Below are 144,179 nucleotides of genomic sequence, written 5' to 3'. Positions count from 1 at the left end.
TTTCACTTCCTTGGTTAGATTTATTTCAAGATAATTTTTGAGGCTATTATGAATGGAATCATTTCTCCAAATTCTTTCTTAGTTTTTGTATTTTCATCTTTATACCCACTCCTGAGTTTAAGAAAAATGAGAACAAAATGTTTCATACAAGATGTAAAAATAAAATATCAGTAGCTTAAAAGTGAATAGTTATAAAAACATGAGTGTATGCTGCAATTTAAAATTGATTGCCCTCTGAAATATTTCATATGGTTAGTGGTACCTTATGTGAAATGCCTGTGTTATTAAAAAAATGAATTCAAAATAATCAAATACATAATTAATAATTTATAAATATAAATGTTAAATTTATAACTAAGTTAGGTAGATTTTATTTGTTGAATTATAAATTCAGAACTGAAAAATTTAGTATCAAATTGACAGTAATGAGAAATTGTGTTACATATAATGCATCACAATCCTGAATTCTGTTCAGCTTTATTATAGAGTCCTTTGGAATATTTTGGAAAAATTAACCAAAATAAAGAGTCAAAAGAATGAATTAAATTTATTATCAGAGGAAATGGAAAATTTCTGTAAATTACAGCAGCTATGTTTGTAACATCCCTTTCAGCATGCTATGATATTTGCTAACCATGATTTTGCTATTTGTTCTTATTACAGATCCAGATGGCCAAGGCTGATCTTTAATTTTTTAGGCTCAAAATAAAATATTGTCCTCTCCAGAGTTTAACAAAGGTTGTCCAACTTTAGAGTTTAAGACATTCCAAATAAATCTGTTGCAGACCGCAATTTAACCAAAGGCTGGATATAAAGATTAACACTTTCCCCTGGGTCTTTCCAGCTGCACAGATTTAGAGGCCTGATTGCTTTACCATTTTCTGTATCTCTGGTTCAGTCTCTAGGCTTGTGTCATTGAAGAAATAAATATATAAGTATATGCAATTTGAAGATGTGTGTGTGTGTGTGTGTGTATGTGTGTGTACTAAAGAGAGAGACTTCTCCTTTAGTCTATATGCTTATCGTTTCTTGTCATCTTAGTAATATTTTTAATTTAATTTATATATTTATTTATTACAATTTATTCACTTTGTATCCCCACTGTAGCCTACTTCCTCATCTCTTCCCATACCCAACCACCCTCCCTCTTCTCCCACTATGCTCTTTTCCTAGTCCTCTGATAGGAGTGGACCTCCTACTCTTCTATTTCACCCTAGGTTATCAGGTCTCATCAAGGCTGGCTGCATCATCTTCCTCTGTGACCTGACAAGGCTGCACCTCTCTGGGGGAGATAATCAGAGAGCATGCCACTGAATTCATGTGGGAGACAGCCCCTGGACCCCTTACTAGGGAACCCACTTGGAAAATGAGCAGCCAATGGGCTTCCTTTGAACAGGGGGTCTAGGTCCTCTCCATTCATGGTCCTTAGTTGGAGGATCAATCTGTTCAGCCCCCGCCCCCAGGCCTAGGAATTTTGGCTCTGTTGTTCTTCTTGTGGACAGGTGGATCAAGTCTGCAGTACATACCAGTATAGTACTATTTTAATAAGAAAATTGAATCTACATCTCTTCTGTGAAGAATGTTGTATTTTTATTTTTAGTCTCTCTGTTGTATTGGCTCATTACAAACACTACTTCTATTTGATCTTACTTTATGTCACTAGATACTATGAAAGATTTTTGGTTGTTGATATCTGTGTTTGTCTGTGTTGAATTATAATATATCAAATAATGCGCATTTAGCCAAGTTATATACTATATGTTTGAATTTATCAGCATTTCACATTTGCATTCAATTGATGAAATTCTTTAAATACACAAAACAAAGCTTTCTGCATTGTAAGCATAAGGGCCAATGTGTTTCCGGTATGTAAACAACTCTGTGTAGAGAGGATCTCTTAGCAACACTGTTGATTTCAGTTTGGTTGTAAATAAATAACGTTTTTGCCTGTTTACAATATTTTTGTTAGTCTGTCAAAGTCCACGAACTGGATGAAGTATGGATAATAAATAACGTTAAATATTTAAACAAACATAGTTTATCATTCTAAGGGAAAATACATGAGAAAGAGCCTTACATAATACTACCTTATATAAAGTTTTTTAGACCTAAAGGATTTGATTCAAATCAGATAGATAAAACAGATCAGAGGAATGTAAAATTAACAACAAAAATGATGAATCATTTTTATGAAAAAAGTATGGTATTTATTTATTTAGTTGAACTATTTACAAGTTTTAATAATATAGTATTTCTTTAAACAAGTTGTAACTTGGAATGACTTGTAAAGAAATTTTCATTTTTTGATATTTCTTTCTGTGTAAACAATTATCTATAATTACAAATTAACAGAAAATTAATTGCAAATGTTCTGGTTTTGCTTCTAGGTAAAGAACAATTATACAGTGTGAGATAATTGTCTTTACTGTTGACATTCAGTGGATTCTACCTCACATGTCATGGCTGGTAGCATTTTTATTCCATTTTGTGAGTCATCTATTATAGTTTGCTGATTTTACATGTTACACGATGTATTCCATTTACAATTATGTATTCCAACTTAACAGAACTCTCTGGCAATAATGAGAAATAATTTGTACTCTACTCATAAAAAATGTAAAATACTTCAGTAAACTCATTGGATAACCATACAGCAAGGTAAGCAAGATAAATTGAGTTGAATAATTCCAATGTGGCCCTTATTTTTAAACTTTCTAATCTTTTAATAAATTAATTCACTTTTATAAATATATTAGATAAGAAAGCACAAAACCTTACCATTTTCATGAATGTTAAAATCAAAATTTATTCCACATATGTATGTCAGATTACATCATCCTGGGTTCTGGTGCCTGGAGTGAGCACCTCAGAAAATGTGCTGCATAATTTTGCAACTGCACAGTGAAATGCACAGAAACTAAAGACCATTTGCTCAGAGATGTTAAGAGAAGCACTTAGAACAAGAATGGGGCTTACCACAGATGTCCTCTAAAAGTCTCCTTTCAGCAGGGGATTGGAGCAGATGCAGGGACTCACAGTCAAACTTTGGACAAAGTTCAGGGAGTCTTATGGAAGAATGGGGATATAGAAGGGCCTGGAGGGGACAGGAACCTCATAGACCAAAAGAGCCAAAAAAGCTGTGCCCAGGGGGAAATGCAGAGACTGATGCATTGACCAAAGAGAGGAGCTAGACCCCCTGCTCAGATGTAGCCCATAGACAGCTCAGTTTCCATCTGGGTTCCCTAAAAAGGGGAGAAGAGACAGTTTCTGACATGAACTGTGTTGCCTGCTCTTTAATCACTTCTTCCTGGGCAACCTAGCCAGCCACAGAGGAAGAAGATCCAGGGAGTTCTGATGAGATCTGATAGGCTATGATCAGAGAGTAGGGGAGGAGGACTTCCCCCATCACTGGACTAGGGAAGAGGGATTGGATAGGAAGAGAGAGGAAATATGGGACTGAAAGGAGATGAGAAAAGGGGCTACAAGCAAATAAATTGTAAATCTTAATAATAGGAATAATAATTAAAAATAAATAAGTAAATAAATAAATAGAAGAAATAGTAAAGAAGCTATGAAAGAAAGCCATGATTAAATAGGAATAGCAAAACAGCAGTCTAGGTCCTAGACAGTAAATAGGTATGGTAATTCACTTTGGACTAAATGCAAGAGTAAGGATGTTTGTAGCCCCTTCCATAAGTTTAGTATTGAATTTGAGAAGATAATATTATATTGCAATCATAAATACTTTTGTAATTGTGTCACAAAGTTCTCTGTTTTTTTTTACTCTAAAGAATCAATATAAAATATTGTCATTTAGATTTCTTTAAAATAAATGACTGAGTCACTAACAGTATCATTCAGAAGCACAAAAAGGAAAGATATCAGAAGTAGGAAAAGAGAGGGAACAGGACATGACCCTTCCACAGAGGGCCTCTGAAAGATACTACCCCTCAGGGTATCAAAGCAGATGCTGAGACTCACAGCCAAACTTCAGTCAGAGTGCAGGAAATCTTTTATATATATTACAGTTTATTTACTTTGTATCCCAGCTGTAGCCCCCTCCCTCATTCCCTTCCAATCCCTCCCTCCATCACTCATCTCCTCCCTGCCCCTCTCTATGTCCACTGATAGGGGAGATCCTCCTCCCACTCCATCTGACCCTAGCTTATCAGGTCTCACCAGGACTGGCTGCAATGTCCTCCTCTGTGGCCTAACTATGCTGCTCCTCCCATAGGGGTTGGGGAGGTCAAAGAGCTAGCCACAGAATTCATGCCAGAGACAGTCCCTGCTCCTCTTATTAGAGTACCCACTTGGGTACTGACCTGCCTTGGGCTACATCCAAGCAGGGGTTCTAAGTTATATCCAAATATAGTCCTTAGTTGGAGAATCAGTTTTACAAAAAAACCCATTGCCCAGATATATTTAGTCCTTATTGAACTCCTGTTCTCTCCAGGTCTTATGAACTCTCTCTTCTTTCATATGATTCCCTGTACTCTGCCCAAAGTTTGACCAAGATTCTCAGCATCTGTTTTGATACACTGCTAGGTAGAGTCTTTCAGAGGCCCTCTGTGGTAGGCTCATGTCCTGCTTCTCGTTTTCTCCTACTTTGTGGAGAGCCGAGACTCAGACGCCACTAGGTGGCGCTGACATCTCGCCCTCAAAACTGTAAACCTCCAGGACGCATGCGTAGATTGCGTAAACATGCTAAAGATTGCGTAAGCACGCTAAGAATTGCGTAGGCACGCCGGTAAGAGTGAGCAGCCAATCAGGGTATTGACACGTCACAAGCCCGCTAAGCATAATGGGCCCAAGTCATCAGGCGGGGTAAAAGTAAGCAGCCAGTCAGGGTATTCACACGTCACTCAGGTGCGACCCGGCTTATATAAACAGCGCCACATCGGGGGCTCTCTCTCTCCTCTCCTTTCATCGCGTGACTAATAAAGGTTTTGTTGCGGAAGAATTCCTGTGGTCGCGTGCGTTTCTGCCGGCGAAACGCTCACGCGGCTCCCAACATCTGGTGCCGAAACCCGGGAACAGTGCTGGGTAAGGAGGGCCCCCTTTAGCGGGGAGGAATTCAGAACCGCAACATTAAGGTTTGTCCTGAAAGACATGTTCGATCTCGACTTATCCCGTTTCTCATTTCGGCTAGCAGAAGCCCTTATGGCCTTCTCTGCTGTGATAGCCACCATAGCTTTCATTTTTTTGGTCTCCTGCAAACTCAAGGGCTGCCTCGGGAGAAAAAGGAGTAGCAAAAGGTTAAGAATAGGGGGGATGCAAGACAACATGCCAGAATCAGGACGTGAGACGAGGTTAGGGGCCCCAATGGATAGAGATAGGGACGTCTCTAAGAAAAAAGACCCTTCTGTGGACGTTAAAGCCACGGAAGAGAGAGGTCAGGGGAAGAACACCCTGGGATTTGAGCAGCTATATCCCTCTGACAAAGAGGATTTGGAGGAGGAAGCAGCCTACTATGAGGAAAACACGATACCATCCGGATGAGCGGCCGTCACTATTATATCAAAAGCAAGGTAGTATGAGGAACAGGAAGGGCGTACTTTCTCAATCGGCCGCTCCGGTTGTCTCCAGTGCTCCCCCATCCTACATCGGGAGGCACTGTCCTGATTCCTTCTTTTCAACAGAAGATAGACACAAGATTTTTCAGACTTTTCCAGTATTTGAAGATGTGGAGGGAGGCCGTGTCCACGTGCCTGTAGATTACCCTCTAGTCAAGGAACTGGCAGAGTCAGTTAATAAGTACGGGGTGGATGCTAATTTCACAATTATGCAGCTTGAGAGGCTAGGCTCTACAGCAATGACCCCAAATGATTGGCAGACTGTAGTGAAAGCTGCCCTCCCTAATATGGGAGTATATTTGGAATGGAAAGCCCTATGGTATGATGCCTGCCAATCCCAAGCTAGGGCTAATGCCAATGCAGAAGACAGTCAACAACGCTGGACATTCGAGCTACTAACAGGACAAGGTCCGCATGTCCAGCAACAGACAGATTATGATTGGGGAGCGTATGGCCAAATATCTGCTGCTGCCATTAAAGCATGGAAGGCCCTTTCAAAGAAGGGTGGGATCGAGGGCCATTTAACAAAAATTATCCAGGGTCCTCAGGAGTCATTCCCAGAATTTGTGGCCAGAATGACGAATGCAGCAGGCAGGATATTTGGAGACCCGGAAAGGGTCCGGCCAATGATAGAACAGCTGGTGTATGAAAATGCTTCACCAGAATGCAAGGCAGTCATTATCCCCAGAAGGAACAAAGGACTGACAGATTGGATAAAGGTTTGCCGAGGACTAGAAGGCCCACTTACCAACACCGGGCTGGCGGCAGCTATATTACAGAGCAATAACCGCCCAAGTTCTGAAAACAATAAAGTTTGTTTTAATTGTGGCAAAATGGGTCATTTTAAGAGAGATTGTCATGTGTCTGTGCAAAAGAAAGTTCCTGGGCTTTTCCCTAAGTGTAAAAAAGGCAATCACTGGGCTAATGAATGCCGTTCAATTAGAGATAGTCAGGGAAAGCTTATCCAGCATGAGAACCCCCCTGATGAGAGGAATGAAAATATTCCAAAAAACGGATTTCAGGGCCCCAGAAAAAATGGGACACAAACAGACAACAGGAGGGCTTATCCAGCTATAGATCAACCAGAGGATCAGCAGGCCTGGACCTCCGTTCCACCTCCCAATTCTTATTAATGCCACACATGGGGGTGCAACCTGTCCCAGTGGAGTTTGAAGGTCCCCTGCCTGAAGGAAGTGTCGGTCTTATTCTGGGTCACTCCTCTCTCACTTTAAAAGGACTTATGGTCCATCCTGGAATTTTAGATCAGGATTTTACGGGACAGCTCCAGGTGCTTTGTTCCTGCCCCCAAGGTATATTTTCTATTTCCCCTGGAGATAGGATTGCTCAATTAGTCTTCCTCCCAAGTATTCATGACTGTTTCCCATCTACCGAAACACCAAGGGGCACAAGAGGACTTGGTTCCACAGGAACAGATTTTGCTCATTTGGTAGTTGATCTTAAGACCAGACCTACCTTACAATTACAGATAGAAGGAAAAGGTTTTACTGGTATTTTGGACACCGGGGCTGATAAAAGCATTATTTCTTCCACCTGGTGGCCTAAGGCGTGGCCTGTTACACAATCATCCCACTCCTTACAAGGGTTGGGATATGAGGCCAGCCCTGCAGTTAGTTCACATTCCTTGAGGTGGCAAGCACCGGAAGGTCAAACAGGAAGTTTCATACCATATGTTCTTCCTCTCCCTGTCAATCTCTGGGGAAGAGATATTTTGCAGGATTTAGGATTAGCATTGACCAATGAATACTCTCAACAGGCAATTGATATAATAAAAAGGATGGGTTATAAGGAAGGAAGAGGCCTTGGAAAACAGGAACAAGGGAGATTGCACCCAATTTCACAGGAAAATAATACAGGGAAACAAGGCCTGGGTTTTCATTAACTGCCATTGAGGGTTCCATGCCCATATCTTGGCTCACAGAGGAAGCCGTATGGGTTCCTCAATGGCCCCTTTCCTCTGAAAAGCTAGAAGCCGCTACAAGGCTGGTTAAAGAACAGGTACAGCTTGGTCATTTGGAACCATCTACTTCCCCCTGGAATACACCCATTTTTGTTATAAAAAAGAAATCAGGAAAGTGGAGGCTTCTCCATGACCTGAGGGCTATTAATGCACAGATGCGATTATTTGGAACAGTACAACGAGGCTTGCCTCTGCTTTCAGCCCTGCCTAAGCAATGGAGAATTATAATAATAGACATCAAGGATTGTTTTTTCTCCATTCCATTGTGCCCACGAGACAGACAGAGATTTGCCTTTACCCTACCTGCTGTTAATCGCCATGAGCCAGACCAGAGATATCAGTGGACAGTCTTACCTCAAGGCATGGCTAATAGCCCCACCATGTGTCAATTGTATGTGCAGATGGCTCTTGAACCAGTTAGACAGCAATTTCCTTCCTTGTTGCTGATTCATTATATGGATGATATTCTCTTGTGCCATGAGAAGTTAGCCATCTTACAAGATGTGTATCCTTTGTTGCAAAAAGCCTTGCAACAATGGGGATTGCATATTGCCACTGAAAAAGTCCAAATTTCAGAAGTGGGCTCCTTTCTAGGGACTGTTATTTATCCGAAACAAATAGTTCCTCAAAAAATAGAAATTCGCAGGGATCATTTACATACCTTAAATGATTTTCAAAAATTATTAGGTGATATAAATTGGCTTAGGCCGTTTTTAAAAATTCCTTCTGCTGAATTAAAGCCCCCATTTGATATTTTGGAAGGGGATGTTCATATTTCTCTTCACCCAGAGCCTTAACACCGGCTGCAAGCCACGTCCTGCGAGTGGTAGAAAACGCTTTACAGGATGCCCAATTAAAACGTGTAGATGAAACTAAGGCCTTTGACCTGTGTGTCATTAAAACTAAACATTTACCAACTGCTGTATTATGGCAAGATGGGCCCTTAGTGTGGGTTCATCCTAATGCCTCTCCTACAAAAATTATTGAATGGTATCCGGATGCAGTCGCTCAACTCGCACTTCGTGGGTTAAAAACAGCCATTACATACTTTGGGAAGGAGCCAAAGTCTTTAATAGTGCCTTATACGGCTCACCAAGTTCAGGTATTAACTGCTACCTCTGATATTTGGGCAGTGCTGGTTACCTCTTTTAGTGGTTCAATTGATAATCATTATCCAAAACATCCTATTTTGCAATTTGCTTTAACTCAGAAGGTAGTCTTCCCGCATGTAACGTCCCAAAAGCCACTTCGGGATGGACTGGTAGTCTATACAGATGGGTCAAAAACAGGAATAGGAGCTTATGTGGTTAATAATAAAGTTATTTCTAAGCAATATCATGAGACCTCGCCTCAAATTGTGGAATGTTTAGTAGTGTTAGAAGTTTTGGAAAAATTTCCAGGTCCCTTAAATATTGTTTCTGATTCTAGTTATGTGGTAAATGCAACCAAAATCTTAGAGGCTGCTGGATTAATTAAAGCATCTAGCAAGCTTGCAAAAATTTTTCAAAAGATTCAGTTTGCCTTAATTACCAGAAGATCCCCTGTTTTTATTACACACATCAGGGCTCATTCCAGTCTACCAGGGCCCATGTCCCGTGGAAACGACCTGGCAGATCGAGCCACAAAGATGATTGCATTTGCCCTCCTTTCAAATTTAGAAATGGCTAAGGAGTTTCATAAAAGATTTCATGTTACAGCTGAGACATTGCGTAATCAATTTAACATAACTAGAAAGGAAGCCAGAGATATTGATACCCAATGTCAAAATTGCTGTCAGTTCTTACCTATGCCTCATGTCGGGATTAATCCCAGAGGAATCTGTCCACTACAAGTGTGGCAGATGGATGTTACCCACATTTCATTTTTTGGTAAACTTCAATATTTGCATGTTTCTGTTGATACTTGCTCTGGAGTCATGTTTGCTTCTCCCCTGACTGGAGAAAAGGCAGCCCATGTTATTCAACATTGCCTAGAGGCATGGAGTGCCTGGGGAAAGCCCAAAATTCTAAAAACTGACAATGGGCCAGCCTATACTTCTCAAAAATTTAAACAGTTTTGTCATCAGATGGAAATAACCCATCTGACAGGTCTCCCCTATAACCCCCAGAGTCAGGGCATCATTGAACGTGCTCACCGCACCCTAAAATCCTATTTAATAAAACAAAGGGGAGGAGTCCAGGAGGCTCTGCCCTCAGTGCCACGAGTGACGGTTTCACTGGCACTCTTCACTCTCAATTTTTTAAATTTGGACAGTCAAGGCCATTTGGCTGCTGATCGCCACTGTTCAGGGCCTAACAGGCCCAAGGAAATGATTATATGGAAGGATGTCTTAACTGGACAGTGGAAAGGCCCGGATCCTATTTTAATAAGATCCAGGGGAGCTGTCTGTGTTTTTCCACAGGAAGAAAACAATCCATTCTGGGTACCGGAGCGCCTCACGCGAAAGCTCGTGACTGCTGAAGATGATCTTTCAACAGACACACCTGCTACTGCTTAAAGAATCAAGGACAGCGAGGAGGACCACTAATTCTACTCGAGTGGATTCATTGCCCACAGACTGGCTTTACCCTGGGTTTGTTCTGCCTTTTCTTACTTCAGATTGGGTGGGGGTCGGAATGTTTGGTGTAGCATTGTGTTGTGGCTTAGTGTTTTTTACTCTGGTTGTTCTGCAAACTCAATACCCAAAACAAATGTGACTAGGTCGCAATCGCGCAAGCACTAGCACCCTTGGAACAAGGATCATCTCCCAAAAATTTGGTTATTCCATGTTAAAAAATTAAAACAGACTGTGACACTCAGTCGATGCACCTCAGGGGTTTCACCCATTGCACTGAGTCGATGAGTGATCCATCGACTTTGCCTTTGCCTAAACGGTTATGGTACCTAGATAGGAGGGTGACAGCTCTTGCACTCCCTGGAATTTTATTCCATTGCACGGGAATGAGTGTCACCTCCTTTTTAAAATGTGGTACCTAGATAGGAGGGTGACAGCTCTTGCACTCCCTGGAATTTTATTCCATTGCACGGGAATGAGTGTCACCTCCCTTTAAAAATCTTCTCCCCTAGCCCCTGCACCCAGAGGATTTGTTTCCATTGCACCTGGTGGGGTAAGGGAGTAATCTAAAGCTCTTGATCGCTTACTCCCCAAAGAAGGAGTTCGCTTGATCGAGCTTAGGGCCCTCTTGTACCGTGCTTATAGGCTTTTAGGCAGTTTTCATTTATTTATAACGAAAAGGGAGCTGTGGAGAGCCGAGAATCAGACGCCACTAGGTGGCGCTGACATCTCGCCCTCAAAACTGTAAACCTCCAGGGCGCATGCGTAGATTGCGTAAACACGCTAAAGATTGCGTAAGCACGCTAAGAATTGCGTAGGCACGCCGGTAAGAGTGAGCAGCCAATCAGGGTATTGACACGTCACAAGCCCGCTAAGCATAATGGGCCCAAGTCATCAGGCGGGGTAAAAGTAAGCAGCCAGTCAGGGTATTCACACGTCACTCAGGTGCGACCTGGCTTATATAAACAGCGCCACATCGGGGGCTCTCTCTCTCCTCTCCTTTCATCGCGTGACTAATAAAGGTTTTGTTGCGGAAGAATTCCTGTGGTCGCGTGCGTTTCTGCCGGCGAAACGCTCACGTGGCTCCCAACAGTACTTCCAATGTCGATCCCATTTGTCTTTCTAAGGAAGGATTGATCTTCTTGATTCTGGATCCTCCTTCTAGTTTAGCTTCTTTAGGTGTACAGATTTTAGTATGTTTATCCTATCTTATAGGTCTATCTTATAGTATCCACTTTTAAGTGAGTGTGTCTTTCTGCTTCTGGGATAAAATACTCAGGATAATCTTTTCTAGGTCCCACATTTTGCCTGCAAATTTCATGATTTCCTTATTTTTAATTGCTGGATAGTATTCCATTTTTTAAATGTACCACAATTTCTGTATCCATTCCTCAACTGAGGGACATCTGTGTGTTTCCAAGTTCTGGCTATTACAAGTAAAGCGACTACAAACATGGTTGAACAAATATCCTTGTTGTATACTTGATTTATGCCTAGGAGTGGTATAGCAGGATCTTGATTCCTAATTGTGTGAGATAGCACCAGATTGATTTCCAAAGTGGTTGTACAAGTTTACATTCCCACCAGCAGTGGAGGAGGGTTCCCCTTTCTCCACATCCTCGCCAACATATGTTGTTACTTGAGTTTTTGTTCTTAGCCATTCTGATGGATGTGAGGTGAAATCTCAGGGTCAATTTGATTTGCATCTCTCTGATGTCTAAGGATGTAGAACATTTCTTTAAGTGTTTTTCTGACATTCTACACTCCTATGTTCTCTGTTTAGCACCATACCGCATTTTTTAATTGGGTTACTTGATTTGTTGCTTTTTAACTTCTTGAGTTCTTTATATATACTGGATATTAGTCCTCTGTCAGATATAGAGCTGGCGAAGATCCTTTCCCAGTCTGTAGGCTGTCTTTTTTTTTTAATTATCAATAAGAGTCATTTATTTTGCATTTTTATTTTAAAGAATACTTAAGAGAATTGTGATGAATTAACAGTGAAAAACTACTTCTTTTTTAAATTATTATTAGTTACATTTTATTAACTCTGTATCCCAGCTGTATCCTGCTCCCTCCTTACCTCCAAATCCCACCCTCCCTCCCTCATCTCCTCCCTGCCCATTTCCAAGTCCACTGATAGGAGAGGACCTTCTCCCTTTTCATCTGACCCTGTTTTATCAGGTATCATCAGGACTGGCTGCAAAGTCCTCCTCTGTGGCCTAGCAGGGCTGCTCCTCCCTTTTGGGGGTGGGGGGGAGTTAGTTCAAAGAGCCCGCCATTAAGTTCATGTCAAAAATAGTCCCTGTTCCCCTTACTAGGGAACACCCTCTTGGTTACTGAGCTACCACGGGCTACATCTGAGCAGAAGTTTCAGGTTATATTCATACATGGTCCTTCGTTTTGTTTTGATGACAGTGTCTTTTGGTTTACAGAAGCTTTCCAGTTTCATGAGGTCCCATTTATTGCTTTTAGAGTCTGTGCTGTTGGTGTTCTGTTCAGTAAGTAGTCTCCTGTGCCAATTAGTTCTAGGGTCTTCCCCACTTTTTCTTCTAACCGATTTAGATTTAATGTGTCTGGTTTTATGTTGAGGCCTTTGATCCACTTGGACTTTAGTTTTGTGCAGGGTGATAAATATGGATCTATTTTCATTTTTCTATATGAAGACATCCAGTTGGACCAGAACCATTTGTTGAAGATGCTCTTTTTTCCATTGTATGGATTTGGCTTCTTTGTCAAAAATCAAGTATCCATAGGTGTGTGGGTTTATTTCTGGGTCTTCTATTCGGTTCCCTTGATCCACTATTCTGTTTCAATGCCAATACCATGCAGGTTTTATTACTATTGTTCTGTAATACAACTTGCAATCAGGGATGGATATACCTCCCGAAGATCTGTTGTACAGGATTACTTTAGAAATTCTGGGTGTTTTGTTTCTTCATATGAAACTGAGAATTTTTCTTTCAAGGTCTGTGAAGAATTATGTTGTTATTTTAATGGGAATTGCATTGAATCTGTAGATTGCTTTTGGCAGGATGGCCATTTTCACTATGCTAATCCTACCAATCCATGAGCACAGAGATCTTTCCATCTTCTGATATCTTCTTCAATTTCTTTCTTCACAGATTTGAAGTTTTTTTCAAACAAGTCTTTGACGTGTTTGGTTAGAGTCACCCCAAGGTACTTATGTTATTAGTGGCTATTGTGAAGGGTGTTGTTTCCCTGATTTCTTTCTCTGCCCTTTTGTCTTTGGTATACAGGAGGGCTTCTGAATTTTTTTGAGTTTTGTATCCAGCTGCTTTGCTGAAAGTGTTTACTAACTGTAAGAGTTCTTGAATTTTTGGGGCTCATGTATACTATCATATCATCTGCGAATAGTGAAACGTTGACTTCTTCCTTTCTGATTTTCATGAAGTCATGATTTGCACCCCCTTGGTCTCCCTTAGTTGGCTTATTGCTTTATCTAGGGCTTCAAGTACTATGTTGAAGAGGTATGGAGAGAGTGGGCAGCCTTGTCTTGACCCTGATTTCAGTGGGATTGATTTAAGTTTCTCTCCACTGAGTTTGATGTTGGCTATAGGCTTGCTGTATGTTGTCTTTACGATGTTTAGATATGTGCCTTGTATCCCTTATCTCTCTAATACTTTAAACATGAATGGGTGTTGGATTTTGTCGAATGCTTTTTTCAGCACCTAAGGAGATGATCATGTATTTTTTTTCTCCTTCAGTTTGTTTATATGATGGATTACATTGATGGATTTCTGAATATTTAATCATCCTTGCATGCCTGCAATTAAGCCTACTTGGTAATGGTGGATGATATCTTTGATGTATTCTTGGATTTGGTTTGTAAGTATTTTATTGAGTATTTTTGCATCAATGTTCATAAGAGAGATAAGTCTGAAGTTTTCTTTTTTTGTTGGGTCTGTGTGGTTTAGGTATTAAGGTGACTGTGGCTTCATAGAAAGAGTTTGGTAATGTTCCTTCTGTTTCTGTTTTGTGGAATAGTTTGAAGAGAATTGCAATTATCTCTTCTCTGAATTTCTAGTAGAATTCTGCACAGAAACCATCTTGCCCTGAGCTTTTTTAGAAGGGAGACTTTTGATGACTGCTCTATTTCCTTGGGGGATATGGGACTATTCAATCTTTTTACCTGATCTTGACTTAATTTTGGTAGATGGAATCTATGAAGAAAATTGTTCATTTCCTTTAGATTTTCAAATTTTGTAGCGTATAGGCTTTGGTAGTATGATCTAATGATTGTTTGGATTCCCTTAGTTTCTGTAGTCATGCCCCCCTTTTCGTTTCTGATTTTGTTGATTAGGATAGTTTGTGCTGCCTTTTAGTTAATTTCGGTAAGGGCTTGTCTATCTTGTTGATTTTATCAAAGAACCAGCTCTTGGTTCCATTGATTCTTTGAACAGGGAATCTTATGGAAGAACAGGGAGATAGAAGTGGAGGGGACAGTAGCTCCACAAGAAAACCAACATAGCCATAAATTATGGGCTCAAGGGGGCCTGCAGAGACTGATCCACAAACCAATGTCCAAGCATGGAGAGGACCTAGAAACCTTGTTCACATGTATCCCATGGGCAGTTCTGTCTCCATGTGGGTTGCCTAGTAAGTAGAGAAGGGGTAGTCAATGGCATGAACTCAGTTGACTGCTCTTTGATCACCTCTTTCTAGAGAGGTGGCATTACCAGTCCACAGAGAAAGAGGATTCAGAAAGTCCTGATAGGCTAAGGTTATATAGCAGGGCAGGATGACCTCTCCCATCAGTGGACTAGGGGAAGAACACGGGGGAAAGAGGGAGGGAAGGTGGGACTGGGAGGAGATGAAGACTGGGGCTACAGCTGGGATACACAGTGAATAAATAATAATAATAATAATAATAATAATAATAATAATAAAAATTTAAAAATATTTGTCATTTAGATTTCTTTAAAATAAATTATTGAATAACTGACAGTTGTTTCTTTTAAAACTTTTATTTTTATTATTTTATTTTAATTAATTTTTTAAGACTTGTTAAAATTTTAAAATGTGTACTATGACTACATCATTCCTCCCTTCCTGTCTCCAACTTCTTACATGTTTCCACGACCTACTTCTTATCAAATTAATGGTGATAGAAATGCATGGCAGCTCAGTATCCAAATGGGTTCCCTAGTATGGGGAATAGGGACTGTCTCTGACATGAACTCAGTGGCTGGCTCTTTGACCACCCCCTTCTGAGGAGAGAGGAGCCTTGCCAGGCCACAGAGGAGGACAATGCAGCTAATCCTGATGAGACTTGATATACTAGGGTCAGATAGAAGGGGAGGAGGATCTCCTCTATCAGTGACTTGGAGAGGGGAATGGGAGGAAATGAGGGAGAAAGGGTAGAATTGGGAGGGAGGGAGGGAGGTGGCTACAGCTTGGTTGCAAAGTGAATAAACTGTAATTAATATAAAAATAAAAATTTAATTAAAAAAGAAATGCAATATTATGAAAATATATTTTATATTCTACAAGACTGGAAATTTTGCTGAACCTTAGAGGGCAGTTAATAATATTCCTTAAGGTCCGATGAGGCTATCTTCTTTGTATTCCTGATAGTTTCATGGAAAAATATAGTGATCAACCTTACTTGCCTAGGATTTTTCATGTAATCAACTTTTAAAACGAGACTATCCATTGCTAATCTTAAATTATTTACTTTCCCATTTTCTTTGCTTAAAGTGATTCATGTGAAATTTCACTGAAAACAGTAAAAATAGAGGTTGAAAGCAATCTTATAAAATCATTGCTTGAACACAATATTTGGATACTGTGTGATAAAAAAAAATGCTTTCTTAACACTGTTAATTTGGTCATTTGGAATCTGACTTAATTGCTTAAAAAAAAACACCTTGAAATATTTCTCTTAAGTGTCCTATTCCTTCAACATTCATTGCTTTCTTTGCTGTGCAATAAATACGGAGCTAAGCCCTTTGTTAGGGACAGGTATACACACAGCTCCACAAAGACAGAGAGACACAGATACACAGGCTCAGACACAGGGACATGTATATAAGACATCCCGAGACAGGCACAGATTCAGACTCACACACCAGACAGATGGAAGGATGTAAGACACAGGGAGCCTGAGTAGAGAATTAAAATCTGGGCTCCCTCTTGGCTAAATGACAACAAGAATAGTACTTTTATATATTCCTTAATGACACACACATGCATTATTTGTGACTCAGAGTTTATTGTTAATGTGTTCAAACCAATCACATTTTGTTTCCTCATGGGGAAACATATGAAGAATGTTTATAATAATGTAAGGAATCTAATGAACTCAATCAATGCATGAGGGCTCTTTTTCTTTAATTACTATGGTTACATATATATGAATAAATATGATAAATATATATGTTGGTGTGACCATTTTGTCAACTGCATGAAGGTTCATTTTTGTATATTCAAATTCTGGTTTCTGTATTGTCAGAGACTGGATTACAAGCTAGTCTTTGGAATTGTTCTGTATCTTATTTTGTAAACATCCCCAACACCTTCTGATTTAATAAAGTTCTGTTTTAATAGTGTACTAAATGGCCTATATCAAGGCAGGAAAGGAAAGTGGAACTTCTGGAGAGAGAGGAACTCCAGGAAAGAATTAAGCCTGGAGATTCGTGAGCCAAACACAGGAGAAACAGGTGCAGGGCTTGAGGAAAGTTAATGAACCACGTGGCAGAACACAGATTAATAAAAATGGGTTAATTTAAGAGCTAGTTAGGAACAAGCCCAAGCGAAGGCCAAGCTTTTATGATAAACAATAAAAGGTATCCATGTCATTATTGAAAGCTGCAAGTCCAAGAAATTTCAATTATAATTGACACCTAACATTTATATATGTACTTAGAACCTGCTGAGTAAATTTAATGTTGCTTGTAAGTGTATGTTTTGAGGGCTGGACACTTGTTATTGAATAAAAATCAGTGCGCTCCTCCCTGTGGACGACTGATTCTCCCTTTCTCAAATGTCTTTAACTGGATATAGCTCTTATTTGTGACTTTATTACACTGATAAGCATTCAAGTTTTAGTTTAAGATTTAAAAAAATAGCTTGAGTTTTATAGTAGAATAACCACAATAAGACATGGTAAATAATTCAAGAGGAAACCTTTTGCTCTCTTTTTAGGATGCGAACATATGAATACTAGTACTTATTACTAGTACTTCTTTGAAGGGTAAATCCCTTTGCTGCAACCAGGTAACTAAAATACAAAAAACAACAACAACAAAAAATGGCTCTATTGACATAAAGATGTGTTAAATTATTACACATTAAAAGACTCTAAAATCATTACATTCCATAGGACATTTTAGGATGAGTATTTATGAAATGAGAAAGTGAACAGAATACCAACAGCACAGATTCTAAGATCAACAGTCAAGAAATGGGACCTCATGAACCTGAAAAGCTTCTGTAAAGCAAAGGACACTGTAAACAGAACAAAACAACAGCCTACAGACTGGGAAAGGATCTTCAATAACCCTCCATCTGACAGAGGACTAATATCCAAAATATATAAAGAACTGAAGAAGTTAAACACTAACAGACCAAATAATCCAATTTAAAAAGGGGGCACAGAGAATTCTGTACAGAAGAATATCAAATGACAGAGAAACACTTAAAGAAATGCTTAATGTCCTTAGTCATCAGGGAAATACAAATAAAAAAGACCCCAAGATTCTACCTTACACCCATCAGAAAGTAAAATTTAGAAAGGAATATAAAAAGTATTTTACAATTCCCCACAACCACATGGTAGCTTATAACCATCTATGCTAGCATCTGATGCCATCTTCTGGCATGCAGTTGTACATACAGATAGAACACTCATATACATAAAGTAAATAAATAAATCTTTTAAAAGTACTTTCCAGTTTGAATACCATCAGGTAGTCCAAAGACACAATTTTGATTTTTTTAGAGAATAAATGTATACCAAATAATTAATAAAAAAAAAACTGTGTTTACTTTTGTGTCTCTATTATTTCAGTTAACTCACATTCTCCAGGTTTATCATTGCTGTTGAGTGACAATTTAGAAAAGCTTGATTGAGAGAAGAGAGTATGAAGTAACAGCTAACTATGGGAGGAGCCTTCTGGGATGTTGATCAAATGACAAAGAATTTAAGTGAAATAGAGGAAATATACTTTAAAAACAATTGCCTATGTAGTTAAGCTACATAACTCATTGATAAAAAATATTATGTGTTTGTGTAGATAATTGTCTTATTTGATATTTGATAATATATCTTTATTTTAATATAAAATTCAAGTTATTTGCTTAAATAAAAATCTAAGATAAGAAAAATTAAGGTAATTAAGAAAATTGGTTAAAAAAGAACAAGAAATATATAACAAAGAAAACACATTAGATGTGTTTTACAAAGCACTGTAAGTATTTTCTTTTTGGATAACTTATAAAGTAATAGAAAATCTGTGGACCAGAATATCAACACCATTACAGATTGGAATATTAATCTTCAAGTGTTATTAAGGAAAGTTCATGTCATTAACTTAAGCTGAGCTTTTTCTGATCATGATTATGCATTAGAAAGACAATGTGGGAAATCTTTCTTCGTTACTGCTATTAGTTAATGGTATGTTTCTGTTTAGTATTTTGATTGTGATGTGAAGGGACATTAATGGATTACTAATAGTGGATAATACTAAAAATTACTGCCCCTACATAACAATAAAATATTTGAAATTTGGGAATTAATGTATTTACCAATAAAAGTGTCTAATAATTTCAGGTTTAAAAAGATCACTATTGTTTTCTATTCTAAGAAGTATGTTCAATATAATATACTTTCCTCAATTTTCTGAGTAAATCTCACTACTAGAGTTGAATTTAACTGTTGATGCTAAGGTAGTGGATCATGAAGCAGTTAATTTGAATGTACAAAGCACTTGTGTATTATATAAAGAAAACCTCAATAATCCTAATTGCCACTATTTTGAAAAAAAAAACATATTGGCAGGATGATAATGATATGTCTAAATTAAAAGCTATAATTAAGTCCAAATATTTAAATTATTCTAAGTTTCCACAATACACTGGTGTGCGAGTTTTGGCTTTTCAAGCATTTCAAAGTGAATTTTAGATGGTATCTCTGTATACAATTACAGTTCTCCTAATTTCCCTAAGATCTGTGCATCATACTACACAGGCAAATATGTTATTGTTAAATGAATGTGCTGTTACAGGTCTGACATGGTAATCCTAATGCATGTATTTATCCACTAAAAGCTATCCTTAAAAACAAAAATTAGAAGAAAACCCATAGCCTGAATTTGAAACAATGTGAACAAAAAACAAAATTAAATGATATTCAACTGTTACACAAAAGTAGGCATAAAGTCTGTACATATCAGAATAAATGACTAGCCAAATTAATAAACAATAAGGAGTGCATCTCCTATGACAAAGCCCCTCCCAAATGAAAGTATGTTCTGCTCCCCAGCATGGAGAACGGAAATTCTAACACCTTCAGAGTGGGTTTCCCATGTACACTATTTCCAAAGATGCGTGAAAGAAGGGAATAAGAATATCAACTGTACAGTGCAGAACAAAGAAACTTCTTCCTGCAGAACTTCTTTTTTTTTTTTTTTTCAATGCAGTTTATTCAGGAACCTTGAACAATCATCTGACCCTGGGGAAAGCCAGCCCACAGCTTAAATAGCCTCTGGGTAGCCAACCCCAGCGTGCCATGTGGGCAATGCAGATAGGTCCACATACATGGAAGCAAGCCAGATCCTCAGCCTTAGCCAAATGTGGAGTTGTTTGTGACAGAGAGCACTCACCATCGGGAAGGTGGAAGGCGGAAACCAGCTCCATCTTTAAGGCACGGCATTACGCAGCTCTCTACAGTTCCCCCTTTTTGTTTTAGACACATCAGGCAAGAGTAGAGGTCTGATCTCTGATATTAGAAATAAATTGGGACTTTGTACCGATGTTCATTTAGGTGTCATCCACCCAAAGAGCATCAGACCCGTCCAATACCTTTTTCTCAGAGGCGGGACCTGGGGCATCAACCCGCATGCAATCAGACTTGCTCTTATCTGGGTCGAAAGCAGCTGACCCTGAGTGCAGTGCTTAGCCTTGCATCCTGAGCATAACATTTTAGCTTTTTATGGTAGCCAACCATGCTTGGGGAGACTGTCCTGCTTCAATGGCTGTAAAGGCCTGAATGATCATGGCTGCATTGCGCTGTTGTGAGACTCTAATCTTGCATATACACCACAAGCAAACCAAGGAGACCAACACCAGAAGGCCTGCTAATGCTCCCATGCCCGCCCATTCCTTCAGATGATTCATGGCTGCAGCAATCCATGATGATAATCCTGTGGCTAGTCCTGCGTCCACTCTGGTAGAATTTACCGTGACAATGGCCACTCTCAGCTGCTCCATCGTAGTATTGAATTCTCTAGTCCAATTACCTAAAATATAGCTAGACAATTGTTTAGACAGATTTGCAGCACAGGAAAAATTCTCATGTTGTATGCTAGTGACTCAAAGTCCAGCATATTTTCATTGACAGCCAAGTTGAGCGATTTGCCATAGGGTATCAATTTGCTCCTGCACGAGGTCAATCCTCTGATTGAACACCATCAAGCCTCCTTTTAGTTGAGCATTAATTCCTTTTTGTACATCTAAGGCATGAGCTACATTGGCTAAAAGATTATTCAGGGTCTGAGCAGTCTGCACAGTATGACTCGTGGCTAATGCCGCGGTGGTAGCTCCAACAGCCACCAATGAGATGGCAGTAACAATGGCGGCTGTAGAACTTCTTAAGAGAGTGTGCAAAGTGGATGGAGACACAGTTGACAGAAGAGAAACTCTCCTGGCTAAATCCCTATATATGCTTTCTTAAGTCTCACAACTGGGAATTAAAGATCTTTGCTTCTTTAATTCAGAGGACAAGACACTACCTCACTCAAACTGGATTTGTGGCTTATTCAGTGCACAGAAGGGAAGAGTGTCTCCCTCATACCCTTGGCCTAGAGCAGAGACTTTCCTCAGGCTGTTCTGTTGGAGCCTCCTAGCCAGCATTTCTACCCAGAGGGCAGAAAGTGAAGTATCTGTATTGAACTCAGAATCATCCTTTCCCTTTTTAGGTCTTTCTTTATTTTATCCACTAAGTGCATGAAAGGTATCAGCTCATTTTTTCTCAGAACCACAGATTGGTTCTGACGTATGCAGTACTGGAGCAGTGTGCTAATCCCCAGTAGAAAATAAACAGGAAGAATTGGAGTTCTTCTCTTTTCACCCCTTACTTATACTATAGTAACAACTGATTGAAGTTGTAACTCTGTTTCTTTTACTTAGACTACTTGTTTTAATCTATTTCTCTGACTTCTGGCATCAAGGCTGTTGCTCAGCTGATGATATACCTTGATATGCTTTTGTGTTCTCTATGTTAAAAACCTAGTGATTCATTCTCTAAATTGAATAAATTCTACCAGATTAGCTTTACAAAGATCTGACCATGGCTTTTTTAGAACCACAGAGAGGATGGGGAGCAATTGTCACCTACAGGAAAAGCTTTTAAAGAGCTCACATTTGAACAACACATACCCATATGAAATTTGGGAACCAAGAAAACAAGAATAAGGAATAGCTAAGGGAATTTGATTAAATTATAGCTTGGAGCTGATAATGTTTCAGTGTTGGTTCATTAGTTGTAACAAATATTTTACACTAAAGGAAGATGTTAACAAAATGGAGAAAATAGTGTGATTTGCCAAATCTATACACTGTTCTAATTTTTCTGTAAATTTAAAATTGCTCTAAAAATAAAGTTTATGGATATTAAAAACAGGTAAATAACTCTCCTAATTCCTGAAATTTATCGAAGAAAATTATATTACCTTTTTAATATAATTTATCTAGATAACAAAATTTTGCAATTCTTTGAATTTAAAGGTCTCCGAGCCTGATAATTTTTTTGATATTTTGTATTAATCTGATATTAATTTTAACTATTATAAAATATATATGGAGTACTTATGGCAAAGATACTGTTTATTTAGTTTATAGCTCTGGAGTTTCAAAGTCTCAGTGGCACAGCAGAGTCTCCATAGCTGCTTCGCCTTACGTTAGGTAGCATTGTACAGAAGTTTAGAGACTAAGCAACGATTTCTTCATCAACAAGCCAAAAGAAAAGACAGGACTGTCAAGTGCAGGACAACGACTGATCACTGTCCATAAACCAGAAAGCCCCCAAGTAGGCTGCATCTCCATAAAACCTTCCAGTACCACTACCCAGGTTAACAAAACCTTTTTTATTATTTATTTTTTAATGTATTCAATTTTACTTCCAGAACATAGTCCACTCCCTTTTCTCACCCTGGTTCCAGCTTTCCTCCTTCTCTACCCTCATCTTCTTCCCCCAGTTCTCAGAAAGGAGTCCTCCTTCTCTACCAACTGACCACAACCTATGAAGTCTCTTCAGATCTGGCTGTATCTTCTCTGTGGCCTGTAAGGCCACCACATCAGGAGGAAGTGATCAAGGAGCAGGCATCAGAGTCCATGAAGGTCACCCACATGGAGACTAAGAGGCCTATTGGCTACATCTGAGCAGGTGGCCTAGGTCCTCACCATGCATGGTCTGTGGTTGGTGCATCAGTCTCCACAGAAGCCCCGGGGCCAAGATTTGTTGTCTCTGGTGGTCTTCTTATGGAGGTCCTGTCCCCTCCAGGTCCTTCTATCTTCCCAGTCTTCTATAAATCTCCCTGTGCTCTGACCAAAGTTTTGCTGAGACTTGCCATTTGTTTCAATCCCTTGGTGAATGGAGTCTTTCAGAGAACATCCGTGATAGGCTGCAGTCCTGTTCCCTCTCTTCATCTGCTTCTGGTGTCTATTCTGTTTGCCTTTCTAAATGAGAATTAACCATCTTCCCGGGGCAGAAGCTCTTAAAGAAATATTCAACATCATTAGTTATCTGGAAATGCAAATCAAAACAAATTCTTAGTATATGAAAGTCAGAAGGACACAGCACATTCAAAATAAAGCACATCATTTTAAATATAGTTAAAATGATTATAGCTCATTTTAAAAATATTGCAAACCACCCTGTTTCTGGTACTAGATTTTTAAATTTTATTCTGTTTTGCTTGCCTTTATTACAAAGAACAAGTATCTTCTGATCAAAAATACAGAAGAAGCTATTTTTGTCCAAAGTTTGGTTGAGTCTCAGAATCTGCTTCCACACCCTGCTGGGTAGTCTTTCAGAGGCCCTCTGTGGTAGGCTCCTGTCCTGTTCCCTGTCTTCTCCTACTCCTGATGTCTATCCTGTTGGCCCTTATGAATGGAGATTAAGCATATTCCCTAGGGTTCTCCTTGTTATTTAGCTTCTTTATTACTATTGATCTTAGTATGTTATTCTATATTATATGGCTAATATCCCCTTATAAGTGAGTACATACCATATGTGTCTTTCTGCCTCTGGAAATCTTAGAGAAAAAAGAGGAGCTAGAAAGTCTTGGGAGGGGAAAGGATCTCCAAAAGGAGACTAACAGAGCCAAAAATTCTGGGCCAAGGGGGGTCTGCAGAGACAGATGGATCAACAAAGGACCATGCGTGGAGAGGGCGTAACTCCCTGCTCAGAAGGAGCCATTGGCAGTTCAGTCTCCACGGGAGTACCCTAGCAAGGGCAACAAGGGCAGTCTTTGGCATGAACTCAGTTACCTGCTCTTTGATCACCATCCCCTGGCAAAAGAGGATACAGACAGTCCTGAAGAAACCTGATAGGCAATGATCAGATAGTAGGGGAGGAGGACCTCCCTTATCTTTGGATTGGGGAGGGACAGAGTGGGGAAAAGAGAGAAATGGTGAGACCAGGAGAAGACAAGGGAGGGAGCTACAGCCAAATACAAAGTGAATAAATTGCAATAATAAAATCATTTAATCAAATGGAAAGATAAAAAAGAAATTATTTTTTGTTAAAACATTGCTTTGTTAATGTATGTATTCCTTTTACTTAATTTTTCTTGATAAACAAAATACCATTTTCTATAATTAGTAAAATAATTACAAGTGAATAATAACAGTGAACACAAACAACAAAACTAGGCAGGGAGTGGATAATTAGATAAGTTGGTATGTGACCAATTAACAGAAAATTGATGATGCCATGAATTGTACTACATTGAACACATATCAAGAGTTATAGTTTAATGACTTAAGAAAAACTTTACCATTAATCCATGTCTTCATATTAATACATGACTTTATATTGTGATGACAAGAAAGCTTGTGTGCTAATAATGACAATAAAAACAGAGCACATGAAGATGTTCTTTCTTTTCTTTCCTTTGAACCCGTTGATGGGGGAATGGAAAGGACATTTTTGTTGAGGATTTGTATTGGGAATCCTGCTTCCTACAGAAGAACATCTGAGTACAATGTCGCTATCTTGAGTTTAGTCCTTGCTATCTCCTACGTCTAAGAATATGACAGTTTCTCTTGTGATATTAAAGCCAATATCTACCTACATGTATAACTTTGATTATCTTTTGATAAAACACATCAATACAATTTTGTAGTAGATAACCCTGAATACGTATTTTAAATTTTAAATAAAACTTAAATGATAAAAAGAATGGTTTAACTCAAATATCTAAGATGCCCATATTTTGATTAGATAGGAGATGTGAGTTTTTCATGTCTTTGCATAATTAGTCTGTCTTCTAGGCTTAAACAGAAAGCTACATACTCACATTTGAAGATGTCTTTAATAAAGTTCTATTAGTTACAGAATTTTCACTAAATGTGATTAGATCAAGAACATGTGCAATTGATGTTGATAAAGTAATTCTTGTTAAAGTAATTCAGTGAATAATATATATTAAATAAAATATTTTTTATAAATTAATGGAAATAAAATAAAATTAATATCTGGGACTTTAAATATCTAAAAAAATAACCAAACCTCTGAAATCTGTAAAAATAGTAAAACAGGTTCATATAGTTAGTGTATAACTCAGTGTGTTATAAAATAATTTTGATAGAAATAATGAGAAGTTAAATTAAACATTGGATTATGGATGAGGTGAAGGCATACAACACATACAATCCACTTACAGTTCATCAAGTGCAGGCTCTACTGTCCTCAGCCATTTAGAAATTGTTATACTAAGTTGGAGAAATAGTACAAGGCATGTAAGAATCCCAGTCTACGTGGAACAAATGTCATTTTCTTTGTGAATGAGAGACATGCCGTATCAAATTTTGGATTCTACTAAATTTTCATTCAGAGATTTGGGTAGTTTCTGTCATTGAAACAAAATATAGAAATAAATTAAAGTCTTAGCTTAAATGGAATTTGCTAAACAAAACATAACTTTAAATTGAAATTCTTATTTAAATTAATTAATATCAAGCAAAAATTTGTAGTTAGGTAAAAATTTCATCACTTTAAAACTTTGTTTTTAATATTTAAATTTATTTATTTTTCTTCCAGAATAACAGCTGTTAATTTTTGCCTACAAATGGGAGCATGCATTTCTTATATTCTCTAGTCCTCAGTGAAATCTATGATGATGAATTAACTTGAAATACCTGTGTATCTTTAAAATATTCTCTTTCTGAGAAGAAGTTTGTTTGTGTATTTTCAAAAACATTCAAGAAGACAAAAGAGCCTGACCCAAACATTATACAATATTTGTTTTAACTATTTTTAATTATCAGACCATATTAAAGTATGTGTAATTATATGTCTAATAGCCACTTATATGTGAGTATATACCATGTGTGTCTGTTTCCGGGATACCTCACTCATGATGACCATTTCTAGATCCCACCATTTGCCTGCAAATTTCATGATTTCCTTGTTAATTGCCAAGTAACATTCCATTGTTTAAATGAACCTCAATTTCTTTATATTAGACATATAATATAGGATAAACATACTAAAATCTGTAAACCTAAAAAAGCTAAGCAAGAACGAGAACCCAGGGTAATATGAAGGCAAACAGGATGGAAATCAAAAGAGGGAGAAAACAGGAAACAGGGCAGGAGCTTACCAGAGAGGGCCTCTGAAAGACTCTACCCAGCAGTGTATAAAAGCAGATGCTGAGACTCATAGCCAAACTTTGGGCAGAGTGCAGGCAATCTTATGAAAGAAAGGGGAGAAAGAAAGACCTGGAGGGAACAGGAGCTCCACAACAAGTGCAACAGAACCAAAAAATCTGGGCCCAGGAGTCTTTTCTGAGACTGATACTCCAACCAAAGACCATACATGGAGATAATCTAGAACCCCTGCACAGATGTAACTATGGAGGCTCAATCACCATGTGGGTACCCTAGTAAGGGGAACAGGGACTGCCTCTAACATGAACTCAGTGGCTAGCTCTTTGATCACCTCCCTCTCAGGGGGGAGCAACCTTATCCTTATCCGGCCACAGAGAAAGACAATGCAGCCAGTCCTGATGAGACCTGATAGGCTAGGGTCAGAGGGAAAGAGAGAAGGACCATCCTTAACAGTGGATTTGGAGAGGGGCATTGGAGAAGATAAGGGAGAGAGGGTGGGATTGCGAGGGAATGAGGGAAGGGGCTACAGCTGGGATACAAAGTGAATAAACTGTAATTAATATAAAAAGAAAAAGAATTTTTTTAAAAAAATTAATAAAAAGGGGTGGGTAATTATTTCACTTTCTAAGTATATAAGATAGATGAAAATAATTTTTGCAGGCAAATGGTGGTATCTAGAAAAGATCCTTCTGAGTGAAGTATCCCAGAAGGAGAAAGACAAACACGGTATGTACTCGCTTATATAGACCTACAAGATATGATAAACATAATGAAATATGTACACCTAAAGAAGATAAACAAGAAAGCAGACACGGGGTAACATGATTAATCCTTAGAAAGACAAATGGGATGTACATTGGACGTATAACAGGAGTCTAATGCAGAAGGCATCGGAAAGACTCTACCTAGCAGCTTTTCAAAACAGATACTAAGACTCATAACCAAACCTTTGGCAGAAGGGGAGTTAGTATGACGTGGAAATGAAAGGAGCTCCACAAGGACCAAATATATCTGGACGCAGGGGTCTTTTCTGAGACTGACATTCCACCAAGGACCATGTATGTAGATAACCTAGAACCTTTGCTCAGATGAAGCCCGTGGTATCTCAGAAACCAACTGGTTTCCCATAGTAAGGGGAACAGGGACTATTTCTGACAGGAACTCAATGGCAGGCTCTTTGACCTCCCCGCCCTCCAAGGGAGGAGCAGTCCTGCTAGGCCACAGAGGAGGACTTTGCAGCCAGTCCTGAAGATACCTGATAAAACAGGGTCAGATGAAAGGGGAGGAGGTCCTCCCCAATCTGTGGACTTGGAAAGGGGCAGGGAGGAGACGAGGGAGGAAGGGAATTAGGGAACGGGATACAGCTGGGATACAGTTAATAAAATGTAACTAATAATAAAAAATAAAATTTAATTAAAAAAAAAGAAAATAATTTAGCATTGCCAGATGGTACATCTACTATAGTTCTGATCTTATGATGGGGAACTATTTTCCAAGGATATACTCTGTTTCAAGGAACAGCATGAAAGTCAGCAAAAGCACCTTTTTCTTGATTTCAAACTTTCTTTGTTCAGGGTCTTCTATCTTCTCTTACTATTGTGCAGTTTCTCCGGGTTCAGCAATCTCTGTACATTTTGACCTTTACTAACCTTTCTGAAAAGTCTCATGAACTGGTTCAGTTGTTTTTCTAAATCTTTTATGTGTTAAGTTCCATTTTCTTTTCTGCTCTGTGGTTTGCTTTTTTTCTCCTGTCTTGTTATTTCTCTGAGGTCTCTCAGTGAATTCCCCTTATATCCAAGCTTACTTCCAGTGATGGTGCCTAATCCACTAGTACCACTCTGCCCCTTCACTGAACTCCAGCTGAGCTCTCTTTTGTGAAGATGCACTAGCTCCCTTTATGCTATATTTAAAACCTTCAATGAAAGACAGGCCCTGATGTTTGGTTTTCCATTGGAATCCCACTGATACTTGCAAGTGTTCATACTTTGAAGGAGAAACATGTGTTTCCAGGGAAAAGGGGAGAACAATGGAAAATGAATGACTACAATAAAAACAAATCCTTTGATGTAATTTCTGACTTCTGAAAGTCATACAAAATATAACACACTTAAAGCCTTTGGTTTTGGCTATTGTGTTCCATTGAGACAGGATCACAAGAAGCAAAAACCTAACTGATTCCATTTGGTTCAGAGTCACATACCAAATTGTTGATAGTTAACGTAGACTAAAGAAATGAGAACATTAAAATTCGTATGTTTATATATAGGCACAGTATAAAAGAAAGTATACATTGCATTTCCATATCTTACAGTTATAACTTAACTTATCCATTAAAGAGAGGGACACATTGCTTAGAAAATTTACTAATTTTCTTAGAAAGTTTGCTTAGAAAATTTACAGTAAAGTTTATGGTAAAGACTGTAGTTATTAAGATGACAATGTGTCTTCATATTATACAATCTTGTGAGTCTACTATTACATATGTCCATCCTGGAAATATTTCATGAAGAGAAGAATGAATATGTTTTTAATAGTATTGGTCAAACCCTAAATCTGTATTTCACGTTTACTAATTAGCTTCATTAGATGCACAAACATTTCTTCATGTTTTGTATTTTTTTAATTTGCCTAATTCCTGAGAATGGACTTATTTTTCATTTTTGTGACCAAAAGTTGGCCCTCTATACCATTTTCCTTTTTTATTTCTTTTTTATTAAATTTTTATTTTTTATATTAATTACAGCTTATTCACTTTGTATCTAAGTTTAGCCCCCCCCTTCCTCCCCTCCCAATTCCACCCTCCTTTTCTCATTTCTTCTTATTTCCTTCTCCATGGATAGGAGAGGTCGTCCTCTCCTTCTATCTGACCCTAGCTTATCAGGTCTCATCACAACTGGCTGCATTGTCCTCCTCTGTGGCCTGGCAAGGCTCCTCCCTCATCAAAGGGAGGCAATCAAAGAGCTAGCCACTGAGTTCATGTCAGAGACAGGCCCTATTCCCCTTATGAGGGTACCCACTTGGATACTGATGAGGGTTCTAGGTTATATCATGAATGGTCTTTGGTTGGAGTATCAGTCTCAGAAAAGACTCCTATGCCCAGATATTTTGATTCTGTTGCTATCCTTGTGGAGCTCCTGTCCTCTCCAGGTCTTACTGTCTCCCCCTTCTTTCCTAAGATTCCCTGCACTCTGCCACAAGTTTGTTTATTAGTCTCGTATCTGCTTTGATACAATACAATCCTTTTTTATTTACATCTAAAAAACACAGAAGGGGCCTTTTTCAACAAAAGAGGAGAAAGTGCATCCAAGATAAAGTGATCCTGTTTAATTTTTCTAGAAAATATTGAATTACTTTGCTTTCTACTTTTGTATTCAAATTAAAGATTTTGTGACCCATATCAGTCTTGAAAACAGTTTATATGTCCACACACATTTGCAAATAATTGGTTTACTATTTCTGCTTCTCAGAATTTTTATATGAGACAAATTTTATCTTATTTAACTATATCTAGTAGTATTTTTCACTTAGATATTCCCAATTTGTAAAAAGCTTCTTATCTCATAATTGAGTCTCCATTTATCTTTTACTTTAAAATGGCAGTAGCTCACCACTGAGCAATTATACTGCGGTATTTTGTACCTTTTACATTTGAAGCTGACAAGTAGGCAACCAATAGAGTTTGTGACTTTGTGGGGGTTATTACTTTGTTCCTTACTTTCATTCATGATCTGTTTACACTATTTAACAAGCTGAAATTCTCTCCATAATATTTTACTTCACCTTACAATTTTTAAATTTACTTATATTTATGATTTATGGAGTCAACTAACTTAAAAATTCATTACTGTAGGACATTTAAAACTTTTCTAATCCATTAACTTACAATATGTGACCACAAACTTTAAGTTTTGTTACCATCTTAAGTACCAATTTAGCTGTAGTGAAAATTCTTCATTTATAATTGAGCAATATTTCACTCATGTAAAATTGCATATACAATGGATTCTTTTGGACATTTAGTCAGTGTACATAATGTACTTGATTATATTGTTCTGTGTTCCTTCTTTTCTCTTGCTACCATCTCTCACTGTTCCTTTTCCTCGGTTTTAATAGGTTACTTCAATTTCATTTTCTTTGTAGTTTTTACATTATAAATTTTATTTCAGTTATTGCATATATTTTTTATTCTCACATTATTAATCTTCAAAATTTTGTTCATAATTTTTAGTCTGTGGTAAGAAGCAAAGCACAAAAATGACATAGACCACACCTGCCTGAAAACTAGGTAGGCTGCCCACAGATCTTTTCCTCTAAATTTCCATAGGACCTAATCCCTATGTCTCACCCATAGCACTGCACCATAACATCAGCTGCAGCCACCTTTGTTCCCTGAACATCTGTGGATCCCCGAGACTCTGCTCTCTTAAGCTACCTCCTTAAGCTACACATTGATGCATCCCTGGATCCAACACCAGCAGGCAATCCTGATGAACACAACACCTAAACAGGCCAGTCAACAGGCAACACACAGTTATCCCACTCTCTAAAAGATGGAAGAGGAAACAGAAACCAAGGAACAAAACACCCACACAACAAAGACAAACACATAAATCAGCATCTAGGCCTATAGTCATCCCAAACCCAGATGCCAATATATGATCTTAATTTAAACAGGTTAAAGTCGTCAACAACAGTTATGTAAATATGTCTCCACTAGAGCCCATCTATCTTACCATGTCAGGCTTTAATATTCCAAAACAGTGAAGCATAAGAAAAAGACCCAACACCAATTATTGAAGATATGTGAAGATAATAGAGGGACTTTAAAAGGAAAGTAATAAAACCCTACAGAAATTCAAGAAAACAAAAGCAAACAGTTGAAGGAGATGAATAAATCCCTTAAAGAAAGCTGAGAAAATACAAAGAGTTGAAGACCTGAAATCAAATATAGAAGCAATAAAGCAAACACTGAGGGAATTCTGGAAACAAACAAACAAAAACTTAGTAATTTGAACATCTCTAAGACTGGCCTAGCCAAAATAAAAAAAAAAAAAAAATCTCGTTGGCTTCAAAATCCTCAGAATTTCTCATTCCATTCTTTTATGTGGCACAGATAAAAAAAATGGTATTATAGATTGATATACAATCTAGAATGACTTAAAATATTTAAGTTTGACAATAGTTCCATCATTTTAGCTGATAACCTAAATTTGATCTAACCAAACCATTTTGTTCTAGCTTGGAAGCTCCCCATAATGAGGGTCTCAGGTCCTGGAAACCCCCTAGACTATGATGTGAGACCTAGCTAATTAATTAGCTTAAAGGTCAGAGAGCACTGCTTTTTCTAGATACCCAAAATGTTGCAAATGCAGCTGGTGTGTGTGTGTGTGTGTGTGTGTGTGTGTGTGTGTGTGTTTTATTTCCCCTTTAGAAGCCAGCCTATGGAACAGTCCTGGGTCTCAGTGTTGGCACCCAAGTCTAGCTGAATCCCCAATCGATCAGTTTGGCCATAAGTGTTCAATAAACATCTGTTTTAAATTATTTTCTGAATCTAAGTGGTCAGTGGGCTATTAGGGGGAATTCAATAAAAGACAGGTCTTTCACCTGCTCATACAAAAAGCAGGAAATCATCTTTAATTGATCCATGTATCTTGCACATCCCTTGCATATGTTAATTACAGAACTGTACATTACTTGTACGAGCTTATAAGTTTACATAAAGCCAACAAAAAAAATCCAAAACAAAACAAAAATACCAAACACTAGAAGTTGGATCAGACCTAAAAGACTCATCCCATCCTCAAGAACGCTAAGATTTATTTATTCCAGCACCCTCTATGATCAAGCCTCAGGCTGCTTCAGTTGCTGTTTCATCACAACTTGCTTCCAGGACAACTTCAAAACAGTTTTCTCAAATCATCCAAAACTACAGTCTTTTCTAAAGAGGACTTATTTTAAGCCTGCATAGTCTCAGCATTTGGAGAATGGACAATAAATGTTACTGCTAACTTGCTTAACAATTTTTCCAAATTTCCTTTAGCCCCTCAAAAGGTATACTATGCCCCAAATCATCATGAAGCATTCCAAAGGAGAACAATCATCCTTAGGTTGGGATAGATTGTTTTGTTAGTTTAATGGACTAAGATTATTTGTTGTTATTTAGAGGAGTTGGTTTTTAATTTATTAATAGTGTTGATTGGGAAAATAAAACAGGGCAAAGGAACTTATTAGATTTCCATATTTCTCTCTATCCTTCTCTTTTATCTTTCATCCTTAGGAAAGGGAAATGGGTTGAGAGGGAAAAGGGGGAAATATCCTATAAGAATAATATAAGAATAATAAGAGAAAAGTGTAGTTTTTGAATCTTTTCATAAACCAAAGAACATTTATTAGCCAGTAATCTAACATTGGTGTTGATTTTGTATATTGATAAAAAAGTAAGGTTATTTACTTATGTTAGTACAGATTTTGTATACTGATACAAAATTAAGGTGATTTTTTGATACAGTGGTGTATATTATTGTATATTGATACAAATTTAAGGTTATTTTGATATGCAGATGTGCATATGTTTCAACTCTTATATAAGGTATTGGATATATAAAACTCATTTATGAATGCGATGTTTACTATCAGTCCTTTTATAAACTGTTATTACAAACAGGTAATGCAAGTTAATAGTTAGTCAATTAAATTCATGGTCAGGTCACATACTAGTCTAGTTTATCACAAAAATGTGTTTCATTGCCAGACACTATTGCTAGATAATGATTAAACACTATGTAAATATGTGTAGATAGACAGATGGTCTTCTAAAACTCCAGAGACCTACAGATATGGCATTAACGATGTTTTTATTATCTTAAAGATTTTCTGGCAATAACACATGTCAGTTCCCAGCAGCACCCCATTCAACTTGAAAGAAGATGATGAGCATCAAAGAATCTCCATTAGAAAATGGCTTCAAATATGGCAAGCTAGCTACTAGGCAAAGACATGCCCTCTCTTCAGTACAGACAAATGCTGTCTGAAGGGGGTAGGACATCTGGCAGGCAGAAGGCCTTCTGGGACAGAGCCAGGCTTGATGTGAAGAAGAAAGACAGATGGTGCCTGAGCTCAGGTAACTGGCCATATGGAATGAATACAAATTAATATAATATGTTATTTTAAGTTACCAGCTAGTTAGCAAAGGGCCTGGATATATGGCCTAAATATTTGTAAAATAGTTAATGAGTCTCATTTGTAGTCATTCCAGTAGCTAAGGGATGGGAATAAAAACCTTTTCTAATAAGGCTCAAGTCCAAGTTGATCAAAGACCTCAACATATAACCAGATGCAGTGAACTTAATGGAAGAAAGAGTGGGGAATTTCCTTGAACAAACTGGCACAGAAGACAACTTTTGAACATAATACTGATAACACAGGAACTAAGAACAGCAGTCAATAAATATAACCTTATGAAGCTTAAACACTTCTATAAAGAAAGAACACTCTCACTAGGAAAAAAACAGTAGTTACCTGAATGGAAAAGGTTTTTCACCAAATCCACATACAATAGAGGAATAATATCTAAAATATTTGAAGAATTCTAAAAACTAGGTATTGAAACCAAAATAATTCATTTTAAAAATGGGGTAGGGTTCTAAATGGGCAATTTCTTTTTTAAATTTTTTATTATTATCATTTATTACAATTTATTCAATTTTTATCCTGGTTGTGGCCCCCTCAATCAGTCTTCTCCAAATTTCACCCACCACCACCTATGCCCATTCTCTAGTCCACTGATAGAGGAGATTCTTCTCCCCTTCTATTTGACCCCAGCCTATCAGGTATCATCAGAACTGGTTGCATTGTCTTCCTCTGTGGCCTGGAAAGGCTGCACCCCCTTCAGGAGGTGGTGACTGAATTCATGCCAGAAAAAGTCCCTGCTCCCTTTACTAGGGACTCCATTTGGAGACTGAGTCTATGGGCTACACCTAAACCATGGTTTTAGGTCTTTTCCATAAATGGAGAATTTTCAATAGATGAGTTCCACTTGAGACAACTTGAAATGTTCAACATCCTTAATCATCAGGGAAATGCATATTAAAAATACTCTGAGATTCTATCTTACTCCTGTCAGAATAGTTCAGATCAATGATATAAGTGACATGTCATGATGGCAATGAAGTGGAGCAAAAAGAACACGCCTCTATTGCTGGTGAGTGTCTAAAGTTTTATAGTCATTATGTAACTCAATATTGGAGTTCCTCAGAAAATTGGGAATTGATCTACCTCAAGACCCTGTTATGCCATTCTTGGACATATACCCAAAGGATGCTCCTTCCTCCCTCAAGGACACTTACTCAACTATATTTATTGAAGCTTTATCCATAATAGCCAGAATTTGGAAACAAGTATACATCCTTCAACAGAAGGATTGGAAAAGAAAATATGTTACAATGGCACAATGGAATATTAATCAGCTGTTATAAAAAATGGCATTGTGAAATTAGAATCAAAATATGGAGCTAGAAAAAATAATCCTGGCTAAAGTAACAGAGACCTAGAAGGACATATATAGGCTGAGAGGCACTAGTTCACATCTTTAATCTAAGAACTTGGTATACAGAGGAAGGCAGATTCCCTGACTTAGAGATTATTCTGGTCTACAAAGCAAGTTCCAGAACAGCTATCACTATACAGAGATCCTCTATCTCAAAACAGTTAAAATAAAAACAATAAAAAATAAATTACAGATATGGTATGTATTTATTTATAAGTGGATATTAGCTGTTAAGCAAATGATAACCAATTTACAGTCTGTAGACCCAAAGGCGTTAGCTACAAAGAAGGAGTCTAAGTGGGAATGTATGACTCTCCTGGGAAGGGTAAATAGAATAGATTTGGAGATGGACCTGTGGGAATAAGAATAAGAGTGATTGGGTTGAAGGGAGATTAGATAGGGTGCAAGAATGTGGGGAGAGAGTGCAGCCAGTGCTGATGAGACCTGACAGGCTAGGGTCAAATAGAAGGGTAGGAGGACCTCCCCCATTAGTGGATTGGAGGAGGGGCATTGGAGAAGAAGAGGGAAGGAGAATGGGACTGGGAGGGATACAAAGGGTTGCTCTTAGCAAGCTGACAGCAGGGTTCCATTGCTGAGGACAACATCTGCACAGCTCATTGAACACAGAAAAGTTGTGCTGGTGTCTACATGTAGCCTTCCCTTGTCTTAGTTATTTTTATGGTTTTATTGCTGTGGAAAGATGACATTAACACAGCAACTCTTATTAATTTTTTTTTAATTGAGGCTGACCCACAGTTCAGAGTCTTCATCCATTATCATGGTGAAAATGGTGAAAAACATGATGACATTCAGGCAGACTTGGTGCTGAAGAGGTAGTTGAGAAATCTACATCTGGACCATGGGCAGCAGAAAGAGAGAGTGAGCTAGTAGTCCTTGGCTTAAGCTGGTGAACCCTCAAAGCACCATGTTCCTCACTTGCTGGGGTGTGCAGGAAATGCCAGGTGTTCACAGCTTGCAATTCCCAGACCAGGGAGATGGCCATGGGTGTGTCTGTATCCAATCGGCACCAACTCACGGGATGTGGATGGTGGGAATGAATGTAAACTTGTACAACCACTTTGGAAATTAATTTGACACTTTCTCAGAAAGCTGGGAATAGCACTACCTCAAGATGCAGCCATAGCACTCCTCGGCATATATCTGAAAGATGCTCAAACATAAAAAGACATTTGTTCAACTATATTCATAGTAGCTTTATTCAGAATAGCCAGAACCTGGAAACAACCCAGATGTCCCTAAACTGAAGGATGGATACAGAAATTGTGAAACATTTGCACAATGGAGTACTACTCAGCTATTAAAAACAAGAAAATCATGAAATTTGCAGGCAAATGATGGAACTAGAAAACATCAACCTGAGTGAGGTAACCCAGAACCAGAAAGACAGACATGCTATATACTCACTATAGATGGATATTAGCCATATAATATAGATAAAAACACATTAAAGTCTACAGACCCAAAGAAGATAAACAATAAGGAGGACCACAGGGAAGATGCTTCGTTTTCATTCAGACAGACAATGTGAATAAATTACTGGTCTCCATCAAATTCCTCACAGCTCAGAAAATTTCTGTCTCTTGGAAGAAGAGACGGAAAAATGTAAGCATTAGAGGGTGTGGATAACATCAACTGTATACAGCCTTCTCAATCAACTAAGCAAAGCACATATGAGCTCACAGAGCCTGAAGTAGCAAGTGCTGGGTCTACACAAGGGTCTCTCCATACAGATTATAACTCTTTTGTTAGTCTTTTTATGGGACTCCTGACTCTTTGGTATGCCTCTGACTCTTTTGCCAGCTCTTGGAACTCTTTCCTCCTATTTGATTATTGTGTCAACCTTTAGCATAAAATTTTTTGCTTTATTTTATTAAATTTTATTTGTTATGTTTGGCTTCTTAGAAGCTTGTTCTTTTCTAGTGAGAGACAGAAAGGGAGTGGATCTGAAAGGGAGGGAAAGTGGAGAGTAACTAGGAAGATTAGAGGGAGGGGAAACTATAATATGAATATATTCTGTGAGACAATAATATATTTTCCATAAAAATATTATTTTAAAAGGTTTGTCCTTAAAAAATAAATAAATAAATAGATAAATAAATAAATAAATAAAAGGCTTGTCCTTTCCATTTCTGTCCACATATACTTCATTTTGTAAGAATAAGAGAATTTCAGTTTGGCTCTTGTAGTGAAAAGAACCAAACAGAATTATGCAATTATTGAATAAATAACAATGAAATGATTTAACAACTAAAAAAAAAGACAGAAATTATTACAAATATGTAGTTCCTTTGTAATAAAAAAACCCTATTGCCTATTACAAATGATTAGAATTCATTGTCCAAAATAAAATAGTGCTCTCCTAATACCTTATTTTGGCTAGTTAAAACAGTAGTTAAGCAAAATATAAGGAAAGACTTAGTTTATTTCTGTTGTTGTTTTTTGTACACATCTACCAACAAATACTCCAGAGTATTTTGTTTGGTGTTAGAAAGTACAGGCTCTAGTCAGAATGAGTGCTGCAAGCTAGAACACCTTATCTTCTGCATATTAAGCTGATCAGAGTTGAAGATTTATAAACAAACCCTCCCAAGCCCAGCTGAAGAAGTACTCAACTAAGCCTAGACAAGATTGGTGATGCATTACAAATCAATAAGGGTTTATCTATGTTATTAAATTTTAGATTCAAGTTTGCAGCACTTAATGATGTGCACACATTCTGAGAAACAAAGTAATTTTATCACTGCGCAAATACCATAAAGAATGGTTGCATAATTCTGAGAGGAATTGATCAAAGATACAGGTTAATAGAAAATCTCTGGTTCTTCTGCCAATAAAGCAGGGAATTCTGATTTACAGTGTATGTTAAGATACAGCATGCTCTAAAATAACTTTTAAAAACATAATAGAGTCAATATGTAGACTAGTAGTGTACTTGGTAATATCATGCTATCAAGTATTTAGTTTATACATATAGTATGTGCTGTGTTTGTGTGTAACTGGTAATTGCTCACAGTTCAGATATTCACTGAGTTATGACATTTCACTGTCTATGATTTTTACAGTCTGTAGTTGGCCTAATCTTCATGGCACATCACATGACTGTAGTACATTTCACTAGCAAATGTGATACGCCTTACTTAATTTTAGGTGCATTTATGCTTTTTTTCTTGAGCAGGAGACACAGTGTGTAGCTTGCTGTGCACACATCTGTCAGGTCCATAGCCAGGATGGACTCAAACTTACAAAGATTCTTCTTTTAGCATATTGACTTTTCTCTTGCAGTTTTTTTTATTTTTGTTCTGTTTCCTGAACAGGTTACTATAGGTATTATATATTTTCTCTTTAACAAATTCAAAGTTCATTTAAAGTCCCATTCAATATAACACGATTTTCCCATTTTATAATTGCTTCTTTGTGAATTTCACACAATGTGATTTCATCATTTTTACTTCAACTTCTTAACTACTGGGAAATCCTTCCCATCACCTAAATCTTGCAAATTCATGTCTTCTTACTTTTATTATTTAATAATCCATAGAGTCTAATTTTTGTTGCCCATATCAGTCTGTTGTCATTCTTTAGGGCATAGACAACCTACAAAGAGCCAGACCCTTACAGAAAATAGTACGTCCTTCTCCAGAGGCTGGCAACTGTCTATGGCTTTTCAGTTAGAAGTGGGTGGTCTTCCTGATCTGTGCTAGAATATTGGCTGGCTTGGTATTATTCTATGAATTCATGACTGTAGCAGTCTTGTCCTGTCCAAAAGACATTACTTTCATTTTCCTGTCTTCTTATTCTTGCAATCATTCTGCCTATGCTACTTCAGTCATCCTAGAGCCTTGGGTGGAGAATATGATATACAGATCCCCCAGTTGTGGCTGAACAGCCCAACAACTTTGTCTCTGTACTTTTACCAGATACAAGACTCTCCATTAGCCACCAGATACTACAAAAAGTAACTTCTGCTATGAGTTGAAAAGATGTAATAACCTACAAGAAGAGATATGAATTTAGAGGATAGTTCAATACTATGTCCTTTTAGCAAAATAATACTAGTGGATTGACCCTGTAAGATCCCTACTTATTGGTTCTTGGTCAGATTTACAATGTAAAACATGTTTCCTAATGAGAAGGAGAACTTAAATAAGAATATGATTGCTTACCTCTATAACATTTGTAGCAGTATTGCACCCACAGTCATTTCTTGGTACATTGAGCACATTGTTATAAGCTGAGAGAGTGTTGATGATTAGCAAAAGACAATGGTGGGTAGGGAGATATAAGATGTTAAAGAAGGAAGGAATGGAATTAGCAGAACAAAGGCAATATAAAAATAGAGTGGGAAATTGTTGAGGTTCATTGTGTGAAGGTGTGCCTCTGCATATTCAGATGGTATATACTAAACCATCAGAGAGCTAAGTACTAGCCAGATCTTGGTATTGTTATTTCTATAGCCCATCACAGGTCTTAAATTTGCAAATATCTGTCCTTACCCACTTGTCTATTGGTTGTATGACAGCCAGTAATTTGGCAGAAGGTGAATGGTGGAACCTTCAAAAGGGAAAGAGGCAAAGAAAATTCATCAGGAGACACAGAGGTGAAAATGCCTCGTCTCGCGGGATAAAATGCCTCGTCTCGCGGGATAGTCAAACAGGGTCCACCTGAAAGAGGGAGTGGAAATCGGGGAACAGAGAAGCAAAGAATGGAGACAAGACAGATTCCTGATCAAGTCTCAGTTTACTGAACATGCAAACAACACTTATAAAGCAAAGGGTACAAGCAAATTTTTTTCACAGCAGCAACACCTCTGTGCCACGTGGCAAGGCATGCAGGAATTCACTCAAGGTTAAACAAAGTTTGCTGTCTGGTTCCCAAGGTTTCAGGGAGCTTGCTATCTACTTCTTAGGCTCACAGCACCCCACCTGCAGAGACCGCCAAGGACAGTCTCTGAGAAATGGAAGACCTGCATCTGCCAAGGCCAGGAGACAGAATTCCAATTACCAGACTCCTTCAGTTCCCCCTTCTTTGTTTTATGGAGAGCCTGTCTTAGTTTGGCAAAATGTGCATTTTTCTCTTACCCATCATCAAGGTCTCGGATGCGATTTTCACGAGCCTCTGTCTTGGGTTGGAAAAAACACAATTTCACGCTAGGCCGTCATTGACTTACCTCCATATCAAACGGGGTTGTTAGATATCTTTAATTTAAATTCATGCAACTGCATTTGCATGCATTGAAGTTGTTGAAGAAGAAACTGTAACACACAGGGAAGGCAGGCACAGGCCAACAAACCCATACCCACCATGCCTGCAAATGTCAGTCCCCACTTAAGCATAGAGTCAAAGGACAGAAAGCATCTCCTGAGGCTAGTAAATATATCCCAGGCTGTATTGGCCAATTCCAACCTAGGTTCCTTGGCAGATTCTGTGTCATGGATCTTATTTCTTATCGTTAACATGTCCAACAAGAAGTTTTTGCTAGACCAAATACCAGCAAGGTGATTCTGAACCTGAGTCCAATTAAATTTTGTTTCATCATACCAAGAATCAGAAATCCTAACAGGAATCATAACAAAAGCAGGTGGCTTAACAACTAATATTGAAAGAGCATTATTATCAGCACTAACACAATTAGTAAGATTGCAATATACACATTTAATCAAATAGGTATCATTGTTCTTAAAATGTCTTACTACAATGTTTCCAATTAGCAGTAAATAAGGAGGATTAACACAAGTCAAAACAGAAGCATACTTGATTAATTTAGCAAAGCTACTTGCATTCCCAGAGAGAATGCTTATATATCCCAAAGTAGCTCCCAATTTTCCTACATAGGTTTGCCAGTTTTTATTTGAAGTCCTCCAAAGTCCATCACTAAGAGCTTTTTCTAAAACAAAATAATTTTGACTGCCTTTATCAGAAGCCAAGTTCTTAATACCCTTAACAATAGACCAGTCCATGACTGTAAATGCAGGATCATTGTCCCAGGAGTAGATGGTGGGCGTTTCTCCAATGCATCTTGTCCAAGGAACCATTGGTCTAGGACAAGGGCGTTGATCCCCTTTCTCACAGGGTGGGTAACTCAATGGAGATGTAAGACTGTCATTCTTAACTCGCATAGGAAGGGACAATAATATCCCTCCAATGTTCCACTTTGCCTGAGTGCAAAGGAAGGCTTGAACTGCCACCCCAACTTTAGAGTGGTAGGCATTCCGACCTATGACCTGGACAGGGGAGACTGGTAAACAGTCCTGATGAATACTCTTTCTGGTAAAGCGAAGAGGATGACCTCTTCCCATTCCTGAAAAGTTAAGAGTCTGTTTTACTTGTGTTCCTTCAAAAGCAGGAAAACCCAGCAGCCAGGTGTTATTGACATAAACAAGGACTTCTGGATCATCCAGGAAACTGGATGCAGTAAAGGTAGATCAGGAACGTACGTCCAGTAAACAGTCATCTTGATTGGAGGGGTCTTCATTGACATCATTATCATTGTCAGGAGAAAATTCCTCATTCATTTGTCACACCAGGCATTCCGGTAGCCATTGAGCTGCATCATTTTCCTGTGAAAAAAACACAGACAGCGCCTCATCCCCATATGAGTACAGGGTCAGGTCCATGCCATTGATTTGTTAAAGGATCCCTCCATTTTACTTTAGCAAAAGTTGTTTGTTTTTTTGTTCGTTTGTTTGTTTTGTTTTTGTTTGTTTGTTTCTATATGCCAAAATCTATCTGCTGCAGATTTACCATGCTTATCCAAATTTTAAAAATTCAGAATGAAAAGGACATGATTAAGATGATTCTTAGGTGTCCAGGGAAGTAGCTCCCCCTTTTATGTTTTTTGCAAGTAAATCTTAATTGTACGGTGGCCAAGTTTTATCATGCCTTGTCCTTGAAGATTGTAAGGTATTCCAGTTATATGAGAAACTTGAAACTGTTGACAAAAATCTTTTAAAAGATTTGCTAATATATCCTGTTCCGTTGTCAGTTTTAAACTGCTTAGGAACACCGGGAGCATTAAAAGCCTGCAGACAATGAGCAATAACATTTTTTTGCAGCTTCTCCTGGTTGAGGAGTGGAAAAAATAAATCCAGAATAGGTATCAATGCAAACATGTACATATTTTAGTTTTTTAAATTTAGGAATATGAGTAATATCCATTTGCCAAATTTGATTTGGAACCAATCCTTTAGGATTGACTCCCAAATGAGGAACAGGCTGAAATTGAGGACAAGTACTGCAAGCCTTGACTTATACTATGGGCCTGTTCCTTAGTCAACCCATATTTAAGTCTCAAGGTTTGACTATTAAGATGATGCATATTATGGGCATCCTGGGCTCTTTTTAACTGTGAACAATAAACTTTGATGGCTTTATCTGCAAATGCATTTTTTTTAGACAGGGGTCCTGGCAAATTAGAATGAACCCTTAAATATCCTATAAAAAGGGGAAAGTTTCTTTCTTGTATCAAATTTTGAATTTGTAAAAATAAAATTCCAGCAGGAGAAGATGTCTGAATTTGACCTGCAGTCTCTAATCTAGGCAAAGACTGAGCCACATATGCATTATCTGTAAAAATGTTTAAAGACTGCTTATTAAAACTATGAAACATGGCCAGTACTGTAGATAACTCTGCTATTTGTGCTGATGTGCTAGACACTTGAAAAGAAACTGTTTTTCTTTCATAAGTGTAGGCAGCAACACCAGATAATGAACCACCAGTAGATACTGTTAAAGCATCAATAATTGGAATAACTTTTGTTTTAAATGGGAAAACTATAGGTTGTACCTTTAAAAACTGAATTAATTTGTTTTTTGTGCCTCATCAGGTTGGACTCTGTCATAATAAGTTTACATATGTTAAAATGCCATATTTATCAGTTCTCTAACAAGTTTGAGGCCAGCATATTTGAGTTACTCTTTGTCTAGCTTTATCATCTGCTCTAAACTGCATCCTATAAAACAAGATGATATAATTTTTAATTTTGGCATATTTTTTAAATGTATGTTTTAGTGAGAGACCAAAAAGATTAAAAATTAGCAGCTATTATTAAGGGCTAAACTATGTGGGTGGAGAAGTCTGTTGATGCCCTGAGGGGAAAGACCGCCTTACTGCATTCTTTTCCCACCCACTGGAGATAACAGTTGCTAGGAAACTGGCTCATCCCCCCTAGGGAGGGACACCAGGTCATTATGGTCTGGGGACCTTCCCATAGCCAATCAATTCATTTTGACCAATAGATGCTTGCCAGGCAGGAATTGCCCCTGCCTTGGGCATGCTGGGAGGGACCAGAATCTATAAATCACCCAACTAACCTGGGGTGGCACACTCAGCTCCCACCGCCGAGGCGGTGGGGTTGTGTGGCCCAAGCTGCAGCTTGTAATTTTCAATAAAGAGACCCTCATGTGTTTTGCAATGGAGTCAATTCCTGGAGATCTTTTGGGGGCTCACGAACTGGGTATAACATTAGAACCAAATTTTAGAACTATATAGACAAACTTTATAGTTACCCATTTTAGATTTAACCTTAAAAAAAAAATAAACAGGCTAAACAAAGAGACTAAGTAAAACTCAAGTGCAAACCAAAACCAGAACCAAAACAGACAGCCAGCAGACAAAAACAAAAGACAGAGACAAAGACAAAAAACAACTGTGGTACCTGCTTTTTAAACATTTAAATATTTTTTTTAAAACCTGTTTTTGTAATATTAAAACAAATCATTCTCTTTAGGAGTGAAATCATAAAGCACATTTATAATTTTAAAAGTCAAAACCAGACTTTAAAATTTACCAGTGCAAACAATCCAATTTTATTATTGTTATTATTATTTAGTATTACTATTATTAATTTTTTATTTTAATTTTTCTAATTCCCTTAATAACTGAATTTGTTCCTTTTCTAATTGGACTTTCTCTCAGAAAACAGTAATATCTTCCTGCATTGGTCCCGAATCTCCTGCACATGTGGCAGGGAAAGCCACGGGGGCAGAGGGCACAGGATGCTAGTCTGAATTATGAGACTTGGCGGTTTCTTCCTCTGACTCCTTTTCATCCTCACTATCTAGCTCTTAAATTATTTTCTGCTCTCAAATTACACAAATCTCTTTAAGCTCCTTTATGAACATTTGAAATAACCTTAGAAGTACTTTTTTTCTCTGCCTGTTTGGCTGCTCTAATTTCTCCAAGCAACTCTTTAGCTTGTAAGATCAAATTTTTCATTTTATCACTCTCATGCCTAGGATCCAGCATGTCTCTAATTAGAGTCCACAGAGAAAAAGTTATAACAGGTTCCTTCTCAGGACCATAATTAGCATAATATTCTTGCAATCTTTTTTTCTACCCTCCCCCAAGTTTCCAGTACTTTTGAGAGACCAAAAAGATTAAAATAGCAGCTATTCTTAATTAAGACCTGAAGTGGGTGGGTGGAGAAGTCCAGTAATACCCTGAGGGGAAGCACCTCCTTACTACATTCTTTCCCCACCCACTAGAGATAACAGTTGCTAGGAAACTGGCCCATCCCCCTAGAGAGGGACACCAGGTCATTATGGTGTGGGGACCTTCCCGTGGCCAATCAATTCAAAATGTAGCATTTTGACCAATAGATGCTTGCCAGGCAGTAATCGCCCCTGCCTTGGGCAGGCTGGGATGGACCAGAATCTTTAAATCACCCAACTAACCTGGACATGAGTGCTTGGCTCCCACCGCTTTGGTGGGGGGGGGGGAGGATGTGGGCCCAAACTGCAGCTGCAGCTTGTAATTTACAATAAAAAGAACTTTATGTATTTACGGCTGAGTCTGTTTATTCCTGGTCTTTTGGGGTTCGTGAACTGGGCAGAACACCTTCAACTGGGAACCAGAGACTAACTTCATTTACAAACTAAAGGGTATAAGGGCATTTCTCCGAATTCTTTGCGTTTATTATAATTGACTTGAAAGTCCTCATAAATAACTCCCTACTACTGCTCTGACCCGTGATTACGTTGCCTTGTCCTCCTCCGTGTGATGGACGGTCGTCACAAAGCACTTTTTTTTGGCGCTAACTGCCCTGTCCCGCGGGCTAGTCGAACAGGGTCCACCTGAAAGAGGGAGTGCAAATCGGGAAACAGAGACGCGAAGAATGGAGACAAGACAGATTCCTGATCAAGTCTCAGTTTACTGAACATGCAAACAACACTTATAAAGCAAAGGGTACAAGCAAATTTTTTTTCACAGCAGCAACACCTCTGTGCCACGTGGCAAGGCATGCAGGAATTCACTCAAGGTTAAACAAAGTTTGCTGTCTGGTTCCCAAGGTTTCAGGGAGCTTGCTATCTACTTCTTAGGCTCACAGCACCCCGCCTGCAGAGACCGCCATGGACAGTCTCTGAGAAATGGAACTATGAATAAGACTCGCATCTGCCAAGGCCAGGAGACAGAATTCTGATTACCAGACTCCTTCATGAAAAGATCAACCATAGCTAGAGTAGAGCAGAGAGGTAGAGGCACATGAAAGAATGTAGTGCCAGGATTTGTCAGGTTAAGCTAGATAGCTGGCTGGGATACTGCCATTGCTAAACGGCCTAATCTTTAAAATATTGAAAAGCCTATGTGACAATATTAAGATAGCTAGCAGGTCCAAAAAGTCAGGGTGTAGAAAATAATGAGGAAAGGATTTAATTGAAGAATTGGTGGGAAGCTAAAACAGAGGAAAAAGTTTGGGGAAAAAAATTACCTCTAAAGATGTTGGAAAAAAGTTCATTGGAACCTATAATTTTTTCATGCGTGCACACACACACACACACACACACACACACACACACTACAGTTAGCCGACAAGGAATTATGCTCATGACAATAACCATATGTTACTAAATTCTAGTTTGAGGTATGAGACAGGCACCCTCACATAAATATAAGCTATTCCATGGCTATAGGTTGTTCACCAAAACTTGATAAGACTGAATACACTATTCACATTGGTCATAGAACATGGAGAAGTCACATTTGTACTGAATAGAAAGATATTTCCGGTCATATAAGTAACATAGCTTTAGTCACCTTAGTCTTGGAAGCTACTCTGTTTTATTCACTTGTTTGTTTTCCCAGTATTAAACCTAAAGTATCCAGTTTACAAGGTATCTCAGTTACAAGGTAATTAAGACTGATTTAGGAAAAAATATATTTATATAGACATGGGGTATTAGAGTTCCCCACCACACAAAGACCAAACAATTAATGTTTTCTTTTTTTCTTATTGAAAATATATTTTTATATATCATAACTATGCTTTCTTCTCTCTCTCCACTGCTCTCAGGTGGTCTCTACCTGCCCTTCCATCCAGATCCAACACCATTTACCTCTCAGTAGAAAAAAAAAAAAAAAAACAGGCTGCTAATACATAATAATAAAATATAAAACAGTAAGATAAAAGAAAAATAAAATACAACAGAATAGAACAAAACAAGAAACAGAAAGTAAAAGCCCATAAAAAAGCCCAAGAAATTCGTTCATTTTTAAACTCAAGAATTTCACAAAACCACAAAATCGAAAGATACAGTATACATGCAAAGAAACTGTAGGCTTAAAAGAAGAAGAAAAAAAGAAATACATTAAAAAAAAGAATATAAAAGATACAATTAAAAGAAAGAAAAACGCTGGTACTTTTGTGAGAAAAGGAGCCATTCAAAGGTGCCACTGAGTTTATTTTCTGTAGGTGTCTTCTGCTGAACGTGTGGCCTACCTTTCAGAGTAGTTGGCTTCTCCAGTAGTCTGAGACTACTCTGGAGGAGAAAACTAAATTTCATTTACAAGTGACTATCAATTGGAAGTCTCTTCTCGGTTAGGAATGGGGTCATGCATTCACTTCTCCTTTTAGATATAGGACCCGGTCTGGTGGAGACCCTGCAGGTGCTCTGCGTGCTGCCTCAGTTTCTGTGAGTTAGTGTGAGCTGTGGACTTGTTGATTCAGAGGGACTTGTTTTCTGGGTATCCTTCCTCTGCTCTGACTATTATAATCTTTCTGCTGCCTCTTCCACAGGGTGCCAGGTGTCCTTAGGGGAGGGATTTGATGAAGGCATCAGGCTTTATCTTCTCCCTTGATAACTCACATAAGTATTCAAATAGCATTTCACTGTGTCTTGGGTAATATAAATTTAATTCTCACTGCCTCAAAATTTACATTTACCAATGCATGGTGCCCCTGTCTGAAAACAAAGCATTTGAGAGGTAATAAATGCATGAGGTCCGAACTCCCAAGAATTGGATTAATAAGCTTAGAAAAAGAGACATGAAAGAAGAAGTAATCTCTTTTTGGGTCATTTGAGGCTGCAAAGAAAAGAAAGCTGCTTCACCACTTGTTTACACGCCATTCTTGAATGTCAACAATTCAGAACTTTGACTAACCAAACTGGTTGGTCTATGTCCTTGATTTTGAACTTCTAAAATTAAAAACTGTGAGAAACCAAAGTTTGTTGTTTAATCTTCTGAGTTAATGCTAGTTCTGTCATTGCAATTTGGACATAGGTAAATTTGTCAGAGGTAATACATCTCTGTACAAATGCTCTTATTGATTGGTTGCTTCTCAGTGTCACTGCATTGCTGCTTTAGGACTCCTAGCCTTATTCTCTGAAAACAACAAACTGCACTAGTCTTTCCTAGTAGGAAGATTGCTCGTGATTTATATTAACTGTATTTTCATTAGCAGATAACTCATTCTCATATAATCTGCATGGCCAGCCAGCTCATGATAGAAATCACTATTAGTAATTATCTTTGCTTTATAATATAGTGATTATGTACATCAGGTTTTATCTCAACTCATAGTGGTATAGCTAGTTCATTGAAATTATTTTGATTCTTCTGTTTATAATTATTTAAAGGATCAACTATTTCATACTAACAATAGCCTTATGGAAGATTCCACTGTTCAAATTTTCAGTCCATTCACTGTCAATGATGCTTGAAAAGCTGGTGTCCTATCAATCATTCCTGTTAATAAGTTTTTATAGGATTCTTTCTAAATATGAGAAGAGCAATGAAGAGAGAAGCTAAAGAAATACATTAATTCACTTAACTATTTTGCTTAGGGCCAGTCCTGCATGTAACAGTGTATATTTTTCATTAACTAGAATAATAAAAAATCAAATGCAATTAACTGAGCTAATATGAAGGGACAAGATAAATGGTATATCCTAATAGAATTCCAATGCTAACAACTTCAAGCCATAGCTGTCCTATTTGTGGACTAGAGCAAATAATGTTAAGCTAAAGAACCATCTAATGGATGATTAATGTTCCTTATTAAATTAGATGAAGGCAAATAACAATGTTTTGTTGTTAGCAAGTCAGTGGAGAAAAAAAGAAACTTTGACAAGGATATTTTTCCTCAAGTTTTATTTTATAAAGATGGTCAATATAATTACTTAGAGAAATGAAATTTGTCTATTATTGACTGTATATGTTTCTTTAATTTTGTGTGGATGTATACTTTATAGTTCAGGCTTGCTTCTGGAAGCAGATAGCTGATGCACAATAAATTATTTACTTTTATGTATGTTATGAATTTAATTTAATATGGGTACATATCTCACAAAAAAGCTCTTCTGGATGGGAGGGATAGCTCATCAGGTAAAGGCATTTGCCATTAATTCTGATAACCCAAGTATAATCCCTAAACTCACATGTGGAAGGAAGGAATGACGGCTGCAGCTTATTCATTTACCTCCACATGCATTCCATGCAAGTCACACACTCAGCCTACCCTCACACAAATGAATAAATAAATAAATTTAATTCTGTATAAACTTTCTAAGTAATTGTCTGGGCAAGTATTTATGATATGGTCTTATAAGAATTCTAATTTTGTTTTGTTTTTTGTTTATTTTTAGTTTAGATATTATTTACAATATTTTATATGATATTGATCACATGAATATGTTGAAAAATGAAACTTTCTGAAAACTGTATCAGAGAATCTACCTGAGGAGGTCAGATTTCGTACTGCAGTAACAGATTCTCGTTTTTCTATCTGAGTTCTGGAATGCAACTCATTTGGCAGGAGTAGGGAGAGGGATATTTTTGTCCATGTAACTATCTTGCTAACCATGGAGAGTCTGTTTTGTGCATTATGTAATCAAGCAGGGGATCAGGAAACTGTGCTGAGTTACCAGAGAACAGGTAAAATGCCTTATTTTTATAATAAGTTCTGTGTAGGACAGATCTACTAACCTGGCACATGAAATGAAATACTGCCCATTCATTTTACATATATCAATGAATGCCTCTACCTCCATCTGTCTACTAATTCTAAACCTTATAAGGAACTTGCTCTTCTTGTATGGCTCCTGTTCCCTCCAAGTTCTTTTATATCCCTGTTCTTACATAAGACCCCCTAGGCTCTGTCCCAAGTTTGGTTGTGAGTCTCTGCATCTGCTTTGATACCCTGCTGGATGGAGTCTTTTAGATGACATCTGGGGTAGGCTCCTATCCTGTTCGCTCTCTTATACCTCTTCCAGTGTCTAGACAAACAAAGCTAAAGAAAAGCAAGGCCATCGGAGGTCTGCAGAGACTGATGCACCAAAGAACATTCATAGAGAGGAACTGGACCCTATGCTAAGATGTTGCTCATAGACAGCACAGTCTCCATGTGGGCTCCTTAGAAAGGGGAGAAGAGACAGTCTCTGACATGAACTCAGTTTCCCTCTCCTTGATTACTTCTCCTTAATGGGGCAACTTAGCCAGCCCAAAGAAAAAGAGGATCCAAGCAGTCCTGATAAGACCTGATAGGCTAGGGTCAGACAGAAGGGAAGGAGGACTTTCTCTATCAGCAGACTAGAGTAGAAGGATAGGGGATGAAGAAGGAGGGAGGGAGGGACCAGAGGGAGGTGAAGGAGGGGACTACAACTGGGATACGAAGTGAAAAAACTATAAAAAATGATGATGGTGGTGGTGTTGATGATGATAATAATAATATTAATAATTTTGAAAATTGGTCACCATGTCCTGGTTTGCATTTTATTGCTTTTATAAAGATCATGACCAATGGAGATTTGATGTGTATTTGGCTTTTTCATCCCAGGCCATATTGGATGTTACTGAGGGAAGTCAGCAGGAACTGATGCAGACCATGGAGGAATGCTGATTACTGGTCTATATCAAAAGTAAGGATAGATTCAAATGTAGTGACAATAAAGTTCTCCACAACTACTTACCTCTTGGAAAAAAAATCAAATGAACTAACAAAATAATCACTCCACATATATGAAAACACACACACTCACACACACACACACACACACACACACATACTTTTGAGCCAAACCCCTTAGTAAAAAAGGTAACAACTTAAAAGTATAATTAAAGAACATTACACACAAGGTATAGCGTTATATATGATTCATAGTCTACACAGTAACGCTGTCCAAAATAGACAAGAGTCTTTCCTCACTTAACTAGTAGTGAAAGAATAATAATTATAAATTCTGAAGTCTTTGATATTTTCAAAAGCAAAAAGTTGAAAATGTTGATAAGAAGATCTGGCTGTGATCATCTTAGAAAATAACAGTTCTTTGTTCTGGAAAGTTGAAGGCTAATCTTATTAAGTCATAGTAACTGTAACCTACTGATGCACAGCAAGCTATATAACACAGATAATTTGAAATATGCATGTGCAATTATCTGCCTTTACAAATAGCGTGTTCTCATTAAAAATAATGGAATATGCATCTATATTTCAAGGAGTCTAATGAGCAAATTTATGGTAAATATTATATGTACAGATAGCACATTTCAGCTTCTGGCTTGGGAACCTCTGGAAATTCCTATAAGTATGTCAAGTTTCAGTAAGAGACAGGATAACTGTTTTCACCTTATTAATATTTGTAAGTATTTTTATATTTAATCTTCTCATAAAACTCCTGTAGAGTTTGTTTAATATATGGCATATCATTATCCTTGATTTAAAAAGTAACAATGTAGCCAGTCCTAATGAGACCTGATAAGCTAAGATCAGATAGAAGGGGAGGAGGACATCCTGTATCAGAGGACTAGGGGAGGGGCATGGGGGAAAAGAGGGAAGGAGAGTGGAATTAGGGGGAGAAGAGGGAGGGGCTACAGTGGGGATACAAAGTGAATAAATTGTGATAGAAGGGGAGGAGGACATCCTGTATCAGAGGACTAGGGGAGGGGCATGGGGGAAAAGAGGGAAGGAGAGTGGAATTAGGGGGAGAAGAGGGAGGGGCTACAGTGGGGATACAAAGTGAATAAATTGTGATAAATAATAATAATTAAAATTTAAAATTTTTAGTTACATTTTTATTTTTTAATATTAGTTACAGTTTATTAACTTTGTCTCTTAGCTGTATCCTGCTCCCTCATTCCCTCCCAATCCCACTCTCCCTCTCTCTTCTTCTTACTACCCCTTTCCAAGTCCACTGATAAGGAGGAGCTCCTCCCCTTTCATCTGACCCTAGCTTATCAAGTATCTTTAGGCCTGGCTGCAAAGTCCTCCTCTGTGGCGTAGCAGGGATTATCCTCCCTCGGGTGGGGGGAGTGTCAAAGAGCTTGCCACTGAGTTCATGTCAGAAAGAGTTCCTGTTCCCCTTACTAGCGTACCCACTATAAAAAGTAAAAGAATGCATGCTTATATTTTGTGCATTTTTTAAATTTTTATTTAAAGTAAAATTTTAGCAATAAATTAAGACCTAACAACTTCACATCCAAATTGTGTTCATTCGACTTACTGGTAGCAGTACACCAAAGTTTCTTCTTTTTACTACATGTTTTAAACAACTTTGATGCATGCATTCTAAACATCGAGTTGATTTTACCTTCCTTCACTCAGCCTATTTAAATACAGAGGAGTGCATATAAAATTATATGCAGTATTATCCACCTATATTTAGTTTCTCATCAACATATAAAAAAGCAGCGTTTTTACATTTTAATTTTTATTTATTTATTTATTTTACAAATAAGGGAAGTACTGAATTCATTAAAGTTCTGCTTCTGTCTGGTAAGATGGCTCAAATATTAAAGGTTCTTGACACTAACCTGATTACCACACTGTACCTGTTCTTGGTACCAAGGCTGTGACTGGTTTTGATATTATCTTAAGATAAACAAAGTATAGTTCATATATGTCAGGTATCACTTGTGTGATGCCAATATACAATCCTTAATTCTGACCCGAAGTGCACATTTTGTCATGCTCCCACCTAGTACTTCTTTTCTACAAGGAAGTTTCTCAAAAGTGGCATTAAGTGCTTCTCTCTTTCCTTAGTACCAATGCTTTGAGAGTCGATATTATATACTGGGACTTGGTCTCTGCAGAATAAATGTAATGAGTATATTTTTTCTTTTGATTTGTCATTAAAATTAAAATATTTCTCCATTTCCTTCCCTCCCACATGTCCTTTCATATTCCCTTCCACATCTCCTTTATATCCATAGTCTCTTTTCACTATTTTTTATTGCATGCATGTATTCATATAAATAAACATATTCCTAAAAATAACCTGCCCTTCCCACATTATTTTCTATAAAATTATAGTTCAGAATTCATCATTTGCCACTTGACAATTAATTGTTGTGCTCTTCCCTGAGGAAGACTACCTTTACCTCTCTCATCTTTCCTTAGTTGTTTATACTTCTTTGTGTAGGGCTAATATATCCCCTTTTAAAATTATAACCTCAAATCTTAGAGCAAGTGCACAAGAATTACAATTCTGAATTAATTAAGAAAATGAGTGCACAATGGACATTGCATAAAGATTGCTCAAGAATTTTTTCTATTAAATTGAATAGTATGCTCATGTAAAATCTTATTTATTAAATATTTTTCAAAATGTATATATCATATCTCTTTTGCACATTAACTGAGAAAGCATAAATGTCACTATCAATGAAGGAATAATATACTATTTGGAGATTACTTTATTTTTTTATATTAAGAGCTTAAATATCCAGGGAATAAATGATAAAGCTTAAAGTCAGAGAACATGTGCATTGCCGTTGCACAGTAAAGATCACTGCCATTTCCCAAACTGTGATATTCAAAGTTTCTTTAGAGAAGGTCTTGCATCATCTATCATCCATCTAGAAAGAAAGAGACCTTACTTGAAGTGCAAGTGAAGTGCCTGACAACAACATTCTCCAGATCTCTATGAGGGTTCCACAAGTGAGAGATAGGGAAATGACTTCTTATCACTCTCTGGAATGATTTACTGTATATCTCTTCAAAGACACGTTTGCGTTTAAATGTCAGGATCTACTTTGGCTAACATTGTGAAGAAGCCTGAATCTATTCATGGCCCATTATCTTTTCCCACTATTTGCACTTTAAAAAAATGCACAATTCATTTCATCAAGCTGTATCCAAAACATCAAGTAATGTTTTTGTTGTTTTGTTTTGTTTTATTTTTATTTTACAGAAGAGTTAAATCACATAACATAAACCTATTTTTTTTTATTAGAAAATAAGCAAGGGACTTTTCTGAGACTGAGAACAAAGGAGCATTCATGGAGATAATATAGAACCGCTGCTCGGATGTAGCCATGGCAGCTCATTCTTCAAATGGGTTCTCTAGTAAAGGGATCAGGGACTGACTCCGATATGAACTCAATAGCTCATTCTTTGATCACCTCCCCCTGAGGGGAGGGGGCAGTCTTGCCAGAGGAAGACAATGCAGCCAGTCCTGATGAGACCTGATAGGCTAAGGTCAGATGGAAGGGGAGGAGAAACTCCCCTATCAGTGGACTTGGAGAGGGGCAGGGAGGAGATGAGGGAGGGAGGGATTGGGAGGAAATGTGGGAGGGGGCTACAACTGGGATACAAAGTGAATAACTGTAATTAATAAAAAATAAATAAATAAAAGAAAATAAGTAGGCATCTAAAATGAATAAATAATAGATAATTAAATAAGATAAGATTAAAGCAAACAAATAGAAATAAGACAAAACAAACAAGTGAACAAAAACTTGTTTAAAAAGCTAAAGAAACACATACAGATGCAGAGACCCACAGAGAAATCCTCTGAAAATACAAAACTGGAATCCACAATATGAAGGCATAAATAAATGAACCAGATGAAGCACTTTGAGACAAATTCCTCGAAAAATTTCACTGGGTTTGTTTTGTGTTGGCAATCCACTGTCGGCCTGGAGTTTGCGCGTTAGTGTGGTTTTCATTTTCAGTAAGACTCCACTGGAGAAGTTCAGTTTGACAAGGCACAGTCACATTGAATGTAAAAGTTTTACACTTATAGTCATGAATACCAAAACAAGCTTTAAAGTCACATGTAAAATTCTATTAATCAAATTATCTCACCCTTAAAAGAGTTTCTCCCACTTAGGAGCTTAACAGCTAATGCATAAAACTTACTTTAATTATGCTAATATGTGCACTGAGACTTTTAGCATTTTTATCTTTGAAAAACTTCTATTATAAGAGGATTTTCATATACTGCATAATGTTGCTGGCATCTTGTATAAAATCTTGACAGCTTCCATAAAAATCAGTATTTTCACCAACATAAATCACTGAATGATATATACATGCTTCTTAAGAGATAATACATTACGAAATGCAATTTTAAACTTAAAGTGTTAATAATCTTTATGCTCCATCAAATAGCATTTTAATTTTGTCTTACTTAACATCTTATAATATTTACTAAATGTTGAAACTATGCATTTTTGAAATAGATACTACTATTTTTGACAGTACAGTAAATATATGTATGTTGCCTTGTTTCCTCCACTCTCTCACCATGCTTTGATTTCTTTCTTCCCTTCATGTCTCCCCCTTCTTTTCATCTAGCCACTTAGACCCTGTGTGCTAGGAAAAAAACACGACTTAATGTCAGTATTTTTCTTTAACTTTAACATTTAAAAATCTCTTCAAAAATCACCTAAAATATTTCACATATAATATAGTGTTAATGTTAAAATATTATTCTTATTATACAGATATATGTGGGGAGGAGGACTTCCTCTATCAGTGGACTAGGGAAGAGAGTTAGGGGAGGAAGATGGAGGGAAGGCCCACCTAAATAAAGCAAGAAACATGAAAACAAATAATACAAATAAGAATACATTTAACATTCTATAAACAATCTTTTCTACATTTAATGTTTAATCAGGTTTTCCAAATGTAATTATTCTTTCTTTTTATTAATTAATTCATTTATTCACTTTACATCACGATCCTGGGCCCTCTCTCCTCTTCTCCTATACCCATCCTCCCTCCCACTTCCTTATTCCTCTTCCCCTACTTCTCAGATAAGGGGTGGGGAGGAGGGCTACCAGCTCAGACCAGCACATCAAGTCGAATCAGGACTAGAACATACGTATTCTTCCTCTGTGGCCTGACGAGGCAAACTAGCCAGGGGAAAGTGATCGAAAAACAGGCAACCGAGTCCATGTCAGAGAGAGCTTCTCCCCATTCTAGGGGACTCACATGTCTGCCAAGCTACCCATCATCTGTGTATGTGTAAGGGGCCTATGTCGAGTCCATGCATGGTCCTTGGTTGGTGCATGGTCCTTAGTTGGTGCTCTGTAAGAGCCGCTGGGCCCAGATTAGTTGACTCTCTTGGTATTCTTGTGGAGTTCCTGTTTCCTCTGGGTCCCTTTATTCTTCCCATTTTCTTACTCAAGACTCCCTACACTCCTCCCAATATTTGTGAGTCTCAGCACCTGTTTCGGTCTGCTGTTTGATGGAGCTTCTCAGAGGACAGATATGCAGACTATCATTGATAGTGCTAGGGGTTGGCTCTCTCCCATGGGGGGGGTCTCAGGTCGGGCCAGTCATTGGTTGGACATTCCCTCTGTCTCTGCTTTATCTTTATCCCTGCACACTGGAGGCAGGGTAAATTTTGGCTCAACGTTTTTGTGGGTAGGCTGGTGTTCCCCTCCCTCCACTAGGATTCCAGTCTAGTTAGAGGGTGGTCTTAATTATTCAGATACTTTGATTCAATCTGATCATATGCTTTCAGTGGTTACTATCACAATAATAGATTTTCATATCAGTGAGTCCTGTCTTACATAATAGTTCTCTTAGGGTTAAACAATGCATCTTCTTGAGATATATTCTCCAAGTGTATGTTTTATCTCTTATACCTGTGTAGACTCTGTGGGAGCCATTTATTCTATGATTCCCATAAAATCAGATGGCTTCCTTGTCTAATATGAAGTATTAAACAAATCATTAAAAGGATAAGGTTAGGCTTCCTAGAGTAGGCACATAAATAAACATGAAGAGATTATATAAAAAACCCTCAGGTACTCTGGATGTTATGAAGTATTTAAAAATAAAAATCAGGTAATAACACAGAAAATTTCTTTAGGACAGCAGGGTATCCGAGTTAATCAAGTGAAATGGTTCTCTACCAGGCAAACACATAGTGAATTCAGGATCAAATGCTACAGATCTAATCAAATTAATAACAAAAAATAATATAATAGAAAACTATATTGAATGGGCCCCTTTTGATTTTCCAGATGTTTCTTCACCCAGAGAAATTCTTTTTTAATTAATATGTGTTTATGTTTTACAATTTATTAACTTTGTATCCCCCTCTATAACTGCCTCCTTTGTCTCCTCCTAGTCTCACCCATCCTCCCTCTTCTCTCCATATGCCCTTTCCCTAGTCCCCTGATAGGGGAGGACCTTCTCCCCTTCTACCTGGGTCTGGCCTATCAGGTCTCATCAGGACTGGGTGAATCATCTTCCTCTGGGGCCTGGTAAGGCTACATTCTCAGGGAGAGGTGATTAAAGAGCCAGCCACTGAGCTCATTTCAAAGAACAAAGCAGAAAAAGTGAAAGGCACAGATAATCTCTAAAGAGGTTAGGGTGGTTTTGTTCGTATTATGGCTTATTTATATGATCATACATAGTGGTAGGAGACAGAAATAGATAATAAATAACAAGATTTTTTTTTTAATTCCACAGGCAAAAACAATACTTTTTTTGTGGCTCTGATTCAGTGATCATAACATGAGACACAGTTACTGTGATTTAAACACTTTACTCATATCATTTTAGTTATTTTATAAATTTCAGGAATGATCAAACTGAAGCTTTTGTATTTTTTGTCTCAAATAATAAGCTGAAGAGAAAGTATATGCATTTTCTAATGTGATAGCTTAAATACATAGAGTTCTCTCACATTAAATGAATGGATTCTTAGAAAGCATATTTTAGACCACTAATTTAATATTTTTATGTCATAGTAACATTTTATATCACAATGCAATATTTAATTTAAAATAGTTTTAAATAGGCAGCAAATATACAAGAAGTGACTTCATTCATAACAATCTAGGGAAAAGCAAATGAAAATTAATGAAAAACTGGCATTAGTAGAAATCTGAGGGAAAAATATAATAAAATAAAGGTGTACTTGAATTCAAAGGTCATAGCAGAAATGAACAGAATTTTAAAAAGTATACTTTTATGTACTTACAACATGTATGATAAGTTTGATAAAAAAAGAAAAAATTGAATATATGCACACATTTGATTGAAATAAAGTTGAAGGAATATATATTACTATAATATGTAAAATATACACATAATATAAATAATTTTGTAACTTAGACCACAACTCATTGAGAAAACTTTATAATTTGTAGTCAACATGTATGTAATATAGTAACTTGAATTCAGAACACAAATACAAAATGATAGAATTAAAAGGGAAATGAAATCAAGAGAACAGAAACCAATAATGTCTCAGTCATTATAATCATATATATCTATATATTCCAGATTTCAAAAACTGGTGAATAAATTACTTATGAATATATAGAATTTCCAGATTTAGAATATCATAGGCAAATTACATTTCTTAAAATATCAGTTGTCCACATGTTGGAGAGGTTGTGGAGAAAGGGGAACCCTCCTCCATTGCTGGTGGGAATGTAAACTGGTACAACCACTTTGGAAGTCAATCTGGCGCTTTCTCAGACAATTAGGAATAGCGCTTCCTCAAGACTCAGCTATACCACTGCTAGGCATATACCCAAAATTTGCTCAAGTACACAATAAGGACATTTGCTCAACCATGTTTGGAGCAGCTTTATTTGTAATAGCCAGAACCTGGAAACAACCCAGATGTCCATCAACGGAGGAATGGATACAGAAACTGTGGTATTTTTACACAATGGAATACTACTCAGCAATCAAAAAGGAGGAAATCATGACATTTGCAGGCAAATAAATGGTGGGATCTAGAAAAGATCATTCTGAGTGAAGTATCCCAGAAGGAGAAAGACAAACATGGAATATACTCGCTTATATAGACCTAAAAGATAGGATAAACATAATGAAATCTATACACCTAAAGAAGATAATCAAGAAAGCGGACACGGGGTATGATGATCTATCCTCATTTAGAAAGACAAATGGGATATGCATTGAACGTATGACAGGAGTCTACTGCAGAAAGCATCTGAAAGACTCTACTTAGCAGTGCTCCAAAATAGATACTAAGACTCACAACCAAACCTTCGGCAGAGTGCAGGGAATCATATGAAAGAAGGGGAGTTTGATGTGGAAAGGATAGGAGCTCCACAAGGACCAAACGTATCTGGGCACAGGGTCTTTTCTGAGATGGACACTCAACCAAAGTCCATGAGAGGATAAAACCTAGAACCTTTGCTCAGATGTGACCTGTGATAGCTCAGTAATCAATTGGTTTCCCATAGTAAGGGAAACAAAGACTATTACTAACAGGAACTCAATGGCTGGCTCTTTGACCTCCCCACCTCCCAAGGGAGGAGCAGTACTGTTAGGCCACAGAGGAGGACTTTGCAGCCAGTCCTGAAAATACCTGACAAAAGGGAGTCATATGAAAGTGGAGGAGGTCCTCCCCTACTAGTGGACTTGGAAAGGGGCAGGGAGGAGATGAGGGAGGGAGGGTGGGATTGGGGAGGGAATGAGGGATACAGCTGGGATACAGAGTTAATAAAATGTAACTAATGAGAAAAATAAAATTATGGAAAAAAAAATAAAATATCTGTTGTCAAAAAAACATATACAATTAGACTATTTTAAAATGACACATTTAAAATATATTAATCAAACAATACCATAAATGAATAAAAATAACTATTATGGAAATTTTTAAAATAACATGATATACTTTGATCAATTACCAATAAGTTTAGTTGTTTCAGGCTATGATGATTCTTCATGTTTAAAGTATGAAAGGAAATGTATATCTCAAGTCACACAGCAACAAATGCACCTGTTTACATTCATATATGTCTACCTTTTTATTGTATAACAAATTAGACACTTTTTTATTATACATGTAATGAATTAAAACAATTTTTAAATTTAAATATATTCTGATCATAGTCTACCGCCCCTCCAAGTCTCTCCAGATACTTTTTTCCTCTACCCACTCAACTTTAAGCTTTCTCAAAAAATGAAAGCCAATACAACAGCAAAACCCCCCAGACAAAGAAAACAAAATAAAACAACAAAACAGAAAAGACAAAAACAACTCACCAAACTGTAACCAAATAAAAGTACACACACACACACACACACAATAAAACTATAGAGTCCATTTTATGTTGGTTAGCTACTTTTGAACATGAGGGCTGTCCCTGAGTGCTTGATAGACCCAGTGTCACTTCATTAGAGATAACTAATATTCCCTTTCCCAGAAGTTATAAATGATAGTTCAGTTATTAACCTTTGAAATAATGGCTAGGTGTTCATTCAGTCAAAAAACATAACAAAATAATAATAGAAAAGCTGTGTCATTGACATTGGACAAGACAAACAGCAGGAAATGAGCCCAAGAGAAGGCCAAGGAATCAAAGACTCATTCATTCACACACTCAGGAATTGAATGCTTAAGCAGTGAACTCTTCTGCTCAGTTAGTATCAAGCCTCCTTAGTTCTGCTCTCCCTACATCCAAGAAGTATGTATAACCCTAAATAGTCCTGCAGTGAACATTTTGAGTAAAAATAAAGAAAATACAGAGAAAAGAAAAACTCCTTTAATTAAATGGAGTATTTATTGCTGAGTATTTAATTTGTTTATATTCTGGGTTTTTTCACATCAAATATATTACTTGAAATATATGTGGTGAAGGTAAAAAATTATATATGCTAATTTTACAAATGATAAATTTCTATAGTGAATATCTACTTCACTTGAATATTTTCCTGTGGACTGTCTTCTCAGATCATCTTAATAATGTCATGAGAGGCAGTCGATGTGCTGTCTCTATGCTTCAAGGCATAAAATTACTCTTTCCTCTAGAATGCCTATGTAAGACTTTCTGATTTAGACTGTATTGAGGAAATTGCAGTAAAATTATTGATGCTCCTATCAGTTTGGTTTTAAGTCTATAATTAATAGCTTGTTTCCTGTAGTTTCAATAGACATAATCAACTTCTAAGCTAATTACAAAGTGGAAAGCTATAAAGTAACCCCCAAATTAAATGAATATATGCTTTTGGAACAAAAGGCTTTTAGAAGTTCAGGGGACAGAAGTGTGTTCACTGTACTCAAGTTTTCTCTTACGAATGTGATGCATGCTTCTAACCTTCATATATATTTGTGTGTGTGTGTGTGTGTGTGTGTGTGTGTGTGTGTGTGTGTGCTTCCCTAGAAATTGTGACTGATCATCTGTCAGCATAGCCATTAACCAGCTAAGGCATTCTCCAGATGATAGCAACTAGTAGTTAAGTTATTTTTCCACCACAGATATGTTTGTAGTCCCACTAGCAATGAGCTAATTTCATGGCTGGAAAATGTTTCGTTACAAATCCATCCCTGCTCTGAATGTGGTAATATTGACTCATTAGATTCTCTATAGTGACAAAATTTTTTCTGTGTTAGTTAATATTACATTTATAAGTTAGTACTTAATAATAACAAAATATACTTGATTAAAATTTAGGAAAATGAACTCTGGCAAGGGAAACAGGTAACCAAAATGCAGATGCTTATACCTCCTTCCCCTTCTCTAAATCCAATTTCCCAGTCTCATTCCCAGCTCTGTAACTGACTGATGTGCTGCTGCCTCCATTTACTCACTGTTCCATCCAGGAGTTCACAGAGATCTTCCTCTCCAAATGACCTTTCCGCACAAGTCCATTACCTAATCTCCCTACTCCAGCAGAGAATCCCTAGGGACCCAAAGGCTACCTAACTAGAGAAGCAAGTAGGACAGTTAAGCAGGTAGAAAAATGCTATGAATCTTCTTCCTCTTTCTTTTTCTCTATATACAACACCCCATTCTCAACTTCAGCTCAATTAGACTACCTGTTTTGGCCTCTTCTCACTCTCTGCTCACACCCCCAGGGAACTAGGAAGATCCTGGTAGAATACTGTGGTTTCCACTTTCCCAAGAAAACGACTTAAGACCCCTTCTAGCCCATTTCCATTCCTAACTGTCAGCTCCCCATAACTAGAAACAAATATTTCCAGAAAAGCCCAGTGGCCACACCTAGCAAGATAGCAGATTTCCCTGCAGGCAACACACACCCAGAGAGGAAAACATAGACTGAGGAATGAAACACCTACCCAACAAAGATAAAACCATAAATTATAAAGAATTATAATCTCTCCAATTCCAAATGCATAGAAGCCAGTGAGGGAAAAACTCAATAACTTCCAAGACAATATGTCTCAACAATCCTAACAGAGCAAGCCCTGAGAATTACAACATAGTTGAAGTACAACACAGAGATCCAAATCATAACTTTAGTGAATATGATAAGAGTCTCTTAAAAATGAAATGAATAATTACCTTAAACTAATCTATGAAACCACAAACAAAAATTAGAAGGAAATTAAAAAAAAAAAAAACAATTTAAGACCTGATAGTAGAAATTGAATAAATAAAGAAGTTCAAAACTGAGAGAAACCTTGAAATGAAAATTTTAGTAACTTGAACAGGAAACTCAGAGGCAACCCTCAGGAAGACAATACAAAAGATGAAAGAGAGAATCTAAGGCACTGAAGACACTATATAAAAACTGGATAACTCTGTGAAAGAAAATTTAAATCTGAAGACATCCTGAAAGAAAATGTTAAATCTAAAGACATCCTGAAACAAAACAACCAGGAAATCTATTCTGAATGTCTGCACTGAGTACTCTACACTGAACATGGAGAATCAAGTATCTGTGGAGGAGTATGTTAAAGGCTTTGGGCATATACCAAGGAATGGTATGGCTGGGTCAAATAGTAGACTTACTTTCAGATTTTTGAGGATTTGCCACACAGATAGCCTGAGTAGCTGGATTAATTTGCTGTTCTAAAAACAGTGAATAAGGATTGGTCTGGGAATAGACTATTGCTATTTCCATTGTTTGCCCTCCTCCTCAAAAATTTCTAGTTAGGATCCTGTTTCTAAAGAAACATGTACTTTGGACACAGAGATTCAAGGCGTCTGAACTGAAACTTACACGAACTCTTTCTTCATGAGAATTCAATTTTAGGATACCAAAAAGTCCAATCCAACTTTCCAAAGGATGAAAACAATCAATGAACCTACCCTCCCTATGATACCTCTGAATCAAAACAAGGGACATCATGACCCACTAACTGTGGGGGTTCAGTAGTGGTATGCATAAATTGTTAGTAACTAACAGCTCACTACTAGGACTTAAATTTATTCAAGAAGAGGAAATCATGGTGGTAAAAGAAACTAGCCAACTTTCCATAGCTTGTAAAATTATGGATCTTGAAGAAGAACCTACATCAACCACTTTACTAAACAAGCAGAATCCCTAACTAACTCAACTATTTTTCCTCATAACCGGAGATTTTGTAGTTCTCCCTTTCAAGAACCTTTTTTTTTTCAGAAGCAGAAAATGGATAACATTGTAGAAAGCTAAAATCAATCAAAATACAGTTATGAAACCTAGTATTAGTTGATGTACCTGTAACACAACTGTTGTACCTAAAACTCAAAGATCACTTTGCAAGAAGGGTGGGAAGATTATAATAGGCAGAGGGTCCAGGAGTTTGCTGTGAGATTCTGTCCCCAAGAAATGTCAAAATAAATACACATGAGGTCTCACATATGGCTGAATAAATGTGACCTGGACAAGGATGAAACCTATAAACAGGATAGCTTCATGGAGGATGGCTCACAAGGTCTTAATCCTAGACCAAAAACTAGAGATAATTGAGGAAGGCTGAAAGTAGGAGGCATAGTCTTCCCCAAGTAAAACAACATTAATCAGTTATTCAAAATCAAATAGTTAGCCTGGAAACATGCATACAATTGACACAGTAGATATTGGGCAGGATGTATTATGTTTTTAGGAAAAAAATATTTTAATATATAATATAAATTCACTTAATATATATTTATAATAATATATTAAATAATATAGTATAACCTATAACTATATAAATATAATTGTATATTAATATGATATATTTTATATTGTATAAAAAATAAACTATTAAATATATATTTATTTTATATATTTTCCCTAAATACATACATACATATATATATATATTTCTAAATACATACATATATATCAATTAAAGAAAGAATAGGTCGTGGTTTGAGTAGAGCAAAAAGAAGAATTTATTTAATTATAATCTCAAAAGTTAAAAATAAAATAATACTAACAAAGTTGGCAAATTAGATGGTGAACTTTCCAGAGCCATTATGTCTGTTCTACTAGTAACAAAATATAGACACACATCCTTATGTTCCCAAATTGGCACAGGCTACACTCTTGGGATGAGTGTCCTCCCCTCCACTCTAAGAAAAAATACAAAAAGCTAATTGTAGCAGGTGTTTCTGCTATCCTCAGCATGTAGCAGTACAGGTGTTGGCTAGAAGAAGTAGGCCAGTAGCTTCTACATGATTTCTTTCTTTCTTTCTTTCTTTCTTTCTTTCTTTCTTTCTTTCTTTCTTTCTTTCTTTCTCTCTCTCTCTCTCTCTCTCTCTCTTCTTTCTTTCTTTCTTTTTCTTCTCTTGCTGCTGCTGCTTCTGCTTCTTCATTGTCCTGTCTTCATCTTCCTATTTTGTTAAATGTTGTTATTAGCTATTTTCTTATTTTGCAGTTATATACTCAAATCACTTCTTCTCTCCCAGTCCCTTTCTGCACGTCCTTTTACTCCTGATCCATTCCATCTCCTTTTTGATGTGTTCTTGGATTTGTTTTGTGAGAAAAATGGTCTGTAATTCTGTTACTTTGTTGAGTCTTCTGTAGTTTGGGTATAGGTTGACTGTGACTTCATAAAATAAATTTGACATTTTGAAAAATCATGTACAGATTAAAACAGAGAATTCTCAACAGAGGACTCTCAAGTGGCCAAGAATTACTTAAAGAATTGTTCAACATATCTGGGGAAATGCAAATCAAAATGACACTTATAATCTATCTTACACTTGTCAGGATGACTAAGATAAAAATCAAAAGTGACAGCTCATGTTGGTGAGAATGTGGAGCATGGGAAACAATCCTTCATTGTTGGTAGAAGGGTATGTTTACACAGCAACTATGAAAATCAACTGGTAATCTTCCTTCTGTTTCTTTTTGGGGGAATAATTTGAAGAGTATGGGCATAAGTACTTTGAAAAGCTGGTAGACTTCTGTACTAAAATTGTCTGGCCCTGGCCTTTTTTTTTTTTTTTTGGAGTGGATATGGGTTGGGAGAATTTAGTGGTTGTTTCTATTTCCTTGGGATTTATAGGATTATTTGAACTGTTTATCTGATTTTGATTTAATTTTGGTAAATAGTATCTATCAAGAACATTTTCCATTTCTTTTAGACTTTTCGATTTTGTGTAGTACATGTTTCTCAAGTATGACAATGATTCTTTAGATTTTCTCACTGCCTATTGTTATGTACTCCCTTTTGATTTTGTTTTTATTAATTTGGATATTCTTTCTCTGCCTTTCAGTTAGTTTGGATGAGGGATTTTCATTTTATCTTGTTGGTTTTCTCAAAGAACCAACCCTTTATTTAATTGATTCTTTACATTATCCTCTTTCCCTCTTTGTTTTTTTTCTTTTCTTTTCTTTCTTCCTTCCTTTCTTTCTTTCTTTCTTTCTTTCTTTCTTTCTTTCTTTCTTTCTTTCTTTCTTTTTTTCTTCATCCTTGAGTTTGATTATTTCCTGCTGTCTACTTATTTTGTGTGTGCTTGCTTCCTTCTTTTTGTTTTGGAGATTTCAAATATGCTGTTAAGTTTTTGGTATGACACCTCCCTAATTTCTTTGTAATGGTGCTTAGTCCTAAGAACTTTACTTTTAACACTGCTTTCATTTTGTCTCATAAGTTTGGGTATGTTGTCCATTCATTATCATTGACTTCGAGGACGGCTTTAATTTTTTGTTTATTTCTCCCTTGACTCAGTTGTCATTCAGTAGAGACTCATTCAGTTTCCATGAACTGGTAGTCTTTCTGTTGTCTGTTTTTATTATTGAAATGCAGCTTTAATCCATAAAGGTCTGATAGGATACAAAGGGTTATTTCAATTTTCTTGTAGCAGTGGAGACTTGCTGTGTAACAGACTGTGTGGTCAATTTTGGAGAAGTTCTGTGAGATGATGAGAAGGTATATCCTTTTGTGTTTGGGTGAAATGTTCTGTAGATATCTGCTAGGTCCATAGATATCTTAGCTCCATTATTTCTCTGTTTTGTCTGGATGGCCTGTTCATGTTAACAGTGTGGTATTGAAGTTCCCATTGAGAAGTTGGGTAATATTCTCTTATGTCTGCTTTTGTATGCTACTTGGATTTTCCCTTGCAGCTTTTAACATTATACATACATACATACATATATATACATATATATATAATTTTTATAATGTATTCACTTTATATCCTGATTGTAACTCCTCCCTTATCTCCTCCCAGTCTCACCCTCCCTTCCTCTTCACTCCTAGCTCTCTCACCTAGACCACAGAAAGGGGAAGCCCTTTTCCCCTACTATCTGACCAAGGAGCCTCTAAAGTCTCATAAAGACTGCCTGGATCCTCTTCCTCTGGGGTCTCACAGGGTCTCCCTACCAGGCAGAAGTGATCAAAGAGCAGGTAACTGAGTACATGTCAGAGATAACCCCTGCTTCCCTTTCTAGGTCACCCACATAAAGACTGAGCTGGCTATCAGCTACATCTGAGCAGGGGATTTAGGTCCTCTCCATGCATTTAGGTCCTCGGTTGGTGCATCAGTTTTGGCAGAATCCCCTGGACTCAGATTTTTAGGCTTTGTTGGTCTCCTTGTGAAGCTCTTTTCCACTACATGTGCTTCTATCACACTGCATGTGCTCTGCCCAAAATTTGGCTGTGAGTTTCATAATATGCTTTGATACCCTGTGGAGTGGAGTCTTTCAGAGGACATATATGGTAGGCTCCTATCCTGTTCCCTTTCTTCAACAGATTACAATGTCTATTCTATTTGCATTTCTGAATGATAATTAAGCATCCTCTCAAGGGTCCTTCTTGTTATTTAGCTTCTTGAGGTCTGTGGATTTTAGTAGGGTTATCCTGTATTAGAAAGCTATTACCCACGTATAATTGAGTACATACCATGTCTTTCTTTCTTGTTCTGACTAACCTCAGTCAGGATGATCTTTTCTAGTTCCATCCACTTGCCTGCAAATTTCATGATTTCCTTGTGGTGTGTGTGTGTGTATGTGTGTGTGTGTGTATAAATCTATCTATCTATCTACCTATCTATTTATCTATTAGAAGTTACTCACTTTGTATTCCTGCTGCAGTGCCCTCACTCATTTCCTCCCAGTCCTTCCCACTCTCACTCTTCTCCCCCTATGTCCCTTCCCTAGTCCACTGATAAGGGATGACTTCTCCTCTTCTATCTGACCCTAATCTATCAGGTCTCACTAAGGCTGACTGCATCATCTTCCTCTGTGGCCTGGCAAGGTTATACCCCACAGGAGGAGGTGATCTCAGAGCCAGCCACTGAGTTCACGTCATGTCAGAGACATGAACTCAGGATATTGAAGGAGATACTGAGACTCATAGCCAAACTTTGGGTAGAATGTAGGAAACCTTATGGAAGAAGAGGGAGATAGAAAGACCTCTGGAGGGGACAGGAACTCCACAAGGAGACCAATAGAGCCATAATACTTGGGTCCAGGGAGACTGGCAGAGACAGATACTCCTGCCAAGGACCTTGCAAGGAGAGAAGCTAGACCTCATGCTCAGAGGAAGCCCACAGACTACTTAGATTCCCTTGTTTGTAATTGCTGAGTAAGGTTCTTTTGTGAAAATGTATTATTACAAACATAGCTGCTATGACCATAGTTGAGCAGACATCCTTTTTGTATGGTGGAACATCTTTTGTGTATATGCCCAGGACTGACATAGCTGGGTCTTGGGTTAACACTATTCCCAGTTTTCTGAGAAGTCATCAGATTAATTTCCAAAGTAGCTGTACAAATTTACACTCCCACCAGTTTGTTCTTTATGTTTGGTTCTTTGGCAATTTTGTTGTGGGGTGGGGACTATCCTTTTTGGTCTATTCTATTTGGTGTTCTTTAACCTTCGTGTGTCTTTTTAGGCATGTCCTTCTTAAAGTTATGGAAATCTTCTACTATTGTTAAAAATATTTTCTGGGTTTAAGAGCTGGGATTCATCATTTTCTTCTCTTTCTACTATTCTTAAGTTTGATCATTTCATGGTGTCCCATATTCCTGGATGTTTAGTGTCAGGAAAGTTTTTGGATTTAACATTTTCATTGAGTGATGAATCAATTTTTGTCATTGTATCTTCTATGCCTGAGATTCTCTTTCCCATCTCTTGCATTTTGTTGGTGATGCTTGTGTCTGTAGTTCCTGTTTGAGTCTTCCATCTTGAGGAGTCCCAAGTTTGGATTTTCTAAATTGTTCTTATTTTCAATTTTAGGTCTTGAACAGCTTTGTTCATTTCTTTCAATGGTATCTTCTTTTTTGTTTGTTTGTTTCTGTTTTTAGGGGATTTATTTATTTTTTCCCATTGTTTGTGTTTTCCTGGATTTTAAAGGAATTTGCTCATTTCCTCTTTAAGGGCCGTTATCATCTTTTTTTAAAAAGGGGAGCAGGGACTGTCTCTGACATGAACTCAGTGGCAAGCTCTTTGATGACCTCCTGAGGTGGGGCAGCCTTACCAGGCCACACAGGAGAACAATGCAGCCAGCATTGATGAGACCTGATAGGCTAGAGTCAGATGTAAGGGGGGGTGAGCCCCCTATTAGTGGACTGAGGAAGGAGCATAGGAGCAGAAGAGGGATGGAGGGGGCTACAGCTGAGATACAAAGTTAATAAATCATAATAAATTAAAATAATAAGTTAAAAAATGGTTTTAAGGTCACTTTCTTGTGCTTCAGCTGTGTTGGGATATCCAGAACTTCCTATAGCAGGATAGCAAGGCTCTGGCAGTTCCATATTTCCTTGACTACTGTTGATTGTGTTCTTATGCTGGCATCTGAGTTTGGGTTTGGGGTTTAGACGCTGATTTCTGAACTTACCTGTGTTGGATGGGTATTCTTTCCATTTGGTTTCTGTTTCCTTTCTGGGGTTCTGGCCTGTTTGGTTTGTGGTTATCGTGATGAGTAATTATGTCCGGTAGGGTATCTCTGCTAGGGCTTTGTTGGCCTGCATGACCTCTGGGATTCTGGAAGCTGGCATGGTCTCTAGGATTTCAGGTACGTGTGTGTCTTCTGGTAAAACAAGGAGGTTCTGGATTTCTGCATACCAGTGTGGCCTGTGGGGTTCTGGAGACTGGTGTGGAGTTTAGGTTCCCAGGTCCTGGCATAAAGTCTGTACAACAGGATCTTAGGTTGCATTTGTGAGGCAGTATTTGGAGATGAGGAGAGGCATGCTCTTGGGAAACCTGCGCAGGCTCTAAAAATTGTTGGCACACTTTATGTACGGCTTATGTGGGGTTCTCGGTGTCAGCATGGCTTCCCTTAAAACAGTGCGCTTCTGCAGGAGGTGTGGGCTGGGATAAGGAGACCACAGGCCTGGGTGCTGTTGGGAAAGCTAGGTGGGCTTTGAAGAAGCATTGGACATCTGTGTTAGGGTGTTACTGGCGATCTGCATACCAGCATGGCCTCCAGTACAGCAGAGGATTTCTGCTGAATTTGTGGGCCGAGATATGGTCTCTTCTTATCTCCCCTCCCCCCCCCCCCCCGATAGTTTTTCACTCTATTCCTGGCCATTCTGGAACCCACTGTGCAAACCAGGCTGGCGTCATACTCGGATCTGCCTGCCTTTGTCTCCTCTACACTGCGATTAGAGTGAATTCTGATTCTAATTCTCTTCTGCAAGGAGTTTCACCAGCTCTAAGTTTCACCTGGCCTTGCTGTGTCTTGCCATGGAGATCTTCACTTGTAGCTTGGAAAATTACTCAATATAAGTGAAAATGGTCTTTTCTTTGGCGCTGATTGTTGGGTTTGTCCGTGGAGCAAGTTAGTTGTCATGTAGAATATACCTCATGACATATTGTTACTTAACCATCCCTTCTCTTTTTTACAATAAAAAATGATATACAAAAATTATGTTAATATCATTCTAGTATACATTTGAATGTTTTAAACTAGTCATAAGCAATTCAAGGGAGTAAGTCAATTCTCAGATATGTTCGAGTAGCTGATTTGATCTGAAAATAATATAATAAAATTGAGAAGAAAAAGGATAAGAAAGCTACATTGTCATTATAGTGACCTTCATAAAAACTTTCAGCCAATTTTTCTCTCTTGAGTGCCTTATTTTAAACTTAGATTTACATCACATTTACATACAAAACATAAGGCTCACTACTTAGCAATGAAATCTGTGGTTTCCTTTTTTTATTCCTTAAAAATATAGTCCTGGGGTTTAATGAGAAAATTAAACTGCAGCTAGATCTGGGTCTATAATACACACATGAGTACATGAAACCTACAATGTGGAAAAGTGTAAAATTCTCACTGAACTTTAAATAAAGTAATATAGTTATATAAACTGGATCTTAGATCATCCTTTTATAAAACTAGGCATTCTCAACTATTTTAGACATCTTTAAATATACAAGTGAAATGAGACCAAGATATAATACATACTCTCTCAGCAGCTCTTAAGTCAAGAAGCTACTTTTGAACATACCTGTTCATCCCAACATGTCACAGAAGTGCTATCTGTTCATTGGAATTGTTTCTCAAATGTTTACTTTTTATTTAAAAATACTCCAGTAATTAACAACCCTAGAGAGAACTACCTGTAAACAAATTTGTCAAAGGAAGATATGTAGCCTATTATGTCCAGGAGAGCCAATCTAGTAGTAGCACTTCAGGCTCTTATAATCTTCTGCTTAAAATTACAGGACTTCCTCTCAAATTTAAGCAATTAGAACTGGACACCCCAAAGTAATGTATTATCTGCATTTTGACCTATTGTCGATCTTGGCAATAGTCTATCTGTTTCAAAAAGGATCTTCTTGGATAATGGTTGATAGCTACATTTATCTGTATAAATAAAAATAAGTATTTAGAAATGAGTCAGAATCTGGTGTTGGTTAAGGAAAATGGCTGGAGAAGGATCAGCTTTCATGTCTGTTTTCTCCAAACATGTTTAGTTAGCTAAGTTTACAGCATTAAGCAGGAAGTCCTTTTTTGAGAGTGTCTCAGTCCAACTCTATTTGTTTGTCACAAACAAATAAAGGGCCACTATTGTCACTATTGGTAATTCTTGCTACTACAGCAATTACGTTGTTTTACTATTGAGAAGTGTATAGTGTCTTATTTGCAACCTCTGGGAAGCAATGAAGTCAGTATTTTAATTTTGTCTGAAGACCTTTGCATTACTCAGAGCCACAACTAAAAGGAGTGTTCCAAATGTGTGGCACTGTTTTCTTGTTATTAGAGCATGCAACCCCTGAGGGGCAGCAGCAGCAGCATCTCGTGTGACATAGCTCTCTTTGAAAAACTAAAAAGAAAAACAAAAAAATAATAATAAAATAAAGACTACAACACACACATATAATATACATTTATAAGGATGCTTATAAAATAATGTTTTCTAGTGGCTTTTTCAGACATCCTTTTTAATTTACCTCTCCTTCTTTCTTATCCTTCCTCCCCAAGCCTAGTTAATGTCAACTCTCATCTTCCCCTTCTAATATTTACCTCTCTAGAACTACTCTGTGATCACTTTCTACTTCACTAGCTTCATTGGTTACTTCATATTATTTAGTCAAAACTGAGCATTGATTTTGAGCTATGATCCACAAATAAGAGAATATGCAGCGTTTGTCTATCTTGGTCTTGGTTATTCACTCGGTGTTTTTTCTAGTTCCATTCATTTATCTGCAGATTTTATGCATTCTGTTATGTGTACCACATTTTGATCATCTATTCATCAGCTGAAGAATATTTGAATTGTTTATTTACTACCTGCTCTGTATAGAGCAGGCAATGAGCATGGGTGAGCATTATCTCTGGTATGTGATATCAAGACTTTTAGAACTCATCCACCCTGATTTCAATAGTGGCTGCACCAATTTGCATTCCCACCAAATGTTCCCCTTTCTTTTCATAATTGCCAGTGTTTATTCTGATTGTTTGCTTGATCTTAATTATTGTGATTGGCATAAGATAAAATTTCCAAGTAGTCTTAATTTCCAATTGATAAAGATGTTGAACACATTTTAAGGTACTTTTTACCCAGTGTTTCCTTTTATTTCATGTTTTTCTTTCTTTTATTTTTTATTTTTTAGATGGCTCCTCTGTGTACCCTGGACTCACTTTGTAGAGTAGTCTGGCCTCAAACTCATGGAAATCCGCCTGCATCTGCCTCCCCAAGTATTGGGATCCTTTTATTTATTATTTTGAAAATTCTCTTTTCTGTTCCAGAGCCCATTTCTCAATTGGGTTACTGGCTATTTTGGGGCTTTTTTTTTTCTTTTTTGCTCTTTTTCTTTTTGTGATACCCCCTATAAAAAAATGAATTAGTTATTCCCTTTACATCTCAATTCTAGACCCCTCTCTCCTCTACTCCTTGTCTCTTCTCTGTGCTTTTCCTTCATCCCCCTATATAGCCCCTCCCCTGCCCCTCAGAGACCCACCCATGCAAACCCACCCCACATATAGAGTCTCATTAGGACTGTTTACTACCTCGTTTACAGTGTCCTGGCATGGCAGCCATGCCAGGGTCAAGTGATCTAAAGGCATGTAACAGAGACCATGTCAGAAACAGCCACCAGCCCCTTTGTAGAGGGGGGAGGGGGCGCACATGGAGGCTAAGCTGCCCATTGGATATACATGTGTAGAGGTATGAGACCTAGTCCATGCATGGCCCTTGGAGGATGTTTCAGTCTCTGCAAGGCCCTTTGGACTCGGGTTAGTTGGAACTATGGGTCTTCTTGTGGAGCTCCAGGTCATTCGATCATCCCCAAGCCCCTCCACCCCCAACTCCTCAGTAAGGCTCCTTAGCTCCACCCAAAGTTTGGCTGTGAGTCTTAGTTTCTGTTTCAATCCATTGCTGGGCAAAGCCTCTTAAAAGGTAGTCATGGATGGGACCTGTCTGCAAACACAGTAGAGCATCCTCAGGAGTTTCAGGGGTTGGCTTTCTGCCATGGAGTCTCAGGTTGGGGCAGATATCAGTTGCACATTCCCTTCATCTCTTTTCTATCTTAATCCCTACATATCCTCATTGTAAGATATTTGATCCCATTGTGAACCCCAAAATTGTGAACTTTAACATCCTGTTCCTTGTTTGGTGTGGTTGAGACCTATCACACACCTTTAATCAAAGAGCTTCCTGTTTGTTGTAAACAGGCGATTGTGGCATGGCTCAGCCAGCCCTAGCCCACAGCTTTAATCCAAGAGCTTCCTTTACACCAGTTTTAATGAAGTTAACCCTAGGTCAAAAGGCAGAGCAAGAAACCAGCTGACAGAGATTAAATAAAGAGCAGGAGAGACTTTGAGTTGAAAGGTATTTTAGATAGCATGGGGAAGTAGAGAAGGTTTAAAGCTTAAGCTGTTGCTTTAGCTTAGGCTTCAGTGCCTCAGCTCCCTGACTTTTTGCACTTTGAGCTAGTAACCCTTTGGCCTTGGGATTTTTGGCTTTTTCTCCTTGGATGGCAGTTGTGCTAGTGAGTCTTTTGGGTTTTTTCCATCCAGACCTAAGGTAAGAAGCAAGGTCAGCTGGGTGCTTTCTTTGCCTCTCTGAACTAGCTGCCTGCTAGTGAGCTTCTGGCTCCTGAGTCTTTATTGGTAAAATAGAATGGTTGGGATTTTAAATTTTCATTTATAACTACATATCCTGAAGGCACCGTGAACTCTGGATGGAAGTTTTTGTTGGTAGGTTCATGTTCCCCTCTCTCCACCAGAAGTCCAGTCTAGTTAGAGTGTGGCCTCTCCAATCTCTATGACCCTGCCACTAGAGGTTTCAGCTATTGTCACCCCATATCCTCCCAGGAGGTATTTATGGAATGCACTGATGATGAAGCCTGCCAAGCTTGTTTGCTGAGGCAATGAAACCAGAAAAATACCCAGACAGAACATGTTAATCTACTTTACATTATCTTTGACATTGTGACTTCATCCATTTTTTAAAATAACTACAGTACTTAAAAGTATATACAAATAAGGGTTTTTAGCAAGATACTGTGAAACTTGTTACAAGTTCATCATAGAAGTGATTTGTCTTAAGAGAGTATTAATATGTTTATCTTATTTATTGATTGTTTTGAGACATGATCTCATTATGTATTTTGGATGGTCTAAAATTTACCCTGTAGACCAGGTTGATCTAGAATACATAAAGAGAAATGTACCTTAGTTTCCCAAGTGTTGGGAATAAGAGCAAGTGTAAAAACATTTGGCTTATTAATCTTCTAATTCATGTAATTTTTAAACTCTCATAAAAAAACTTTTATATAATTGGGATGTTGTTTGGTGGTAGATTGCTTGTCTGGTATATACAAGGTTCTTGTCTTACTGCTCTGCAACAGAAAACATCCATTTCTTTATTCATTTGAGGAACAAATATATATATATATTTTTTTTTTTTCAATGCAGTTTATTCAGGAACCTTGAACAATCATCTGACCCTGGGGAAAGCCAGCCTATAGCTGAAATAGCCTCTGGGTAGCCAACCCCAGCGTGCCACATGGGCAATGCAGATAGGTCCACATACACTTTAGGGCGCGGCATTATGCAGCTCTCTACAGTTCCCCCTTTTTGTTTTAGACGCATCAGGCAAGAGTAGAGGTCTGAACTCTGATATTAGAAATAAATTGGGACTTTGTACTGATGTTCATTTAGGTGTCATCCACCCAAAGAGCATCAGACCCGTCTGATACCTTTTTCTCAGAGGCGGGACCTGGGGCATCAACCCGCATGCAATCAGACTTGCTCTTCTCTGGGTCGAAAGCAGCTGACCCTGAGTGCAGTGCTTAGCCTCACATCCTGAGCGTAACATTTTATCTTTTTATGGTAGCCAACCCTGCTTGGGGAGACTGTCCTGCTTCAATGGCTGTAAGGCCTGAATGATCATGGCTGCATTACGCTGTTGTGAGACTCTAATCTTGCATATACACCACAGGCAAACCAAGGAGAACAACACCAGAAGGCCTGCTAATGCTCCCATGCCTGCCCATTCCTTCAGATGATTCATGACTGCAGCAATCCATGATGATAATCCTGTGGCTAGTCCTGCGTCCACTATGGTAGAATTTACCGTGACATTGGCCACTTTCAGCTGCTCCATCGTAGTATCGAATTCTCCAGTCCAATTACCTAAAATATAGCTAGACAATTGTTTAGACAGATTTGCAGCACAGGAAAAATTCTCATGTTGTATGCTAGTGACTCAAAGTCCAGCATATTTTCATTGACAGCCAAGTTGAGCGATTTGCCATAGGGTATCAATTTGCTCCTGCACGAGGTCAATCCTCTGATTGAACACCATCAAGCCTCCTTTTAGTTGAGCATTAATTCCTTTTTGTACATCTAAGGCATGAGCTACATTGGCTAAAAGATTATTCAGGGTCTGAGCAGTCTGCACATTATGACTCCTGGCTAATGCCACAGTGGTAGCTCCAACAGCCGCCAATGAGATGGCAGCAACAATGGTGGCTGTAGTTCTAAGATCCCTTTTCTGTCTGAGGAGAGTCATAGCGTGAGGGGCATCAATGGGCACAGGCAAACAGCGAGGCATGTGAGTAACCAGGGCATACCTAAATTTACTAGCATTCCAGCATTGGGCAAAAAAGCAAGTATCATTGCCACAATTACTTGGCTCTATCTGGCTAATAATGAATGAAAATGGGGAATAAAAACAAACAGGTGTGGGCTTATAGGAAATATTATGAGAAGCCTTAACCCCTCGTTGGAACATCCTGCATTAGTTCTAGAACTAGCAGTGGTGGTGTCCGAGGTCTGAGTAGGTTCAAGAGACCATTACCCGCAGGGGTGAGACATGCTCCATGTAAATTGAATAACTCCATGTTTTCCTCCACTTTTGAAAGTCATTTAAGGTTCTTAAATTATTTCCCCCTTTTTTTAAAAATTTTTCATCAATTACACTTGATTCATTCTGCATCCCCCCATAAGCCGCTCCCTCCTCCCCTCTCAATCCCACCCTCCCTCCTCCCTCTGCATGCATGCCACTCCCCAAGTCCACTGATAGGGGAGGTTCTCCTCTCCTTTCTGATCTTAGTCTATCAGTTCACATCAAAAGTGGCTGCATTGTCCTCTACTATGGCCTGGTAAGGCTTCTACCCCCAGGGGGAAGTGATCAAAGGGCAGGCCAATCAGATTATGTAAGAGGCAGTCCCTCTTCACATTACTATGTAACCCAATTGGACTCTGAACTGCCCTGGGATACATCTGTGCAGGGGTTCTGGGTTATCTCCATGAATAGTGCTTGGTTGGAGTATGAGTCTCTGGGAAGTTCCCTGTGTTCAGATTTTCTTGTTCTGTTGCTCTCCTTGTGGAGACCCTGTCCTCTCCAGCTCTTACTATTTCCCAGTTCTTACATAAAATTCCATTCACTCTGCCCAACAGTTGCCCATCAGGCTCAGCATTTGCTTTGATAGTCTGTAGGGCAGAGGCTTTCAGAGGCCCTCTGTGGTAGGTTCCTAGGTTGTTTCCTGTTTTCTTCTTCTTCTGATGTCTATCCTCTTTGCCTTTCCTGATGGGGATGGGACATTTTAGTTAGGGTCCTCTCTCTTGCTTAGTTTCTTTAGATGCACAGGTTTTAGTGGGTTTGTCTTATGTTGTATGTCTATATGAGTGAGTATATAACATGTGTGTCTTTTTGCTTCTGGGACAACTCACTCAGGATGAGTGAATTCCAGATCCAACCATTTACGTGCAAATTTCATGATTTCCTTATTTTTCATTGCTGAGTAATATTCCATTGTGTAGATGTACCACAATTTCTGCATCTGTTCTTCAGTTGAGGGGCATCTGGGTTGTTTCCAGCTTCTGGCTATTACAAATAAAGCTGCTACGAACATGGTTGAGCAAATGTCCTTTTTGTGTTCTTGAGCGTCTTTTGGATATATGCCTAGGAGTGGTATGGCTGGATCTTGAGGAAGCACTATTCCTAGTTGTCTGAGAAAGCGCCAGATTGCTTTCCAGAGTGGTTGTACAAGTTTACATTCCCACCAGCAGTGGAGAAGGGTTCCCCTTTCTCCACAACCTCTCCAGCATGTGTTGTCACTTGAGTTTTCGATCTTGGCCATTTTCATGGGTGTAAGGTGAAATCTCAGGGTTGTTTTGATTTGCATTTCCCTAATGGCTAGTGAGGTTGAGCATTTCTTTAAGTGCTTCTCTGCCATTCGGTATTCCTCTACAGAGAATTCTGTTTAACTCTGTTCCCCATTTTTTAAGTGGATTACTTGGTTTGCTGCTTTTCAGCTTCTTTAGTTCTTTATATATACTGGATATGAGTCCTCTGTCAGATAAAGGGTTGGTGAAGATTCTTTCCCAATCTGTAGTCGCTTTGTTTTGGTGATGGTCTCCTTTGCTTTGCAGAAGCTTTTCAGTTTCATGAGGTCCCATTTATTGATTGTTGCTCTTAGAGCCTGAGCTGTTGGTGTTCTGTTCAGGAAGTTTTCTCCTGTACCAATGAGTTCTAGGGTATTCCCCACTTTTTTTCCTAGCCGATTTAATGTGTCAGGTTTTATGTTGAGGTCTTTGATCCACTTGGACTTCAGTTTTGTGCAGGGTGATAAGTATGGATCTATTTTTATTTTTCTACATGTAGAAATCCAGTTGGACCAGCACCATTTGATGAAGATGCTATCTGTTTTCCATTGTATGGTTTTGGCTTCTTTGTCAAAGATCAGGTGTCCATAAGCGTGTGGGTTTATTTCTGGGTCCTCTGTTCCATTCCATTGATCCACCATTCTGTTTCTATGCCAGTACCATGCAGTTTTTAAAACTGTTGCTCTATAGTACAACTTAAGATCAGGGATGGAGATACCTCCAGAAGATCTTTTATTGTAGAGGATTTTTTTTAGCAATTCTGGGTTACTTGTTATTCCATATGAAGTTGAGAATTTTTCTTTCCAGGTATGTAAAGAATTGTGTTGGTAATTTGATGGGAATTGCATTGAATCTGTAGATTGCTTTTGGTAAAATGGCCATTTTTACTATGTTAATCCTGCCAAGCCATGAGCATGAGAGATCTTTCCATCTTCTCATATCTTTTTCTAATTCTTTCTTCAGAGACTTGAAATTTTTTTCATACAAATCTTTGACTTCCTTGGTTAGGGTTACTCCGAGGTACCTTATGTCATTTGTGGCTATTGTGAAGGGTGTTGTTTCCCTAATTTCTTTCTCAGCCCTTTTGTCTTTGGTATACAGGAGGGCTACTGATTTTTTTGAGTTAATTTTGTATCCAACCACTTTGCTGAAGGTGTTTATCAGCTGTAGAAGTTCCCTGGTAGAGTTTTTGGGGTCACTCACGTATACTATCATATCATCTGCAAATAGTGATAATTTGACTTCTTCCTTTCCAATTTGTATCCCCTTGATCTCCTTCAACTGTCTTATTGATCTAGCAAGGACTTCCAGCACTATGTTGAAGAGATATGGAGAGAGTGGGCAGCCTTGTCTTGTCCCTGATTTCAGTGGGATTGCTTTAAGTTTCTCTCCGTTCAGTTCGATGTTGGCTATAGGTTTGTTGTATATTGCCTTTACTATGTTTAGATATGTGCCTTGTATCCCTGATCTCTCCAATACTTTAAACATGAATGGATGTTGGATTTTGTCAAAAGCTTTTTCAGCATCTAAGGAGATTATCATGTGGTTTTTTTCTTTCAGTTTGTTAATATGGTGAATCACATTGATGGATTTGAATGTATTGAACCACCTCTGCATACCTGGGATGAAGCCTACTTGGTCATGGTGGATGATATCTTTGATGTGTTCTTGTATTCAGTTTGCGAGCATTTTGTTGAGTATTTTTGCATCAATGTTCATAAGGGAGATTGGCCTGAAGTTCTCTTTTTTGGTTGGGTCTTTGTGAGGTTTAGGTACCAAGGTGACTGTGGCTTCATAGAATGAGTTTGGTAATGTTGCTTCTGTTTCGATTTTGTGGAATAGTTTGAAGAGAATTGGAGTTAGCTCTTTTTTGAATGTTTGGTAGAATTCTGTTCTGAAACCATCAGGTCCTGGGCTTTTTTTGGATGGGAGACTTTCGATGACTGCTTCTATTTCCTTGGGGGATATAGGACTATTTAATTGATTTACCTGGTCCTGATTTAGCTTTGGTAAGTCGAATCGATCAAGAAAATTATCCATTTCATTTAGATTGTCAAATTTTGTGGCATATAGACTTTTGAAGTAAGTCCTAATGATTGTTTGGATTTCCTCAGTGTCTGTAGTTATATCCCCCTTTTCATTTCTGATTTTGTTGATTTGGGTGGTGTCTCTCTGCCTTTTAGTTAGCTTGGCTAAGGGTTTGTCTATCTTGTTGATTTTCTCAAAGAACCAGCTCTTGGTTTCATTGATTCTTTGAATTGTTTTATTTGTTTCTAATTGATTGATTTCAGCCCTGAGTTTGATTATTTCCAGCTGTCTACTCCTTCTTGATGTGTCTGCTTCTTCTTTTTCTAGGATTTTTAAGTGAGCCATTAAGTTGCTTGAATGCGCTGTCTCAAATTTCTTCTTGAAGGCACTTAGTGCTATGAACTTTCCTCTTAGAACTGCTTTCATTGTGTCTCACAAGTTTTGGTAGGTTGTGTCTTCATTTTCATTGAGTTCTAGGAAGATTTTAATTTCTTTCTTTATTTCTTCCCTGACCCAGCTGTCTTTTAGTAGCAAGTTGTTCAGTTTCCATGTATGTGTAGGCTTTTTGCTATTTCTGTTGTTACTGAGGTCCAGCTTTATTCCGTGGTGATCAGATAGGATACAAGGGATTATGACAATCTTCTTGTATCTGTTGAGGCTTGCTTTGTGACCAACTATGTGGTCTATTTTGGAGAAGGTTCCATGAGGTACTGAGAAGGTAAATTCTTTTGTGTTTGGGTGTAAGGTTCTGTAAATGTCTGTTAGGTCCATTTGATTCATGACCTCTGTTAGAGATATTGTTTCTTTGTTTAATTTCTGTTTTGTTGACCTGTCCTTTGTTGAGAGTGGGGTGTTGAAGTCTCCCACTATTAGTGTGTGGGGATCTATGTGTGGTTTAAGTTTTATCAATGTTTCTTTCACAAATGTGGGTGCCCTTGTATTTGGGGCATAGATGTTCAGGATTGTAATGTCTTCTTGGACACTTCATACTTGATGAATATGAAGTGTCCTTCCCCATCCCTTTTGATTAATTTTGGTTGAAAGACTATTTTATCAGATATTAGAATGGCTACTCCTGCTTGCTTCTTGTGTCCATTTGCTTGAAAAGCCGTCTTCCATCCCTTTACCCTCAGGTAATGTCTATCTTTGTGACTTAGGTGTGTTTCTTGTATACAACAGATTGCTGGGTTTTGTTTACACATCCATTCTGTTAGTCTGTGTCTTTTTATTGGAGAATTAAGTCCATTGATATTGAGATAGATTAATGACCAGTGGGTGTTAGATCTCTTGATTTTGATGTTGGCTGTGGTCATCAGGTTGTGTGCTTGGTTGATTTTTTATTTTACTGAAGTGAGGTTATTTATTTCCTGTGTTTTCGTGAATGTAGCTAGCTTTCTTGGGTTGTATTTTCCCTTCCAATGTCTTCTGTAATGCTGGATTTGTTTGTAGGTATTGTTGAAATTTGTTTTTGTCATTGAATATCTTGTTTTCTCCATCTATGAGGACTGAGAGTTTTGCGGGGTATAGTAGCCTGGGCTGACATCTGTGTTCTCTTAGGGTCTGCATGATATCTGTGCAGGCCCTTCTGGCTTTCATAGTCTCTGTTGAAAAGTCAGGTGTGATTCTAATGGGTTTGCCATTATATGTTACTTGGCCTTTTTCCCTTGCAGCTTTTAGTATTTTTTCTTTGTTCTGTATACTTACTGTTTTGATTATTATGTGGCGGGAGGATTTTCTTTTCTGGTCTAATTTATTGGGTGTTCTGTAGGCCTCATGTATTCTAATTGGCCTCTCCTTTAGCTTGGGGAAATTTTCTTCAATGATTTTGTTGAAAATATTTTCTGGGCCTTGGTGCAGGGAATCTTCTTTTTCCTTTATTCCTATTATTCTTAGGTTTTGTCTTTTCATATTGTCTTGAATTTCTTGTACGGTCTGTGTCAGGAGTTTTTTAGATTTAACATTTTCTTTGACAGATACATCTATTTCTTCCATTTTATCTTCCACACCTGAAATTCTTTCTTCCATTTCTTATAGCCTATTGGTTATGCTAACCTCTGTAGTTCCTGCTTTCTTCCCTAAGTTCTTTCTCTCCACAATTTCTTCCATTTGTGTTTTTTTTTTTTTAATTTTTCCAATTCTATCTTCAGGTCTTGAGCTATTTTGTTGGTTTCATTCCCCTGTCTGAGTGTATTTTCATGTTTTTTCGTCAATTCCTTCAGCTGTTTGTTTGAACAATCCACTGTTTCTTTTATTTCATTCAGTGATTTAAGCATTTCCTCTCTAAAGGCCACAGACTGTTTGGCTGCAGCTTCCCGTATTTCTTCATGGATGGCCATAATCTCCTTGTCTTTAATTTCCTCCATTTCTTTACGGATAGCCATGATCTGTTTGTTTTTATCTTCCGCTAATTCTTTTTGTATTTTATTTGTTTCCTCTGTTATCTTCTTCATGAACATAAATGTTAGGTCATCTCCTTGAATTTCATTTATGCTGGGGTGTCTAGGGCAATTTGCCCCTGGATAACTGGGTTCTGGAGATGCCATATTGCTCTGGCTTTTGTTGGTTGAACTTTTACGCTGTCCTCTACCCATTGGGCTATCTTAGTTGTTTGAATTTAGTTTCTGGTTGTTCCTGGACTCTTGTAGTGGAGAGAATCCCTTTGGCAGGAAGGTGGTTTTTCCTGAAGGAAGCCTTCCCAGCTTTTTGGGTATAGTCACTGGATGTCTGGTGTTTTTCAGGAGTTGCTACAGCTTACCTCAGGCATAGAGACCTGGGTGGTAACTGTGGTCCTGATTAGTCAAGAGGGCTGTCCTCTCACCGGGAGAAGTCCTGGAGATAGCTGCCCTCCTTCTGGGTTTCTTGCTGTAAATTTAGTGATCAGCTGCTGTAACCTGTGTGTCCCGTGGTTTGGTCGGTTTTGTTAGGGATAACTGGTTGTCCCTTGCAGCAGTATCTGGGGGTTGATATCAGGGTTCCCCGTCTTTTGTAGGTCTGAGGTTGGGGCTCTGTGCCCCAGAACCCAAGAGGTAATCTGTGGCGGGTGAGTACTGCTCTGGTGTCTTGGGACACACAGTTCTGCCTGTAAGGTGTAGTTGGTACAATGCAGGCCTCTGAGCTGGCGGAGCGTGCGCCCACCTGCTAGTCTGTGGGAGCTGAGTTTCCAATCACTCTGTGCTCCCTGTTTGGGCCCAGATCTGTGATGGCTGGGCGTACTCAACTCTTTGCAATCTGCAGGCTGCTAGACTTTCCCTAGGTGGCCCCAGCAGCACGGTTTCTTCCTTCCCTGTGGGGTCCTCTCTGGACAGGGTTCCCAGTCCCTGTTGTACTGGGGCGCACAGCTTGTCTGTACCACTGAACTGAGCACGCAGATCTCTGCCCAAAAATATTTTTGAGCCTTATATAGCTCAGTTCAGCCACCTGCCTTTATGGAAATCATTGCATAACATTGCTAAGAGATATTGTCTCCTCTCTGACCTAGAACACTTACCCAGTGTTCAGTTAGGCACTTTGGATTCTAGGAAATGGTTGACCTTTTTCTGGACTACTGCCCAGACTGCAATTAACATGTAAGTGATGCATACCAGCAAATAACATTACATTTAGTAAAATATGGGTTCAACACAACTATAGCCAGACCAGCAAAACTATTGAACTTCAAAATTTGGTATCCTTAAAATTGTACTGATGCCTGAATAGTAAAGTATGTAGCAGACACATGGTAAAGCTTTAAAAGCTTTGTTGCAAACCTCTTTCTACTTGTAATTAATAAGATACATCCTATTTAGAGGATAAGTATTTGCTTCATGGTGTCTGAGTTACATGATAAAAATATTTCCTAGATAATAGGGCATCTGTCAAAACTCATCAGATGTTCTTTGAATGTATGAATTTTATTCCTATTATTTCATCCTGGGATGATTAGTTGAAAAGCATTTACTATTTAACAGATGAAGTAAATAAAGAAGCTTATGTTGTGAAGACCCAGTTCACCAACTAAATAACCCAGACTATAGTAATGAGTATATTAAAGAGAACTTTTGAGTATCCTTTAAAAAAAATCACGATTACTAGATATCCAAGGTCTGATCTAGTAACATATGAAATTCATAGAACTACTGTAAATCAATTTAACAATTATAGACTTGTCAAACCATATGAAAAAACATCACTTAAGTTGCTCGGTCATTCTTATTAGAAGCACTTTTAAACTGTAATACTAATATCCAGACAAAAGTTAGGTTTGTTGAGGACATTTTTGAAAATAAATTAGTTCATTTAAACAACACAAAATAGAAAGCTCTCTTTTTAAAAATGTTCTCATATCATTATTTTAGGTATTAAGATTCTCATAACTGTAAATGTTTTAAATTGCTAGGGAAGTTTCAAAGTACATTAATAAGAATACCTCTCCTTCTTTCTGATCTTAGTCTATCAGTTCTCATCAGAAGTGGCTGAGAAGGAGAGGAGGACCTCCCCTATCAGTGGACTTGGGGAGGGGCATGCATGCAGAAAGGGTGGGGAGGGGAGGAGGGAGGGGCTTATGGGGGGATACAAAATTAATAAAGTGTAATTAATAAAAGTTAAATAAAAAATTAAAAAAGAATACCTACAAATCTTATTTTAGCAATTATGAATATGTTTGATACAGTTGAAATAGCTTACCCCAACAACTAATTGAACTGGCTCCTAATCCTTTTTTTTTTAAATAAACTTCTTCCTCTTTTCTCTTGTTTGTTGCTATGACATTGTAACTTTGACTCACTAAGTTGAAGGTACAGTGGCCATCTACAACAGAAAAAAAGTGAACTAATGATATGTCTCCAAGTATAATAAATTTGAATTTTATGTGAATCACTGGAAGAAGAGTTGGACAATAATGCCAAAAAATATAGCTGAATAAAAACCATAACAAGTACTAGTGATATAAGAAATTCAAGAAATAGAGATAAAGAATAAAATCAGGAAGTGCAACTTAATCATTGTAGTTTGTAGTCATTTGTTTTATGGTTTAAATATTACTTTGTCTGCTATCTAACAAGTGAAGCATTTTTCTTCTTAGTTCAGTTTTTAAAATATACATACGTATCATCACCATCTTTGTACATCAACATTGAAACACAGCAATAAAAATTCTAGAATAATGAATTTTAGAATAAATTAGCATTTGTTAAAAATTAGAAAGGAAGTCACCTGGATTTGCTTATATTCACTAACAAGAATATGCCAAGACGCTATTATCTTATAATAAACAGAGAAGAAGGAAACTCCGTAGAGGGGATGAAGGGGAGAGAAAGAAAGAGAAGAAACTAGGGGAGAAAAGAAAAGCAGAGAGGAGAGCAGAGAGAGGAGAGAGAGGAAGAGAATGGAAGACCAGGAAGGAGAAGTAGTCGGAGAGAGCATGAAGTCATGGACCAGTTATCCCACCAGCATGATTATTATGGAAGGCTTTAGAAATACTAGTGAATTTTTAATAGGAGTGAGATTATCTTTTCAAAGATCCTGAAATTCAGAATGCACAAATATCAGACAATGACTGGGAGTAGAAGAGGTTGATGCCTAAAAGAGTATGTTGACTTCCTTCACGCTATCCCTATCAAGAACATGTGAGTGATAAGGATAAATATGGAAGAGTTTGGGAATAAGAAAATAGAAGGAGGGAAAAGGTCATCAGTGGGAGTGCTAAGCTGGCTTAGTCATTAAATGAAAACCCAGATACACAGGGAAACCTTTTTACCAAATGATTACACACAGGAAAAATTTGTAATTTATAGCCTGTATGATGTACATATAACTAAAATGCTTTCACTGGTTAGACTAATTGTCATTTTAATCTAAGAATATTGATAGGTTGAGGTCAGTTGGTAGGGGAGGACATCCCTTTCTGAGGACTAGGGGAAGGAGAAGAGAGGAAGAAGAGGGAGGGAGATGGGACCAGAATGAAAGGAAGGAAAGAGCTACAATCTGGATGTAAAGCGAATAAGTTTTTAAAAAATTAGGAAAAAGAATACTTAATACAGTTATTAAATATCAAAGATATTTTTGTGTGAAAAGATTCAAAGGAGAGGTACTTTAGAGGGGTCTCCAAGCAAAGAAAGAACTCAAACTTGATTCAATAGAAGACTTGATTTTTATGGCAAATTAAAAAATAACATTAATTATATATAAAATAAAGTAAAACACACACACATACAAACACTAAGCACAGTGGAAAAAACTAAGAGAACCTAACATTTTTATTGTTGTTATTGTTAACATAACTAACCAAACAAAAAGTGCTATTTCCATAGGAAATGGTGGGAACTAGAAAAGATCATCCTGAGTGAGGTAACCAAGAAGCAGACACATTAGATATGTACACACTAATTAGTGGATATTAGATATATAATATAGGATGAGCATACTAAAATCTATAGTCCTAAAGAAGCTAAACAAAAAGGAAGATCCTAGGGAAGATGCTTAATCCTCACTCAGAAGGGCAAATCAGAAGAGACATCAGAAGTAGGAAAAGACAAGCAACAGGACAGGAGCCTTCCATAGAGGATCTCTGAAAGACTACCCACTAGGGTATAGAAGATTCTGAGACTCATAGCCCAAAAGACCTGAGGGGACAGGAACCCTAGAAGGACACAAACAGAGCCAAAAAAAACCCGGGGCCAAGGCTTCTTGCAGCATGGAGATGACGTAGACACCCTGTTTGGAAGAATACCTAAGCTGCTTAGTTTCCAAGTGGGTTCCCTAGTAAGAGGCACAGGAGCTGTCTCTGACATGAACTCAGTGGCTGGCTCTTTGATCATCTCCCTGTGAGGGTGCAGCCTTGCCAGGCCACGGAAGAAGATGCTGTAGCCAACCTTGATAAGACCTGATAAGCCAGGATCAGAGAGAAGGGGAGGAGGTCCTCCCCAATCAGGGTTCTTAGGGAAAAGGAACAGGGATAGGAGAGGGAGGATGGGTGGGACTGGGAGGAGACAAGGAAGAGGACTTCCGTGCTGATACAAAGTGAATAAATTATAATAAATAAATAAATACAAAGTGAAAGCTGCCAAAGTAGAAGCAGTGTGTTGATTAATGAACATGCCTATCTGTCTTGATTTCTCAAAATGCAGTTACACTCTGCATCATGTCCTTCTCTCTCTCTCTCTCTCTTTCTTTCTTTCTTCTTTTTGTTGTCTCTCTTTTCTCACTCACTTTTTTTTTTCCTCTAAGGTTTCTATCATTTTGACAGTTTCCACTGAAGTATATTGAGGGCAGATTACCTTATTTGGCTTTTGCTTTGATTGTTGTTTCTTTTGGTCTTAACCCCTGACCATAAGCCCATGAATACCTGACTGTGCTTCTTTGGGGAACATGGTAGAGAAAACTGATCATTTTGTCCTGGTCAGGAAGCAGAGAGACAAAGTAGGAGAAGGTAACGTCTCAAAGTCCTTAATGTCTTAATTTTTTTTTTTTGGACTAAATTCTACAAAATAATGTTACAGACTGGCAACCAAGCCTCTGTGAACAATTAAAGATCAAAATGATAAACATTTCCAGATTATTGATTACCTACCCACCTATATTAATAGGCTATCCTACAAATATAATTAATATTATTTCTTTATTGATAGAACAATAATATTTTCCAAACTATATAAAAAAGTAAAGTAAGTGATAAAATAATAGCAATTCATATAAAGTGCTTAATAAAATATCGGAAATTTGTGAAAAGAATAAGAAAGGAGTAATTTTAATAAATCAACATATATTTAAAGAAATAACCTAAGAAATCCATGTATTACTGACTGAGACTTAAAAATTAGCTAAGGGATAAAAGTTTTTGTGTTCATTAAAAAGAGATTGAAGTGCCAACCTGAGCTGCTATTGTTAATCATTGTAGGTCAGCACGGAAATGTGCTCATATTAATTATGGCAGGTCATCTGGACAAAAAGGTAAGCAGAGAGAGTCAGAAGTGTGTGACATCATCCATCAAACGGACCTAACAAAAGTCTATGGAATAAACCACCCAAAAGCCAAAGAATATACATTCTGCTCAGCAACACATGGAAATGTCTCAAAAATAAGTAGATTATAATGGTTACAAACTGCATTTGTAGTGTGGAAAGTGAGAGCGGTCATTACAAATTTAATTACTCTGTGTAAAAGGAGTCTGAAGGTAGATTTCATTCAAAACCATTACACCAGATGTCGGCAGCCACAGATAGAAGCTCTTCCCATCTACATAATATGTGCAGTAACTGATCACTCTTCCCAAATGCACTGCTTATGTTTCTTTGTGAGTGTGAGGGATTTCTCTGCATGACTATTTCTAACCCATAATAAAATATGACTCCTCTGCTGGGAGAATTCAACTCCAAGAATTGCTAAAGGTTATGGGTTCTTTGTTTCAAGAATATTCTTCAGTATCCTGACTCTTTCACCAAGGAATGAAAAAGATCTCTCCTGTAAGCCTGTTTAATAAGCCCTTTCATTTTCTTCTCAGTTGTGATTTTCATTAAACCAAAGATTCACACAGTAGACTTGTTTGCTTTTGTACTGATGGTTGCTTTGGTACAGGCCTTTCTAATTTCAGGATTACTTGTGAAAACATTATGACTTATATTCTAATTACTTTTACTACTAACAAGAGTAGAATGTAACAGGGATGTATAATAGGGAAGACAGGCTTAAAGACTAACCTGATTACAAAGTTCTTTTGGCAGTTAGCAACAGAAGAAAATACCCATAGTTCCCATACAAGATGATCTTCTGGCCAAGTTATATAAAACCTTATAGAAATTCAAAGAGAAAAATATTTTTCAACAAAGTAGTAGTGGATTCTATCTACCACAATACCTGAAAGAATGGAGAAAAATGTCATTCTAAACCAACTTGGCTTAAGCTAAAACATGTCAACTGATCTACTGTTGAAATGTCTGTAAGGAGCTTCTTAGTCTTCTTTGCTTACTCCAATTCTTCTTATAAGTATTTCTGATAATGATTCCTGAGTTCTGTGTCTCCTTTTTATGGCACTGCTGGATATGATCTGATGATCTAAGGTGCTAGCATCATTTGAAGTTCCCCTTTCGCACTGTGAAAACCATATCACAGACAGATCTCAAAATTTTTCTGCTATCATTGTCTTACAACATGCTGAATTCATAATGTCCTAAATTCTATGGAATCTATATTGTAGGATTCCCAAGATCTGTTTTTCCCTAGATTTCCCACCACAGTACCCTACTGCAGCTGCCTGTTATCATCGTTCATCTGAACCACTACCATTGTATGTAATTTCCACCTCTTCTTCCTGAATTCATTCTTGTTTGAGAGATGCTCAATCACTGTCCACAATATTGGAGAGAATTTTCATTGCCAGATGATAAATTGATGGCAGTTAAAGTCTAACTGCTCATGAAGAAGTGTTGAGTGCAACAAAATTTCTTCTTGCAAAGATTACCCCCATGCCATGCTTGGGATAGCACTGAGTTAAAGCATTGAGGTAAACGAGCTCAGACTTGGCTCTGTTGGTTTGAGCTATTTCTGTAAAATCAATGGCACTAAAATATGTGTTGGAGGTCATGACAAAATGGGACCTGAAATTACAGTATTCCAGAACTTTGAAAGTGAAGATGTTGGTAATACCCTTATTAACAACATTTTAAGGAAACTAAAATAAAGGCCTCACGCAATACCTGCAAATATACACTTCTTTTTGAGACAGGGTATCTCTATTTAGTTCTAGCTAAAACTAGCACTGTAAACCAGCCTGGCTTTGAAATCACAGAAATCTATGTCTGCCTTCTGAGTGCTGAGATTAGAGGCATGACCAAGCAAGTCTGACTAGAAATAAATTCTTGGTGGAAGAAACAATTTTTTAAAAACATTCAAAATGAAAATATTATGGCTAAAAGTTGTATTGGTATAAGGTTTCCTTAAAGATAAAAGTCAAAATTAAAATTGTCTAAAGTTTTGAGTTTATTTGGAATGTTCTTTTATATGCCCAGAAATAACATCTAGATAGTCAAGAGTCACTCGGGACTACACTCACGGAGCCTATTTCCTGAGTTTAATGACAATAAGGAAAGAACTAAAGAGATATATTTTCTAAGTGGCTACGTGTACCTTTTTCTCTAAAAGTCAACTGAAGCTTCTTTCCTACTTTTAATGTTTACTTTTATTTTATGTATATGAATAGGCTAGCATAGAAGAGGACTCAGGATCCTGGAAAATTAAATTCCAGTATGTTGTCAACCACTATAAAGGGCCTGGAAACAAACCCGGGTCCTTTGCTAGAGTAGCAACTGCTTTCAGCTGCTGAGTCACCTCCAGGTTCCTTCTTATTAGTCCTCTTGAATTGCATTGAGCAGGTGATTACCTGTTGAGTGTGCTTCATTGTTAATTTCCCGCCCACAGCTAAATTCGATTTCCTCAGCCAGATATTTTTCTCTTTTCCAAATTATCTTTTTCAGAAAATTAGCAACTAGGATATGATGCCAACCAACATCACTGAGAGAGACAGAGACAGAGACAAAAAATAAAAAATAAAAACAGAGAGAATGACAGAGATACAGAGACAGAGAAACAGAGAATTGTTGTTTGTCATTTACATGATTTAAATAATAAAACTAATTGTTAGAGAAAAAATTGAATATTTACATGCAATTTCAGTCTTTCTCTAACAAATTTCAGAAAAGATTGTAATATTTGAGTAACACTTAAATGGTAAGGTGCAGATAATTTTTGTATTTTTCCTAAAAACACTAAAAAATTCATTTGTGTGAGAAAGAGAACACATTTTTAATAAACAACTTTGAATGTTCCACATGATGCCATATTACCTGATATTAAAGCAACAAATTAAATCTTTTTTTTAACTTTTATTAATTACACTTTATTCATTTTGTATCCCCCAATGAGCCCCTCCCTCCTCCCCTTCCGGTCCCACCCTCCCCCCCCCCTTTCTGCATGCATGCCCCTCCCCAAGTCCACTGATAGGGGAGGTCCTCCTCTCCTTCTTTCTGATCTTAGTCTATCAGTTCTCATCAAAAGTGGCTGCATTGTCAGGGTTCTAGGTTATCTCCATGAATAGTCCTTGGTTGGAGTATGAGTCTCTGGGAAGTTCCCTGTGTTCAAATTTTCTTCTTCTGTTGCTCTCCTTGAGAGAACAAATTAAATCTTAACCCATCGCTAGAAATACTTATTCATTGTGGTTTTATAATATAGTAAAAAAACGCTCAAAACCATTCAAAATCCATGAGCATGTTTTCAGAAGTTTATAAGTGTATAGATCTTTGAGACCACACAATAAAAGCAGAGAAGGATATAGAATTCCAAGGGTCATGAGTTTTATGCCTTTCCCTTCTGTAACTGAACCTTCCTTTAAGTACTACATAACTTAATACTAATGATTTTCCTACAGTGTGTTGTAACCTGCTTAAAATCTATAGCCCCTCTGTTAAGAATTACTTTTTAAAAAAAATTATTTACTTTTTCATTAATTACAATTTGTTATCCCAGCTGTAGCCCCCTTCTGCATCCCCTCCCAAGCCCACTCTTCCTCCCTCATCTCCTCCTATGCCCTTCCCCAAGTCCACTGATCGAGGAGGTCCTCATCCCCTTCCCTCTGACCCTAGCCTATCAGGTCTCATCAGGACTGGCTGCACTGTCTTCCTCTGTGGCCTGGTAAGGCTGCTCTCCCTGAAGGGGGAGATGATCAAAGAGCCAGCCACAGGTTAATGTCAGAGACAGTCCCTGTTCCCCTTACTAGGGAACCCACTTGGAGACTGAGCTGCCATGGACTATATCTGTGCAAGGGTTCTAGGTTATCTCTGTACATGGTCCTTGAAGATCATCCTGAGTGAGGTATCCAAGAAAAAGAAAGACACACATAGTATATATTCACTTATAAGTGGATATTAGACATATCATATATGATAAACATACTAATACCTGTACACCTAAAGAAGCTAAACAAGAAGGAGGACCCTGGGTAAGATGATCAATCCTCACTCAGTTAAGCAAATGGGACAGACATCAGAAGAGAGAAAAAACAGGAAATAGGATAGGAGCTTACCACAGATGGCCTCTGAAAGACTACCCAGCAGGGTATCAAAGCAGAATCTGAGACACATAGCCAAACTTTGGGCAAAGTGCAGGGAATGTCATGAAGAAAAGAGGAGATAGAGAGACCTGTAGGTGACAGGCACTCTACAAGGAGAGCAACAAACCAAAAAATATGGGCCTAGGGGTGTTTTCTGAAACCTACTTTAATTCTCAGCCTAACTATGGCTCCTCTGTTAACACTTGCTGTAGCTTTTACCATATCAGAAGCCATTTAACCTCCAACTCACTGTTTTGATTATGACTCTATGGTTTCATTTCTCAAACTTTGTATACTTTGTTACTTGGTCACTCTATGTAGTCCCCCATCTGCAGAACCAATCAAATTAAAGATTGGTTAGCAGCACTTTGTCTAGCTAGTCAAAATGGTGTGGTGTTGCTGTTAACTAGTTGCAGTTTGTTTCCTACTTGGGGTTGCAATTTTGTTACTTGATGGTTCCCTGATTTTCTTCTTCTTCTTTCTTCTTTCTTTTCTTTCTTTTCTTTCTTTCTTTCTTTCTTTCTTTCTTTCTTTCTTTCTTTCTCTCTCTCTCTCTTTCTTCTTCTTCTTCTTCTTCTTCTTCTTCTTCTTCCTCCTCCTCCTCCTCCTCTTTCTCCTCCTCCTCTTCTTCCTCCTTCTATTAAAAAACAAAACCAAAACAACAACAACAAACTGCTATAGGAGGAGACCAACATCATAGTCTGGCTCCAGAGTCCAGATTATGGCCCTGACTGCTCAGTTCTATTTAGTATTCAATAAACCACTGTTGATTTGAGTCTCCTGTCTGAGTGGTCAGTGAGTGGCCATTCCTGAACCTATAGCAAGTGTATTATCAGAATTGATTAGCATAAGAAACCCAAAAATATATTTTTGTCTTTGTAGGAATAATCCTCAGAATTTAACTAGCTGCTATAAATATACACTGGTGAGCATATTTTCACAAAACCCATGGAAAAGACATGATGAAGAAAGAGTTGGTGAAAGAAACCACTTCAAGTACTGCTGTGAGTTTTATATACAGAAAGCTGATATATGACTGATTCTGCTAACAATACTTAAGTCATGTTAATACATATTTAAAAACAAATAAAAATGCTATGGTAGGACTATCTTCACCTTACAGAAAAATTGTTTTGAACATTCTGTGAAAATAATTAAATTTCAAAGAAAATAGAAATCTTTTTTTTCCATGTTTTTTTTTTTTTTGTTTTTTTTTTTTTTCAATGTAGTTTATTCAGGAACCTTGAACAATCATCTGACCCTGGGGAAAGCCAGCCCACAGCTTAAATAGCCTCTGGGTAGCCAACCGCAGCGTGCCACGTGGGCAATGCAGATAGGTCCACATACATGGAAGCAAGCCAGATCCTCAGCCTTAGCCAAATGTGGAGTTGTCTGTAACAGAGAGCACTCACCATCAGGAAGGTGGAAGGCGGAAACCAGCTCCATCTTTAAGGCGCGGCATTACGCAGCTCTCTACAGTTCCCCCTTTTTGTTTTAGACACATCAGGCAAGATTAGAGGTCTGATCTCTGATATTAGAAATAAATGGGACTTTGTACTGATGTTCATTTAGGTGTCATCCACCCAAAGAGCATCAGACCCGTCTGATACCTTTTTCTCAGAGGCGGGACCTGGGGCATCAACCCGCATGCAATCAGACATGTTCTTCTCTGGGTCCAAAGCGGCTGACCCTGAGTGCGTAACATTTTATCTTTTTATGGTAGCCAACCATGCTTGGGGAGACTGTCCTGCTTCAATGGCTGTAAAGGCCTGAATGGTCATGGCTGCATCACGCTGTTGTGAGACTCTAATCTTGCATATATACCAAAGGCAAACCAAGGAGTAATGCAGGATGTTCCAACGAGGGGGTTAAGGCTTCTCATAATATTTCCTATAAGCCCACACCTGTTTGTTTATATCCCCCATTTTTATTCATTATTAGCCAGATAGAGCCAAGTAATTGTGGTAATGATACTTGCTTTTTTGCCCAATGCTGGAATGCTAGTGAATTTACTAGCTGGTTACTCGCATGCCTCGCTGGGTGCCTGTGCCCGTTGATGCCCCTCACGCTATGACTCTTTTCAGACAGAAAAGGGATCTTGGAATTACAGCCACCATTGTTACTGCCATCTCATTGGGGGCTGTAGGAGCTACCACCGCAGCATTAGCTAGGAGTCATACTGTGCAGACTGCTCAGACCCTGAATAACCTTTTAGCCAATGTAGCTCATGCCTTAGAAAATAGAAATCTTAATGAAGATTGTAATAAAAACAAAAAAAATATTTCTGATTTACTTTAATAACATTCAGGAAAGGTATTATATTCCTACGGATTTTTCTCCTTTTTTTCCTCCATTTTTTCAAAGAAATGAGACAATGGAGATCAGTGACTGTGACTGAGAGACAAATATATACAGCAGCAATTATTTTATGCTTAGGTCAGTCAAAGACTATTTTACTTGTATACTGAAGGGTCTTTCCTGTAAAATAATGAATATGCCCTTTGTTTTAAGTCATTTTTTTTAAAAAAAGATCTGCCAGTGCATTTTATTTAGTCATTAATGCATAATGGCTCTAAACCAGGTGCCCATTTTCTGTATTCTTTTTTTACTTTTAGTTTTGAGTGAGCAGAATTCTCTTTAGCAGCTCTTTACCTGTTAGCAAGATATCAAAAAATAATATCAATACAATTTATTTTGCTTCATTTCTGCTGGGAAAACAAAACAAAAATTAATGTCAATGTTAACTGCTTCTCTAATATATATGCCTTAAAATAAGGCATGATGCTCTTCTGGGCAATTTCTTTGATGATAATAAAACAAACGTCAATTGCATTGTAACAATCAATAATCAATGACTCAATGCTGTCCCTTAGCACATTACTAGAGGATAGGTTGATGCCATTGACTTTGGGCCTCCCAAAGGAGATGACCTGGTTGCATTTTTTTCTTTTTCAGTACAGAATAAGTGCCTAATTTTTTGTATTCACTGCTTTGCTTATTTTTATATTCACTGCTTTGCTTTCCTGGTATTTAGACAAAAAGAAAATACAACTGGTATTTAATAAGCTCTTAGTAATTATAAAAAAACCTTAAAACTTAAGTCAAGGTTTTAAAATGTTTTTTCTATCTTGGATTGTTTTATAGTTGTATAAAAATGCTCAAACTGGTGGGATTAGTAGAAAATTTCACCCAACCAGAGAATTGTTTATATAGTTTAACTTCTACCAATCAAAAAATGGTCTTTTAATGTATAATAAAATAGGGTGAGTTTTTATTATTCCTATATATCTGAATAATATAATTTATTGTTAATTATAATATTTACCATGTAATATTCCATAAAGCACTTAATTTGTATTCATTGTCAATAATTAGATAGCTATAAATAACATTTTACAGGGTACTTTATTGTCATTCCTTTGACTATGTGGCTTCCTAAGGCAAACCATTTTTTTTTATAACAGTGATAATTTATGTGATTTGATTTTTTTAATATTAGGTCATGAAATTAATTTTCATCTTAATTAGTGCCCACAGCAATGATGATCTTAATAATCAATTTAGCTAATTGCATTTAGCAAGGCTAGTTGCATTGCATTTTACATGTTGCTAATAAGTCAAGGTCAGTATATGTCCCCATCAATATCCAGGAAGAAGTTAAAAGGAAATTATTTATGTTTTCAAATGTGAGAGTCCCAGAAAAGTCAGATTCTCTTTGCTTGTCAACTATGGATTACTTTAAGTACTTTCTACCATTATGTAAGTGTTTATTAGACCCCAATACTCTCTCCAATTTGTAGATGACTATAGTGCCATGTTTGTTTGTTTTTTTTTTAAGAGTTATGACTACCCGGATGAACTTTTTGTTTCCTGTTAGTTAGCTCTGCCTTGGAGAAAATCTAGCCAATAAAGAAATGATCCTGATGTTCCAAGGAAGAATATAAAATCAAAGATAATATGATAAGAGAGACTTAGATGAATTTCATAAACAGTTGTTTAAGGGGGCATACATAGATCAGGTCCTCATTTCCACTTTAAGTTCTTATCTAATCACTGTAAAATTCTTTAAAAGGTGGAAGTCTTTTTCTTGTAGAGTATTTTTATCCATCAAAGAATCCTTTCATTTAGTAGCCTGTGGCTCTGTCACCTCAGGTAAAGGTTATAAATAGTCATAACAAAAAACTGCATTTTATTCTCTACAGGTTACCCTGATAATTATTTTGTCACATAGCATATTCTCTCTAACAAACATTATCCATGTATACGTGTGTATATGATTCTTCATTTTGACATATGTTGGCAAAAAACTATATAGTTTCAGCCTGAGGAACTTCCAGAAAATCTCTTATGCCGGGGCCAGTCGGGCAGAGTCGAACGGTTCTGGAGTCGGGCGTGAGGATTAATATTAATAAAATAATCACACAGCACACAGGAAACTTTTTAAAGGTCCAGACTCGACAGCTTTTGCAAAAGACAGACTGCTACAGCAAGCAGTGCCAACAGCCAGTCTCAAGTGCTGCCTCCTCCTCTGCCTCCAGCCTTCTGACCACTTTATTCTTTGAGGAGTTACTTTAGCCAGTAAAACATCTCAGAACAATAGGTTAATTTGCACAAGGAGCCTGAGGAAGATGTGTAACCCTCACAAGCTTTCCCACCTGTTGTCACAAACAAAAGGAGATGGACTTGCAAGTTCTCCTCTGCCCTTAGTAAAGGCCTGCTAAAAGCCATCTCTCTGCTGAGATTTAAATATCAAAGCAGGCCGCTGAGTCATGGCTCCCGACATGTCCCCCTTTTTTATATTATTAAAATTAGCCATAACTTAATAGTTATGGAGCAGAAAATTGTGCCTGTCTTAGGTTGTTTCTCTCGAAAGGTATATATTTTTTATTCATGCCCCCATTTTTGGGTCAATATTTGTACATGAATTTTCATACACCCCAGAGAAAACTTACCTGTCTTTGACTACCAACCTCTGCTAGGGTGGACACTGTGATATGATCTTGTGCAGATCAGCTCAGCTTTGACACACCAAAAGGCCTTCAGGCAGATTTTAGTTGTCACTGATAGGAGCATGTCTCCTATCACAAGCCAAGTCCAAAGTAACACTCCAAAAGTGACTAGCAGGTGACTCCCGGTGTAAATTACCAAGTCTGAGAAACATTTAGAGGAACCACAGTAAAAGGCAAACAGAATCATTTGAAAGCTTAACATCTCCAAACAGTAAAACAAAAGGAGAATTTACATAGGCAGTTACAGCCCCCCCCCCCAATAGTTCCTGAAGCAAGTCTGTTTTGCTCTGCTGAAAACCAGAGCCAGATTAAAGTTTCACAGTTAGTTCTCTCTTGATTTTGTTGAAGTTTGTAGCAAAACAGTCAAGTCCAGTTTATTATATAAGAGGTTTCTCTGCATGACATCTTCTCCTAGGAGCAGAATGAAGCAAGAGCGGGGTCAGGAGCTCAGGTCCACTGCAGCTTTTCAGTCTAGGTCAGGGCAGAGTTTACGGTCGTCTGCAGCGGGAACATCTTTCTGGGGAACAACTGCAAACCGTCCCAGCCTCTCTGGGGTCCACCTGGCTCCCTCTGCGTCCTGTGGAAAAACACAAACATGCCCTCTTCCCCATATTAATACAGGGTCGGGGCCCTGCCATAATCCTGCAATTGGATCTTTCCATTTTACTTGGGCAAAATTAACTTTGGTACACTCTTACAACTAGGCATCCTCACAGGTACATAAGGTCAAAGCTGTTCAGATCACCTTCTTTGTTATGACCTTTATTGACAAGCTTTGTGCATTACCAAGACTTTTAGGAGTCACAGGGAGATGGGACAAGATGGTTCATTAAGAAAAATAAAAGGAAATACAAGTTATGACATTGGGTATATCTACCACACTCCACTGCTCTGGAGAGGATGAGCATTCAAACACCACTCCAAGTGTTTTAGTGGCCTTTTCTTTGCCACATTTTTTTTATTAATTTTTTTTAAATTTTACTTCCTGGTCATAGCTGCCTCTCTCATCTCCTCCTGGTCCCACCCTCTCTCTCTCCCACTTCCCCCACATCCAGTTCCCTAGTTCTCAGAAAGGGGGAGTCTTTCTTTATTACCAACTGAGGCCAGTCTATCAAGTCTCTTCAGGACTGCTTGCATACTTTTCCTTTGTGGCCTGGCAAAGCTGCCTTGTCCAGGGAAAGTGATTGAAGGGCAGGCATCAGAGTTCACGTCAGAGACAGCCTCGGGTCTCCTTACTAGGACCTGGAGCTGCCTATTGGCTACATCTGAGAAGAGGACCTGGGTTCTCTCCATGCATGATCCTTGGTTAGTACATCAATCTCTGCAGGCCTTCCTGGGTCTCCTTGGGAGCTCCTGACCTTCTAAACCCACACTCTTCCATGAGACTCCCTGCACTGCCCACATTTCTAAGAGAGAAAAGCAACATAAAGTTAGATAGACAGGGAAGAGGGAAATATTGGGAAAGAGAGGCAGGATACATGACAATGTGTTAAAAATATGCTTTAAGAAATATAAAAAAATAAATTGGAAAATGAAAAAAAGAAAAGAAAAATAAATGTTATGAAAATATTTCCAAAATAAATGTCACATTCAAAATGTTGATTACTAAGGGAATACCATTTTCCTTAATTGTTGATAACTTTTAGAGTGTGTTAGTTTTCCAAGTTTAGGGAAATAAAGAAATATAAAAGTGATACATTTAAACATGAATTTGAACTTCTAGTTTCTGCTTCCAAAGTAAAAAATGTTTGCAAGCCAAATTAAATTTGGCTTTCTGTGGCAAGCCTGCCCTATGGTTTCTTGATTGATGAATGTATGAAAGGGCTGAGCCCAGTGTGCATGGTGCCATAGCTGGGCAGGTATTTCTGAGGGAGATAAGAAAACAGGCCAAGTAGACCGTGATGAGTGAGGGGGTAAGCAGCACCAGGACTTCGGCGTCAGTTCTGGCCTCCATGTTCCTACCTTGATTCTTATCCTGACTTTCTTCATGATAAACTCTGATGTGAAACTGTGGGTTGAATTAAACCCTTTACATCTTAAGTTGATTTGCAAATTGTATTTTATCACAGTGATAGAAGCCCCAAGTCAATTACCAACAGAATGTCTCTGGTAGGAAGATTAGTCACAGATCTGCACATAGAAAAATGAAAGAGGTTACAAACATAAATACACAGAAACAAGAAAAAAAAACAATGGATAATAAAAGCCAAGTAATTTTTCTTAGTTTAGTGTTATTAAAATAATGTCAGATAAATATAAAAGCAGTGTCAATCTGTATTAAATTATGTGTATTTTAAAATAAAACTACAATACTTTTCATTTGAAAGTTAGAGAATGGTGTATGGTTGTGTTTTCTGTGAGAAAAGATTGTAGCCTTTTTCTAAAGATGGTGATAAATATATCCAAGCATAGACTTTTCCCCATTTACATAAATTTTAGGTATCAAAATTGGTTGTTCATATTTAACTACAGTTTTCTTAAAATGATTAGTATTTTTTAATTTTTAAAATAACTTTCCTAAATTTATCACCTTGATTATTTCAGAATTTTACCTTCATTAAAAGAAAATTGACATTAACTGAAGAAAAATACTTACAATTAAAAGTCTATACTTTTGGCTGAGACTCATACTTAAAAAGAAGGGGGAGATAGAAAGGCCTGGAGGGGACAGGAGCTCTAAAAGGAGACCAACAGAGGCAAACAAAACCCAAACAAACAAACAAACAAAACAAAACAGAAAAACAACACTGAGCAATGGGGGTACTGAAGAGAATGATACTCCAACCAAGGACAATGCATGGAAAGGACCTAAAACCCCTGCTCACATGTAGCCTACAGACTCAGTCTCCAAGTGGGTTCCTTAGTAAGGGGCACAGGAGCTTTCTCTTGCATGAACTCAGTGGCAGGTTCTGATCACCTCCCTCTGTGGGATACAGCCTTGCCAGACTAAAGAGGAAGACAATGCCACCAGTCCTGATGAGACCTGATAGGCTAATGTCAATAGAAAGGGAGGAGGCCCTACTCTATCAGTGGATTAGGAGAGGGGCATAGGGGGAGAAGATGGAGGGAGAGTGGGATTAAAAGGAGACAAGGGAGGGGGCCATAGCCAGTATACAAATTAAATAAATTGTAATAAATGATAATAATAAAATAATTAAATACACAAAAAACCCCACAAAAATAAGGAAATAAATATCCCGAATTATTTCAAAGCCAGAAAAAGAAGTAATATTTTTCTAAGTTCCCACATGACATCTTTGGCAGTCATTATTTGTAGCCTCTACAAATATTCTCAGATCCACAAGAAAGTAATATATTTCATGTAGCTGTAAGGAATTGATTCTGATATTTTTATGTGTCATTGGAGTAGTTACTATATAATTATATTATACAATTAGGAATTATTTGAAATATGTATAGTACATTTGTATCTATATATGTGCATATATGATATGTATAGTGACATTGATTAGTCAAAACACAGTCCAGTTCAAGAAGGTGGAGTGTGGTCTTGCTAAATTTTGAAACTGACATTATGCCCAATTAAGGCCTCTATCTGGAAGTGATATCTTTTGATTACTTTTATATTCTAGGTGACCTCACCTCTGGGGATCCAAGTCTCATGAGTGCAATTGATGAAACGTGAATAATATATTCACAGTGGGGCTGCTTCACAGAGGAGCAGACCGAAGTCCAGGAATGTAACCTACTTCTAATTTTTTCCCAAATAGAAGAATAAACTTCATTGTGGAAATAAACAAACCTCTCTTTTAGTATATAGAAATCCTTGAAAATACATTTTTTATCCAATATTTCTAGGGCCTCTACTTATCAGATATCTACAAATTGTAGAAAGAAATAAAGAAGTTTCTCAAAACAGACTATCATAAGACAAAGAATATGAGTTTAACTTTAGACAACAACTCTCCCTTGTATCCAGGTTTGTCTGATTACGCTTCTAATAAAAAAAAATGTTTCTCAGTTCAGACCATTAAATTTTTAATTACTGACAGGTCTGAGTCAGAGAATGACTTCCAACAGGATTACAGTGTGATTGTCAGTATCCTAGATCAATTCTGTGACTGAAAATAAGCTGTACTGCTACAGCATGATAAGAATGTCTCTCAGAAAGATTTCTTTAGCATTTCTACAACATTGGCATGCATCACTTAGGATGTGATCATGAGTAGGAATATCTATCTTTGTGGATATATCCTCATGCTGTGTATGCATGAACCATCACCAATGTTTAGACTACATATTGAGACTTTTACTAAGTTAAACATTGGGATAAAAGGGGTAGACTTCTCAATCTTGAAATAAGACTCTACCATCCATTCTATCAACCATAAAATATATAGAAATCCCACAGAGTAATATTTACATTAGGCAGTTATCCTAAAATTCTCATTAGCACTCCAATGATTTAATTAAGTGCTAAATACTATCAGAAATATTCTCAGAATATTTCCTTCTCATGACTAATACATCCTTGTCTCTCTATGACTAATGGTTGATGGCTTTCTAAGGACACATCTCATGGTGTCTTGAATCTTTCCATCTTGGAAGAGCCTTGCCCCATACATCTTTTTATTACTATTAATCTTTGAGATACTGGTGCCTTTCTGTGACCCAAAACTATTAATACATGCTCTGATTTTTCAGAATCATCTTTAAAACACTTAGATCTATGTTAAACCCCTTCATCTGTGTTCAAATGAGTAAAATTTAATCTCTAAGCCTTTAAGTGTCTTTGAAACAGCCATTTGAGTTTTGCTTCTTTGAAGTCTTGTTTGTCTTCCACCATATCTACAGATAAAAATGTTTCCCCAACTGTAATTTGTCTTTTATGTAAGTGAAAATTTTACTTACTTTTACTTTTGGATGACTAAGGCTACATACATTTTTTTAATTAGATGTGTGTATATGTATATGAATATATATTGAAATTTTCCTTCTTTGCAATAATTTGTCTACATTACTGTGACATGAAGAACAAAATCTCCCAAAAGACTTTTAGGTAGGCTCTGGCCACATACTATTAGATTTAAAAAAAAAATAGTGTATTAAATTTCATCTAATAATAAATGTTGCTTTATTGATGAGAATTAGCAGGAATTTCTGACTGTGAAAACTTTCTAAACATTTTCTTATGTTTCTATATCTTAAATGACTACAAAAACAATAAAAGCAAAAAATAATGTTATAAAAATGTCAATATGTAGTCTATTTAAAACAATGCTCTAATTAATTTTATTTTAATAAACATTTTGGCCACCTCCTTGCGAAAAATAGTTATATTAAAATCATATTTTGAATTATCATGTTATTGATGACATACTGCTTTTCAGACACAGAATGGCTGAAGCACATAAGAATTTACCGTGACATCATGCACAAGATCTGTACAAGTTCAAAAAGAAAAAAAAAGAAAAAGAAGAGAAAAGAAAAATCTGAGGACAGAGAATAAGTGGATACAAATTCTTGTTTTTAAACAAAAAGCTATTTCTAATTGATAGCTGCTGAGAAAGAGAAAGTCTCCAGTGGACTGTCAACGCGTAAATAAATCACACCCCTTGACATGCCATATACCCAGGATTAATTGAGAAAAAAAAATGGACTCCATACTTTTTAGGGTATGTTTTGGTTTTGCTTCATTGTTGATTTTTTCTGTATGTCTTTATTTTTAATTTTGGGAGAGAAAGAACATGTAGTTAAGTGGACAAGAAGTTGGTTATCTGAGAGAAAATGGGGAAAGTTAAGAATATGAATAAAATATGTGGGCAAATATCTGTGAGTTTGAGGCCATCCTGGTCTACAAAGTGAGTCCAAGACAGCCAAAGCTACACATAGAAATCCTAACTTAAAAAAAAAAGCATATTCCGGCTACTATGAATTACGCAGCTATGAGCGTAGTAGTTGAGTTGAGCACATGTCCTTGTTGTATGGCTAAGCACCTTTCAGATATATGCCCAAGAGTGGTTTAGCTGGATCTTGAGGAAGCACTATTCCTAATTTTCTGAGAAAAGGCCAGATTGATTTCCAAAGTTTTTGTACAAGTTTTTTTTTTATATTAATTATACTTTACTTACTTTGTATCCAGTTGTACTCCCATCCCTCGTCCCCTCCCAACCCCACCTACCCTCCCTCATCTCCTACCATGCCCTTCCCCAAGTCTACTAATTGGGGAGATCCTCCTTCCCTTCTCTCTGACCCTAGTCTATCATCAGGACTGGCTGCATTGTCCTCTGTGGCCTTGTAAAGCTGCTCCCCCTATCATGGGGAGGTGATCAAAGGGCTGGCCAATGAGTCCATGTCAGATACAGTCCCTGCTCCTCTCAGCAGAGAACCCACTTGGACACTGAACTGCCATGGACTACATCTGTGCAGGGTTTCTAGGTCATCTCCATGCATGGTCCCCAGTTGGAGCATCAGTCTCAGAAAAGACCCCTTTGCTCAGATCCTTTGGTTTTGCTGCTCTCCTTGTAGCACTCCTGCCCCCTCGTTCCAGGTCCTTCACTCCCCCTCCTTCCTTTCAAAAGACTCCCTTTACTCTGTCCAAAGTGAAGCCTGAGTCTAAGCATCTGCTTTGACAGCTTGCTGGGTAATGTCCTTCAGAGGCTCCCTGTGGTAGGCTCCTGTCCTGTTCCCTGGATGGCCTTCTCTTTTGCCTTTCTGAGTGAGGATTTATCATCTTACCCAGGGTCCCCCTTCTTGCTTAGCTTGTTTAGGCATACAGATTTTAGTGTGTTTATCCTATTTTATATGTCTAATATCCACTCATAAGTGAGTATATACCATGTGTGACTTTCTTCTTCTGGGATACCTCACTTGGGATGATCTTTTCAAGATCCCATCATTTTCCTGCAAATTTCATTATTTCATTGTTTTTAATTTACATTCCCACCAACAATGGAAAAGTTTTCCCTTTTCTCCACAACTTCTCCACAATGTGTTGTCACTTAAGTTTTTGATCTTAGCAATTCTGATGGGTGTGAGATAAAATTTCAGGGTCATTTTGATTTGTATTTCTCAGATGACTAAGGGCACTGAGCATTTTTTTAAGTGTTTCTCTGCCATTTGATATTCCTCTATTGAGAATTCTCTGTTTAGCTCAATACCCCAATTTTTAATTGAATTACTTGGTTTGTTGGTATTTAACTTCTTGAATTCTTCATATATTCTGTATATTATCCCTCCGTCAGATATAGGGTTGGTGAAGATATTTTTCCAGTCGGTAGGCTGTTATTTTGTTCTGATGACAGTGTCTTTTGCTTTACAGAAGCTTTTTAGTTTCATGAGGTCTCATTTATTGATTGTTAATCTTACAGCCTGTGCTGTTGTGTTCTACTCAGGAATTTGTCTCCTGTACCAATGAGTTCTAATTTCTAATAGGTTTAGTGTGTCTGGTTTTATGTTGAGTTCTTTGATCCACTTGTACTTTACTTTTGTGCAGGATAATAATATGGGTCTATTTTCATTTTTCTGTATGTAGATATCCAGTTAGAATAACACCATTTATTGAAGATGGTATCTTTTTTCTATTGTGTGGTTTGGCTTCTGGAAACAACCTAGGTGTCACTCAACTGAAGAATGGATACAGAAATTTTGGTATGTTTATAAAAAGGAATACTACTCAGTAATTAAAAACAAGGAAATCATGAAATCTGCAGGCAAATGGTGGCAATGATCATCCTGAGTGAAGTAACCTAGAAAGACAGAAAGACACATATGGTATAAACTCACTTATAATTGGATATTAGTGATATAATATAAGATAAACATACTAAAATCTATAGTCCTAAAGAAGCTAAACAATAAGGAGGACCCTAGGGAAGAGGCTGAAACCTCACTCAGGAGGGCAAACAGGATAGACATTTGATATAGGAGAAAATAAAGAACAGGCTAGGAGCCTTCCACAGGGTGGCCTCTGAAAGACTCTTCCCATCAGGGTATTGAAGTAAATTCTGAGAATCTTAGCACTCCTTGGACAGAGTGCAAGAAACCTTATGAAATAAAAGGGAGACAGAAAGACCTGGAAGGGACAGGAACCCCACAAGTATACCAACAGAGCCAAAAACTTGGGCACAGGGGGCCCTGCATAGACTGATACTCCAACCAAGAACCATGAATGGAGAGGACCAAGATCCTCTGCTCATAGGAAGCCCATAGGCTACTCAGTTTCCAAGTGGGTTCTGTAGTAAGGGGGGCAGTGACTGTCTCTGACATGAACTCAGTGGCTGTCTCTTTGATCACCTCCCCCTGGAGTATGCAGCCTTGCGAGGCCACAGAGAAAAATAAGGCAGCCATCCCTGATGAGACCTGACAGTATAGGGTCTGATAGAATGGAAGGAAGTCCTCCCCTGTCAGTGGATTAGGAGGCAGACATAGAGGGAAATGACGAAAGGTGAGTAGGACTGGGAGGAGAAAAGGGTGGGGACTACAGCCAGGAAAATAAATAAATAGATAGATACATAAATAAATAAAGTATAAATATGTGGAAAATTAAAATAAACTAAAACATTGTTTTACAATTTAGTTTCATTTACTTTATACAGAATATTATACTGAGGAAGGAGATTGTTGGATCCAGGTTGTCTCTTTTCATTCTCAGGTTTCTGAGAAAACTGCTCCATAAAATCACACTGCATTCAAGGCTGTCGAGCAACTTCTTAGTGATTAAATCAGGAGGCCAAGTCCGCTGTGGTGTGGTGCCCCTCCTGGCTGATGGTTGTCTGTTCTGTAAGAAAGTAGACTGAGCAAGCCATGGACAACAGCCAGTAAGCACCACTTTCCTGTGGCTACTTCCTCAACTTCTGCCTCAGTCCCACCCTGTGTAACTGTCCTGACTGCTTTTGGTGATAAACTGATAAGAAACTGTGTTCAAAATAAACTCTTCCAATGGTGTTTCATCACAGCAGTATTAACCCAACTAAGACACTTACCAAGCCTCATGACGTAAGTGTGATTGATCACCAAAATCCACGTTATAGAATGAGACAACAGACTTCCATTTCTTCTGACTTCAACAACACATACTATGTGTGTGTCGGTGTCTGTGTGTGTGTGTGTCTGTGTATGAAGATTTATTCACACACTAAAAAGAAATATAAAATACTTTAATTAGACAATAATGTGAAATTTTCTGAAAAAAGTACTCATAAGATTATTTTAACTTACTAAATGTTCTTATTTAGCACAAAACAAGAAATTGCTTGTTCCCTTTCATGGTTTAAACTAATTTTTATTTCAGTTCATTTCTTCTCTGTTGCTTCTTTGGGGCAATATCTTCACATCTTGTGTTATCTCCATAAATTAAACAAAAATGCTTCACGAATACTTTTTTTCCTTAAGTGTTTGAGGGAAAAGCTCATTTACAGTTTGTCAAATTCATTTAAAATCATACTTCTCACTCTCAGAGTCATTAACAAGCTTGTCTAATTTGGTATCATCTGCAAAACTGATGAGCAGACTTTCTATTGCTTTGTTCAGGTTATTAATAAGTGTAAAACTAAGAGGAGATTGATTCTCATAAATTATTTTCTGTAATTTGCCACTCTGTGGACATATCTGACACTTCCTCTCCCTCTACCTCTTGCTCAGTTGTTGACTGGAAAGGAAGTTTGCTTAGATACATAAAAACAGTTTGATTCTGACTAAATATTACACATTTGGATCTAGGTGAAAATAAAGCGCACGCACTTGATGCAGGAAGACCTCATGTCCACTTTCTCTATATCATTAACTAGTGCTGGAAATTATGTTTAAATGATATTATTTGATCTTCATGACTCCATTAGCTAGACAGTTCTACTTTTCCCAGGAGTGTAATTTAAAACCAGAGCCAAAGTGGAGAATATCTGAATTGTAAACATAAACGACTCCATGAATTGACTCTAAACAAACAAAACACAAAGCACGCTTCTTCAGATCCTAATTAAAAAGTTTACATTTTCTAAATTCTTACTAGGAAGTTTGTAAGTTGATTCTTACAAGCTTGACTAAGCTGTGATTTTGGATTTGCTGTGCAAGGTGTGGTTTTCATGCTTGACCAGTTGCTGAATAAAGAATGAAGTTAAAGAATAAAGTCATTAAGAAACAACCAAGAGATGAGGATGCTGTTTCTATGGGTCAGGAGAGAAGTCCCTGGAGACGGACTAGATATTAACTTGTTCAAAGGACTCATTGAAGACGTGGAAAGTCCTGCTACCTGGCCTACACGCAGCCTTCCTAGACTGTTTCTCCACTGGAAACCTCTAGGAAACCACGGACTATTTTCTGACCCACATTTTTAGTAGGTTTCCAGACAACTCAAACATATTAGATTAAGTTAGCGATCATGTTTTGGGGATGAGGTTGTGGTGGTATTTTTAGAAAAATCTTCCCTATTCGGTTAAAACATACCAAATATAATGAAATTTTTCTATACAGAAAAATCATATTATTTTTCTTTTTAAAAAAGGCCGTCTGCAAGTGTTTTAATCTATTTTTATTTTTGAATGTAGCATTAGATCTCTAAATGGATATAAAATAATACAATTTAACCATGAAGGAAATTGGAAATTAAGGTAATGAGATAGACTTTACTAATCATATTCCCCATTCAATTAACCATGTTATTCAATTGGCTGGAGTCGGAGGGAGCTATAGAGAGGCCAGGGACAAGACACAAATCACAGGCTCTGTTTCTCTGTTGTAAATGAGGGGCCATATGCGGGATGATATCTATGTGTGCTCATTTAATCCTATGGAAATCGTTGTTAGGGGAAGAAAAATTATAAATTCAAATGAACATTGTTTCAGTACAAAGCAAAATTACCCTGCAAACAATAAAATACAATAATAAAACTAGTGAAATTAAACTCAGTAGAGAACTGAGAATAATGAAAATGATGTTAGCCTTCTACAAAAATAGAATGAATAGTAATAAAAATGCATCATGCACTAATAGTATGAATGTATATTTATTATGTCCCATTATTTTTGGGTTCTTGTCTATGAAAGTGTGATTTGCTCAAACGATGTAACAATTCTAGTTTCAGGAGCACATGATTTCCACATAAATATGGAATTGCAACATAGGTATTTTGTAACAATCTGTTGTTTTTTTATGTTAGAACAGAGAATAATTTATAATATATGGTATCATTTTATTTTACTATTTTTGCATGAGTTGTAAAATTTTGCTTACTACATAAAATAATCTCTGAAATATTATAACATATATCAAGGTTTGAAGCTTATGCAACTTCTCAAACCAAACATTGCAGAAAGCATCTTGAAAGATGTAAAATGGAATTAACAACTCAGTTCTGGACTGTATCTAGATTTATTTTTAAAGTGAGACTTTATGTTTGTCTCAGATGTAACATGAAACATCATACAATTTGCCCATTTATTTACCCATTTTAGAAACTCTCTTGTACACACATATAAACACACTGCAGACACAATCAATATGTTTTTATATCTATCACATGGAAAAATATTAGTTATTTTTTATCTGCTTGAGCATTTAGAGACTCTTACCTCTTCATGAGTTAATGATTTATGCAGCTGTTGGAGTCTATCACTAAACTAAAAGGAGTATTTTGAACTGTACTTCCAATCAATTCATTACAAAATTTAGTGAATTTTTGTGGTATGATATCTGGAAGACTGTTAAACTGTATCTGGTGCTAAAGCATATTTGTTTACAATAAAGTTGTAAGAATTTTTAGTACTTCTACTAAACTTCAAATAGTCTGTCAACTTAACAATAAAAATGTTTCTTCTGATTCCAGTGAATATGATGCTTCCTTAAGTTGTTCTCTTAAATTTAGAAAATTAAAATATCCATAACCAAATTTGAAACAGCAATGCTAAAACTATTCTGCATAATGCATAAACATCACAATTACATTCATTTTCTTCACTTAAATGTATTCCTGGGCCCTAGAGAAAAATAAAGGCACCTTTGGCACATACAAACGAAGGATTTTTAACAGGACAAATCTTATTGGATCATAGATCAGGACAAAATTTGAATTTAATTTCAAGGAAAGGGGAAATGATACCCCAGGCAAAGACAGTTCTGAAAGCTGAAACTCTAGTAAAATATTATTCTGTTTGAATATTGACCAATAGAAATGCTGAAGCACATACTAATTTTGTTGTATTTTACAAGTGAAAATATCCATTTGCTATAGAAATTCAAGTCTTTGGAAATAAAAGAGTGAGTATAGGACAATGAAATCTAGTTGTATCTGGTGAACCTAATTTGTTTTTTTTAAAAAGGGAGTCCTGCTTTAACCAGACAAGATGATATTATCTTAAATGTTTTTTGGTAATTACATTAACTTTTGTTACATGATATCTATCAACTCATAATAAACTGTTTAAATAAAAAATACCAAGTAAAATGCTTAAATATTGTATTTCTTCACTAATAAGATGATCTTAATTTCAGTATTTAGTTTTGTGTCATCCTAAGAAGAGGAGAGGCTAGAATGAGGTTGAGTGTGGAGGAAGTCAAGGCTGGTTTATACATCATGACTTTTATTTTTTTTAATTCTAATTTTAACTTTTATATTAATTACAGTTTATCACTTTGTATCCCAGCTGTAGCCTCCTCCTTCATTCCCTCTCAACCCCACCCTTCCTTCCTCATCTCCTCCCATGCCCCTCTCCTAGTCCACTGACAGGAGAGGTCCTCCTCCCCCTCCGTCTCACCCTAGCATATATATATATTTTTAGTATACATTATTTTATTACAAATGTTAAAAAAATTCAACATCCTAAAAAAATTTACTGTTAATACAAATTCAATCGCTGCTAAATATCTGTGATCTCACAGTTATTTAAGAACACTGTTTTAAAGCGAAAATAATAGAATCATTATAATTTTTCTTCTCTTTGAAAATTTTCTGCAAATTTTCTACAAATACACCCACCAGGAGCACATTATTTTTTCTCCCTCGCCTTTCCCCTATCCAACCCTACTCAGATTTTCTACCCCACTCTCCTTCAGTGCCCTCTTTTTTCATTTATTTTCATTGCATGCATATAAAATGTATATATATATATATATATATATATGATATATATTTTTAAATATAACCTGCTCAGTCCATATGTTACCAATACATGTGTTTTTAGGGCTGAACATTTGGCACTGGAATCCAAGTTTTGAAATCCTGCAACACAAACAGTGCTTGAGAATGTCCTTAATAATCAGATTTAACAGAGATAGAAATGTCTTTGCCAAATTGCAATTAAAAGATCAGAGTTCTGGTTAGGAGCAAACTATCTGGAAAGCTATTCTCCAGTGAAGTAACATTAACCAGATGGCTCCAAGATAGAAAAACACTTAGTAATAAGTTAAATGAGCAACTTTGAAAGCCCACACTTTGTAAAAAATAAATCCTCATTGTACTGAATTAAAGAAAATGCTGTTTATACAATTAATGTTTTTATTCTTTGAAATTAAAAGTATCTGTTAAACATTAAGAACAAAGATGCAGGCATTTATCAAAACATGCAATTGTGGTGGATTATTTTAGACACCTCTATAAAATATCATGTGTAACTCTATTATTTTATCCAGTGGTATACTCAGTCTATATTTGTTTAGAACCTAAAGGGGTAGAGCATAACTACTTTCACCAACTGTCGCCTGGGACACACTGAGTGGGCAAATATCTGTATTCCTTATTTGTCAGCATACAAATATAAAATAATGAATTTTGTAGGGGCATGTCTCTAAGGAGACAGGCTGAATATTGTTCCTAAAATAATTTGATTCCCATGGACTATGAAATAACCTGCTTCACACGCAATATCTAATGTTATAGTTAATATTGTTTTCATTTTATTTAATTAAATACAATATATATTAATTTTTGGAACTCCTTATTTTAGCACTTTAATAACATTATAGTTTGCCTTAGCAAATAAGTTTGCTATCTAAAACACAAAAATCTCCATTTTTCATTATAGCTTTTTCTATTTTACTGACAATAAAGACATAATTTATACTAAATAAGTTAAAAAATACAACAACTGCTTTTTCAGGCAGTAAAACTGGATATACACATTATATAACAATAACTTCAGGTGGTGTTACTGTAATTAACCAGTGTCAGATCCATTAACATTGGCTTCTTCACATGTGAACAGTTATATCTCACCAAATGACACATTATTATGAAATATTTGACATTGGTCCTATAGTGCCTTTCTATTAAGTGTGAGACTTCAGTCTTTCCAAAATCTAATATCTATCACTTACAGCTCTGACATGAGGCCATGGCTAATTGTGTTGGTACAAGTGGGATAAAACCAGCTGAAAGCTTATATGGCTGTGCTTTTGTAGGAAACTTTAGCCTTGATCTGAAAATCTATTTAGCTAAAACTAATGAGAGCAGAGAAGGAAAGACTAGCTGAAAAAAGAATTAGTATCACAAAAACATATTTTCTTCTGCAAAGAAAAAAAAAAAAACTAATACTTGCATGAAAGAGATTCACGACAAGATTTAAGATGACAAATGCTTATGAATAACATTCTAAATTGCTGAAGTCAACTGTGCTATACACCATCTGGCAGATTTAAGTCCTAACTGAAATGTATGTGAATTGTTACCATTTAATGAACACTTTAATGGACCCATGAAAAAATTATTTGGCAAAACAACAGGTTTTCAGGAAAAAAGAATCAATCTTTTTTAATATAAAACCTAAAGAATATTCGGTCACCAAATATGAAAAACATACAGGATCAAGTGACTTATTCTCTGAATTTCAAAAAGTAAAAGTTATATTTATAATGGGTAAATAAAAGATATCAATGCTGCTGTCATTGATAACATTTAGCAGTGTGACAGAGTGGCATCCAGATCCATAGTCATCAGTCACCAAGATGAATAAGGCCTCCTTGGAGAAAAGGCACATTATACCTGAATAAGCTTTGGGAACTAGAGTTAAGATAATTTTGAAAAATTGATTTTGAAAATAAATATGTTCACCTGTTGGAAATTAATTAAAATAAAACTTCCATGTCATTACAAGGTATCTGATGAATATTACTTTGCAGGGTTGACACTGTATTATAATTTTATTTTATCAGAGAAAGAAAAATTATTTCTTAGTATTTTTAATTTTTTTATATATTGCAACTTATTCACTTTGTGTCCCAGCTGTAGCCCCCTCCCTCATCCCCTACCAATCCCTCCCTCTTCTTTTCCAATGCCCCTCTCCAAGTCCAGTGACAGAGGAGGTCCTCCTCCCCTTCCATCTGACCCTAGCATATCAGGTCTCATCAGGACTGGCTGCATTGTCTTCTTCTGTGGCCAGGTAAGGCTCTTCTCCCCTCAGGTTGAGGTGATCAAAGAGCCAAACACTGAGTTCATGTAAGAGACAGTCTCTGTTTCCCTGAATAGGTAATTCACTTAGACACTGAGCTGCCATGGACTATATCTGTGCAGGGGTTTTCTCCATGCATGGGTCCTTGGTTGGATTAAATAGAATATCCAGAAATATACCCACATAGCTACATTCTTTTGGACAAAGAGCCAAAACTCTACAATGGAAAAAAGACAGCATCTTCAGCAAATGGTGCTGGTCTAGTTAGACCATCCAGTTGGATGTCTACATGTAGAAAAATGCAAATAATCCATAATTATCACCCTGCACAAAAGTAAAGTCCAAGTGGATAAAAAACCTCAACATAAAACCAGACACACTAAATCTGTTAGAAGAAAAAGTAGGGAAGAACCTTGAACTCATTAGCATAGGAGACAAATTCCTGAACAGAACAGGAAGACTCTAAGAAGGAGCAATCAATAAACGGGACCTCATGAAACTGAAAAGCTTATGTAAATGAAAGGACACTGTCATCAGAACAAAATGACAGCCTACAGACTGGGAAAGGATCTTCACCAACCCTATATCTGAGAGAGGGCTAATATCTAGAATATATAAAGAACTCAAGAAGTTAAAAAGCAACAAATCAAGTAATCCAATTAAAAATGGGATACAGAGCTAAGCAGAATTCTCAGTAGAGTAATATCGAATGGCAGAGAAACACAGAAATGCTCAGTGTTTTTAATTATTGTTTTCTTGTTATTTTAATACCAATGAAGAGATTGTAATTATGTTATGTAAATTTTATTTTAATTGAGTCATTTTTCCTTACCAAAATAAACTGCTTTTCTCAGTTATTTCATAGTACATGGTGTTTGGTTACACTTTTTTTTTCCAAAAGGCCATGAATCTAAATAGAGAGAGAAAAAGAAATCAGTACTCAATAATTCTGTGAACTAATTATATTATAATATGACATGATGTTGGTGACATAATACATTGAACGTACAGTGTTACTATACAAAAATGTGTTATAAAGTATAGTACCTGCACACAATTTATGGTACACAACTTTTCATCATGAAGGAGGCCAACAAACAGTTAGTTACAAATATGCTCTGCTGAAATGTTTGTTTGAACCTGATTGGGTCATACATAGGTTGTGCTTATGGAAACAACTGTCACGGTCATTTATGAAACTCAGAATCTAATTTACACAAATAGCCATCTAAATAAAAATGTAAATATTTTGTCTATTTGGAATAAAATGAAATAATATCCGGAAAATAATTACCTCAGTGGAAGATTTCTCTCATGTGTTGGCTGAAAATAATCCAGTGCATAATATTTATGTAAAATATTAGAATATTATTTATAGCTCTCCAAACTATATTTCATATAATTTATCTTACTGCTTGCTCTCATAACTAAACTTTTGTTAAATCCAGCTATGATACAATAGAATGTAGTTACAGAGACTGAAATTACAAGCATCTCAAAACTAAAATCATATATTATCTGTTTTATTCCAAGGATGTTCGCCTAACCCTCCAATAGTTTTTTTAAATTTTTTATTATTATCATTTATTACAATTTATTCAGTTTGTATCCCAGCTGTGTAACCCTCCCTCATCTCCTCCCAACTCTACCCTCCCTCCCTCTTCTCCTCTTATGCCCCTTTCCTAGTCCACTAATAGTTGAGATCTCCCTTCCCTTCTGTTTGACTCTAGCCTATCAGGTCTCATCAAGACTGGTTGCATTATCTTCCTCAGTGGCCTGACAAGGCCACAGAAGGAGGTGATCAGAGAGCCTGTCACTGAGTTCATGCCAGATAAAGCCCCTGCTCCCTTTATTAAGGACCCCAATTGGACACGGAGTCTATGGGATACATCTGAGCAGTGGTTTTAGGTCCTCCCGTGCACTCTCCTTGTTTGGGGTATCAGTCTCTGCAAGGGCCCCAGGGCTCAGATTTTTTGACTCTGTTGATCTCCTTTTGAAGTTCCTGTCTACTCTGTATCTTTCTACTTCTCCACTCTTTCATAATATTACTTGCTCAGTTGTAGCCAATGGCAGTTCATTATCCAAGTGGGCTTCCTAGTAAGGAGAACAGAGACTGTCTCTGACATGAACTCAATGGCAGGCCCTTTGATACCCCTTCCCCTGAGGGGGCGGGGCAGCCTAGCTGGGCCTCAAAGGAGGACAATGCAGTCATTCCTGATAAGACCTGATAAGCTAGGGTCAGATGGAAGGGAAGGAGGACCTCCCCTATCAGTGGACTTGGAGAGGGGAAAGGGAAAAATTGAGGGAGGGAGGGTGGGATTGGAAGGGAATAAGGGAGGAGGCTACAACTGGGATATAAAGTGAATAAAGAATAAAATAAAACGAAAATTTAATTAATAAAAAAGATTACTTGAACTCTGCCCGAAGTTTGGCTATGTGTCTAAGCCTCTGCTTCAAAACCTCAATCAATAGAGTCTTTCAGAGGCCAACTATGGTAGGCTTCTGTACTGTTTCCTGTCTTCTGTTTCCAATGTCTATTGCATTTGTCCTTCTGAATGAGGATTGAACATCTTCCCTAGAGTCTTCCTTGTTTTTTTAGCTTTTTTAGTACTATAGATTTTAGTATGCTTATCCTATATTATGTGGCTAATATTCACTTTGGAGTGAGTATATGCCATGTGTGTCTTTCTGCTTAATACTTTTAACTTCACTCTTTTGTGCTACCCAATGACTCTTTTGTCTGTCTTGGTAGCTAAAGTAGAAATTCACCCCTCTCTGCGGCTATGTATTCATTATTGCCTTTATACCATGTGCAAAAGTTTCACATCAGGAATACAGGGAACAACAACACAAGCATGAACCTGATTCCTCTGAATCTACCTTCTCTATATGGAAACAAGCATTAGCATACAAACAGTCATAATTAAGTCAAAATAAATTCAAGCAGACACTTATAAAAATGAAAACATTTTCAAAGGGACCACATGAGAGGAATGTAAAGATGTGGGACACATGAGGTTAAGACATTTTAAAGAGTTAAATGAAGAGTTGAGTATATGAACCTGAGAGAGTTCATATGGCTAAGTTAAAAGAGGTTCAGGGTAGACAAAACATCAGTGGGACATATAAAAATAGTGAGGAAACCTTGGGATAAAATAGTTTGGATGAAAAGTAATGAACAAAATCACAGTGACATCTGATATATTCAGGGCTTAGCAGGTATATGATGTTTGAAGTACAAAAATAATTTTAAAAAAATCATGTGATATTAGATGGCCTGAGTTTGCCCAAGAAAGTCATCAACTCTGCTACATCTCAATCCTTCAATATTGAGGAACTCATAATGCAATTGTAACTGCTTATTTGGACTCTTCCAATAATGTTTTGATGAGAAAAATGAAGTGAAATACAGCAAAGGCATAAACTCTCCAGTTGAGATTGTGTTTGCTGATGTTTCTGTCTCTGTTTTCTTTTCTGCACTTGCCATGCCATGGAGCAGTTAACATGGGCCTTCAAACTACACAACTCATGAAATTTTTCATAAGAATGCCTTTGACCTTTAAATGATGTCTTTCAGTGTGACAGAGTGTTTATATTTTTCTTTAATGCTCTTGGTTGATTTGGATTTAGTGTTAATGATTTACCAGATTCCTTTTTTAAAAAATTCTTTATTAATTACATTTTATTCACTTTGTATCCACCCTGTGGTTCCCTCCCTCCTTCCCTCCTTCCATCCCAATCCCTCTCTTCCTCCACCCTCTGCATGCATGTCCCTCCCCAAGTCCACTGACAGGGGAGGTCTTCTTTTCCTTCCTTTTGATACTAGCCAATTAGGTCTCATCAGGAGTGGCTGCATTATCTTCTTCTGTGGCCTGAAGGGCAGCAAGAACACCTTCTTCTTTCTGTGTTCTCTGTTACCTTCAAATAGAATTACAGAAGTGTGTCCTTTATACAAGGTCAGAATCAAAGCTAACAGAAAGTAATGGTCTGAGGATTTATTCATGCAGTTTTCCCAAAAGAGGTTTTATCATACATATCTCAGCTTCCCTATGTCTTACCAAAATCTAACTTTACAGATTTCTAAATTATGGGGGCTTAAAATTCAACATTGAGTTTTCTGTTAACTCTATAGACTTCAACAGAAACATAAAAGTTAGTTTTATTTTGTTTCTTAAAAAGACTAGAATACCTATTTGTTTTGCACTATTCTAGACTTTAAATCAGAATTGAAATGATTATTATAAAAAGTGCAACATTGGACCTTGAACTTCTAAGTTCAAGGGAGAAGTAAATGTCACTGTTTTCTAAATCATTATCTTATAGTGATAGTCTCAGTTTTAGATGCATATAGAATTTCCAATCCACAATCAATTAAATAACTTGGTTGATACGTGTTTTACAATAGTTGTATTTCATTTCCTGCAGTGTGGTTTGTGTAACTACTTTACCTCATTGCTTGATCTGAAATATGTGTCTTTCTGTCTTGACTTCAATCTCATCTGTAGTATAATAGCAAACTGTTTTTCATAATCTCAGTCCCACCCTCTCACTCAGATAGTCCTGCTCATGAATTTGAGCTTATTTCTCTTCTAAACTGAGTACCATGTATCCACATCTGCTCTCTCAGGCAGTATAGGTGTCATTCATTCACCTATGTGACACAGAAGGAAACAATCGTTAATATATTCACAACAGAAGAGAATTTCAAACCTTTAAGTATTTCATAAACATTAGTCGATATTTTTCTTTTAAAATGTATTTCTTTCAGTATCTTGATTTATTTATTTATTTTTAAGGAATACATCTATTTTTTTAATGCCCTTTTCCTCTATGGCAGTTGAATCCTAGCTAAATGCATTTAGCTAGGCGCAGAGCTGGGAATCGAAGACAGCTTGATGTCAGCTCAGTATCCCAACCCAGGACATCCAGGTTTTAATTTGTAAGTAACAACATTTTCTTAAGTCACAAAAAAAACATGGGTTTTCACATTTATTCTATAGATTAAATTTTTAACTTATTTTCACAATTATCTACTAATCTTATGGGTTACATATCAGATTATTTGCATTATCATGGATAGCAGTAACAAAGTTACACTTACGATGTAAGCATGAAAATATTTTATGGCTGGTTGCCACAACATGAGGAACTGTGTTAGGGTCACAGCATTAGGCAGATGAAGAACCAATGAAGAATAACAGAACTTAAAGAATGTGTGTGTGTATGTACACACACATGCACACACACACAGACACACACACTCAAACACACACATGCAAACATATATGGGATTTATTAGAACGATTTATTAGGATTTATTAGAATAATTTAAATGCTGTAGTCCAGTTATTTAAACAATTGCTGGCTATGAATGGAAAGTCCCCAAATCCAGAAGTTGCTCAGTTCATGAGCTTGGATGACTCAGCTGATCTTCAGTAGATCCTGGAATCCCAAAGAACTAAGTTCTAATGCCAGTGAAGGAGTGGACATGCTAGCATGGCAAGAGAGAGTAGACAAAGAGAAAATGCTTCCTTCTTCCACTCCTTTAAATAGATTTACAGCACCAGGCATGGTCCAGATTAAAGGTATGTCTTCTTACCTCAAGATGATGATTAGAAATGGATCTTCTTATTTCAAATTAAGGGGAAAAATTCCTTCCTTGGTGTGCTTTCCATTTTTGTATCTTTATTTCATTTCAAATGTAGTCAAGGTGATGACCACGAATACACATCACACTTGAAAAAAAATTATCTGTGGGGTAAAGACTCTGCAGTGACTATAAAATATATGTCAATAACAGACATGAAGTATGTAAAAATCACATCTGAGAGGTTCCCAGGAATGGAACAGAGGCTCTGGACTTGGGATGAAGAGGAGTGTGTCGGCTATTATTCTTCAGTCATCACCTCAGAGATGGACAGGTAGAAGATGCATTTAACAGTACATTGTAATATTCTGTCAACAGATTTTAGATCCACATATGTAAACCTTATGTATTTAAAGGAACTTATACAACTTTATTTTATTTGCTGGAGATCATTTCTGTGTGTCTTTAGGGTGGTTCTATTCTCTATGTTTTGAAAGGAATATTAAAAACTAAGGATACAGAATAATGGAAGATATCGTTGAAACTTTTAATTGGAAACTTTGTAGTCACATAATTTGAGTGAATTTAAATATGTACTCAAGAAGTTAATTAATTAAAGAGATCATTCCACTCTGAGTTGTTCATATGAATGTAAATGAAAAGCAACAAAATAATTTTTAAATTAAAACTCATAGCCTCCCCCATATGTAAGTGTCCTTATTCCTCCAGAATTTCATTTGCTAAAGTTATTAATTAAGATTTCTACTACTACAAAGGCTAAGGTTAATTGAGAAGAAAGGCAATCCTTTCTTTATTTACATAATACATTATATGGCATGAAAGGGTTTTTTTTAAAAACATATTAATTCCATTTTACTGGGAGATGCCAGTCCGTGATGTTTACTCTATTATTATATAATTTCCATTAAAAAGAAATTCTACCTTATAATTGAGACTGTGGTTACATAAAAAGTCAAATCTCTGAAAAAAAAAAAACTTGCAGGTGCAGTTCTTGAGAGCTTTTGATAATCCAGGATTAAGGGAAAGTATTTTGACAAAAGCTTCAACAGGAGACCATTAAGAAAAATGTAAGGTGACTGCTTTTAGCCATTGTATGAATACTGAAACTTTCTTAAAGTAGCTGAGCTAATTTTGTTTGCTCCTTCAGTGTCAACTCTATATGCTTTGAACATGAGTTTTAAGGGCCCTGTATCCTTATACTGATATTTAAAGAAATAAAGCAAACTATACATTTGAATTTTTGAAAATGATATTGCATTGGAAGGCTTTCCTTAAACTATAGATTTCACAGCCATTAGAATTTCAGAAATGAACTTAAGTTTTTCCTAGAAATCCCTCTTCTTGTCAGTAAAATCATTTAAAAAAGGAAATGCAGCTGTTACAGAAAAAGGTTCATAAAGAAAATACAAAAAGAGCAGTGAATTAAAATTCCTCATGATGAAGGACATTTGCTCAACCATGTTTGTAGAAGCTTTATTCCTAATAGCCAGAACCTGGAAATAACCCAGATGTCCCTCAACTGAGGAATGGATTAAAAAAAAAAAAATTGTTGCACATTTACACAATGGAATACTATTCAACAATTAAAAACAAGGAAATCATAAAATTTGCAGGCAAATTATGCAATCTAGGAAAGACCATCCTGAGTGAGGTATCCCAGAAACAGAAAGTCACACATAGTATATACTCACTTATAAGTGGATATTAGACATATAATATAGGATAAAAAATACTAGAAATCCGGACACCTAAAGAAGCTAAGCAAGAAGTAGGTCCATGGGTAAAATTATCAATCCTCACTCAGAAAGGCAAACAGGATAGACATCTTAAGAGGGAGAAAATAGGAAATCGGACAGGAGCCTACCACAAAGAGTCTCTGAAAGACTCTGTTCTGCAGTGTATCAAAGCAGATGCTGAGACTCAGAGCCAGACTTTGGGCAAAGTGCAGAGAATCTTATGAAAGAAGGGGGAGATAGTAAGACTTGGAGTGGACAGGAGCTCCACAAGGAGAACAACAGAACCAAAAAATCTGGGCCCAGGATTTTTTTTTTTTTTTTTTTTCTGAGACTGATACTCCAACCAAGGACCATACATGGACATAACCTAGAACCCTTGCACAGATGTAGCCCATGGCAGCTCATTCTCCAAGTGGGTTCCCTAGTAAGGGAAACAGGGACTGTCTCTGGCATGAACTCAGTGACTGGCTCTTTGATCACCTCCCTGTGAGATTGGAGCAGTCTTACCAGGCCACAGAGGAAGACAATGAAGCCAGTCCTGATGAGATCTGATAGGCAAAGGTCAGATGGAAGGGGAGGAGGACCTCCCCTATCAGTGGAGGAAAATGGGAGGAAAAGAGGAAAGGAGGGTGGGTTTGGGAGGGAATGAGGGAAGGGCCTACAGCTGGGATACAAAGTAAATAAACTGTAATTAATATAAAAAATAAAAATAAAAAACTCCTCATTATCAAGTTGATTATAAATATTGTAAATTATCAAATAAGGATGGTTCCCTTTTACTGTAGTGACTCCTGTGAAGAATCAAAAATAGTAAAAACTAAGGAAGTTTTTTTTTTTTAATCAAAATCTCATTAGTATCTGAGTTCTGAAAACAAACCTTAGTACAGTACAAAATGCAGAGAATCTGATGATTTTTGGCCCAGTTTCCTTACAGTCAAGAGGTAAAATTACACAAGTAAATTGAACAGGGAAACATAATATTAAGTCATAAGAGAAATCAAACACAGGCCAGGAAATCATAAATATTTCAATAGTCAGTGTAGACAAGTTATGAATGTTTGTCCTTGTCTACTTGGACACTTGCACAGGGCTAATATTTTTAGATTTGGATGATGGTCAGTGTTGTGGCTCCTGGTGTCTATTGACCTCAATTCGGGATAGCATCTGGTCTTATGAGGATACTACATTTTTGACAGCTACAATTTCTAGAATTATTTTTTGAGACAAAAAGCAAGTACAATAAAATTATGACAAAAATTGAGCCAACTTTTTCTATTTAATATCTTATGGAAAAGTATACAGGTAAGCACACAGGTTGAAGTAGTTACATTCAGGAGTATACATGTAATATAGATATATTTGCCATAGAAAATTGTGAAAAGTGCATAAATTTGAAGGGAAGTGGAAAAGGGCATATGGCATGGTTTAAGTGGAAGAGATAAGGGAGAAGTGTAATTAAATTGTAATCTCAAAATAAAATTAAAAATTAAAACAACACAGAAACAAAATTATAGTACTTCCATTAGGCCACTATATCAGAAATCTGCTTCTCAAATCTAAACACAATACACATGATGAATAATTTCTTTGGTTGATATTGAAAAAAAAAACTAAGACAATAAGGCTAAATATGGTTACTGCCTACCTTTATGAAGAAAGAGAAATCAGCTTAACACAGTGAAGACAGAATGGTCTAGGAAAATATTCTGGAGTCAATCCTGAAATCTTCTCGGAGATGTATGTCACTGATACTGGTCCTGATTGATAAAATCAATTTGGCTAAGTACAGTATTGAAATAATTCTGGAAGACCAGATAGCATCAATAAAATATTGAATTATAAACAACACAGTCTAGTAATATAAAATATGGCTTAAGAAAAAAATAATGTTGGACTTTTTTCTTTCTCATCTTCTTCCCCCCCCCCAATGATATATACAGAATGCTTTTAAAAATTCAAACTGATTCCCTGCACTCTGCCCAAAATTTGGCTATGAGTCTCAGCATCTGCTTTGATACACTGCTGGGTAGAATCTCTCGGGAGGGTGGGGGGCTCTGTGTTAGGCTCCTATCCTATTCCCTGCTTTCTCTCTCTTCTGATGCCCATCCCCTTTGCCTTTTTGAGTGAGGACTGATCATCTTACCCAGGGTCTTTCTTCCTGCTTAGCCTCTTTAGATGTACAGATTTTAGTATGCTCACCTCCCCCTGAGGGGGGATCAGCCTTACCAGGCCACAGAGGAAGACAATACAGCCAGTCCTGATGAAACCCGATAGACTATGGTTAGAGGGAAGGGGAGGAGGACCTCCCCTTTCAGTGGACTTGGGGAGGGGCATGGGAGGAAATGAGGGAGGAGGGTGGGATTGAGAGGGGACCAGTGAGGGGGCTACAGCTGAGATTCAAAGTGAATAAACTGTAATTCATAAATAAATAAATTTTAAAAAGAAGCAATGAATAAATAAAAATTCAAACAGGTCACATTTTCCATTTATCATTGCACTTGTCAAAAATGGCAGTTAGCTCCATTGTAAAACCTAATTATTTGAAGTTTCTATATCCCTGCGTCTTACATTTTTAGCATGATTCTGACACTGAAATACAAAATTTCTTTGTTAGATTTCTAATCCCTTTTTCAGTTACTCGCTAAGCTTTGTGGTACCTCATGCCTGAAGTCTCGAATCAGCTGAAGTATATGACTAGAAAATCCGGTAATCCTTTTCCGTTTTCCCTGAATTTCTCTATGTGAAAATGTCATTTTCATCTGCTAAGCAGTCATAAAAATGATAATGTTTCTTCAGTGTTGAATATACAGCACTACAAGTTTAGGAATTTCACATGAGGAATTTCACACATATTGGAGATATTATCTGAAAGAAAATACTTGTATTTTTAGAATGAGTAGTCTTCACAGTTTTGAGGGCAAATGTATTTCTTGCATTTTATTAATGCTAATTACTTGAGCTTGATTAAACACTATTTGAATTGGGGTGAGGGGAATATGAGGTATTATGAACTTAAATTTATCACTGACTGATAAAGACTACATGATATTTAAAAGTCTCTGTAGATAATACCAGAATTTACATTATTACTAAAAAAATAATAAATTAGTCTTTTTTAAGCTCCTTTTTGGTAAATAACAGAAAAAAATATTTTCCCAACAATTCCACAGCATAGTCAGGTGAAACTTAAATATTATATATTGCTGTATTGTGTGAGTCAGACACTCAGGTTGGTTAGCATTTTGATTATTTCTATTCAAATATATAAAAATTTTGCAAATTTAATTTTTGGATTAATTTTCACTGATAGAGGAGGGTCTTCCTCCCCTAATATTTTACCCTAGCTTCTCAGGTCTCGTCAGGACTGTCTGGATCCTCTTTCTCTGTGGCCTAGTAAGGCCAGCCCACCAGGGGTAGATGCTCAAAGAGCAGACAACCCAGTTCATGCCAGTGACTGCCCCTGCTTCCCTTACTAGGGAACCTCCATGGAGACTGAGCTGCACATGGGCTTCATCCTGAGCAGGAGGTCTAGGTCCTCTCCATGAGTGGTCCTTGGTTGATTCATCAGTCTCTGCAGACTTCCCTGGGACCAGAATTTTTGGCTCTGTTGGTCTCCTTGTGGAGCTCCTGTCCCCTCCAGCTTTTTCTACTTCACCCTTCTTCCATGTGATTCACTGCACTCTGCCCAAAGTTAGGCTATGATTCTCAGCATCTGCTTTGATACCCTGCTAGGTAGAGTCTTTCAGAGGCCCTCTGTGGAAGACTCCTGTCCTGTCCTTGTCTTCTTCTACTTTTGATGTCTGTGTTGCTTGCTCTTCTGAATGAGAATTAAGCCTCTTCCCTAGGGTCCTCCTTGTTGTTAGTTCATTAGGACTATAGATTTTAGTATATTTTGTATATTATATGGCTAATATCCACCTATAAGTGAGTATATACCATTGTGTCTTTCTGATTCTAGATTACCTCACTTAGGATGATCTTTTTCTAGTTCCATCCATTTGCCTGCAAATTTCACGATTTCCTTGTTTGTAATAGTTGAGCAGCATTCATTGTGTAAATACACCACAATTTCTGTAATCTGTTCTTCAGTTCAGGAACTTAAGTTTCCAGATTCTGGCTATTGTGAATAAAGCTGCTATGAACAGAGTTGAGCAAATGTCCTTATTGTGTGGTTGAACATTCTCATTAAGAAGTGGAGACAAAGAGAGTGTTTGGTCGGTAAATTCACTTGTTATACAAACCTTCTGACTCATATTTGATTCCTGGTACCTACAAAGAAAGGAGAGAACCACTTTTCTAAAGTTGTCCTTGACTTCCTCATGTATGCCTTGGCACATGCATGCTCATACCCATACATACATGTACACACACACACACATACAAGTATACTTGTGCACACACACAGAAAGAGAGAAAGAGGCAGAGGCAGAGAGAGAGAGAGAGAGAGAGAGACAGAGAGTCAATAAATTAACAAAAAATGTAGGATAATCTCATGCTTCTTCACTGGTCTTTCAAGCAACCACCTCTATTCTATTTTCTTTTTTTTTTTTATTAATCACACTTTATTCACTTTGTATCCCCCCATGAGTCCCTCCCTCCTCCCCTCCTGATCCCACCCTTCCTCCCCTTTCTGCATGCCTGCTCCTCCCCAAGTCCACTGATAGGGAGGTTCTCCTCTCCTTCCTTCTGATCTTGCACTATCAGTTCTCATCAGAAGTGGCTGCATTGTCATCTTCTGTGGCCTGGTAAGGCTGCTCCCCCCCTCAGGGGCAGGTGATCAAAGAGCAGGCCTATCAGATTATGTCAGAGGCAGTCCCTCTTCCCTTTACTATGGAACCCACTTGGACACTAAACTGCCATGGGCTATGTCTGTGTAGGGGTTCTCTATATTGATTTTTTAATTGTTACTATTTTTTTTTGTTTTACTTTACATTCTGGTTGTAGCCTTATCTCTCATTCCCTCCCAGTACTACCCTCTCTTCATCTCTCCTTCTTGCTTATTCCTCAGGAAAGGGGAGTTATCTTCCCCACTCACTCCAGTTCATCAAGTTGCATTAGGACTGTCCTTCTATCCTGCGGCCTGGCATTCGCACCAGGGAAAGTGAGCAAAAAACTGACAAAGGAGGCCGTGTCCAATGCTGTTCTCCCCTGCCCCCCTTACAGAGTGCTCACATGAAGCCTAAGCTGCACATCTACTGCCTCTTTGTAGTGGATCTAGGTCCTGCATGGACCCTGGTTGATACTTCAGTGCCAACAAGACCCTCTAGGACCTGGTCAGTTAGCTATGTTGGTCTTTTTGTGGAGCTCCAGTCACCTCCAGGTCCTTTTCTCTCACTCCCACCTTTATACAAGACTCCCTACACATTGTGCAATGTTTGACTGTGAGTCTCAGCATCTGTTTTCAGGTGCTGCTGTCTCTCAGAAGACAACTCTGACAGGCTCCTGTCTGCAAGCTTACCAGAGTATTTTTCATAGTGTCAGGAATTGGCACTCTCCCATAGAGTGGGTCTTTGGTTAGTCCAGACATTGGCTAGGCTCTCTGTCTGTTCTCTCTTTATACTTTCACATTTGTAGGTAGAGAAAACTTTGGGTAGAAGGTTTTGTGGGTGCATTGGTGTTCCATTCCCTCTACTAGGAGACTAGTCTAATTAGGGGTTGTTCTCTTCAGTCTCTATGGCCTCTGCTACTAGAAGGCTTTGCTTGAATCCCCCTCATTTCTTTCCAGGAGCCTGCCATGACTTAGGTCTACAGCTTGTCACAGAGTTAATCCCATCCTCAGTTTCTCTTTCCTGTATAGTATATCTGTCATCTCACTCTCACTCTCCCAAGGTCTGATTTTCACCCTCTTAACTCCCTACACCCCTTCTTCCAACTTGTTTCCTCTTGTCAACCATTACCTCTGTCTATTTTATTTCCCCTTCAAAATGGATTTACGCATTCTCCCTTGGGTCCACCTTTTTATTTATCTTCTTTGTGTCTGTAACTCTTAATATGCTTATCCTGTATTATATGGCTAAAATCTATTTAAAGTAAGTACATACCATGTGTGTCTTCTTCAGTCTGGGTTACTTCATTCAGGATGAACATTTCTAGTTCCATCCATTTGCCTGGAAATTTCATGATTTATTTGTTTTTAGTAGCTGAGTAGTATTTCATTGTGTAAATATTTCATTTATCAGTTTTATTATTATCCATTCTTTGGTTGAGAGACATCTAGGCTTTTTTCAGATTCTCAGTATTATGAATAAAGCTGCTATGACCATAGCTGAACAAATATCCTTGTTGTATGGTGGGGTGTCTTTTGCATATATACCCAGGAGTGATATAGCTCAGTCTTGAGGTGAAGCTATTCCCAATTTTCTGAGAAAGCACAGATTGATTTCCAAAGTATTTTTACTTATTTATACTCCTGCCATAGTCCTATACAATAAAAGAACTTCTGGACGTATCTCCATCCCTGACTTCAAGCTATACTATAGATCAATAGTAATAAAAACAGTATGTTACTGGAATAGAAATAGACTGCTTGATTTATGGAATTGAAAAGAAGACCCAGAAATAAATCTACATACTTATGGACACTTGATTTTTGACAAAGGAGCCAAAAGTACATAATGAAGTAAACACAGCATCCTCAAATGGTGCCAGTCTAACTGGATGTCTATGTGTAGAAAAATGCAAATAGACCCATATTTATCACCCTGAAAAAAACCTCAAATCCAAGTGGATCAGGACCTCAATATAACCAGACACATTAAATCTAATAGAAGAGAAAGTGAGGAAGACCTTGAACTTATTGGCACAGGAAACAATTTCCTGAACAGAACACCAACAGCCTGGGCTCTAAGAGCATCAATTAATAAATGGGACCTCTTAAATTTGAAAAAACAAAACAAAACAAAACAAAAACCTTTGTAAGGCAAAGGACACTGTCAATAGAATGAAATGATAGTCTGCATATTGGAAAAAATATTCACCAATCCTATATCCAACAAAGGGCTATTACCCAAAATGTCTAATAAAATCCAGAAATCAAATAAACAAAACATCCAAATTTAAAAAATGGGTGACAAAACTAAACAGAGAATTCTCAACAGAAGAATCTCAAATGGCCAAGTAGCACTTAAAGAAATGCTCAACTTCCTCAGTCATCAGTGAAATGGAAATCAAAGGAATCTGAGATTCTATCTCATACCGGTAAGAATGGCTATGATCAAAATCTCAAGCCACAGAACATGCTGGCAAGGATGTGGAGAAAGAGGAATACTCCTATATTCATTCTTAAATAACCTATTTTTATTGTAAATTATTCTCTTTATTTAATGTTGAAACCGCAACAAACTAATGTCTTTGTTATAATTTATGCTAAATCGTTAATGAACTGATTGACCTGCTCTTTGATCACCTCCCCCTCAGTGGGGTGCAGCCTTACCAAGCAACAGAGAAAGACAATGCAGCCAGTCCTGATGAGATCTGATAGGCTAGCATCAGAATGGAAGGCAAGGAAGACCTCCCCTATCTATACACTGGGTAAGGGGCATGAGTGAAGAGGGAGGGAGGGAAGGTGGGCCTGGGAGGGGCAGAGGGAGGAAGCTACAGGTGGGATACAAAGTGAATAAAATATAATTAAAAAAATTAAATTTTAAATACAAAAAAAGAAAAAACAAAAAAGAAATGCTAACCTTCCAGGTAGGGTATGGATTTCAAGTCATTGCTATGTATCTTGGCTAAAATAAAAATCAAAATAAAAAGATAATGGGTTTATTCCCACAATAGAAAAAAATGAAGAAAACAAAAATAAAAAAGAAGAAGTCTTAGCAAGAACTCTCTATACTAAGAAGTAGATCGAAATGGCCACCAGTGGGCCAACAACAGCACTGAAGACAGGTTCATAGACTTTGGAGTAAGGAGCACTTTCCTTTTTATGGACACAGGCACTTAAAAGATTATAGAAGGACTGAATAGAAAGTATCATGAGTGGTTCAGACAGTTGCATAAGTATGGCCTGTGAGCCTGAAACTAATCTTCCTCATTAGCATCTTGCAATAAGTAGACACTTCAGCTTTCATTGCCTGGCACAGTAGCAACACAGTATACACTATGGGATAATTGCATTGCTGATGTCAGCAGATTCTCACTGCTTGGCATGGCTGGGAAGAGACTTCTGAATCAGGCCACCATTGTTTCTCAGAATATCAGGGGGGGAAAAAGCTTTGTGTATAGAAAGATAACCACCCAAACACCGGAAAACAAAACACCAGAAGTTGTAACTGGCGGGAGGGTATGTGTTCAGGTTAGGCTTCTGCATAAAGTGGCATCCACACAGAGAAATTCATGTGAACAGGGAGAACACATGCAATTAGCTTGTATGGTTTACTGAGAATATTGGGTCTCTTACACTTGGCTGTCACAAACAGCACACCATGGAAAAGGAGAAACTACATTCATATCAATTTTTATTCATACTTTTGTACTTCAATTGTTTTCTTGTTTGTTGTTTCTTATGTGTTGCATAACTAGGTTATTATCATTGTCCCTTATTTCCACTTACTCTGCAATAATTATTTTTCTCATATATATATAAAACACACCTGTCATCTCCTTTGTAGTTAATCTTTTGTACTACAAAAAACGTGATAACCTTAGTTCTAAGAATCTAGGAGCTACATATTTTTTTAATTAGTAACCCTGTATAACCCGTTTACTTTTTGGTGATTCAGTAAATTATACAAGTGCCTTCTACTGAAAATTAACACTGGGAACAGTGTCAGATATGTGCAGCTATTAGTACGGCACTAATTTTCTCTTGCCTGTGAAAATAATAGTGAAGAATGTGTCTGCAGAAATGAAGAAACACTGTGAGACTAGAGTAAAAATTAAGCAGATAAGCAGATACAGTGGGAAGAATGGGGAGTCCTTCAGGAAATATGTATCCTAACACTTTCAAAGCATAAAAGTATGAAAAAATAAGCCAGTACAACATGTTCACAAGCTCGCAGCTCCTCAATACCAGAACAGATGAATGAAGTAAGAACTCAAGACCTGAACGAACAGGTTAGTGCAGAGAGTAAAATATCAATTCAGGAAAAGAACTTTAAATACATGGAAGGAAAATATGGAGAGGGATTGATTACCATTACTGAACTATTCACAATAGTTAGGAAATGGATCAGACTATAAGTCTACCACCGAATTAATGGGTTTGGATTAAGAAATGTATACAGACATATCAATACTTTAGCCACGAAAAGAATGCAATCACGATCTTTTTAGGAAAGTGGGTGAAACGAAAGCCATTATGCTGTATAAAGTAAAGTTTGTGAAGACAAAGTGGACTCTAGGGGAGATTTTAGCTCAAGTAAAATGATCCAAGAAAAGAGTACTAGGACACATGTGATCTGAGAGCAAAACGGGCTTTGAAGGATGATGTGAGCCAATAAGGGAGCATAAGAAAGATGGGGATGAGAAAACACAGAACATTTCATATGAAAAGGGTATTCTGAAAACATTACTTTTGATTCATTCAAAAACTGAGACCAGCAGCATCGCCAGCAGTTGCCACTTATGAGAATGGAACATGCCTTTTTGGCTGCTTGGGTAAGGAAAGCATCCTCACTAATTATGTCCTTACACACTGTTTTTCTTTCAGTGGTAGACACCAGAGCTGCATTTAATTTAATCATAGAAAATAATAGGTTCACCTACTCATTAAATTAAAGCAAAAATCCATGTCTGTGTTACCTCCTACTAAAGAAGAGTGAATAAATCCAATTAAACAATTACTTTTGGTTCAAACTGCATTGGGGGTATAAATTAGTAATTCAGATAATTGGCTTTTTTGAACCAAATATTAGAAAATCAAATTAATAGAAAAAAATCTTTAATTTTTTTATGTAAAGCTTCTTGGTATGTTCCTTTTGCTCTTCTACATTGTTTCAAACATTATTAATGAAACAATTGGGGAATAAATTAAGGACCCTAAGGACAGTACTATTCTGTTAGATTACAGATCTCAATACAGATGTGGTATAATTCATATTGATTTATCTAATTTACAGTAACCCCAGACTATTTTTAGTATAGAATTGGAGTTTAGAAGAGGACAAGTTTTTAAAAATGACTTCATAATTTCTGGAACAATACCGATTTTTGTTTAGAGGAAGTAAAAAGCATTATGTCTATGAGTGACTCACCACCCCAAACTGTAGGTGGCAAATGGATTATAACCATTGGGAATAATTATTAGTCTAGTAGAATATAATAGGGACCAAATAAAAAATTGTGAAACAGCATTTCTCACAGCCAAGGGACCAATCTACCCTACAGAATCACATGATATTTATAAATTATTTGTTCAAGAAATTCCTCTCCAAATTTATAATAATTTAATTTAATTATCTATTTATTTAAAGAATAATTTAATAGAAGCAATAAAATTAAAGTGAATTGCCATCTGAATAGCAAATGTATTATTCACCAGTAAATAAGAGAGCAGATCATTTCTTGCTTGTAATTATTTCTCTGTCTACCTACTAATCCAAAGTTACTAACAAGCCTCAAGATTTCAGATTTCTCTATGCTTTTTATCCTTAAGGTTCTTTACCCATCCCCTGTTTTATGTTTAGGAATATGTAAGTGTATGCTTATGCATGCGTGTGTGTGTGTGTGTGTGTGTGTTTGTGTGTTTAGATGCATTTTTGTTACTGAGCTGTTTCTATGACAACAAAGAAAAAATAATTTAGAAGATAGGAATGGTGATGGTACAGAAGAGATTGTCAGGAAAAATAAAATAGTTAAGTAGTTTAGCCTTCTCCAATTTAAATACATTGCTCAACATGTGAATTAACTTTACAAACAAAAAGATGCTATACAAGAGCCATGAGCATTTAGAAGGATAATTGATAGGCCAGGGTCAGACAGAGCGGGAGAAGGATCTCACCTATCAGTGGACTAGGGGATGGGTATAAGGGGAGAATAAGGAGGGAGGGGGGATTGGGAGGAGAAGAGGGAGAGAGGGAAGGGGGCACAGCCTGGATACAAATTGAATAAATTGTAATAAATAATAATAAGAAAGAATTTCAAAAATGTTTTAAAAAGAAAGATAGCTGAAGGCTTTAGGAACATTTACTTACTTCAACTTTTCCCTTTGATTCTAGGCATTTTGTCAGAAAAGAGTCACAAGATTTATCAAGTAAATACACAATAGATATCGCAAAAAATAATGTAGGATAAGATATTTTAGTATGAGTATCTTTCTGGTTATGCATTGTTTATCTGATCTTCAAATTTAACTCAAAGTCCTTTACTTTAGCTGGTGACTGTACTGGGTAATTAACTTTTTAATAGTCCTCCCTACCATTAACTCTAAATTAATACCTGATGAATATATATGTGCCCTTCTCACTGGGCCACTGCATTACTGATGCCCACTCTTGTTCTATTAGTGTCTTTTGTACCAAAATCTGTAGATCTTTCCTAGGAACATATATTACCTCTGAGTTAAACCTTATGTTTTGGAATGTCATTCTCTTTTGGATTTGGTTAATATTTTTTTTCTAATTTCTAACCACTATGAAAATTTACCTTTGCCTAGACCTATCCTGTTTCTGTTTTTTTTTTTTGGGGGGGGGGTGAGGAGAGAGGGGTGTAACTAAAATCCATTGTGATATGTAAGACATTTTGTGCTTCAAGAACAAGATGGAAATTTGGAGGTAATATTTCCTCACTGCAAATGCATGCCTAGTGCCTAGCAAGAGGGTATTCTTTAATTATTGATGTATTTTCATCAATCATAAATATTTAAGTTTGTAATGTAAAAATAATGTCATATTTAGTTTACATATTTAACTTGCATTGGCATTTTAAAAAGTAACCCTGTACTTTAAAGTTTTGGATGAAATGTGTCATGTCTGAGTAGTCATGGTCACTATATGATGTCTTTAATACAAGAAGATAAAGGCTTAGGGATAAAAACCAAATTGGTCATTATTCAGAATATGTGGAATATGAATATGCATTTTCTACACTTTTAATATAATCACATCTTTGAAAATTTTGGAGTTTTCTGTTTTCAGTGATGAGGATATAATTCAGGAGCAGTGCGTACTGGAAAGTTGTCTACAACCGAGTGCCTGGGCTTGAACCTGCAGATGTGTTTATGAAAGGCAAGCACTCTGCCACTGACCTGCATCACCAAGACATAACAAAACAAACTTGTAGGGAACAACCAACATTTCGAAAATAAACAGTTTACAGAGAGAACTTTTTCTCAGGCCTCCTTATTAGTACCGACACATGTATTCATCAGCTTGCCATATGCCGGCACAGCTGTGATGGGCTCATGCAACTCTCTACGGATTTTTCCTTCTCTGTACAGAAATATTTTTCAATATGAGAGCAAAATACCGCTGTGATGTCTGCTAAGACATGGGATAGAGTAAGCATACGTTTTCTGGACCTTCTTGGCAAGACTGACAACACATGTTTATTCATTTATGTGGTTCTTGTAAAGTCTGTATCTCTCCTGAACCTCACATTGTGGTAGGTTTGAACAGCCTTTTAAAGTTTGGCATGAAGCATATTATTTTTATTAACTTTTACATCTTTGGGATCAAATTTAGTGACATATGTTTTCCTCTTCCGGACATATGTACTACTTCTCTGTCCCTTTGCTTTCTATGGGCACTGTCTTACTATTTCACTTGGATTGAAACTAAAAGCTTTTACTCTCCACATGTTTGCTCTGTCACTTCTGCTTCAAAAATTACATCTCAAACTTTTCAGGTGTGCAACCTCCAGTACTCAAGTGAAATGAGACATTTTAGGAGCCATTTTCACCAAACAGGAAACAGGTGCATAGAAAAAGTAGGTTATTCTGGAGAAATAACCAAGATGGTAAGTCAATCTTCAAAAGATCTAGTATCCCACAAAGACTAGGTGGCAATTCAAAAGTTCGCTCTCTGTCTCTGTCTCTGTCTCTCTCTCCATTTCTTTTCACATATAAAGTAGATGATGTAATTAGGAGAAAGCTTATATATTTGTTGTAATATGAATACTGCAATATTGCTTGTCTGTATTACTGGAATATGAAAAAAAATTGTATTTAATTTCTGTCTTGCGTACTTCATTTGCTAAAAAATAAATGAAAAAAATAGTGAGAGAGACAGTAGTGTCTATGAAGACATGAGTGCAAAATGTTTGAAAGTAATAGGCCGAGAAGAACATGCTCCAGAAGGGACAAGGCCAGTAATACAATTCCGTTTCTGAGATAATAGTCAACAGGGAGTTAGAATATGAAGTGAAATAGCATCAGTAGAACAGGTGCATACAAAAGCAGAAGCAGAGACAAATACGAGGAAGAGGAAAAGAGCATATTCAAAATCCGGTGCACACCTCACCACAGATGCACATAGCAACTGCAGAAGATGACTTCAATAAGATACATTTTAAGAAGATTTCTTCTATCACTAGAGAGGGAATAATTTATTTATAGTTAGTTATTTGGAGACTGACAAGTAGTAGTTCACTAGAACCAAAAGAACAAATTTTTAATTCATTCACTAAATATTTTAATAGCTCTTGAGGCTGCTTATCTTACAAAACACTTGGTTCTTTCTTTCAGTCTAAGAAAATGATAATTACCATCTTTTTCATTCTACAGTCTACTTGCACAGGAAGAAAATTTGACGTGTATGTTCTGATTAAAAATTGGTATGGCTGGTGGCTCAGACCTGTGCCTTTTGAAATTTTGGTGGTGTACTTTCTCCTCCTACTACCTATTTTAAGTTCCCTAGGTGAACAACTTGCCGGCAAATCCTTTAAACAATATATCAGATCTCTACAAACTGTGCACAGGCTACAGTGTAGTGTTGAACACTGACACCTAATTCCTGCTGAATCGCTCACATATTAAAATAAACTGATCAAGGTGTTTCATTCATATCATGGAAACTTTGGTTTTAACCCAAGAATATTCTTTACTTTTAGGTGCTATCCAGTTTTAGAAGAGAAAGAATGTAAATTTTTTTTTCACTTATCGTATATTATTTCAACCAATTGTCCTTAGTTAGTATATTGTTTAAAAGTTAGAGCTGGGGCATTTTATTTTATGTGGTCACCTAACTTAAAGGAAAACAGTTTTCATGACTCACATACAGTCACATCAAAATTTATCGGTAAGCTGGATAATGCTTGTAACATGAATAGTCGTAGTGATTCTTCTGAACATATAATAAGCCTGTATTGTTACATGTCACAGGTGTGCAGTAGAATTCACCCTGCAGTGCGTGCAGCTCAAACTTCAAATATCTTCGTCATTACATAGATGCAAGAATATCAGACAACATCTAAGCTACTCAGGCATTGTTTAGTACTCATACTACACTTGCCACCTTATTGTTAGATTTTAGTCTGTTGCATTATTTATCATGGATTACTGGGAAGTAAATGTTTGTGGAAGTCAAATAAAGGTTGAGTGCGGAAAAAAAAAGAAAGCTTGGAAAAAGAAAACAAACTGTGAATTTTGTCTCTGCTGTTCATGCCCCTGTTACAATGGATAATCAAGAGTTGACTACATTGTAATTAGAGCTAAAGTTGAAGAACACATCAAACAATTCACAATTTATATTAGAATATTGCTCATCAGCCCACTAAATATATATTAATAGAGCATTCAAAACCAAGAATTTCATATTTCAAAGGAAGCTCCCCACATCTGGAGTGATTTGGGGGTACATTATTTAGTACCCTCTCTGCCTTTCAACTATTTCTGGTGAGTTACACTTTGCAGAATATTGCAATCAGTCCTTAAATGGGAAAGGTTAATGCCATGAAGTGGGGTGATCTTCATCTCTCGCCATTGTAAAGAAAAATCACACAATCAATGGAAGAATAGAGAAACACAAATTTGGAGTAATTAGTCAGGAGAATGAATGACTATCAATAAATTCTGAGATTATTCAAAAATTACAGGTTTTAATACTTGATTTTTTTTAAATTATCACATCTAAAAAGATGGGTTTCACTAACCTCAGGAAATTTTATTTAGCTATTAAATATTTCTCCTATAATACTTCAATAATAAAAATTTCATAGAATTGTGTATCTACTTGAATTTGCTGAAAAAAAATTCTGTGGTTCACCTGAATTTAGGAGTAACTTTAATCTTTGCACAGTTCATAAACATGAGGCTGTTTATGCACTTTTGTTCTGATTTCAGAAAGTAATAACTGGGACCAGTTCTGGCAATCTTTTTTGACTAATTCCTAACACCTTTTGAGAAAGTGTTATTAGAAGATTATTTGGAGACAGTTTGGTTAAAATGCAAAGCATCAAAATAAGGATACTCATAAGAACTATCAGCTGAAAGCAAATATAGGCCAATTAATGCATTCGATTATATGACACAGGGCTAAAATGATCAGACACATTTAATAATTGATAACTTATTCTATAAAAGATAGCTATATGACATGAATGTGGTAACTTTATTTCACCGAGTTAGTTAAATGTCTTATTTATATCTAGAAAAATTAAAAAGGAACTAAATTAAAAAGTTATCATGTAATCTACTGCATTCCATGACAAGGATTATTTCAGATTTTAAATGTGTTTTAATATAAATAGCATACACAACATGAAAAGTATCAACAATTATTCTACTTTGGAAGTCATTAAAACTGAGGTTCTGAGCTTAAAATAACCAGCGAAAGGTTAATTAGCTTTCCAAAGCAGGAGCATTATTTCAAACCCTGAAGGTCTGACCCCTGTAGTGGTGTTCCTGACTGGCTAAAAGTTTAGGAAACAGGGATGCTGGAGGAAAGCCCTCATGGCTAACTACAACGGGTAAAGAAACTGGCCTCTGTTCACTTCAGAAATCACAAGAAAAAATGCATTTACAAAAATAACAAGGAGAACAAAGATGTTGAAGATATCAAACACATAATTTCTCCAATGCAGCCCATAATCAAATGAATACAGAAATGAAGTCTTTAATCTTATTCTCGCTCAAAAGTACATTGTTAACCATAGTAATATTTGGAACAGTCTCTCTGTTTTGGGAGAAAGTGTCACTTCTTTGTGAATACAACAAACTGAGAAAATATCAACTGAACACCTAAAATTAAAAAAAACAAAGTACTGATACCAGAAATGGAATAAGTCCAGTCTGTCTCACAGAGCCAACTAGCACTGTCCAACTCATTAAGAAGCTCTGCTTTCAATACACAGAACAGGCGAGGCCTTGTTTACTACTTCAATATTTCATTTCCAGAAATCTAAGAAATTATAACAACATATTATTTCCTGATATATCATGAGACTGAGAAGATCAGGTTTTGCTATGAGATTATGTCTCCAAGTAATGTCAAAAGCTACTCCCATAAAGTATCACAAACATGACTGCCCAAATGTGATGTGAACAAGGACACTGTCAGTGGGCATGCAAAGCATTGGTAAAGCCCAAGATGTCTCATCCCACAGAATATAAGTGTAGGCAACTGAGGAGAACTGGGAACCAGATAGATTGGGAATGAACACATCTTTATTTTATTTTATTTTACTTTATTTTATTTTATTTTACTTTATTTTATTTTATTTTATGTTTTTTTATTTTATTTTTTGACTAGGGCTAAAGAGTAAGCTCTAAAATGCACACAATCAACATAATATGGACACAACAACTTATATTTAGGAATATATATGCAAATTTCCCTGTTCATGAAATAAAATTTAATGAAAAATAGGCTACACATCTGAATGGGAGCAGGGAAAGGTATATGGAAGGGTTTGAAGGGAGAAAAGGAAAAAAAAAGAAATGTTGCAATTAAAATGTAATCTCAAAAATTAAAATAAATTACACAGGTCCTATACATATTATGACATAGACTAAGTAACTTAAATTCACATGAGAGTATTGTGATGTTCCTTGTTCATTTACTTAGGGTGAACAAGCATGGGTTTCAGTAAGATCCCCAACTTACTTTTACATTTAAGGGTGGGCTAGCAAGACAAGTCTGTGTATTGTACATGGTTCCTTGAAAGATTAGACTGTGACGGCCTCTACAGCAGGAGTAACTGGTAAAGCAAGGGCAAGATACCTATGTTAACATTCATAGAAAGATTTGTAGCAGACATCAGGTGTCCTGGGTTGGAATCCTACTTCTACTAATTATGTAAGGTTTTTAAAGCTTAGTTTGCTTCTTTTCAAAATAGGCACAAAACTTCTTTTATTTTCTTTTTTTTTTTGTATATTCTTATGTATGTTGTATTTTAAGCAGCTTCTGACATTTTTCTTTTATTATTGTCATTATTCTTATTCTTATTTACAATTTATTCACTTTGTGTCATGGTTGTAATGCCCTCCCTCATCTCATCCTAGTCCCCCCTTCCTCCTTTCCCCTTATCCCCCTCCCCTAGTCCAAGGATAGGGGAAGTCTTCTTCTCCTAATATCTGACCCTAGTTCATCAGGTCTCATATGGACTGCCTGGATCCTCTTCCTCTGTGGCCTAGTAAGGCCAGCCCACCAGGGGAAGGTGATCAAAGAGAGGACAACCTAGTTCATGTCAGAGACTGTCCCTGCTCCCATTACTAGGGAACCCACATGGACTGATCTGCCTATGGTTTACACATGAGCCGGGAGGCTAGGTCCTCTCCATGCATCGTCCTTGGTTGATGCATAAGTTTCTGCAGGCTCCCCTGGGACCAGATTTTTTTGGTTTTGTTCTTCTTGTTGTCCTGTCCCCTCCATGTTGTGGTGGTACACACCAAGTAGGATTTGCTGAGGAGGGCGGAGGCAGGAAGATCAGTAGTTCTTTTCTTTTTCTTTTATTTTAACATAACAGATACTTTGACATAACAGAACAGTGCGATGTTTTTTACCATAACAGAACATTGCTGGTTCTGGGTCACTGCATTTACTATTAGGAATTTCTCCAGTTTAATGGGGAGACATTAGGGGAGGGTAAATAAAGTAACCCAGTGACAAAACAGATTCAAACAATGTAAGTTATTATAAAATATTGAAATTTCTCTAAATCATTCTTGCCTTCTGATTCAAAGCTAAACACTGTAAATCATGGTGATTTAAGAATATGTTTCCTGTAATGGTCTCTTTCCGAAGCAATGAGAAGTTTCCTTTATGAATGGAGAGAATGACTCTTATCTGTGGGTTTAAAGACAAAATTTAGACTGTAATTGGGTATTATGCTGGTTTAGTAGGTAGTTGTAGATTATCTTTCATGGTACATGTCTTGGGTAGTTGGCTAGGTTCCCAGCACCTGGCATGACTGTTCTCTTCCTGAACAAGTCTTACTTAATTCTAGTTAGACAGCTTTTGGTTACTGTGAAGCTGGACATGACACTGTGAGAATGTATTGCTTAGAAATGTCACAAACTACACCTATAAAGATTATAATGAATTTTTTAAATGTATTTTTATTCAAAGAAAAAAGTAAACTGATTCAAACAATAGAAGGACAAATATCCAAACGTTCAGTGATGAGTGTTGTGGTATAAATGTAACTCCCCTCATTTAACTGCTGCTGCTTAATCCCTGACAGGGGACTCTTTAAGGGATTAAGCAATAAATATGAATGCATGAATAGATTCATTTAATTACTATGTGAGTGTCATCCCTAAAAAGAAAGATGTGCAGTCTCTCCCATATTTCTTACATGTACAATTTCTCACCATCTTTATACATAAGAAATTTGAGCTGAAGAAAGTAGTCTGTGATATTCTGTTATACTAGCTCCAATACACAACAGAAAGAGAGAAACTTGAAGTACAGTGCTGTGAATGTCATTAGTGATGGTGTGTTGGGTAACAGAATTTTGCTGAAAGATCCTAAGTGTTTCCACCAGAGACACTGTGCACATTCACTTTTATTCTTGTTGCCGGAAGGAAAACTCTAAATCCTTTCACCTAGTTTCACACAATCGGACTGTCTCTACTTTGTGTAGGCCTCTTTAATAATGCCTATGTTTAGGACAGTCACCGGCCTCATGATGGGTGTTATTCATCAGAAAGACCAGTCATGTAATTAGAGTAGAAGCTTTGTCTAATTTAACCTGCAGGGAGAGGTGGAAGTTATGAAATCGAATTTAGCCATGTGACCAATAATCCTGTCAATCTTCTCTAGAAAATGAATCTCCAAAGCTCATCATCGCTGTTTCTCAGTAAATGAGCACCCTGATATACTGTGAGATTCCTGTTCATTGTGTACACAAGAAGAACATGAATCTCTGCCTGTGGGATATTCTCTGCCATGTTTTGTGAATATTTTCATTTATTTGGGCCTTATTTGAAACTTGTTAAGAAAACTGTATAATATTTTCAGATTACTGTAAATCTTTCTAGAGAATTAATGAAATACAAGGAGTTGTAGGAAGAAGGAAAATTATTTGTCATTTGGAAAAAAGTGCAGGACACCAAAGTGTAACAGGCAACTGAAGTAAAGGCTTCTGTTGTTTATATTGGTCTTGTGTTGAGATTTCATTAGTGTAGTTTCCAAGTTAAGTCTAAAGCATGCTAACAGTATACATGCTGCTTCTCTGGTTCTTACAATAATTCTGCTCAACTTTCATAATTGCTTTAAGCTTTTGGTGGGGGGTTGTGTTTCAGATTTATAGATGGTGTCAGGTATCCAACACTCAATTATTTTCTTCACAACTTGTGAAGCTTTTTAATAGTCTCCATATGTTGTAACATGAAGCTTTATTTACTTATTTATTTTAATTTATTCACTTTGTATCATTGCTATAGGCCCCTCCTAGACCTATGCACCCTCCCTCTTCTCCCCCATGTGCTTTCCCTAGTCCACTGATAATGGAGGATCTCATCCCCTTCTATCTGATCCTAGCCTATTAAGTCTCATCAGGACTAGCTGAATCATCTTCCTCTGTGGCCTGGCAAAGCTGCACCACCCAAGGGGAGGATATCAAAGAGCTAACCACTGAGTTCATGTCAGAGACAGTCCCTGATCCACTTACTAGGGAACCCACTTGATCCACTTGTAAACTGAGCTGCCTATGGGCTTCTTCTGAGCAGGGGGTCCAGATTCTCTCGATTTATGGTCCTGGGTTTGAGTATCAGTCTCTGCAGACAATCCTGGGTCCAAGATTTTTGGTTCTGTTGCTCTCCTTGTGGAAATCCTACCCCCTCTAGGTCTTTCTAGCTTCCTCTTCTTCCATAAGGTTTCCTGAACTCGAGACAGGTATTGTCTTTCAGAGGTCCCCTGTGGAAAGATCCTGTCCTATACCTTGTCTTCTCCTACTTCCAATGTCTATTGACGAAGACATCAGAAGACAGAAAGATCTTCCATGCTCATGGATCAGTAGTATTAACATAGAGAAAATGGTTATCCTACCAAAAACAATCTAAAGATACAATGCAATTCCCATCAAAATATCAACACAATTTCTTACAGACCTTGAAAGAACAATTCTCAAATTCATATGGAAAAACTAAACAAACATTCCCACCAGCAGTGGAGAAGGGTTCCCCTTTCTCCACAACCTCTCCAGCATGTGTTGTCACTTGAGTTTTTGATCTTGGCCATTCTCATGGGTGTAAGGTGAAATCTCAGGGTTGTTTTGATTTGCATTTCCCTAATGGCTAGTGAGGTAGAGCATTTCTTTAAGTGCTTCTCTGCCATTCGGTATTCCTCTACAAAGAATTCTCTGTTTAGCTCTGTTCCCCATTTTTTAATTGGGTTACTTGGTTTGCTGCTTTTCAGCTTCTTTAGTTCTTTATATATACTGGATATGAGTCCTCTAGCAGATAAAGGGTTGGTGAAGATTTTTTCCCAATCAGTAGGCGGTCGCTTTGTTTTGATGACGGTGTCCTTTGCTTTTCAGAAGCTCTTCAGTTTCATGAGGTCCCATTTATTGATTGTTGCTCTTAGAGCCTGTGCTGTTGGTGTTCTGTTCAGGAAGTTTTCTCCTGTACCAATGAGTTCTAGGGTATTTCCCACTTTTTTTTCAAGCCGATTTAATGTGTCTGGTTTTATGTTGAGGTCTTTGATCCACTTGGACTTCAGTTTTGTGAAGGGTGATAAGTATGGATCTATTTTCATTTTTCTACATGTAGACATCCAGTTGGACCAGCACCATTTGTTGATGATGATATCTTTTTTCCATTGAATGGTTTTGGCATCTTTGTCAAAGATCAGGTGTCCGTATGTGTGTGGGTTTATTTCTGGGTCCTCTGTTTGGTTTCATTGATCCACCATTCTGTTTCACTCTGGAAATCAATCTGGCGCTTTCTCAGACAACTAGGAATAGCGCTTCCTCAAGATCCAGCCATACCACTCCTGGGCATGTATCCAAAAGAGGCTCAAGTACACAAAAAGGACATTTGTTCAACCATGTTTGTAGCAGCTTTATTTGTAATAGCCAGAAGCTGGAAACAACCCAGATGCCCCTCAACTGAAGAATGGATGCAGAAATTGTGGTACATCTACACAATGGAATATTACTCAGCAATGAAAAATAAGGAAATCATGAAATTTGCAGGTAAATGGTGGGATCTGGAAAGGATCATCCTGAGTGAGTTGTCCCAGAAGCAAAAAGACACACATGGTTTATACTCACTCATATAGACATACAACATAGGACAAACCCACTAAAACCTGTGCATCTAAAGAAACTAAGCAAGAGAGAGGACCCTAACTAAAATGTCCAATCCCCATTTGGAAAGGCAAAGAGGATGGACATCAGAAGAAGAAGAAAACAGGAAACAACCTAGCAACCTACCACAGAGGGCCTCTGAAAGCCTCTGCCCTACAGACTATCAAAGCAGATGCTGAGCCTGATGGGCAACTGTTGGGCAGAGTGAATGGAATTTTATGTAAGAACTGGGAAATAGTAAGAGCTTGAGAGGACAGGGTCTCCACAAGGAGAGCAACAGAACCAGAAAATTTGAACACAGGGAACTTCCCAGAGACTCATACTCTAACCAAGGACTATTCATAGAGATAACCCAGAACCCTTGCACAGATGTAACCCAGGGCAGTTCAGAGTCCAATTGGGTTACATAGTAATGTGAAGAGGGACTGCCTCTGACATAATCTGATTGGCCTGCTCTTTGAACACCTCCCCCTGGGGGGGAGCAGCCTTACCAGGCCATAGTAGAGGACAATGCAGCCACTTTTGATGTGAACTGATAGACTAAGATCAGAAAGGAGAAGAGGACCTCCCCTATCAGTGGACTTGGGGAGTGGCATGCATGCAGAGGGACGAGGGAGGGTGGGATTGGGAGGGGAGGAGGGTGGGGTTTATGAGGTGATGCAGAATGAATAAAGTGTAATTGATGAAAAAAAACTAAACAAACAAACAAACAAAACAAAACAGAAAAGCTAAAACAATCACGTATAATAAAAGATCTTTTGGAGGTTTCTCCATTCCAGATCTCCAGCTGTATTATAGAACAACAGTAATAAAACCTGCGTAGCACCGGCGTAGAAATAGTACCATAGAATCGAATTGAAAATCCAGAAACAAACCTAAACACCTACAAAAACTTAATTTGTTTACAACTAAGCCAAAACTATACAATGGAAAAAAAAAAAAAGATAGCATGTTCAACAAATGAGGCATGTCTAACTGGATGTCTATATGTAGATTAATGCAAATAGACCCAAAATTTTAACCCTGAACAAAAGTAAAGTCCAAGTGGATCAAAGACCTCAACATAAAACCTGGCACACTAAATGTGTTAGAAGAAAAAGTGGGGAAGAACCTTGACCTAATTGGCACAGGAGACAACTTCGTGAACAAAACTCCAGGAGCATAGGCTCTAAGATCAACAATCAATAAATGGGACCTCATGAAACTGAAAATCTTCTGTAAATCAAAGGACACCATCATCAAAACAAAATGACAGCCTACAGACTGGGAAAAGATCTTCACATCTGACAGAGGACCAATATCCAGAATATATAAAGAACTCGAGAAGTTAAACAACAACAAATTAAGGAAGATCTGCTTAATTGTTGCGTGCACTACTATTCACTTTAAGTTTATTTGTATATTTTAAACAATAGCCCTCAGGTAGATGTAAGGAATTTTCCCTATTCAGTTGACCGCATCTTCACTAAGCTTATTGTGTCTTTGGCTGTAATAGAAAAAAAGTAAAAAAGATTTTCAGTTCCATGAGGTCCTATTTATCAACTTGTGGTCTCAATTTCTTAACTCACGAGTCCTGCTCAAGAGAGTCCTTTTTTGTGTGTGTGTATAAAAGTAGTTCAAGCGTATGGCTTACATTCTCCTCTCTAGAATTCGGATTCCTGTGCTGAGATCACTATCTCATTTAGAATTGAGGTTTACACAGACTTAAACCTTGGCATCCACTTTCATTCTTCTAAATGCATCTACAACATTTAGTCAGAACACTATTATCTGTTCTGTATTCTTTGTCTCTTTGTCAAAAATCAGGCAGTTGTTGAAGGGCAGGCCTACATTTGGGTACTCAGTTTTATTGCAATGATCAATGAGTCTATTTGTGTGCACTGCATGATGTTGTTTTTATTACTATAGCTCTGTAGCATCACTTGAAATCAAGGATTGGTACATTCTACAATGTTTTTTATTGCTTAGAATTGTTTGGACTATCCTGGGTCTTTATATTTTCAAGCAAATTTTGAGATTTATTTTTGCAAGTTCTGTGCAGAATTGTTGGAGAAATTCAAGATAATGGATATATATATATATATATATATATGGTATGATGGAAGAAAGTGGAATAATGAAACATAAGGATTGAATGTAATACAGAATTGGAGAGCAAGGTAAAATGTATATAGAGGGATATGCTTGAAAATGTTATATGAAAAGTTATTACTCTAGCATCTTTCTAAAACATATGCTTATAAACTTAGCAAAAGAGTGTGATTTAATACACCCTACAAGTGGTGTACAATGCTTCCCCAAGACGCCAAATAATATATATAAAAAAAAAATGCCCAGCAACAGGTATATGTAACCTGCTTTGAGTTGTTGGTCCTAGGGCTTATATAGAATTCCTAAGCACTGCAAGCTATTGCCACTATTCTTGGTTACCTTCTAGAACTCTACATAATTCATAGGATATAGATTATCAAATTGCTACTGACATGGAAGCTTCCCCTTCACTGGTTTTCTGTTATAGTACTGGATGTGGCCCTTTAAGAGAGTAGGGAGGACCTCCCCTATCGGTGGACTTGGGAGGGGCAAGCAAGAAAAAGGGGAGGAAGGGTGGGGCTGGGAGGGAAGGAGGGAGGGGCTTATGGGGGGATACAAAGTGAATAAACTGTAATTAATAAAAAATAAAAAATATAAAAAAAGAGAACTTTTCTTGACCAGGTTATTTGAAACAAGAGAACACAACCTAATTCAAGGCCAAATCTTCTGGTGACAGCCCATACATGAAGACATGGAATAAAGTAGCTGCTTTTTGTCAGCTTGCTTTCATTCTCACTGGCAATTTCATCTCTTCTGTTCCTATCTCCTGTATTAAACTCAGCTTCTTCGGGATTCCAATGTAGAATGAAAATTAGCAAATTCCAGTAATCCTTCAGGACTCCAGGATCATATTTTGACTTTGGACATCCAGACTCATAGGCTGATCATCCAACAAATCTTCTGCATTTCTGTCTTGAGATAGCAGAAATGTACTATATACAGTAAGAGATAGATAGATAGATAGATAGATAGATAGATAGATAGATAGATAGATAGGCATGCATATAGATAGATAGACAGACAGAAAGACAGATATCCATTCTATCAATTCTATTTATTTAGAGAATACTAACTATAGAGCAAGATCACTCAAAAATGACTATCCTGGTATGATATGCTCTGGTACAATAGTGGCATGAAAATTATGGAAGTAAGCAATCATATTATGATTAGTGTAAAGCCCTTCCCACAGAATGGATATTGTATCTGGTAATGTTAACTGGGCCAAAAATATTTCAAAATCATGACTGTGTAGGTCATATATCACAAGTGAGAACATAAAATTATTATTCTGAATATGATACCATAGTTGTGTTGATAATCAATGCACTTAACTGCTTGCACAAGTTCTGTAGAGCATCAAGTCAGCCAAAATCCCAAGGTGAAAAGGGGGGGATTATGAAGTTCCATCTCTATCTGAGGAGTTATTGACAATTGATTACTATTGGAGAAGAGATAGTTATCATTTTTCAGGAATGTATCCTTAATACTGTTTTTCAAGCCACAGTTGTCATACAGCTATGCAGATCTAAGTGGACTTTAGGTTTGAAATAACAACAAAATATTAACATAATTCAGTAGGGAAAAGGCAAGGAATCAGGTAGAAACTTAAAGGGAAAAGAAGTTTGATAAAAATACATATGCATATATAAAATTTCAAACCATAAAAACATTCAATTTTAAACTACTTTCTAAATTACTATTATTAAAATAGTTTCATTTATTCATTTAGAATAAATGAAATTATTCTAAACATAGTATACTTTAAATGGAAAGATATGACATAGCTTAAGTGCTAGATTTAGAAACATGCCTGGTATCTCTTGATGAATATAATCTCCGCAGAAGTGGACCAGGGTTATCCAGAATGGAATCAGAATGATTATGGATTTATATGAAACTCTTCAGGAAAGTACGAAGATTTGCCCATTGATAGAAAAGCTCACCTTAGGTGAGAAAATCTGATGTAGCATTGATGAGAAGAAATATTAAGGCTCTGGCTACATTATGATATAATCCAATACATTAATTTATCCAAGCAATTGGAGGAGTATGAGAAAAAAGGAGAATCTAAGATTGTATTGTAAATTTTAAGGTAACCTACCAGGCAGGTGTTCTATCTAATAAGATGCCATTTGATAGTTAAATTGTAGGCATGATAAGGCAGGTAAGGATATAAGATATCTGAAATGCTAATGAAAGATTCTAAGTTAACTGAGAAATAATTGTGCTCAAAGATATTATAGGTCAT

Source organism: Meriones unguiculatus, chromosome 11 (genome assembly GCF_030254825.1).
Source record: "Meriones unguiculatus strain TT.TT164.6M chromosome 11, Bangor_MerUng_6.1, whole genome shotgun sequence".
Classification (NCBI taxonomy): domain Eukaryota; kingdom Metazoa; phylum Chordata; class Mammalia; order Rodentia; family Muridae; genus Meriones; species Meriones unguiculatus.
Note: the sequence above shows the minus strand (reverse complement) of the source record.